Genomic DNA, 144,179 nt, shown 5'->3' with positions numbered 1-144,179 from the left:
TGACTATCTAGTTGTTTATCCTTAGTAGCCTCTCTTACCGGGAAATGTCTCCTAGTGCTTCCGCTGAGCCATGGTAGCTTGCTACTGCTCCGGAACACTTAGGCTGGCCAGCATGTGTCCTTCTTCGTTCGTGTGTCTGTCCCTTCGGGGAAATGTCACACGATGAATACCGGAGTCCTGCTAGCCCGCTACAGCCCGGTTCACTGGAGTCCTGTTAGCCCAGTGCTACATCCTGGATTCACTCGCTGATGACCGACACGTTCGATGCTGGGTCATGGATGCCTGTCCTTGTAAGTTTGTGCCACTTTGGGTTTACAACTAGCCATGTCAGCCCGGGCTCCTTATCATATGGATGCTAGCGACACTATCATATATGTGTGCCAAAAGGCGCAAACGGTCCCGGGCAAAGGTAAGGTGACACCTGTGGGGATACCGTGCGTGAGGCCGCAAAGTGATATGAGGTGTTACATGCTAGATCGATGTGGCATTGAGTCGGGGTCCTGACATCCAGAGCGTCCACTTCCATTAACCGATCGGTTAGCTGAATGGGCAGAGCTGAATAGGTTGTCCAGACTTGCCGTGAAGGATGTCGTGACTCATTTGTGGCCGAGAAGGCCCGAGCCGAAGAGTTATTTTGGCTTGGTGCAGCGGTTCCTTGATGCGGTGCCGCATATCGATGCGATGAAATGGTCGGCATGCATAGAGGGTGCACAGATGGCTCTTGCCCGTGTCAAAACATACTGGGCAGAGATGAAGGCCACCGACATTGCATCCCAGGATTCGGACAGAAGCCGAGTAGCTGTCGAGCACTATTTTGAGGAAGTCCTGCAGGGCGCTCGTTTAATAGAGACGCAGTGCTCGAAAAATGTTATGTTCAAATAACATGTATGATTTGTGAAACCATGTTTCAAATATAATATAAGGGCTTTTTATACTTGTGCGTGCAAGTATTGAAATACCTCCTATGCGACCGTTAATGTATATGTGTATATAACCTGAAAGATGGCAGTCTTCGGCTTTAGCCCCCACGCACATAGTGCGGGGGTGTTTGCAAAAAAAGTGCATTTTCACGCTTAATCCAACATTTTCGGGGCGCGTATGTGCCTGACCGGGAAACGGTCCTTCGTCAAAGCGGAGGAATTCTAAACGTTCCGGTGGTCGATCGAGTGGTTGACCAGTCTCTCGCTATATCATGACAGTCAGTTTTTGGCTTTCTCTACTTAGGTGCTCACCTGGACGAACCGGGGCACAATCGCAGTAGTTCTCCTAGTGCCGCGTTAGCCGATAGAGCGGAACGTAAGGCAGCAAAATACAGGAGCCGGGCAAACCCAACATTTGACCAAAGACATGATTCGGAGCTGATGCATATAAGGCCTAACTCGAGATGCCGAACACTCCGTAAGGTATTCGGTCTTTATGAAAACGGGCAAAACAATGCCCTAAGCCCCTAGTGTCTAGGTACGTGCAAAAATTTCTGACGCGGCCGATGCCAAAACGCCAGCCTCCTCCTCGGTTATAGTAAAAAACCGGGGGATGTGTATAACCAAGAGACAGTAAGAAAGGTTTACGCAGGGTCTTAATCTGAAAAGAATCCTTACAACGGGTCCCTACTGCACGTCTGCACCTGTGTCTCCGTTGTGCCGTATCCTCGACGGGTGTAGCACGGTGTTCATTTGTAAAAGAGAAGAACTTAGTTGTAAAAAGGGATCGTGCGAAAAATGTGTAAACAGAGTATAATTCAAAAAATGAACGAAATTGAGCTTTATTGTCTCTTATTATACATGCGTGCAGCCCCTTGTAAGGGGGTACGCGGCTAGTAAGCTCCTTGTTTATTTATGCCGGCCTCGCCTAACTATGTCCGGGATCTGAATGACCTGTTTAGGTGCTTTGATCAGCAAAGCTGGATTAGTGTGTGGCTGTCAAGGCAGTCTCACTTTCTTTCGTATTCAAGGAACACTCGAAGTTTCCCTTTAATGAGATGATGTCGCGTGGACCGGGCATTTGAAGTGTAAGAGATGCATAATGCGGAATTGCGTTAAAGCGGGCGAAAGCTTCGCGTCCCAATAGTGCTTGATAGCTACTTTTAAATGGGGCGATGTGGAAGACTAACTTTTCACGATGGAAGTTGTCGGATGAGCTGAACACACCTTCTAGTGGTAGAGAGCCCGTACAATGGGCATATGGGCCTGGCATCACTCCTTTAAAGGAAGTGTTGCTATCGCGCATTTTGGTTAGGTCTATCCCCATTCTGTGGATTGTGTCCTGATATAGAAGGTTTATATCACTGCCGCCGTCCATTAGGACTTGTGTAAATTGTAGTCCACCAATTATAGGATCTAATATCAAAGCAGTCCATCCTGCATTCCGGATACTTCCGGAGTAATCCTGATGGTCGAAAGTGATTGGTCTTGACATCCAGTGTCGGGACTCCGCTGGGGTGGACCGTGCGGCGCCTACTTTAATGGGCGCCGCTCTATTTTTTCCTGTTGTCACTTGAAGAGAGTTTACTGTTTTGACATCTTGTGGGAAATTCCTTTGTTTTCCGATGCTCTGCTTGTGGGGTTCGTCATCGTCCTCACTTGGTGTGTCGAGCCCCTTGTGTTCGGCGTTAAGTCGGCCGGACTATTTGAAGACCCAACAATCTCTGTGGGTGTGGTTTGCAGGCTTCCCGGAGGTACTATGGATTTGTCATATCTTGTCCAAGATTTTGTTTAGGTTGGCTAGCTCGTCGTTGTTGTCCTTGAGAGGCAGTTTTTTGTTGTTTTGCCGGGAGCTTTTGAATCCGGCATTGACTGCCGTGCTCTTTGGACCATTTCCCTTAGTCCGGCGCTGGTCCTTATTGCGTCGTGGTTTCCCATTTCCATCCCTGACCTCGGATGTACTTGGGTCGCTGGTGCTGCATCTTGCCAGCCAGCTATCCTCTCCCGCGCAAAAGCGGGTCATGAGGCTTGTTAGTGCGGCCATTGTTCTTGGCTTTTCCTGCCCGAGGTGTGTGGTGAGCCATTCGTCTCAGACTTTATGTTTGAAGGCTGCTAAGGCTTCAGCGTCCAGACAGTCGACTATTTGGTTCTTTTTAGTGAGGAACCTGTTCCAGAATTTGCGGGCTGACTCTCCGGGCTGTTGAGTTATGTGACTTAAATCGTCTGCATCCGGAGGGCGGACATAAGTCCCCTGAAAATTTGCACGAAACGCATCCTCGAGCTCTTCCCAACTTCCAATGGTATTTTCTGGGAGGCTTTTGAGCCAATGCCGGGCTGGCCCTTTGAGCTTGAGGGGTAAGTTTTTTATGGCGTGGAGGTCATCTCCTCTAGCCATATGTATGTGCAGGATGTAATCCTCAATCCAGACTCCAGGGTCTATTGTTCCGTCGTATGCCTCTATGTTTACGGGCTTGAATCCCGCTGGAAATTCATGATCCAGCACCTCATTGGTGAAACATAGGGGGTGTGCGGCGCCCCGGTATTTGGGTGTGCCGTGATGTTCGAATACTCGACGTGTTGTATTGCTTTCTAGAGCTTGCTTTCTTGGCCCATAGATGGACCTGACCAGGCCATCCTTTTTGTGAGGATCCTTATGTGGATCGCGTGCCGGCTTGTGTGTGGCGCCACATGCCGCTCTTTGCTTGTCATGTGGCCGTCTATCCGATCGGGTGGCCTCTTTGTTCTTTGATTGTGGGGGCTCTACGGCCTCCTCGTCAAATTCGGGCAGTAATTTGTGCTTCGGATAGCTCTTTGTTTGGCGACTATCGCCGTATCTGTCTGCGGTCTTGAGTACTTTGCTCCATCTCATTCTGAATACATCTTCCGCTGTTTTGAGCTTCCGCTTCTGCTTCTTCAGACTTCGTGCAGTGGCGACGAGCCTTTTGTGGAGGTTCTTCTGCTCCAACGATGTGTCCGCTGTGAGATTGTCCGGACTGTTGTTTTCGCTGGGGACGGATTGTTTATCCAATTTATCTTGTTCGGATGGTTTCTCGGGGGCATGTTCGTTGTCCGCCGGTTCGCCCTGCTCTATGGCCGGGTCTGTATGGGTGCTGACGTTGTCAAGGCTGGACTTTGAGCGGTGCTTACGTCGCCGTTTTGACCGTTTTTCGAGGGAATTATCCTTCACAGCGTCCTGTTGTTCCTCGTTATCGCTTCCTTTCGGTGTATCCACCATATATACATCATGAGTTGAGGTGGCCTTCCAGTGCCCTGTGGGTGCTGGTTCTTCGTCGTCTCCGGCATCGTCGTCCATACCGTCGATGTCTTCGGGGTCGAAGTCTAGCATGTCGGTTAAGTCGTCGACAGTGGCTACGAAGTGGGTGGTGGGTAGGTTTTGAATTTCTTCATCGTCCGCATCCCAACCGTCCTGACCATAATCCGACCAGGGCTCTCCTGATAAAGAGAGATACTTTAGCGAATTCAGGATGTCCCCAAGAGGCGAGTGCTGAAAGATGTCCGCAGCGGTGAACTCCATGATCGGCGCCCAATCGGGTTCAATTGGCAGGGGCGCAGAAGGTTCGGGGTCCGGAGAGGAGTCCGGCACCTTGGAGTCATGAGCTTCACAAGGGACAGGGTTGGTATTCGGCTCTATCGCCGTAGAGGTAGCAGCCCCCGAGGTGGTGTCCAGCCACCCATCCTCGATCGGCGCAGTCGGTTCCGAGCTAAGGGTCGGAGCGGACTCTTGTGTGGCCTCCAGGGCACTGTCCGGCACAAGAGCTAAATCATGCCCATCGTGACAGTGCGGCGCGCTCGGCTGTGGCTCGAATCCATCGAAAATCAAGTCTCCGCGGATGTCAGCCATATAGTTCAAACTTCCAAATCTGACCTGATGGCTAGGGGCGTAGCTTTCGATCTGCTCCAGATGGCCAAGTGAATTGGCCCACAGTGCAAAGCCGCCGAATACAAAGATCTGTCTGGGGAGAAAAGTCTCACCCTGGACCGCGTCGTCGTTGATGATCGAAGGAGCCATCGGGCCTATAGGTGACGACATAGAGGAACTCTCAATGAAAGCACCAATGTCGGTGTCAAAACCGGCGGATCTCGGGTAGGGGGTCCCGAACTGTGCGTCTAGGCGGATAGTAACAGGAGACAAGGGACACGATGTTTTTACCCAGGTTTGGCCCCTCTCGGTGGAGGTAAAACCCTACTCCTTCTTGATTAATATTGATGATATGGGTACTACAAGAGTAAATCTACCACGAGATCCAGGAGGCTAAACCCTAGAAGCTAGCCTATGGTATGATTGTTCTTCGTCATATGGACTAAAACCCTCCGGTTTATATAGACACCGGAGAGGGCTAGGGTTACACAGAGTCGGTTACAATGGTAGGAGACCTACATATCCGTATCGCCAAGCTTGCCTTCCACGCCAAGGAAAGTCCCATCCAGACACGGGATGAAGTCTTCAATCTTGTATCTTCATAGTCTTGGAGTACAGCCAAAGATGATAGTTCGGCTATCCGGACACCCCCTAGTCCAGGACTCCCTCAGGTTGCCAAGAACCTTGGCAGTAGTGGTTCTGAATCTCTTCTTCTTATTATCTTGACCAGCAGCTTCATCTTCTGACTCAATGGTAAACTTCATGGTTTCTCAAGTGGGAACCTTGTTGGGTTTGGAAGTGGTAATTCTTCTTGCAGGTGCCTCTTTGGGATCAGGCTTTTCAGGTACTTGAGTTGATCCTCTGACCTTCAGCATAGGTGTCCTCTTGGCAGGGACCTTCCTATTGAGTCCAGGCTTTGTGTTCTTTGCTGAGGCATACTCCTTTTTGAGCACTACCTTCTTGGAAGTAAGCTCATCTTCTTCTACCATATAATCCTCATCCTCAGATTCTAAGGTTCTCTTCTTCCTTGTCCTAGTGGCAGCTTTAGGCAAATTTCTTGGGGTGCTCCTGCTGCCATCATCTGAAGTGCTAGAGGGACTAGTGCCCTCACTCATGTGATTGTGCTCTTCTGACTTGTTCTGACTATCACTTTGGTCTGACATGCTGCAAACTCTGACTGCTGACCCTGTGAATAGTTATAGATGAGACAGAATGGATGAGCATCACAAAATGCAGAGATTTTTGCAAAAGAATGATTCAAAATAGTTTTAGTTTTCCACAGAAAGCATTTCGGATCAACCGATTTTCAAACTTGGTGATACCGAAGCAGTTTTGGAACCTAAACTAGTGAACTCGGTCAGACCGAGTCACAGTTCGGTGGCACCGAGACTGCTAGGGTTTCACAAAGTTTTAAAATCGGTCACACCGATTACCAATTCTCGGTCAGACCGAGAGTTACTAGTACAATGGCGTTAGCCAAATCGGTGGGACCGAGTGTCGGTGTCAAAACCGACGGATCTCGGGTAGGGGGTCCTGAACTGTGCGTCTAGGCGGATGGTAACAGGAGACAAGGGACACGATGTTTTTACCCAGGTTCGGGCCCTCTCGGTGGAGGTAAAACCCTACTCCTGCTTGATTAATATTGATGATGTGGGTAGTACAAGAGTAGATCTACCACAAGATCAAGGAGGCTAAACCCTAGAAGCTATCCTATGGTATGATTGTTGTTCTTTCTACGGACTAAAACCCTCCAGTTTATATAGACACCAGAGAGGGCTAGGGTTACACAGAGTCGGTTACAATGGTAGGAGATCTACATATCCGTATCGCCAAGTTTGCCTTCCACACAAAGGAAAGTCCCATCCGGACACGGGACGAAGTCTTCAATCTTGTATCTTCATAGTCTTGGAGTCCGACCAATGATGATAGTTCGGCTATCCGGATACCCGCTAGTCTAGGACTCCCTCAGTAGCCCCCGAACCAGGCTTCAATGATGATGAATCCGGCGTGTTGATTGTCTTCGGCATTGCAAGGCAGGTTCCTCTCGAAATCCTATGTTGAATAGTGTCTGGCTTCATGTAAATGCTGCGCTCCTTGGCTCCTACGCCCAATAATGGCCATCTTCCACGTGTCAAACGAATGCGAAAAGCCAGGGTATTTTTACACTTACCCCCCTAGCTACGCAAATGAGCCGCCTATAAAAGGAGACGAGGATCTAGATCTGAATCATACCATCCTCCCTCCGCGAGTACTCATCGGAGCGCCCTTGACAAGAATCCATTCCATCATGGACAGTCAACGCGGCTCCTCTTCCCGCGCTCCCAGCCCTCAGCCAGGAGACTGGGGGAGATGCTCAATCTCGCATAGTGAGTTAGTGATGCTCCAAGCCGAGGGATATCTTCCCCCAGCTTTTATGGTTCCGGTTCGAGCCGGACTCGCCATCTACAAGGAAGGAAAGCAGGCGGAGAGTGTCCCCAATCCCTCCAAAGGAGAGCGGGTATGCTTTGTCTATTATCTAATAAGAGGACTCGGGTTTCAAATACATCCGTTTCTCCGGGGGCTCCTGGAGTTCTACGGCCTCCAGCTCCACCACCCTACGCCTGTCTCCATTCTGCACATCATGGGCTTCGTGGCCCTTTGCGAGCTGTTCCTGGGCGTCGAGCCTCATTTTGCACTGTGGAAGAGATTATTCTGCCTCGTACCCCGTTCTCATGAGGGGTCGATATATCAAGTGGGTGGAGCCGAATTATGGCGCATCGCCGGGACCGGATATCTATCCGGAACCCCGAAGAAGGCGTCCGAAGACTGGCCTTCGGAATGGTTTTATATAGAAGATGCCCCGCTACCGGATCCAGTTCGGATTGGCCTCCCGGAGTTCAGTAATGCTCCTTTGAAGAAACGCCTAAGCTACCGTCCGCGGAGTCCTCAACGGGAGAATGACAGGGACGCCCTGTACCTGATGGGCCGAATAAGATTATTGGCTCATTCCGGATTGACCATGATTGGGGTCATGGCCACATGCATCATGCAGGGGGTGCAGCCGATCCAGTATGGGGGCCACCCCATGTGGGATTTCAATGGGGAGGATGACGCCACCCGTCATGGCGGCAAGGGGCCGGGATCGGTCGCCGATCTGGTGAAGATCTTGTCCGGCCTGTATAAAGGGGAGAAGGAGGACTTCCTCCGTGCCAGTCCATTGAATGGATTTTCCATGAACAACCCTTGAAGCTGGGTAAGCGGACACTCGTCTATCCGATCCATATTCCCAAAGTTAAGTGTCTCATTTTGTGATTTCGACGCAGGAACTGCGCCGGGCCGAAGAGGATATACATAGCCCGGCTCCACAACCCGAGGATCCAGAACGGTCCCTCGATCCGGCCTCCGAAGAGGATCCGGATATAAAGGTGGAGCTGATAGATGGGGTGTTCCACCAACTTAGCATCGACAATGCTTTGGTCGCCATTACGGCCGACTACCCCGGAATATTTCCGGCTTCCCAGGTAGCTGTGACCGAAGTCCTGATACCATGACCCATCCGAGCTTATTTCTGATCACTGCATACAAACGGTGTTCCACAGGAGGTGCCTTCGAGGCGGGAAGCCGAGCCCGCGGCGGCTGGCCAACAAGGGGCAGCTCGGCCCAGCAGGCGGAAAAGAAGTGCGGTGCGGATCGAGACGTTGCCGCAATGGTATGACGCGCCACCACGTTTCCAGGAAAGAATCCTGGAAGGCATACTAACGCTCGTGGTTTTTTCAGGAGAAAGAGTGCTCGCCGGACTGTGTCCGGAGAGGTTGCCAATCAAGCCTCTGCCAGCCAGGCTCCAACCCCAGGTCCGGAGGGGGAGGTGAACGCAAGGCGCGCGTCGGGTGCTCCTCCAATGAAGGATGCCGACAGGTTGTCCGCCACCAGATCTGAGGTGGAGAGCGCCATGAATCACAGGCGCCACCGAACAGTTCTTCGTGACGCATGTTTTCCCCGAAGGCATTAAATGCCTTTAATTCGGGGGATGCGCACCTCCGTGCCGCTCAAGATGGTCTAGCCAGAGCCACAGAGCAGTATGTGAAAGACATACGGGTGAGGAATTTTGACAGTTATATATGCCAGTAGCCCCCGAGACTTAAAATAGTTAGAATAACTGATTTAAGGATCATTTGTTATGCAGGATCTTACGAAGAAGAATACCCACCTGTACCAGGAGCTTCAAGAGTGCAAGGCCCAACTTGAGGCCGCACTAGCCGCCACAGGGGGAGCCACAGAGACCCCCTCTGGTAATATATACTTTCGAAAGATAAGTAGTTTGTGAAGTGCGGCGTGTGTATAGGTCTGACAATAATATTGCAGATGGCGCCGGACTAGATCTGGAGAGGCAGCAGCTACTACGCCGGCTGAAGGCCGGCGACAAGGTGCTTACAAGGGTGCGGCAGGAGAAAAATAACCTCCAAGATGCCAACACCCAGCTGGGCGAGGAACTAAAAGATGTTCAGGCCCAGCTGTCTGAATCCGTGAAGGAGAATCGGCGGCTTCGTCACGGCATTTATAGTAAGTGCTTGAACGAACTTTTGAAAAGAAGAGTTCGGCCAGGAAGTCGATTAACAGGAATATGTCTGTTGGTATGCTCACAGGTCGTCCTGCAGAGGAAATGCTCGGTTCAACGGGTGACCTACTTCCCAAGCTGCTGCAACTGCATGAACGAGTTCGGCAGGTGATGAGCGGCGTCGCCCAGGCCTTGTGGCCATCCGTCTCCCTACCCGAAGGTCTTGGAGAGCTTACAGAGAAGCTTCAGGGAGCGCGGTGGCGCTTCTGGCTATGGAAGATATCGGCCTGCCATCAAGGCACCAGGGAGGCCTGGGCCATGATGAAGACGCGGTACACGAAGGCTGAACCAAACCACATGGCCGAGGTCGGACCTGTGGGGCCCGATGGGAAGGAGATCCCTGTGAGCTTAATGTACGGCCAAGTAGAGTTGGCCGCAAAGTATTCCCAGTGGACTATAAACTAGACAGCCTATTAGATGGTATTGAAGAGGAATACAATCAGTCAATTTGACTATGTAATTTAAAATGACATGTAAAATGCCTTCTAGCCAGATTGTAGATCGTTTGTCGTTGCGGACCTTTTCGCTTCAACCTCGGGACCCGACGGTCCGGAGCGTGTCTGAATACCCTCGCGGTTATATAAAAATCCGGGGTATGCGTGGAGACCAGGCGTGGGGGTCATTAGTGCTTTATCAGACAAGTGCCCAACTAGTTATGGTATATTACATGGTTAGTAAGAAACATCTTCCAGTGAGAATAGTTCCGTTAGGGGTTCCTTTCCATGGGAGGCATGCCCTAAAGTGCATGTACAGACTGCGAAAAAAGCAGGAAAGCATGTAGGGCCAGATAAATAAATAGGTAAGAAATCATCTTTTAATTCGCCGACTGAATATTCCCTTAAGAACGCTAGCTTTCGGCTTCACCCAGCCTGAGGTACACATTCGGCTGACCCGACAGTAACAATCGCAGAGGTGCTCCCTTTACCTCCTAGCCGAACAATCGGGAACGTAGGGGTAAGCACAGGAGCCAGGCAACCCAGCTTGGCCAAAACTTAAGTCATATCGATGCATATAATGGTGAATAAAAGGTACATGCGGAAGTGTGACACATGTGTTGGGTATAAAACCCGTATAAATAAGCTTCTGTTAAAGAAGCCCCCAGGTATAATGAGTGTGACTAGCACGTCAAGTGTGTGCGAACAATGCGCAGACGAGCCATCGAAGGCCCGTGAGAAAAAGGGGAGGGAGAAAAATAAAAGACAATTGAAGTATAAAATATAGACGGGGGAAGGAGATGAACTCAGAGTCCGGCGCTAGGCGTAGAATCTTCGGAGACGGGCTGCGTTCCATGGATTTGGCTCGAGTCGGTTATCCGATGCGTTTCACAGATGGTACGCTCCGCCGGTTAGGACTTGGTCGATGATGAAGGGACCTTCCCATTTGGGCTTGAGTTTGTCCTTTTTCTTGTCCGGCAGGCGTAGAACTAGTTCGCCAACATTGTAAGTTTTGGCCCGTACTTCTCTGCTTTGATATCTTCGAGCCTGCTGTTGATAGAATGCGGAACGAGCTTTTGCCACGTCGCGCTCCTCTTCTAAGGCGTCCAAACTGTCCTGCCGATCCAGCTCGGCTTCTCTTTCTTCGTACATGCGCACGCGAGGTGAGTCATGAATTAAGTCGTAGGGCAAAACTGCCTCAGCGCCGTATACCATGAAAAATGGTGTGAATCCGGTAGTGCGATTCGGCGCGGTTCGCAGCCCCCAGAGTACGGAGTCGAGCTCCTCTACCCAATGCGTGTTAGATTCGTTGAGGGACCGCACTAGTCTGGGTTTGATGCCGCTCATGATTAGACCATTTGCTCGTTCAACTTGACCGTTAGTTTGATGGTGATAGACTGAAGCATAGTCGAGCTTCATGCCCATGTTTTTGCACCAGAGTTTAACCTCGTCGGCCGTGAAGTTCGTGCCGTTATCAGTGATGATGCTATGGGGGATGTTGTAACGGTGTACTACCCCTGATATGAAGTCTATCACGGGTCTGGATTCGGTCGTCTTAACTGGCTTGGCCTCTATCCATTTGGTGAATTTATCCACCATGACTAATAGGTATTTTTGCTTGTGGGTTCCTCCTTTAAGGGGTCCAACCATGTCAAGCCCCCAGACCGCGAACGGCCAGGTGATGGGTGTAGTTTTTAGGGTGGTGGGTGGCATGTGGCTTTGATTAGCAAAGAGCTGGCAACCGACGCATCATTGGACTAAGTCCTGTGCATCTGCCCGGGCCATCGACCAATAAAATCATGTACGGAAGGCCTTTCCTACAAGGGCCCGGGCTGCGGCGTGGTGCCCACCAAGTCCGGCATGAATTTCAGCCAGAAGATTTCGCCCTTCCTCTTCGGAGATACACCTTTGAAGGACTCCGGTTGTGCTTTTCTTATAAAGCTCTCCCTCATGGACTTTATAGGCTTTAGATCGCCGAACTATGCAGCGGGCCTCGTTTTGGTCCTCAGGAAGTTCCTGCCTAGTTAAGTAGGCTAGGAATGGCTCGGTCCACGGGGCAATAACTTCCATTATTTCGTGGGTTGAAGGTGTTATTTCATAGGTAGAACCATCGATTGTATCTGAATGTTCGGTGTTGGGCGGTGCGGTTGGGTCCGGATTGTTGTTTCCGGACTCCCCTTCCCACAGTACGGATGGCTTGAAAAGCTGCTCCAGGAAGATGTTGGGAGGGACGGCTTCGCGCTTTGCGCCGATGCGTGCCAATATGTCCGCCGCCTAGTTATTATCCCGGGCTATATGGTGAAATTCGAGCCCTTCAAACCGAGCTGACATTTTTAAGACGGCATTACGGTAAGCTGCCATTTTCGGATCCTTGGCGTCAAAGTCTCCATTTATTTGGGATATTGCGAGGTTTGAATCCCCGCGGACCTCTAGGCACTGAATGCCCATGGAGACTGCCATCCGGAGACCATGTGGAAGGGCCTCGTATTCGGCTGTGTTGTTGGAGTCCGTGTACTTTATCTGGAGTACGTATTGGACTGTGTCTTCGGTTGGGGATGTCAGGACGACGCCAGCCCCCAGGCCGGCCAACATTTTGGAGCCGTCGAAGTGCATGATCCAATTGGAAAATGCGCCATACTCTTTAGGGAGTTCGGCTTCAGTCCATTCGGCGATGAAGTCAGCCAAAACTTGCGACTGGGTAGCTCGCCGTGGCTTATAGGTTATGTCAAATGGGAGGAGATCGATGGCCCATTTTGCAATCCGGCCAGTCGCGTCGCGGTTGTATATAATGTCATTAAGGGGTACTTCGGAGGCTACTGTTATCGAACACTATTGAAAGTAGTGTTGCAGCTTCCGGGATGCCATGAACACCGCGTATGCTATCTTTTGATAGTGTGGGTACCAGGACTTGCATGGAGTTAGGACAGTGGACACATAGTAAACTGGTTTTTGAAGAGGGAACTTGTGTCCGTCCGTTTCTCGTTCGACGACGAGCACCGCGCTTACAACTTGATGTGTTGCCGCGATATATAATAACATTGGTTCGCCCACATTGGGCGTGGCCAGGACCTGATTTGTTGCCAGTATGGCTTTGATTTCTTCGAGTCCGGCCGTGGCGGCATCCGTCCACTCGAAGTGTTCGGTGCGCCGGGGAGGCGATAAAGGGGTAATGCCTTTTCTCCTAAGCGGGAGATAAAGCGGCTTAGAGCCGCCACGCATCCAGTCAATTTTTGTATTTTTCTTGAGGTCTTTTGGCATATCCAATTGTGACAGGGCTCGGATCTTGGCTGGGTTTGCTTCAATTCCTCTACCGGATACAATGAATCCCAAGAGCTTTCTGGCTGGTACGCCAAAAATGCATTTTTCCGGGTTGAGCTTAATGTCGTATGTTCGGAGATTGTCGAATGTGAGCCTCAAGTCATCTACTAGAGTTTTGACATGCTTGGATTTGACGACCACATCGCCTATGTATGCCTCCACTGTTTTGCCGATCTGGTTTGCCAGACATGTCTGAATCATGCGCTGATATGTTGCGCCGGCGTTTTTGAGCCCAAAGGGCATTGTGTTGAAGCAAAATGGTCCGTATGGAGTGATGAATGCCGTTGCGGCTTGGTCTAGCTCCGCCATCTTGATTTGGTGGTAGCCGGAGTATGCGTTGAGGAAGCACAATGAATCGTGCCCTGTAGTAGCGTCGATGATTTGATCGATGCGGGGGAGGGGGAATGGATCCTTTGTGCAAGCCTTGTTAAGGTCCTTGAAGTCGACACATAGGCGGCAGGACTTATCTTTCTTTGGTACCATCACCAGATTTGCTACCCAATCCGGATGTTTTATATCTCCAATGAATCCGGCTTCCAAAAGTTTGGCTAGCTCCTCTCCCATTGCCTGTCTCTTGGATTCGGAAAAACGCCGAAGAGCCTGTTTGACTAGCTTGAATCCTTTTAGGATATTTAGGTTGTGCTCAGCCAGCCGGCGTGGGATTCCTGGCATGTCTGAAGGGTGCCAGGAAAAAATGTCCCAGTTTTCCCATAGGAATTCTCGTAGTGTGGCGTCTGCATCAGGGTTTAGCTGTGCCCCAATGGAGGCCGTTTTTGTGGGGTCCGTTGGATGGACTTGGAATTTGACTATTTTGTCCGCTGGTTTAAAAGAGGTATACTTGGATCTCTTATCGAGTATCACATCGTCCCTGTTCACCGTGGAGCGTAGCACAGTAAGTTCCTCGGCTGCTAGGGCTTCGGATAGTGCCTCGAGGGCTAGTGTGGCTGTCTTATTTTCGGCGCGGAGTGCTATGTCCGGATCACTGGCGAGGGTGATGATTCCATTGCGCCCGGGAATTTTGAGCTTCATGTACCCGTAATGGGGTATAGCTTGAAAAATTGTGAATGCCTCTCGCCCTAATAAAGCGTAATATCCGCTGCTGAATGGGGCCACTTGGAACGTGACCTCCTCGGACATGTAATTGTCCGGCGAGCCGAACACCACATCCAGTGTGATTTTTCCTATGCAGCATGCTTCACGACTAGGGATTATTCCTTTGAAGGTTATGCTGCTTCGCTCAATGCGGCTCCAGTCTATTTCCATTTTTCGAAGGGTTTCCTCGTAAATGAGGTTTAATCCGCTGCCGCCATCCATGAGTACCTTAGTAAGGCGAAAGCCGTCCACTATTGGACTGAGGACCAATGCGGCTGGTGCACGGGCTGTTTGGAATTTAGGTTCGTCACTGGCATTAAAGGTAATAGCCGTGTCACTCCATGGGTTTATTGTTGCTACTTGGTAGACTTCGGCAAGGCAGCGGAGTGTTCGTTTCCGCATATTATTTGATGCGAAAGTCTCGAAGACTGTTAATACCGTACTGGTGTTGCTGGGCTGGTTCTCTGGAGCTAGAAGCTCCTCGCCACTTTTGGCCACCTGCCGCAGTATCCAACATTCTCGAAGGCTATGAGTTGGTGTGGCGCCCTCTGTACTATGAATTTTGCAGGGTCCACTGAGCCATCCCTCCAGTACGGTTCCGTGCCCTTTAGGGGTTTTTTGCTTTTTGGTATTTAACCCGGGTGCCTGGCGATGATGCACCCTTTTATTTCGGACTAGGGTTGTATTCGGAGCCGGATTATACCAAAATTTGGTTTAGGTTTTCCAGACGCTCTCCATCGCACAGTACTTTCATACTATGGACGCTAAGTCGGCGAAGCGTGTAATTTCACGACGACTTATGGCATTTATGATTCCCTTCTCCGTGCAATTATTGCAGAAAAGTGAGATTGAGTCTGCCTCGCGGCAGTCCTTTATCCTGTCCATAACCAGGAGGAATCTGGCCCAGTAATGGTGTACTGTTTCAGCGGGCTCTTGCCGGATTCGAGATAGATCGCTTATGTTTGGGTGGGCGGGTGGAATTAAATTCAGAACCCCGTCCAATCTAAGACTCAAGGGCCGAAAAGTTTCCGAACTTGGAAGCTTGGGTTGTTGGATGTTGTCCAACGAATCCAGCCTCCTGCCTGACTTTAGGTTCAGGACTTGATCGACGTCCGTCCCTCCGCGGGAATCCGGCATGGAGGGGCCGGGAATTCGGACATAGCTTGTCCTTAATGTAGAAGAAGAGTCATCGTGCTATTCCTCCACCACAGCAACGTGGTGGGTAGCCTCGGGAGAGTTGATCTCTCTCAGATCGGTTTTAGGCCCAATCTGATCGTAGTCTGTAGCGACTCCCAGGGCGGAGAGCCCCATCGTTTAAGGAGGAGAGCTCCATCGGATCTAGCTGCTCGGCGAGTTCCGAGTTGACGTGAAGATCGCTTTTGATGACCCGAGAGGTCATCGTCAGTGCGGCGGCCAAACAGGCGGTCATAAGAAAACCGCCTAGCCGGATAGTTTGGCCGATGACCAAAGCTCCTTTAGCAACGGTGTCGTCTTTAAAGACGGGACGAGGCATCCTTCCTGATGGCGACGGCATAGAGGAACTCTCAATGAAAGTACCAATGTCGGTGTCAAAACTGGCGGACCTCGGGTAGGGGGTCCCGAACTGTGCGTCTAGGCGGATGGTAACAAGAGACAAGGGACACGATGTTTTTACCCAGGTTCGGGCCCTCTCGGTGGAGGTAAAACCCTACTCCTGCTTGATTAATATTGATGATGTGGGTAGTACAAGAGTAGATCTACCACGAGATCAAGGAGGCTAAACCCCAGAAGCTAGCCTATGGTATGATTGTTGTTCTTCCTACGGACTAAAACCCTCCGGTTTATATAGACACCGGAGAGGGCTAGGGTTACACAGAGTCGGTTACAATGGTAGGAGATCTACATATTCGTATCGCCGAGTTTGCCTTCCACGCCAAGGAAAGTCCCATCCGGACACGGGACGAAGTCTTCAATCTTGTATCTTCATAGTCTTGCAGTCCGGCCAATGATGATAGTTCGGCTATCCGGACACCCCCTAGTCCAGGACTCCCTCAGTGGGGTTATGTCCGAGAATATGCATTTTCATCTTATGCTTCCAACTAGAAAAATTAGTACCATCAAAGTAAGGACCCATACGGTGATAATTTCCCTCGCTAGACGCCATACTCTCCTAGGTTGTGAAACCAAGGCTATGACCATCAAAAGCTATGGAAATCAAAGCAAATGGAGACCAAAGCTCTGATACCACTTGTAGGACCTTGAAGTATGTCTAGAGGGGGGGTGATTAGACTACTTGACCAATTAAAAACTTAACATTTTCCCAATTTTAGACTTTGGCAGATTTTAGCTATCTTTGGACGAGTCAAGCAATCATCACACAATTCAAGAAAGCATGCAAAGAGTATATGAGCAGCGGAAATAAAGCATGTAACTTGCAAGAATGTAAAGGGAAGGGTTTGGAGGATTCAAACGCAATTGGAGACACGGATGTTTTTGTCGTGGTTCCGATAGGTGGTGCTATCGTACATCCACGTTGATGGAGACTTCAACCCACGAAGGGTAATGGTTGCGTGAGTCCACGGAGGGATCCACCCACGAAGGGTCCATGAAGAAGCAACCTTGTCTATCCCACCATGGCTGTCGCCCACGAAGGACTTGCCTCACTAGCGGTAGATCTTCACGAAGTAGGCGATCTCCTTGCCCTTACAAACTCCTTGGTTCAACTCCACAATCTTGTCGGAGGCTCCCAAGTGACACCTAGCCAATCTAGGAGACACCACTCTCCAAGAAGTAACAAATGGTGCGTTGATGATGAACTCCTTGCTCTTGTGCTTCAAATGATAGTCTCCCCAACACTCAACTCTCTCTCATGGTATTTGGATCTGGTGGAAAGAAGATTTGAGTGGAAAGCAACTTGGGGAAGGCTAGAGATCAAGATTCATATGGTAGGAATGGAATGTCTTGGTCTGAACACATGAGTAGGTGGTTCTCTCTCAGAAATGGTAAGTTGGAAGTGTAGGTTTGTTCTGATGGCTCTCTCCACGAATGAAGAGGAGGTGGAGGGGTATATATAGCCTCCACACAAAATCTAATCGTTACACACAATTTACCAAACTCGGTGGGACCGAATCAACAAACTCGGTCAGACCGATTTAGTAAACCTAGTGACCATTAGGATTTTTGGTGGGACCGACATGCAACTCGGTAGGACCGATATGGTTAGGGTTAGGGCATAACGTAATCTCGGTGAGACTGATTACACAAACTTGATGACACCGATTTTGGTAATAAGCTTTCCAGAGAGTTGGTCAGGTAAACTCGGTGGGACCGATTCGCTCTTTTTGGTGAGACCGAAATGTTACGAAAAGGAAACAGGGAGTTTACATTGCAATCTCGGTGGGACCGATCGCTCACTTCGGTTAGACTGAAACGTTACGAAGGGAAACAGAGAGATTACAATCCCATCTCGGTGACACCAAGATCCCTATCGGTAAGACCGATTTGCCTAGGGTTTGTGGCAGTGGCTACGACATTTGAACTCGGTGGCGCCGGATAGAAAGAACCGGTGGGACCGATTTTGACTTTGGGTTTAGGTCATATGTGGATGTGAGAAAGTAGTTGAGGGTTTCGGGAGCATATCACTAAGCACTTGAAGCAAGAGGCTCATTAAGCAACACCTCATCCCTCCTTGATAGTATTGGCTTTTCCTATAGACTCAATGTGATCTTGGATCACTAAAATGTAAAATGAAGAGTCTTGAGCTTTTGAGCTTGAGCCAATCCTTTGTCCTTAGTATTTTGAGGGATCCACTTTCATCATCCATGCCATGCCATTCATTGAGCTTTCCTGAATTGTTTGTCTTGGAATAGCATTAGCTCAATGAGCTATATGTTGTCATGAATTACCAAAACCACCTAGGGATAGTTGCACTTTCACCAACCTCATCCAGATCAGCGGCGTCGGTGGCCTGATGCAGCTGCCCCACTCCGAGCGCGACGCGAGCTCGGGGGCTCGTAGCTTTCGTCACTCATCTCCGTTGTCACGTGAAGCTCGGGAGAGTCGCTGGACCCTCCGGCTTCTCAGCTGCTACCAGAGGAGCTGCTAGGGAAGCGGTTGGCAGGCCTAGCCCTCGCCACTTCGATGCCCCGGCCGCCTTCCTTGGGGCAGTACTCCAGTCGGTGTCCTTCCGCGTCGAAGACCCTGAAGAACATCAAGGAGGCGCCATCGTATTCAAGATGAATTATGAGGGCACCCCGGGCGATCTCGCCCCAGCCCCGGGTCATGTAGACCTTGCCCGGAGCGACAACCTCGACCTGTGCTCCGGTCGCAAGGGTGCCGCAGTCAGCATGCTGCAGCCAGAGCTCTAGAGGCCCCCTCGGCGGCATCTCAAAGGCGAAGGAGGGAGGAAGGTGAATCCAAGAGCGTGGAGGCATAGCGGCGTGAAGCACAAGCTCGCGAGAAGAGCCCTCGGCATGGGCCCCAGGGGCTAGGACGCGCACCGCCGTGACTCGTCAGCGTCGCCGGCGATGCCGGCGGTGCCGCTCGGCGTCTTCTTCTCCAGGGCCCTTGGCTCGGGCGCACAAGGGCAGCAGAAACCCAGGCGGCGGCTGCTCGTACCAGGGCCTCAACGTCTCTTGTCATGCGACCATGTCGCGGCGGCCGGGGACCGGCCGCTTCTTCAGCGGAAGCGGGTCGGGACCCTCTCGAGGGGCCTTCCCCTTCTCTTCCACTGAAAACCGGCGGATCGGCGCCATTGGCGTAAAGTGGAGCAAGGGAGAGGAAGAAAGAGTGAAGCAGGAAGGGTTGAACTGCGGGGCTCTTGCCCGTCCGTACTTATAGCCCGGAGGAGGCCAACCGTCGGCCTTCACGATCACAGGTAATCATGACCCATTTCTGCATGCAGGGACTTGTCAAGTCGAGCAGTTACCGAGGCAGCATGGGGAAGCGGAGGCGCCCACGTCCAATCAACCGCCATGCGACACCCAAGGCCGCAGGCTGTTGGGGCCCGTGGCGCTTCGCACTTGCCCCTTCGCTTCTCTGCTAAGACAAGTCCAAGAGCGCCTTGGGCCTGGGGGCTACTGTCGGCATTCTGGGAACGGGGGTCCCCAGACTTGCCTACCTGTGGCGTGGCTCGAGTGGTGGCCCAATACAGCCCATCTTCATCAGCGCAAGACTCAAGACACACGTGAGGGGCCAAGCCTCATGGGGCAGACGACACGAGGCTTCCTTAGAAGCAGCCTCGCCAGGCAGGCTCGCGAGGAGGCGGAGAGATCAAGGCAAGGGTACCTCGCGAGGTGCTCGTGACGCAAGTTGTGACGATCAAGACCAGGCGGGCGCCAGCCTGCGCAGTGTCCTTGTTTCCTCTTTGGTGCAAAGGGGGCAAGCACAGGCATGGAGTACCGAAGCATCAGGCAAAGGTTACCATTTCAGTGCAACGAGACCAAGACCAGCAGAGCGGCAGAATGGAGGTTACCATGGAGCCCAAGACGGCGTCATCACCAGCGCTTTTGGCAGCCGAAGACCAACTTTAGTCAGGATAACTTGTACTAGATGTTCCCCTTCAAAATGGCCGTTGTTGGCTCCCTACCCGCTCAATATTTGGGAAGAGGACCGGGGCCTCTATAAATAGAGCTAGCCACCACAGTAGAGATCATCTCATCTAGAGGCAGGAAGATCCATCCCAAGTAGAACACCGCCCCAGCTCAAGAACACCTCTCGCGAGGCTGTTCTTTCTCTGTATTGTTCATCATCCGCCCCTGAGGCAATCCACCATGCCACACACTAGAGTAGGGTATTACACCACAATGGTGGCCCGAACCAGTATAAATCTTGTGTCCCTCGTGTTATTCATCGTTTTAGCTTAGATTCTCGCAAGGTGATCAGACGCGGATAGGTAGGGGGAAGATCTTCGCGCCCACCCCAAAGTTTGAACCTTAAGGGTCTGCCGGAACCCAACATCCGATACTCACCGCCGCAAGACTTGGTGCTTCCTGCACCAACTTTTTCAAGACGGTGCTTAAACAGGCTTGGGAAAAGGCCATGCTTGTTGGTATTCCATGCGTCCTCGAGGAGAAGGTTCTTCTATGGGACAATCCTTCGAACAGTCCACCACTCCCTGGCCATGGTTGCACGTTGACTCTGCTAGAGTTGCCGACGTTGAGAGGTAGTCGGATTTTGTCCGATGAGAAGGTCAGTATTGGAGTTTGATCATGTAGTACTTAGTTATTCCATTTCCATCCCGCAATTTCTCCGCTGCCCACCGTCTTATATATAGGTCTAGGTCGGTGCCAACAAAGATTGGCTTGCATACCTCCGGTCAACTACCACCATCATTTTGCACAACATCCATAGTAGTGCGGCCGTTCCGGTAGACCCCTTCTCCACCAATGGGATCGGCCTTCCGTACTGGCTGGGCTTGAATGCGTATGATGATGCCTACATGAGATTAAAGAAGATAGCAATTGCGGACCCGCCAACAAAGCGACGCGGCTACAACGATTACTATCTCATCACGGTGTTGGACATAAGGATTGCCATCAATGCGAGAGGCAGTAATGGCAGAGGCTGGCATATGTTGGCGGCGGCAGATTTGTACCCCTACACGTTCGAAGGCGTCATGCGCCATCTAGGCCACATCTTCGCGGTGACAAGCCAGGGGACTTGTTTCATCTGGTTGGCATCCTACAGTACGGGAGATTACAAATGGAATGCACAAACCATCATTTGCATCCCTAATGGTACTCCATTATTTTGCAGGGACCAGTCATCCCCCGATCAAAATAAGATCGCCAATCCTAGATGTGCATTTGCATCCGCAATTCGGTCTAACCTGGAACCTTGTAGCTGACTTTGGCATATTGGGATCAACTATCTTAGCAATCGTTACCCATGGTACCACTGATGTGCAACATGGTCACACAATCTACCACGATCGGACCGTCACCATCTACCCAGGTATTCCATTTTTTAACACTGTCGCCTTCTCTTTCATTGTTGTACTACTAGTATACTTAGTAGTACTAGTAGGAGTACTTTTTACCTTGGAGGACGCGTATAGGTAGCTAGGCCCTTCAAGAATTGAACCCACTAGCTGCCACCATTTTTGTTTTTCCATGTCTTACTATCTCATCCATGTAGCCAAGAGTGGCTAGATATAATAAGCCAGTTATTTTACTTCCTCTATACCGGAGTAGTACTATTTGCTACACAGTATTACTGACCGCCATATTTGAGCACACAATTATTATGCATGGACCTTGACTATGTACGTCACCATGTGTCCAAATCTAAGATGCCGCGTGTACCAGATGAACGACGCAGAGTTCGACCCCCGTGATGCTATGTGGGTGCCAAGGAAAACTCTTGGAGACTACTTGCTTTTCATCGGGGACAGCTACCCCATTGTGAAGCGGATGCCACCTTCCGTGCACGACATGGAAGGCCTGTCGTTCATGAAGCATGGTTGTGTCTTCAGTGCGCACCACCAGATGAATGACATGCTGGGACACGCTATCCCTGATTCATGCCGCTTTAGCTTGGATGAGTCTCCATCGTGTGGAACCGGACTAGAAAGCTGCGACAATGATTCCCGTTGCCCACTGCTATGGATCGTGCCATCCATGAAGAACACCCGGTGAGGGAGTCCTGGATTGAGGGGTCCTCGGACAGCCGGACTGTTGGACTATGAAGATACAAGATTGAAGACTTCGTCCCGTGTCTGGATGGGACTCTCCTTTGCGCGGAAGGCAAGCTTGGCAATTCAGATATGTAGATCTCCTTCTCTGTAACCGACTCTGCGTAACCCTAGCCCCCTCCGGTGTCTATATAAACCAGAGGATTTAGTCTGTAGGACAAGAACCATCATAATCATAGACTAGCTTCTAGGGTTTAGCCTCTACAATCTCGTGGTAGATCAACTCTTGTAATACTCATATCATCAAGATCAATCAAGCAGGAAGTAGGGTATTACCTCCATCAAGAGGGTCCGAACCTAGGTAAACATTGTGTCCCCCGCCTCCTGTTACCATTAGCCTTAGACGAACAGTTCGAGACCCCCTACCCGAGATCCGCCGGTTTTGAAACCGACATTGGTGCTTTCATTGAGAGTTCCACTGTGCTGTCGCGATAAGGCTTGATGGCTCCTTCAATTATCTTCAATGATGCGGTCCAAGGGGAGGTTTTCCTTCCCGGACAGATCTTCGTATTCGGCGGCTTCGTACTTCGGGCCAACTCGTTTGGCCATCTGGAGGAGATCGATAGCTACGCCCCTGGCCATCAGGTCAGGTTTGGAAGCTTGAACTATACTGCCGACATCCGCGGAGACTTGATCTTCGATGGATTCTAGCCCATGTTAGGTGCGCCAAACGGTCATGACGAGCATGCCTTAGATCTTCCATCAAACAGTGTTTGGGAGATCGCGCCTACGGCGGCGCCAGGAATCAATTCGGAGCAGATCGTGCCATCCGAGGATGGCTGGATGGACCCCGCCATGGAGGCCGCACACTCCTCGACCTTGGAGCCGAACACTGACCTCACCTCCTATGAGGCCGGTATCATTGGACCCTCGGACTCGACTCCGGCTACAGGATCCAAACCGCGTACGACCGTGCCTATCAAATCTGATTGGGCACCGGTCATGGAGTTCACCTCCGCGGATATCTTTCAGCACTCTCCCTTGGGAGACGTGCTAAATTCACTATGGTCTCTCTCCTTGTCAAGAGACTCTTGGTCGAACTATGTCCGGCTCGAGTGGGAAGCGGACAACGAGGAAATTCGTTCCCCACCCACCACCCACTTAATAGCCACTGTCGATGACTTAACCGACGTGCTTGATTTCAACTCTGAAGACATCGACGGTATGGGCGACGATGCACGAGAAGAACAGGAACCACCGCTTATAGGGCACTGGACAGCCACTTCATCATATGATATATACACGGTGGACACCCCCAAAGAAAGCAATGGCAATGAGGCAACATAACATAATCCCCTGGAGAAGCAATCTAGGCACCAGCGTCATAGGCTCCGCTCCAAGCCCCGCCATAGCAAAAATAGCGATACTGACACAAGAGATGATAACAATCCGGATGATGCCGAAGACAAAAACAATCCCGCACAGCCAGGCTTCGAGCAGGCTGAGCAAGAAGATGGGCAAGTTAGCCCTAAGAAATAGGTAACAGATGGAGAATCAGAGGATGATAATTACATGCCTATCTCCAAAGACGAAGCGAGCCTTGGTGATGAAGAATTCATCGTGCCTGAGGATCCCGTCGAGCAAGAGCGCTTCGAGCGCCGACTTATAGCCACTGCAAAAGCCTGAAGAAAAAGCAGCAACAGCTTCAAGCTGATCAAGATCTGCTAACTGACAGATGGACCGAGGTCCTGGATGCCGAGGAATACGGACTCGAGCGCCCTACTATAAGTTACCCAAAGCGCAGGTTGCTACCTCAACTCGAGGATGAGGCGTTAAAGCCCACACTACCAGTGCATGATGCGGCTGACCGCCACCCCATGGCCGAGAAAAAGCGGCGTACCAGCCCAAAGTTCAGACCGCACCCCATCACCAATCAAACAATAATACTAAGGCCCGGGGCTACACGCAGGACATGCGAGACGTATTAGAAAACAAAGCAGGACAGTCAAGATCGATCTACGGGTAACGGGGGCGTGCCACAATGCGTGACGATGACCGTCACGCCGGATACAATAAACAAAACTCCGGCTGGGCCGAATACAACAGACCAGATTCAGTTGAGCTACGTCGGGATGTAGCCCAGCATAGAGGTGCCGCACACCCCCTATGCTTCACTGATGAAGTAATGGATCATGAATTCCCAGAAGGGTTTAAACCCGTGAACATTGAATCATATGATGGCACAACAGACCCCGCGATACGGATTGAAGATTTTCTCCTACACATTCACATGGCCCGCGGTGATGACTTACATGCCATAAAGTACCTACCACTTAAGCTCAAAGGACCGGCTCGGCTTTGGCTGAATAGCCTACTAGCAAGCTCCATCGGCAGTTGGGAGGACCTGGAAGACGCATTCCTCGACAACTTCCAGGGCACTTATGTGCGACCACCAGATGCTGATGACTTAAGTCATATAACCCAACAGCCCGGAGAGTCAGCCAGGAAATTTTGGACTCAGTTCCTAACTAAAAAGAACCAAATTGTCGACTGTCCGGATGCCGAAGCCTTAGCAGCCTGCAAGCATAACATCCATGACGAATGGCTTGCCCGACACCTCGGACAAGAGAAGCCACAGTCCATGGCAGCCCTCACGACACTCATGACCCGATTTTGCACGGACGAGGACAGTTGGCTGGCTCGTAGCAACATCACACCAAAAAACTCAGGCGATTAAGACGCCAGAGATAGCAATGGCAAGCCATGACGCAATAGACACAAGCGTCACAACAATGGCGACAACGCTGAAGAAACGGCAGTCAATGCCGGATTCAGAGGCTCTAAATCCGGACAGCGGAAAAAGCCATTCAAAAGAAACAACCCGGGCTCGTCCACTCTGGACCGCATACTCGATCGCTCATGTCAAATTCACGGCACCCCCGATAAACCGGCCAACCACACCAATTGGGAATGCTGGGTGTTTAAACAGGCTGGCAAGTTGAATGCCGAAAACAAGGGAAAGGGGCTGCATAGCGATGACGACGAGGAGCCCCGGCCGCTGAACATAGGAGGACAGAAGAAATTCCCTCCCCAGGTGAAAACGGTGAATATGATATACGCAACCCATATCCCCAAGCGGGAACGGAAGCGTGCACTAAGGGATGTCTATGCGATGGAGCCAGTCGCCCCAAAGTTCAACCCATGGTCCTCTTGTCGGATCACTTTTGATCGGAGGGACCATCCTACCAGTATCCGTCATGGCGGTTCGGCCGCATTGGTCCTTGACCCCATCACTGATGGATTCCACCTCACATGAGACCTCATGGACGGTGGCAGCAGCCTGAACCTGCTCTATCAGGATACAGTGCGCAAAATGGGCATCGACCCCTCAAGGATCAAGCCCACAAAAACCACCTTCAAAGGTGTCATACCAAGCGTGGAGGCCTGTTGCACGGGCTCAATCACATTGGGAGTGGTGTTCGGATCTCCGGACAATTTCCGAAGTGAGGAGTTAATCTTCGATATCGTCCCCTTCCGCAGTGGCTATCATGCACTGCTCGGACGAACCGCATTCGCCAGATTCAACGCGGTACCGCATTACGCATATCTAAAGCTCAAAATGCCAGGACCTCGCGGGGTTATAATAGTTAATGGAAACACAGAGCGCTCGCTCTGTACAGAGGAGCACACTACGACCCTCGCGGTAGACGTACAAAACAGCCTTCCAGGCAAACAACCATTTCGGCGATAAAGAACCCGGACACCGTCAAGCAAGTCCGGAGTACCCCGCAACAGGACCATCCGGCACGTTCAGACCTCGACTAGCAATTCGGCCTCCGTCCTAGTCCTAGTCAGGCGGCGAAATTTGTGCCGCGCGTACACAATTACGCACTTAAAATACCATGGGCATAGGCGGAGGCACGGTTATGACACGGTCCACAATGCGGTTCGACCGCTCCAGGACCCACGCATCATTGAACCTTTTTTCTTTCAGGTTCCTATCTTCGGGAGGCTCTTCTGACAGATCGACTATATGACACATAGCGGGACGGACACACCAAGAAGACAAGAAGCTTTGGCGTACAAGGGAATCCTCAGGTGGTCTATGATAACGATCGTTATACCTTTTTTACATACCCGCACACAACTCGCTCTTGGTCAGGATGTGTCAAATAGTCCTATTTTGCTTATTGCACTACTTGTATGCGTATGCTTTGACGTACTATTTGAATAACAAGGAAAAATAATGTATAGCGTCAGCTTACTATTACATTTATTTACCCATTTTCTTTACTACTTATTATTCCACCCATACACTTTGGTACGTCCAGCTCGCCAGAGGCTTCACTGTACCCCATAACACGGCAAGAAAAGTCTGAACACTTTCGATAGTGCGGTACCCCGAACTTATAGCATTATATGCATCAGCTCCGAATCATGTCTTGGGTAAATAGTTGGGTTTGCCCGGCTCCTATGTTTTGGTGCCTTACGTTCCGCTATATCGGCTAAGGTAGCACAGGGAGAACTACTGCGATTGTGTCCCAGTTCTTCCGGATGAGCACCTCAGTAGAGAAAGCCAAAAACTGACTGTCATGATGAGGCGAGAGTTGGTCGCTGTTCGAGAGGTCTCAAATCCTTAAAGATTTTTTCCGCTTCGGGCGAGGAATCGGTTTCGTCCGATTTAGGTGTGTATAGTGCCCCAGGTTCGGCCTTCCGAACAATAGGGGCTTCGCCAAAATTTAAAATTGTAGACTTCTATGGCCAAGTGAGAGTGATAAAGCTGTATAGTCCGATTGCCTTGTTCGCTGTGTTAAACACCTCCTTAAAAGGACCAAAATTTTGGATAAAGAGTGTTTATTTTTATCCCGAACACCCCAGTACTAGTTACATGGGGGCAGAAGCCGACGACTGGCCAACTCTCAAGATTTTATAAACGGCCGCACAGAAGTTAAATTAACAAGCACCATATAGCGCACATGAACTCGTTTTCATATTACAGGATGACTTGAGTACATTCATTCAAATATCACATCCTTCGCACATTCATCCGCCACAAGGCGGGCACCCTTAATGACATTGTCATAGTACTGTTCGGGGTGGCGGTGCTCCTTACCCTTTGGCGGCCCCTCTGTCACCAGCTTCTTGGCATCCATATTTGCGCAGTGCACTTTCGCATGGGCCAAGGCCCTGCGTGCACCTTCAATGCAGACGGACCGCTTAATGACTTCAAGCCACGAACAGGCATTTACCATCGGCTTGACAAGGCCGAAGTAGCTGCCGGGCAAGGGCTCGCCAGGCCACATCCAGACTATGAGGTCCTTCATGGCCAGTTCAGCGGACTTGTGAAGTTCGACCAGTTGCTTCAGATGCTCGCTCAAGGACATCAGATGTTTGGCCCCAATATACTAGGAACAAAACAGCTTATCCGTCGAGCTCCCTTCCTCAGCTCGGTAGAACTCTGCGGCATCAGAGATACTGTGCGGCAGATCTGCGAATGCTCCTGGAGAGCTCCGAATTCGGGTAAGTAAAAGGAAAGTCTCCTTCACATGCTTGCTTTGCATAATAAAAGCTTTACCCACCGCTATCTTCTTGGCGGCCTCAATCTCCTGGAGGGCCTTCTGGGCTTCGACCTTGGCGTATTGCACGCTCTGACGAGCCTTCGCAATTTCCGACTCTTGTGTCTGGGAGTCACGCTCCAAGGTCTCGAATTTCTTGACGAAATCCTGGAGCTCTTGTTGGACCTCATCTACCCGAGCTTCTTGTTTTTCGCACTCGGTGCGCTCCGTGGCCGCTTTGTCTTCGGCCTCGGACAGCGCCTTCTTAAGGTCCGCCACTTCGGTTGTGGCCCCTATTATATACATGATGCTTCTATTAGCGCCCACAATTTATCCTTTATATAACATCCAGACGGGGTATCCCTTACCTTTGTTCTCCTCGAGCTTCCTCTTCACAAGACCGAGCTCTTCTTTGGCCCGCCCCAGGTTCTGCTTCAGTCCGGAGACCTCTGCAGTGAGGGCGGTGGCAGCCAGCATTGATGCCTGCTTATTCACATAGACATAATATGATCAGACTCCTGGGAATAAAATATGATCCTCTGTTCGGCCTTTCTTTCTGAACACCAAACAGAGCATAAGGGGCTACTATCTATATTGTGATATTTTCTCATTATTTAATTACTTACTTCAAAGCCTGTTAAGAGGCTGGCGCAGGCTTCGGTCAATCCGCTTTTTGCGGACTGGACCTTCGTGATCACCGTACTCATCAGAGTACGGTGTTCTTCATCAATGGAAGCGCCTTGAAGCATTTCCAGCAAGTTGTCCGATGCCTCTGGATGGAAAGAAGACATCGGCACAGGTGGCTCGCCCTCCTTAGTGAGGGGCGGCCTGCCAGAAACCGGAGCCACGGGAGGTTCCGGCGCAGTATCCGGCTGGGGGCCGAGCTTGCTGCGGTCCCCCTCATCAGAATCCATGGGGATCTCCGCCCCCCCCCCATGAGCCCGGCGTCAGGGGTTTCGCCTTGAGGCGCCTCCAGAACTATCTCCCCCTGGCCTGGTATCCTCTCAGACAACACTTCGGTATCGTCTGCGGGCCGGGGAGTGGAGGCCGTCGGGAGCGAATCATTGTTCATCGCCGACAAACTCAAAGACCCATCCGAGGAGGATAGGTCGATGCGGGCTTTGTACGGACTGCAGGAACATATCTTAACATGATAAGAAGCCATAAAGCTAAACATACCAGAAGTATTATGGTATCCGGATACTTACGACTTCGCCAGGGGCTTCTCCCTGGGTAGCCACTCCTTGTCGCTGTAGGCGGCTGTTGTGGAGTGGTCCAGAGGGAGGGTCCTCCCTTTCTTGGACCCTTCGGCCTCCCCAGACGGGGCGGCCTTCCTTTTCTTCTTTCCCTCGGTTTGGAGGTGGGGTTTTTCCTCTTCCTCCTCCTCGTTTTCGTTGGAGGAGTGCGCCTCGGTGTTTTCGAACGACGAGTCCGACACAACCTTGTGCCGGAGACCTTTCCTGGTCCCCGTGGCCTTCTTCTTGGCCTTCTTCTCCAACACCTCATAGGGCGCCGGAAACAGCATCTCCGTCAGGAGATCAGTTGCTGGATCTTCAGGCAATGGAGCTGGGCAGTCGATCTGCTCCGTTGTCGCCAGATAGTCCTGTTAAATCAGTATGATGGCTTAGATTCCTCCGACGAATATACTAAGGAAAGGCACATCTTGTGAAATATAGAGTTCTTACTGAATTGGCGTGGCGCTTGGCGCTGAGTCCGCGGCCCTCGATGGTGGGAGGAGGTACTTCGGCAGCCTTGAACAACACCTTCCAGACGTCCTTGTGCATCGTGTCGAAGAGCTCTCACAGCGTCTGGTGTTTGGCCACATTGAACTCCCACAGGTTGAACGCCCGTCTTTGACACGAGAGGATCCGGTGAAAGAGCATGACCTGGACCACGTTGACAAGCTTGATCTTCTTGCTTATCATATTTTTGACGCAGTTCTGGAGTCCGGTCAGCTCCGCGAGTGCACCCCAGGCTAAACCCTTCTTCTTCCAGGAGGTGAGCCGCATGGGGATGCCGGATCGAAATTCGGGGGCCGCCGCCCATTTGGCATCGCGCGGCTCGGTGATGTAGAACCAACCCGACTGCCACCCCTTCACGCTCTCCACATAGGAGCCTTCGAGCCAGGTAATGTTGGGCATCTTGCCCACCATAGCGCCTCCGCACTCCGCTTGCTGGCCAACCACTATCTTCGGCTTCACGTTGAAGATCTTCAGCCACAAGCCATAAGTGTGGCTTGATGCGGAGGAAGGCCTCGCACATGACGATAAACGCCGAGATGTTGAGGATGAAATTAGTGGCCAGATCATGAAAATCTAGCCCATAGCAAAACGTGAGCCCGCAAACAAATGGGTGGAGGGGGAATCCCAGTCCATGGACGAAGTGGGCGAGGAACACAACCCTCTCATGGTATTGCGGAGTCGGAACGATCTGCCCTGCATCTGGGAGCCGGTGCGCGATGTCTCGCCAAGTATCTCGCCTCCCAGAGCTTCGTAATGTCCTCCTCGGTGCCGGAGGAGGCCATCCACTTGCCTCCCGCTCTGGACATGTTTGGAATGGCTGTACGGAGAAGGTGAGAACTAGGGCGCTGGAGCTCGAGCGTTCGAGAATGGATGAGCAAATGAAGAAGATGGTGTGGGTGAAAGAGGAGAATCCCTACCTCTTTATAAAGACGATAGGAACTGTGCGCCTCCCCACTTGCACTTTAAATCGCTTATTCCCCAAGCGCCACAATTGATGGCAGGGTTGGGTTACCCATGCCCATATTGATTAGAATCCCGCGATAAGGAGACACGGTCTCTGCTTCGACAAGACGTGCCAAGGAAACCGCCTCACATTACGTGCAGTAGCTGGTTGAACGGTTCGAATAATGACCGGACCGTGGCGTGATGTCATGCCATAAAAAGCTGTCAGCAGATCAGATTTATGAAATATTGTGCTCTCTACGGTGGTATGTGGAATTTGTTTTGCAGAGCTGGACACGATTCTCGTGTTCAAGATCTTCTGTGGAGTATTTGGAGAAGGAAACCGCCTTGCAATGCCGAAGACAATCTGTGCGCTGGACTCATCATTATTGAAGCCTGGTTCAGGAACTACTAAGGGAGTCCTGGATTAAGGGGTCCTCGGACAGCCAGACTATATACTTTGGCCGGACTATTGGACTATGAAGATACAAGATTGAAGACTTCGTCCTGTGTCCGGATGGGACTCTCCTTTGCGTGGAAGGCAAGCTTGGCAATTCGGATATGTAGATCTCCTTCTCTGTAACCGACTCTGTCTAACCCTATCCCCCTCCGGTGTCTATATAAATCGGAGGATTTAGTCCGTAGGACAAGAACAATCATAATCATAGGCTAGCTTCTAGGGTTTAGCCTCTACGATCTCGTGGTAGATCAACTCTTGTAATACTCATATCATCAAGATCAATCAAGCAGGAAGTAGGGTATTACCTCCATCGAGAGGGCCCGAACCTGGGTAAACATTGTGTCCCCTGCCTCCTGTTACCATTAGCCTTAGACGCACAGTTCGGGACCCCCTACCCGAGATAAACCAGTTTTGACACCGACACCTGGGACTGGATCCTGGAGGAGGATGTGTAGCCCATCTATAACGTGTAAGTGGAGTACGATAATTGTGAATGGTAGCGCTATGAATATATGTAGACTAGTCGTGCACACATTTATCACATGAATTGGAGATGAACTTGTGTGGCATACTGGCATTTGTCCTTTAGAATTTATTACTAGTAAATGTGTTATGTGTACGTGCAACTTGTATGGTTGTTGCACGGGCTCCAACATGCTCTTTGAGAAAAAAAGGTGGCACAGCTTTGGATATACATGACGCGGCGGCATCATACAGTAGCATCGTTCGCTATAGTTTTAGTACACTCCTACTAGGATGACAACTCCTATAAAACCTTGCGCTTGGCTCTTTGCCTCTTCAGGAGGTTCAACAGTTCATACTCATGTGAACCTTGCACTTGGATCTTCGCCTCTTCGGAAGGTCCAACAATGATGATACTACATTACAATATGCTTCTGGCAATCTGACACCGATTGAACTGCTGCACGTCCACCGCGAGGGCGAGGGAGAGGGAGCTGTAGTCAAAACCCTCTCCTCGTCCTTTCAACCACCGCGTGTGTGGGCGAGGGAGAGGCGTAGTAAGCAAGCTTCTCCTCGTTCGCCAAGTTGACGGGAAACATCAAAGTAGTACTAGTACTAGTAGTCCATACTGCGTTCTTTCCGATTAATATGGCTTCATTTGAAACGAGGAAAATACACTGGCGGTCAACGTATGTAACAATACGCTCTTTACAGTCACTATATATAGTTTTGCGGTGATTATACGATCACTAGCTCATCATAGAGCGTCGTATTGCACCCTACTGACCGGCCACATAGTCGACGTGGCACTTTGTTGACTGGTCAGATTGTCACCTGGTTTCTGGGTCCCACCTGTTAGTTGGCAGAGCAAAGAAATCAATTAAACACAACCTTACGCAGGCGCGATAGGAGTCCAACCCTTGCGCGCAAACCACCCTGGCTGTGTATGTGAGTGCATGCATGTGTACTCCCTCGGTCTTCTAACAAAGAGTGTACATCGGCTATAAAATAGAGAGTGTAGTACATGATGTACATCTACACTTCCAATGCATTTAGCCTTTAATCTGAATCGATATTGATTGACTAATGCACCAACTTGTGCTATAGGTATAGGCTACATGTCTATCCTTAATTACAGCATGCAACGGCCTTCATTTAACCTTCTTCTCTCAATGGTCGCATGCACACATAAGTCTAATACTTTTGGGCGTTAATTATGCCCTAGTCAATGTGTAAATCTTTAAATGTACAGTCTTTCACGAACGTAGGGAGTAGGTTGAGCACTTGAGTGTGAGCGTGTGTGTTGTGTCGTTTGTTGTGTGCCGCATGGATGCGTGAGTGTTGCGTGCGTCCATGTGTACGTGTGAGTGTTGCATGTTGCATGCATGCATGCATGGGGCTTACTCCCTCCCATTGACATGTTCATATTTCAAGCTTCCTCTATTCCCTCCATATGGTGATACTCCCTCTGTTCCCAAATACGGAGTAAAAGCCTCCCTCTATTCCCAAATATGGAGTATTTGTCTTTCTACATATTTCAACAAGTGACTAGGTACGGAGCAAAATGAGTGAAGTGAGCGTAGAGGCATAGGGATACTGTAGAAAGGAAGTCTTCGCGATCCATTATTCCCCATCTCAGTCAGAGAGAACTATTCAACTAGTCTTTGCAGTGAAGTGACAATACACGCTGCAGCAGATGGGACACGTAATTAATAAGCTGAACCAGCGTGTTGGTGTTACTAAATCAGCCTTACCCAGTACTGCCATCATGTTTGCCAGTAGAGCACGCTTCTGCAAATACGCCTACGCACCTCTATCCTCCATTAACTGACATATGGGCCCTCTTGTGGTAGACCCACATGTCATCGGTGTAACTATTTACACTCCGAAGGATGGTATATCTTGGTAGTAGTACTAGCAGAATTGAGATTTAATGCACTTTCTTCCCCGTCCTCCTCTCTTCTTCCTCCTCTCTTCTTCTTCCTCCTCTCTTCCCCATCGTCGGCCGCACACCATTTACCCCCGCTCATTGCTCGCCCGCCCGCGCCATCTTCCATGGTAGCTCGCGTGTACCATATCCCCCCGCTGACTGTTCGGCCACACGAGGAGAAGCTTCTTTGCTCACCTGCCCGAATCCACTTCCCCGCTGGCTCGCAGGCACCGAAAACCCCAATGGCAGAACCGACTGACATGCAGATCCGCGATTGGAATTCCCTCCCCGATGTTCTCTTGGAGCAGATCTGTAATCGTATGGACCTACTCAGCACCGTCCGTCTGGCCGCATGCTCAGTGTCTTTGTACCGCCTACTCGTCTGCAACCGGCCGGCTCTTTTCAAGACACCTTGCTTGCTGATGCCCGATCCTCGCAGGTGGCCCAGATACCAACTTGATGATCCTACGGAGGTTTCCGTGGTGCCCCTCGACATGCTACCACTACCCGTCCACATGTCCTTCATGCGTGGCCACAACTGGGCGGGCATGAAGGCCAACTGGATCGTCCTCATCCACCAATCCAGTAGTCCATGGCGTCTCGTGGATATCTACACCTAGCGAGTGATCACCCTTCCATCATGGGATACCGCCGCCATCGAGCCTCGCGGCCCGCCGGACACTCCTGCCTACTACGCACAAGACGCGTCAAGCTTTTGGCTCGACCTCTGTTTACTGAAAGTTGTAATCTGCATGTGCCCACACCATCAGAAGACTACATGGATTACAAGCTCATTGCCTTGTTCAACATGGGATTAGTCTATCTGGAATCCGGTCGCCATACATGGTTATGGCTCATCATCAGTCCCGTTGAGGCAACATTTCTGTCTGATGCTATAGTGCATGATGGCACCATTTACGCGGTCGACGCACAGATTGGCTGCTTACACTAGTGGAATCTATCGTCGTGTAATTGTTCTATCTCATCTCATCTTTACCTTATGAATATGACTGCATGTTCATTGCTACAAATTTAGAATAGATAGTATGTCTATAACCACATCATTGCTACTCCCTCCGTCCCAAAAAAGTGTCTCAAATTTGTACTAGCTTTAGTACAAAGTTGTACTAAGCTTAAGACAGTTATTTTGGGACGGAGGGAGTATATGTTCCTCTCATTTCCTAGATTTTTATGACCACACATGTTATTGTTAGAGTTGAATGAGAACAATTGGCATCTAATGATTGTTAGAATACATATTATGAGCATAACATCATGATTGCTATATGTTACTCTCATTTCCAAGATTTTTATAACAACGCATGTTATTGCTTAGAGTTGATATGAGAACAGTAGTAGTAAGTGCTATGGTAGAATATGAGTAGGCTCCATCATAGCTATTTTCCTCTCATTGTTACATGATGTTTGAACCACGACATATTGCTAGAATATGAAAGCCATTGGCTTATTTTTTAAACTTGGGGTATGATTATGACCACGAAATTGCAATTCTCTGTCTATGATATGTGTCACTATTATAATAATCTTAATTCCACACATACTCTGAACATGATTGTTTATTTTTGTCCTTTTGGTCTCCAATTTGAATTGTTGCAGCAGACGCAAATGTGCTGGCCTTCATGATACTAGGACCTGGAATCATACTAGCCGATGGGTGGTGGTTTATTGCTCGTTCAGTTGATGGTGGTCATTTGATGCTCATTCGCACGTACCAAATAGACCAAACCATTATATCAAACCACATGCAGTACAATGCGTGGGGCATTCGTGACATTGATGGATATGGTTGCTTCGTGTTTGAGAAAGATACCAACTCCGTTGGGCCAGGCGTATTCAATTAGAGGTGGGTTTACAGCCTTGGCAACCACTCCTTGTTCCTCGGGCTCAATTATCCGATGATCCAACCAGTCATCGATCATATCACCGGCGATGATTACCGTGCTATGCAACTTCCATTCGCCAGGGGGGACTATGTTTACACATCATACCATGGGTTTCATGAATCACCATATCTAGAGATTCGGCGACACAGCTTGTTGCCAGATAATCTTTAGTGTGTGAAAGGCATCAAGCTTCCATGCGATGGATGGCTTTTGAAAACCCGACATGCGGCCATGTGGTTCATGCCAATAGCAAATATGCACAACTTGATTTGTGTTGATATCTAGACTGAGCCATGTATTCTGCTGTTGTAGCACGACCCTCTTTTGTTGGATATTATGTACTGTTGTTAGTTTGAAGCACTCCTCTGGTTTGAAGGATAGATACCTTCCTGGGATCAAGTGCATCCTAACTCACCTGCGTAGGATGTATTGATAATGATGATGGAGATGTTGTGTAGAAGCCATATATATATATCAATTAGGCTTCAATTGTGTACTTGTTAGTTAGACCTATGTATAAATTGTGACACTAAATACGACTAGTAAGTATTACCGTAGCAGTACTAGTATACGTCGGTCAAATTATTTATCATGTCCAGTTTCAAAAAAATATCATCATGTCCACACATTGAATTGACGTGACAACATGCTGCACATGAGGTGACACAAGAATCCCAGAGGCGTGTTCGGGTATTCTGGACTTCAGATTTGGAGAACCACTTATCTGTCGAAATCTTTCATCATTCACTTATAACAGTCGATTGATCATACATTGAGTACCATATAACTGGAATTACCGATGCAAGTCGAAGAAGGATTGGCCGGTGCTATCGGCTGGCGTCAAGTTCGATCCCACGGATCAGGAGGTGATCTAGCACCTTGAGGCCAAAGTGAGTGCTGACAGCGTGGGACCTCACCCTCTCATAGATTTGTTCATACCAACCATCGACAGCGAGCACGGCATATGCTACACCCAACCTGAGAAACATCCAAGTAAGACACGGATCGGCCTTCTACTTGCACAAACATATTCCTTTGTTTAAAGCTCTATTTTTCTTTTTATACACAGAACTGGTGAAGCAGTTACAATTTGACAGTCAATAAAAGTGAAACAAGTGACTGCAACATGCAAAAGATGTTATGAAAATGCCAACTACGTACACTAAAACATGTATTCGACAATACTGCAGGTATCACACTGAGTGGCCTAAGGAAGCATTTCTTCCAACGCAATTCCAGAGCATTCAAAAGGGGCATGTGGAAGCGTCACAAGATACAATAAGAGTGCGGCATGCACGCGATGTGGCACAAGACCGGCAATACCTAGCCGGTGATGGTCAACGGCCGGCAGACGGGCAGCAAAAAGGTTCTAGTGCTGCACACCAACAAGAACTTCGAGGGTGATGCACCAGTACCACCTCGGGGACCTGGAGCAAGAGAAGGAGCGGGAGCTGGTCCTCTGCAAGATTTTGTACCAGACGAACACTAGGGTGAGGCGTAAAAAGATTATAAGTTAGTTTGGTATTGGTAGTTGTACTACCTTGTCGTCCGCAACTTGGTATTGTTGTTAACGATCTTTTTGTATGAACTTGCATTTGCTTCCAAACATCATGCTGATGGTCGACGTGGATATAATGTTGAATCATTTGTTTCGAAACGAAGTTTCAGGCACCTGATTTTTATTTTATGGGTAGCATAAGCACTTGCCGTTCGAATTCCCAGTTCTCCAATTTTTTCAAAACAAGTGCATGCACTTATTATCACGATGAAAAAAATAATATCCCTGCTACATCCCAGTTATCAGTCTGTACTTGCAGAATTCTCTCATCTATTGAGCACGTATATTGTTTTGTCAGGTCGAGCAAGTTTCAACTGGGCTGTAGACTGCCCAGGCTTGGTTTTGTCTTTAACAGGCCCAGCCTATGACGACAACGGGGCACAAAGATCCAACAGGTATCTACTGGCCTCTGGCCCATGAGTGTTAGTTATATTTTGTCTTACAACATCCGCAGGCAGTTTTTTTACTGAATCAAACACACGGCCCAGTTCTATTTTCCTCTTGAAACACATGTCCTACATTCGTTTTCTAATCTCTACCTATAGTTTTACTAGTTCATATACACGTATCATTATATTGAAAACACATAAAATTCCCTTTTCATATGTACATCCTTATTTTTGTTGTTTTTTCCCACCCAGCGCTGATTTTTTTACCACTGGTTTTCCCTTAAACCAACTCAATTGTCCCACGTCTTATTTGCTTACAAAAACAAAACGATTTTTTGGCAAATCAATAAGTTCTTAAAAAAATGTTTATCATTTCAGATTACAATAGTTTGGACTCCACCAAAATATGCAAAATAAGGTTGAACTTTTTGACCGTGGTCCTGGGTAGAAAATCGGCTGTAATAAATTACTTAAGAATTAGCAAATGGGCTGCAAATTATAAAAAAATAGCAAATGGGCTTTATGTTGTCTGCCACAGATTTGGAGGCTGACTTGTGGGCCTACTAAGTTCATACATACACAAGGTTTCTCAAAAAAGAAACTTAGTCAACAATCGACTCTACCAGCGTCAGACCGTTAGATGTCAATCTAATGGCAATTGTGCTTCTTCAGTCTCTGATCTTCCTGCCCCAGCTGCCCAAACCAGCGTCGTCGTAACCGCCTGCTCCCGCCTCCCGTGGCTGGCTGTGCTGTTGGGCAAGCCTCACGGCCCCATCATACTCGCATCCCTGTCCTGTCTATCCCTTTACTCACCCACACCTCCTATTGTTTTCCGGCGACGGCAGCCGAACCACTCAACCCTCGTACTCTCCACCACATGGGAAGCCACTGCCGTGTCTTCCCCGGCTCCGTGTCATTCCCTTTGTAGGCCTCGCCGTTGTCCACCACCCTAGTGCTCTCGGCGCGGCGTGGTTAACTTGGTCAATGAACGACATCCATCGGAAGTGGACTGCATGTGGAGAGGCTGACAGCTGGGTCCACGGCCGCACACAAGGAAATGCCTCCTTATTACGCGCAAAATAATGATTCCTCCACCTGACATTTGGGACCTACCGAAAGTTCCCTTCGCTAACAGGTCGGACCCACCAACTATATCTTCGCACGCAATGAAGTGCCTTCTTATTGCGCACAAAAAAATGAATACCCCCCTGCCAGCTGGGACCCACCATAGTGGGAGGCTGACTTGTGGGCCTACTAAGTTGACGGGGACGGAGGGCTTTGTCAACTTAGTCAATATATGAACGATTCTAGCTCCAGTGATCGTAGATGTCCATCCAACGGCTGTAGTGCTTGTTCAACCTCTGGTCTTCTTGCTCCAGCCGCCCAAAGCAGCACCGGTCGTGACGCATGCTCGTGCCTCCCATGGCCGGCTGTGCTGCCGCGGAGACCTCACCGCCCCCATACTACTCCCACCACTGGCCAGGCCATCCCTCCACTCACCCACTCCCCCTATTATTCTGCGGCGACGGCAGTCTCACACTGCAGCCGAACCAGTGAACCCTCGTACTCCTCTCCGCGTGGGCATCCACTATCGCATCTTCCCGGCTCCGCGTCGTCCCCTTCCTAGGCCTCGCCGTCATCCATCGCCATGGTGCTCTCGGCGCGGCGTGGTAAATGTGGTCAACGATCGACTTCCATCGAAAGAGTACTGTACGTGGAGAGGCTGACAGCTGGGTCCACGGCAGCCAGAAGGAAGTCCCTCCTTATTACGCGCAAAATAATGATTCCTCCACCTGACAGCAGGGACCCACTGGACGGGCCACCGTATTTTGCAAAAAAAATCATTTCCCCCTGACTGCTGGGACCCATCAGACGGGCCACCGTATTTCACGAAAAAAACATTCTACCCGCTGTCAGCTACGACCCACCGGAAGTGCCTCCTTATTTTGCACAAAAAATGGAATGCTCCCCCTGCTAGCTGGGACCCACCTTGGTGGGAGGCTGGCTTGTGGGCCTACTAAGTTGACGGGGATGGAGGGCTTTGTCAACTTAGTCAATATGAACGATTCTAACTCCAGTGACCGTACGATGTCCATCCAACGGCCGTAGTGCTTCTTCAACCTCTGGTCTTCTTGCTCCAGCCGCCCAAAGCAGCGCCAGTCGTGCCGCATGCTCCTGCCTCCCATGGCCGGCTGTGATGCCGCGGAGGCCTCACCGCCCCCTACTACTCCCACCACTGGCCAGGCCATCCCTCTACTCTCCCACACCCCTGTTATTCTGCGGCGACAGCAGCCTCACACCGCAGCCGAACCAGTGAACCCTCATACTCCTCTACGTGTGAGCATCCATTGCCGTGTCTTCCCCCGCTCCGCGTTGTCCCCTTCCTAGGCCTCGCCGTCGTCCACCGCCCTGGTGCTCTCGGCGCGGCATGGTCAATGTGGTCAAGGAACGACTTCCATTGGATGTGGACTATACGTGGAGAGGCTGACAGCTGTGTCCACGGCCGCAGCAAGGAAGTGCCTCCTTATTATGCGGAAAATAATGATTCCTCCACCTGACAGCAGGGACCCACCAGACAGGCCACCGTATTTTGCGAAAAAAGTTCCCCCCCCCCTGACTGTTGGGACGCACCAGCTACATCTTCGCTCGCAAGGAAGTGCGTCCGGGCAAAAAAAATGATTCACCCCCCTGACTGTTGGGACCCACCAGCTACTTCTTCGCAGGCAAGGAAGTGCCTGACAGTCGGGACCCACCTGGTCGAAGTGTACGTAGCATTGTCATTCTAGTCACGAACGTGTACGTACAAACTGGTGGATGTAGAGGCGCGCACGTGTCGTAGTAGAGGAGCGCACGTAGCACGTACACGTACTTACAGCGGCCAGTGTGCAAGAAAGAAAATACGGCCACGTACGTACATATGGGCGCGGTCTCGAACGCCTACTCGCGCATACGTACGACCAGAGCTTGTGTAGGTGGCTGGGTCGGAACGGAGAAACAGCGTCGTCGTCGTGTTCATGGGGAGCCAACCGGCTAGGTCGGAACGGAATGTGTCGTCGTGTTCATCGGGGGGGGCTTGGACGGAACAGGTGATGGAAACAAGGCCTGGCGTACCACAGAACAGAGGAAACGGCCTTGTGTTTGACCGGCCATGTTTGAAACGGGATCCTGTTCATCGCGAGGGGTCTGGCATACCACAAAATAGAGGAAACGAACTTGTGTTGGACCTCCTACGGTCGAAACGGGGTCTTGTTGATCGGGAGGGGTGTGGTGTATCGCAAAACGGACGAAACGGACTTGTCTTGGAGCGCTATGGTCGAAACGGGGTTCCTGTTCATCGGGAGGGGTGTGGCGTACCGCATAACGGGACTCCACGGGATACTATTCATCTCCACCGTCGACCTCCTCCAGCCTCCACGGGCTACCGTTCATCCACCGTCGACCTCCTCCAGCCTCCACCTGCGACTGTTCATCCACGGGCTCCTGTTCATCCAGCCTCCACCGCGCGCTACTCCACCGGCTCCTGTTCAACCACCCCTCTCCACGGGCTCCTATTCAACCACCCCTCCAAGGGCTACTGTTCATCCACCCCTCCACCATCTACTGTTCATCCAGCCCTCCACGGGGTCGTCTTGTTCATCCAGCCCTCCATAGGGTCCTGTTCATCCATCCCCAACTGGCTCGACCGATTGGGGTCCTGTTCATCCAGAGGCAACGCCACGGGGTCCTGTTCATCCAACCCCACCGCTCACTGTTCATCCAACCCCCCCCCCCCCCCGCAACACTCACTGTTCATCCAGAGGCAGCATCGATCGGCTTCAGTTAGCAGCAGTAGCGAAGGAATCGCTCGATCGGGTTCAGTTAACAGCCATCGATGGATCGCTCGGGTTCAGTAACGCGTAGCCTGCAGTGCAATCGCTCGGGTTCAGTTAGAGCACAACGCCTCGCTCGGGTTCAGTTAGAGCCAATGCCTCACACACACGCGCATACGTGTATGAGAGAAACGCGCATCGCTCGGCCCCCGACAACACACCGTAACCGGGAACTCGCCGAAATTTTCCTCGCACTCACTTCTACCATGGTTTTTTCCATCATGGACGGCCCAAAGAATGTCATGCAGCTGCGTCTCCGGCCCGCCCAGGACAAAAAGCCCATTTTCTATCATGATTTTTTGTCATAGAAGTAGGAGCCCACCACATCTATGATGATACCGGGTTTTGTCACAATTATCGTCATAGAAGTGTCATAAGTATGAGAGAGAGAAATTCGTTCGGCCCAAAATGTTACGGATGTGTCTTTTTTTTGTAGTGAGGGGGCTCTCTCCCCCTCTCTCTCGGTGGTGCCGGAACACCGTCGGGGCCATCATCATCACCGTGATCTACACCAAAACCTCCGTCATCTTCCCCAACATCGTCATCACCTTCCCCCATCTATATTCAGCGGTCCACTCTCCCGCAACCCGATGTACCCTCTACTTGAACATGGTGCTTTATGCTTCATATTATTATCCAATGATGTGTTGCCATCCTATGATGTCCGAGTAGATTTTCGTTGTTCTATCGATAATTGGTGAATTGCTACGATTGGTTTAATTCGCTTGTGGTTATGTTGCTGTCCTTTGGTGCCCGTCATATGAGCGCGCACATGAATCACACCATAGGGTTAGTTGTATGTTGATAGTACTATGTATTGGAGGGCAAGAGTGATAGAAGCTTGAACCAAGCATAGAAATTGATGCATTCGGGATTGAAGGGGGACCAATATATCTTAATGCTATGGTTGGGTTTTACCTTAATGAACGTTAGTAGTTGCGGATGCTTGCTAATAGTTCCAATCATAAGTGCATAGAATTCCAAGTCAGGGATGACATGCTAGCAGTAGCCTCTCCCACATAAAACTTGATATCGGTCTAGTAAAGTAGTCAATTGCTTAGGGACAATTTCACAACTCCTACCACCACTTTTCCACACTCGCTATACTAACTTTATTGCTTCTTTATCTAAACAGCCCCTAGTTTATATTTACGTGGTCTTTATATTCTTGCAAACCTATCCAACAACACCTACAAAGTCCTTCTAGTTTCATACTTGTTTTAGGTAAAGCGAATGTTAAGCGTGCATAGAGTTGTATCGGTGGTCGAGATAACTTGAGGGAATATTTGTTCTACCTTTAGCTCCTCCTTGGGTTCGATACTCTTACTTATCGAAAGAGGCTACAATTGATCCCCTATACTTGTGGGTTATCAAGACCTTTTTCTTGCGCTGTTGCCGGGTGTCATAGCATGGGGTGAATATTCTCGTGTGTGCTTGTTTGCTTTATCACTAAGTAATTTTTATTTGCTGTTCTTAGTTGTTTTCTATCTTTAGTTATTGGTAGGAAACACAAAATACCAAAAAAATTAGTTGTACCTACTACACCAATGGTTAAAGAACCACTCAAAATCTATCACACTACTGAAGCTTTTTACTTGGATCATCTTCGATCCCTATGTGCTCGTGCTGAATCCCCAACTAGCTTAGTTGAGGGCAAATCTTTAGGTGAGCATGCTTGTTATGTGCGACACCGCTTATCTCAAAAAGGGAAACTTTTACTGGATCAAATTCATCGTTTGCAATGCTATGCCTGGAATTTATGTGAAATATATGATTTTACATGTTGTTCTGAAGACCCTACGAAACACCTTCCCTACCAATGTGAGTTTAGTGATAATGGAATCGTATCTTCATATTCTAAGGGTGTTTATAATTACTATGATGTTCAACAAATTGAAAAATTTGTTACTTTTAAGGGTGCTTATGAAATTGCTTCTTTGATTGGAAAGTTTGATGCTACTCTTTACAAATCTAAAAAAATTACCATACTTAAATATTTGTTATGATAATTATGCTTCTAATGCCTATGTTAAACCATATATTGAGGACTCCTTCGCTGTCCAAGAGACTAATATTTTGCAGTAGTCAATGGAAGAAGAATTTCATGAAATTGTGAGCTCATTGGATGAAAAAGATGATGAGGAGAGCGAAGAACAAAAGGAGGAAGAACGGATTAGCTACCCGTGCCCACCTTCTAATGAGAGTAACTCTTCAACTCATACATTATTTAATTTCCCTTCGTGCTTATCGAAGGATGATTGCTATGATCCCGTTGATTCTTTTGAAACATCCCGTTTTGATGATGCTTGCTATGCTTGTGGCCAAGATGCCAATATGAATTATGCTTATGTAGATGAACTTGCTATAGTTCCTTTTGTTAAACATGAAATTGTTGCTATCGCACCCACGCATGATAGTCCTATTATCTTTTTGAATTCTCCTGACTACACTATATCGGAGAAGTTTGCCCTCATTAAGGATTATATTGATGGGTTGCGTTTTACTACCACACATGATGATTTTGATAAATATAATATGCATGTGCTTGCTGCTCCTACTTGCAATTATTATGAGAGAGGAACCATATCTGCACCTCTCTATGTTTCCAATATGATAAAATTGCAAGAAACTGTTTATACTATGCATTGCCCTTTACTTTGTATGCATGAATTGTTCTTTTATGACATGCCGATGCATAGGAAGAGAGTTAGACTTCGTTGTTGCATGATATATGTTACTTTGTGCTCACTACTAAATCACAAATCATTATGCCTCTGGCTCGCTCGCCACGTGTCCTCCTTCGCTTAGGAAGGGTAGGCGGCGGATGCGGAGGGCATGGGCATTAACACCGAGGCGGGAAACCGGCATCGCTGATTGGAGCAGTGGGTCGGTCCGGATTCCCCGCATCTCAGGAAGCGCCATTGTTCAAGCAGGGCGGCCACCCTTGGGTTGGGAGGCCATGCCCCGGCCCTGCCCTTCTAGAAAAGGGAGAGGGACAGTGCCTTTCCGTATTCACCTTCTTCCCCTCCTGCTTGGTATCCCCCTTCCACTCACCATGGTGAGAGGGCGTGCTGGTGCTTCAAGGGCGGAGACAAGGGCTTCTGCTCGTTAGCGCATCCCTCATCCTCTGGAGTTCACGGTGGCGGAGCCCGCTGTGAGAGGGAGAGGAAGGGGGCGAGGCCAAGGTCACCGTGGCGCTCGAGGAAGAGGAGGACAGGGTGGCGCACCAGCGGCGCCTCCGCCGGTGGCCCCTCCTCCAATGGAGGGCCATGTCAGAGACCAGCCCCGCGAGTTCTTCATCAAGTCGTACAAGCCCATGTTTAGTAACCTCTGCCTCCCTACCCCTTTTTCTCGGGTAATGGAGGCTGGCCCGCCGCAGGCCTTGAGGCTGCACACGAGGGGCTGCGGGAATGACAGCATGTGGGTCGACGTCGACTTCCCCGCTCCTCACGTCAAGTATCTCTGTCATGGGTGGAAAACCTTCGCCCGTGCTCATAGCTTGTCGGAGGGGCACGTTCTCTAGTTCAAACTAATGGAGAATGGCCTACTCTCTGTCAAGGTCTTTGGGCACTCGGGAATTCGCTTAGGGTGATGTGCGGAAAGCTCCACCAATGATGAAAGCTCCTCCTCGAGCGACAGTGATGAGGAGGACAGCACCAGCAACGACAACGGCAGCGGGCGGGAGGACAACGACCCCGACTCCAGCTGACCATCAGTGGCAGCACCATCATCTGAACCACCTCCTCCCTCAGCAACATGCCTTGCCGGGGGTTGTGCCCTGCTGGCTCTGGCGTCGGTGCTCGACGGGCTACCCCCGCCATGCTCTCCATCGACGCGTTCCCCATGCCCCTCTCTGTCTTCACTTGTCGTGCCTGGGGAGTAAAAGGGCAAGAACGAGGATTGCGGGGCACTTATCTTTTTTTAACTTGTAGGCGCTTGCCAAATCTTAATTTCAAATAATGTAATCTCTCGAGTCCATGCTTATGTTCTGTAACATTCGTTCTTGTATCAGCATGTTAATGAAAAATATAAGCCTTGTCGGGAACCCGTGCATGTATACGTACATGCAGAGGCAAAACGCCTCTTTAATGCAAATAAACGAGTTTTCCCGGCAAGCTATCTTGTCGGCGCCCTCTGTGCCTACCAGAGAGTCACATCTGCCGGGTTATAGACAAAGGGTCCAGCCCCCTGCCAATCTCTTCTTATCAAAGGCTACTGCGACCATTCTGATCGAAGCAGCGTTCGGGTCAGGGAAGGGAGCACCTAAGCCTAAAAGGAGTGGCAAGGTTTTATAATGCACAAGTCCCATGTTACGAACATGAATGGACAAGAGGTAAACTTTATCTGTTTGGTTTGCTGGGGGTCATAGTGCCGAGCAGTCTTCTCAACCTCTTGCCAGAGCCAAGCTCATGACGGGAAATGGCAGAACCAAGCGTCTCCACTCTGGCTAGAAAGAAGAGAGGATAGGAGCATGGAACCTTGGAGGTTCATTAGTATCTGCTTGAATCAAGGTAGTACAATATCCTGGACAAGCATGCATGCATATATGTATATACATAAACACGGAAATTAATAAGAAACTGTACATACTAAAAGTTATTTGACTACGCACAGGGTCTGTGCTTGGCTTTGTACATAGGGTCACATGCCTTGCCGGAAAGGCTAGTACAAAAGGAGGTTGCCGGGGCTCCCGGCAACCGCACCTTACGGGTAAAACTTGCGAAGATGTTCGATATTCCAGGAGTTGCTCACCGGAATGACATCTTCGGTCTCCAGGCAGACTGCGCCGAGCCTGGTGACTCGTATTACCCGATAAGGGCCTTCCCACTTCGGCGTTGATACGTCTCCAACGTATCTATAATTTTTGATTGTTCCATGCTATTATATTACCCGTTTTGGATGTTTATGGGCTTTATTATACACTTCTATATCATTTTTGGGACTAACCTATTAAGTGGAGGCCCAGCCCATATTGTTGTTTTCTTGCCTATTTCAGTGTTTCGAAGAAAAAGAATATCAAACGGAGTCCAAAGAGAATGAAACCTTCGAGAGAGTTATTTTTGGAATGGAAGCAATCCAGGAGACTTGGAGTGCACGTAAGCGAAGCAACGAGAAAGCCACGAGGCAGAGAGGCGCGCCCTACCCACCTGGGCGTGCCCCCACCCTTGTGGGCCCCTCGTGGCTCCCCTGATCGACTTCTTTTGCCTATATACGTCCATATACCCTAAAAACACCGGGGAGCACAATAGATCGGGAGTTACACTGCCGCAAGCCTCTGTAGCCACCAAAAACCAATCGGGACCCTGTTCCGGCACCCCACCGGTGGCCATGTTCATCATCCCGATGCTCTCCATGACGAGGAGGGAGTAGTTCACCCTTGAGGCAGAGGGTATGTACCAGTAGCTATGTGTTTGATCTCTCTCTCTCTCACGCGCGTTCTCGAGGTGATACGATCTTGATGTATCGCGAGCTTTGCTATTATAGTTGGATCTTATGATGTTTCTCCCCCTATACTCTATTGTGATGAATTGAGTTTTCCCCTTGAAGTTGTCTTGTCGGTTTGAGTCTTTAAGGATTTGAGAACACTTGATGTATGTCTTGCATGTGTTTATCTGTGGTGACAATGGGATATCACGTGATCTACTTGATGTATGTTTTGGTGATCAACTTGCGGGTTCAATGAACTTATGCATAGGGGTTGGCACATATTTTCGTCTTGACTCTCCGGTAGAAACTTTGGGGCACTCTTTGAAGTACTTTGTGTTGGTTGAATAGATGAATCTGAGATTGTGTGATGCATATCATATAATAATGCCCACGGATACTTGAGGTGACATAGGAGTATCTAGGTGACATTAGGGTTTTGGTTGATTTGTGTCTTAAGGTGTTATTCTAGTACGAACTCTATGATAGATCGAACGGAAGGAATAGCTTCGAGTTATTTGACTATGGACTCTTGAATAGATCGATCAGAAAGGACAACTTTGAGGTGGTTTCGTACCCTACAATAATCTCTTTGTTTGTTCTCCGCTATTAATGACTTTGGAGTGACTCTTTGTTGCATGTTGAGGGATAGTTATATGATTCAGTTATGTTATTATTGTTGAGAGAACTTGCACTAGTGAAAGTATGAACCCTAGGCCTTGTTTCCTATCATTGCAATACCGTTTACGCTCACTTTTATCATTTGTTACCTTGATGTTTTTATATTTTCAGATTTAAAAAACCTATATCTGCCATCCATATTGCACTTGTATCACCATCTCTTCGCCGAACTAGTGCACCTATACAATTTACCATTGTATTGGATGTGTTGGGGACACAAGAGACTCTTTGTTATTTGGTTGCAGGGTTGTTTGAGAGAGACCATCTTCATCCTACGCCTCCGACGGATTGATAAACCTTAGGTCATCCACTTGAGGGAAATTTGCTACTGTCCTACAAACCTCTGCACTTGGAGGCCCAACAACGTCTACAAGTAGAAGGTTGCGTAGTAGACATCAGGTGTCAACTTGTTTTAATTCTTGGCGGACTGAACACACTAAATAACAAGGTCGCCTTCCTCAAGGCTTCGGGCATGGACCTTGCGGGTATGGTAGCGGCGCAAGGCTTGCTGGTAGCACGCAGCTTGCACAGCAGCCTGAAGACTATCTTCCTCTAGGAGCATTGCATCATCGTGGCACAACTGCTCTTGCTCAAGATCATCATAAGCGAGCACTCGAGGTGACCCGTATATGAGTTTTGTGGGAAGAACTGCTTCTGCCCCTTATACCAGGGAGAAAGGCATCTGGCCAGTGGCTCGATTTGGTGTCGTTCTGATTGACCAAAGACCTTTGGCAACTCATCAATCCAGCGTCTTCCACACTTGTGTAGCATGTCGAAAGTTCTTGTTTTAAGGCCTTGCAACACTTCATCATTTGCCCTTTTTTCCTGGCCATTGCTTCTTGGGTGAGCAACAGAAGCAAGAAAAACCTTGCTACCAAGCTCTTGGATATACTGCATGAAGGTGTGGCTTATGAACTGCGTGCCATTGTCGGTGATGACTCTATTTGGCACACCAAAACGGCAAACTAGTCGCTTGAAGAACTTGACGGCTGACTGTGTTGTCACCTTTCTCACCGGCTCCACTTCTTGCCACTTTATGAACTTGTCGATTGCTACGTACAAGTACTCAAAGCCCTCGACAGCACGGGGAAAAGGGCCCAGTATGTCGAGCCCCCAGACCAAAAATGGCCAGGAGAGAGGGATTGTTTGAAGAGCTTGGGCTGGTTGATGAAGCTTCTTTGAATGGAACTGACATCCCTTCACACTTGGTTATAGCGCAGTTGCATCCTGGCGAGGGATGGGCCAAAAGAAAACTTGTCGGAATGCTTTGCCGGCAAGGGCTCTTGACCCTATGTGGGAGCCACATATGCCTCCATGTATCTCTGCCAACAGCTCCAGTCCGTCCTCCTGAGGAATACACTTCAATTTCATGTTGTTCGGTCTCCTTCTGTATAGGACATCATCCACAAACTGGTACATGCTGGACCGACGGGCCACTTTTTCTGCTTCTTCCTGTTCCTCAGGGAGTTCGCCTGTTTGGAGGAAATGAACGGTCTGTTGTGCCCATGCTGGAGCCTGAGGCTCGACGGCAAGGACTGAAGGCTCGTCTCCTACCGTGGTGGCAGCTGTCTCTATGGCTAGGGCTTGGGGCCCTGCCGGAGGCTGCTGCTCCCCGGTAAGCTTGGGGTTCCGGGCAACTTCCTTGCTGGTGGCTCCTGGGAGCTCAGCGGGAAAGTACTTTCCGGGGCCCACCTTCCTTCGCTTATTCTACCCTGCTGATAGTTCAATGGATGGCTGAGTTAATTGGAGCACAAAGGTACCTGGTTCCACAGGCAACTTGAGGGCAGCGCGTTTTGACAAGTCATCGGCAATGTTGTTTTCTGCTCGAGGGACATGTTCTTCTTGTAGACCGTCAAAACGCTCCTCCAACTTCCTCACTTCATCTACATAGGCCTCCATCAAATGGACTCTGATAGTCTTTGTTAACTTGTTTGACGACAAGCTGAGAATCACCTCTAATGACGAGCTTCCTGATTTCGAGGTCTGCCGCGATCCTGAGACTGGCAAGCAGCCCCTCGTACTCTGCAGTGTTGTTTGTTGACATTTCCCGGGGAAAGTGCATCTGGATTACGTACTTGAGGTGCTCTCCGGTGGGGGCGACGAGTAGCACGCCGGCACCAGCACCTTGCAGCGAGAAAGCTCCATGAAAGTACATAATCCAATCATGGCTTGTCTCCTTGCCGAGAAGAGTGGTTTCTTGAACTTCTTCGTCAGGTGCTGAGGTCCATTCTGCTATGAACTCTGCCAAGGCCCTGATCTTGATCGTCGAAGTGCTTTCAAACTTGAGACCAAAGCTTGACAGTTCCAACGCCCACTCCACAATCCCCCCGATTGCATCTGGGCTGTGCAAGATCCGTTGCAATGATAGGCGAGTGACGACGGTGATCTCATGTGCTTGGAAATAGTGATGCAACTTTCTTGAGGCCATAAGGAGGCCGAAAAGCAACTTCTACATACCATAATATCTTGATCGAGTCCCCTACAAGAGGGAGCTGACAAAATAAACCGGGTGCTGCACCACCTTTTTCTTCTGTTCTACCTCGCTCACTTGCGCAGACTCTGCCTTGCCAGGATCGGGCTTTGCTGGGGGTTCTACCTTGTCGGCTTCAGGCCCTGCTGGGAAAGGCTCCGACCCATCATCTGAAGCCTTCGCCACTGCCGCTGCTTCTTCCTCAACCTCTCTTTGTGCCACTAGTGCAATAGTGACCACTTGATTTGTCGCTGCTAGATATAACAGGAACGACTCTTCCAGTTTAGGCGCGACTAGTATTGGTGTGGAGGAGAGGTACCTCTTCAAATCTTGCAGCGCTGCCTCTACATCCGGAGTCCATTTCATTGGACCCACCTTTTTCAAAACTTTGAAAAAGGGCAGGGCGTGCTCAGCAGATTTGGAGATGAACCTACTCAGAGCAGTAACACAGCCGGCGAGCCTACGGACGTCCTTGACTCGTCTTGGCGCCTCAATCTACTCAATCGCTTTGATCTTGTCGGGATTTGCTTCGATTCCGCGTTGAGACAAAAATAACCCAAGAAGTTTGTCGGATGGGAAGCCGAACACACACTTCTCAGGGTTGAGCTTGAGTTTGATCTTGCGCAAATGTGCAAATGTTTCCTCCAGATCCTGCATGAGCATGGCCTTGTCCTTGGTTTTGACCACTATATCATCCATACAAGCTTCCATATTTCTATGTAGCTGGGGCTCAAAACCAATATGGACAGCTCAGGCAAACATCGAACCAGCTATTTTCAACCGAAAGGCATTCGTACAAAACAGTACGTACCACATGGGGTGATGAACGCGGTCTTTTCCTCATCTTCCTTCGTCATGAAGATCTGGTGGTATCCCAAGTAGGCATCGAGGAATGATAGCAGGTCATAGCCGGCAGTGGAGTCCACTATCTGGTCAATGGGTGGCAAAGGGAAAGGATCCTTTGGATAGGCTTTATTGATATCTGTATAGTCAATACACAGCCGCCTCTTCCCATTTGCCTTACGCACTACCACTGGATTGACCAACCACGTTGGGTGGAGCACTCCTCTGACCAAGCCTGCCGCTTCCAACTTCCTGATCTCCTCGATGATGAACTCTTGTTGCTCCAAAGCTTGCTTCTTGACCTTCTGCTTGACGGGCCGCGCATGGGGACAAACAGCAAGATGTTGCTCATTCACCTTCCTAGGAATGCTGGTGATGTCGGATGCTTGCCATGCAAACACATCGACATTCGCCCGCAGGAAGGCGACGAGCACGCTTTCCTATTTGCTGTCAAGGGTGGAGCTTATGGTAAAGGCTCCACCTGAGCCATCCTCCTTGATGGGTACCTTCTTGGTTTCTGGTGGGGGTGCCTTGGATCTCTTGCTCTTGCTAGTGGAGCTCTCTGGCATGTCCTCAGCGGGAACACAGCACTCCGAAGAGGCGTGTTTGCCGGAGTGGGTGCAGGAGTCCTTGCCGGGGCCAGGCGTCTTGCTGGTGGTTGAAGTCTTACCGGTGGTTGAAGTCTTTCCAGCGATCGAGGCCTTGCCGGTCTTCTTCGCAGTGGCAGGAGCAAGTGTTTTGGTGGCGGACGCTGCAACTGCCTCTCGGTAGAGTTGATCGGCACAAATGAGCGCCTCCCACTTGTCACAGCTGACGGTGATGATGCTCATTAGGCCGGGCATCTTTAGCTTGTTGTACGTGTAGTGTGACGCCGCCATGAACTTGGCCAGTGCTGGACGACCAAGAATCCCGTTATATGACAACGAGATCTCGGCGACATAAACGATCTTCTCTGTCCTATAGTTCAGGTCGCCTCCAAAACGTGACAGGTAGCGTGACCTTTCCTTTAGGCTGGCTTCCCCCTGGATTGATCCTTTGGAACATACCTGTGTCTTCGAGATCTTCGTTAGGGATCTGCAAACTCTTGATCATGTTGGGCGAGATCAACTTCGGACCAGCCCCACCGTCAACTAGCATTTTCGTCACCTTGAGGTTGCGTATTGTTGGTGAGAACAACAATGGCAAACACCCGACCGTGGTTGTGCGATCAGGGTGATCCTCGGCACCGAAAATGATAGGCATGTTGGACCATCGGTTCCGTTGCATTAATCTCATGTGCCCACTGTTTAAGTTGGCGATGGGAAGAATGCAACGATGCACCTCCATCAACACACATGACCTCCATCGCCTTCTAAAACTCATGCTCGGTGGACTCGTCGTTATCATCACAATCATCATCTCCTTCTTCCTTGTCGCGGCCTCGAGCAGGCCTCTCTTGTTTCTTATCCTTGCCGCGGCGACCTCCTCAGCCGCCATGCTTCTTGCCGGATCCATCAGTGCCATCTTGGCCCTTCTCTTTGTCCCGTCTCTCGTACTCTGCCCTCTGCTTCTCCATCAACTGCTTAACTTGATGGCAGTTTTGGAGGTCGTGGCCCTTGGTATGCTGAATCTTGCAATATTGCTTATCAGAGCCCTTTGGCTTGCCGGCAGCCGCCAAGGCTTGGCAGGCGTCGCACTCGGCAATCTCCTTGCCAGGGTCGTCAACCTTGGCTTTCTTAGTGGTGCCAGGGTCACCGGATTCCTCGACGGCAAGCACGGTCTTGCCCTTACACTTCATGTTGCATCGTCGGCCCTTCTTCGCCGGGGCGACGACGTCTTCATCTTCAGAGTCACTTCCTGCGTCGGCATATTCGCCGGGGTACTTCCTTCCTTCCACAGCTCGGGCACACCTGTCGGCCAGAACATATAGTTTGGCAACATCCGCAACCTTGTCCATCACCAGCTCTTCATGCATCTTACGATTGCACATGTTTTGATGGAACGTGCTGATAACAGCGGCGGGATGAACATTGGGGATGTTGTACTGCACATGGTTGAACCTTTGTATGTATTTGCGCAAGAATTCACCGTCCCTCTGAGGAATGACGTGCAAATCACTTACCTGGCCAGGAGCTACGTGGCCTCCAGTAAAGGCGCCAACAAATTTGTGACATAGATCCGACCAAGAGATGTAATCTGCTGGTAGGTGCATCAGCCATGACCTGACATTGGGCTTGAGCACCAACGGGAAATAGTTGGCGAGCACCTTGCCGTCCCGAGCCCCAGCAGCTTGCATCGCAATGGTGTAAACGCTTAGGAACTCAGACGGATGGGTCTTGCCATCGTACTTCTCCAGGACCTCTGGTTTAAACATGTGGGTTGTGGGCCACTCGAACTGCCGCAATTCACGGGTGAACGCTGGACAAGTTATTGCGTAGGGCAAGTCGTCAGCATCCCCCGGCGTAGGCCTATACGTGGCGGGCCCTGCACGCCTATCGGATTGGTGGCGCGCCTCCTGCCACCGCTCGATGGTGGTCTGGGCGTCCTCCTTGAGATGTTCCCAAAGAACTTGATGTTGCTTGCGACGTGCTCGTGGGTCAGACGACACCATGGACACGTTATCACGGGCGTCAGCCCGACAAGCTGGCGACTGCTGTTGCCGCGGTGGAGGGGAGTGCATCGTGGTTGAGGCACCTCCAGCCCTTCCACTGTCAACGCGCGTCGGCTCAGTGGTCCGGCGCCACGAGGGACTTGCCTCCCGGTGGCCATCCCTGTTGGCATGGCCAATAAGGCTTTGGATAGCAGCCCTCCACTCTTCTTGCTTCTCTGCAGCAGGAGGAAAGTCGAGGAGTAGCTGCGCTCATGCCAGTGCTTTTGCTCGCGTCAGCGGCAGCGACAAGCACGATGAACAGGAGGAGCTCGGACTTCTAACTATGTTAGAAGGACTTCCATCATGGTTCCACGGCCGCGTGCCCTTTTCAACAACATCTTGGCATGCATGTCGATCATGCATCTTGAGAGTGACGCTGAGGGTTCTTTCCGCGGCGACGGCCGGGGTCACCAACGTCGTGGCGCTGCTCGTCGCGCATGAGCTGGGAGGACTACAGTGCATGCATCGGCGGTGTTGTCTTCCTACCCTTGGAGGTCCCCACGCCGCCCTTAGGCAGCTCGGCTCCATCCTTGGGTGCAGTGGCGGGCAGATCGTCATCGCCACTGCGGATGACGCCACTTGCATGGCTTCTGGTATGAGGGTAGTGTGGATGATCTTGGTCTCCTCCGCCACCCGTACCTGCCACGTCGCCCGTCCACGCTGGCATGGGCAGACCGGCTCCAGACAAACTGAGCGCCGTGATCGTCTTCTTCTTCGGAGCCATGGAGATGAAGAAACTAGTGTACTAACTACTAAACCAGATTTTCACAACTTCTTCCCCTAACCTGCCGCGCCAAAGATGTCGAGGAAAAGATACCTATGGGATCACAAGGGGTGATCCCTCACCCGTGGCCATCTTCATCATCCTGACGCTCTCCATGACGAGGAGGGAGTAGTTCACCCTCGGGGCTGAGGGTATGTACCAGTAGCTATGTGTTTGATCTCTCTCTCTCTCTCTCTCTCTCTCTCTCTCTCTCTCGTGTTCTTGATTTGGCACGATCTTGATGTATCGCGAGCTTTGCTATTATAGTTGGATCTTATGATGTTTCTCCCCCTCTACTCTCTTGTAATGGATTGAGTTTTTCCTTTGAAGTTATCTTATCGGATTGAGTCTTTAAGGATTTGAGAACACTTGATGTATGTCTTGCCATGCTTATCTGAGGTGACAATGGGATATTCACGTGATCTAATTGATGTATGTTTTGGTGATTGCTACCTCTTGAGCACTGCGTTGGTTTTCCCTTGAAGAGGAAAGCACTACAAAAAAATACACTTTCGTGATGATATGTGTTTGTCACAGTAGGTCGCGTTTTTTGTCATGCATGTACATCCATGACGATTTTATGACAGAATCAAGATAGTCATACCTGTGCTGTCGTAGAAGTGTTCCATGACATTACCAAAATTATCATCACGGAAGTGTCCACTTCCATGACGATAAATCGCGCATCATAGAAGTGCTTTCCTCAAGGGTGACCGACACGTGGCATCCACCATCACGGAATGCCGTTAAGCTATCGGGTCGGGTTTTGGATCAGATAACCCGTTAACAGCCCCAACCAATGGGGATTTTCCACGTGTAAAATCATCATTGGCTGGAGGAAACACGTGTCGGCTCATCGTTGGGACAGATGTCATCCAGTCATTGGACAGAAGGCGCCTATGATACATCGACACGTGGCACAGCCCATCAAGTTTAAATGTGTCGGCCCAACTAAAGGCCCAAAAGATTTTGCGGACCATAATGGGCCGACCCAGCTAAAGGCCCACGAGTTTTTGCGGACCATAATGGGCTAGCCCAGCTAATGGCCCACAAGATTTCGCAGGCCATAATGGGTGGGCCCAGGTAAAGGCCCACAAGATTTTTGTGTGCCATAATGGGCCGGCCCAGCTAAAGGCCCACAAAATTCTTGCGGATCATAATGGGTCGGCCCAGCTAAAGGCCCACGAGATTTCCCTGACATTAATGGACTGGCCCAGCTATAGGCCCACAAGATTTTGAGGACCCTAGTAGGCCGGCACATTAACTGGCTGCCATGTTTTGTGCCAAATGCCGGCCCATATTTGATCCGGTCCATTAATGGCCTGCCACATTTCGGGCCTAATAATGGCCCTTATGAGATCTGGCCCGTTAAAAGCCTCCCACTTTCTGGGCCAAATCACGGCCCAGATCAGGTCAGACCCTTTAAGAGGCTTTGGGCTCAAGTATGGCCCATATAAGATTCGGCCCGTTAACTGGACTCTATGCTTTTGGGCCCTCTTGCTAAAGGCACATTTAGTAATTCGGCCCGATATTAGTTTCGGCCTGTTAAGGGCCCGTTTAACATTTCAGCCCTATATTAATTTCGGCATGTTAAAAGCCCGTCATATAGTTGGGCCTAACTACGGCCCGGTTTGCATCCGGCCTGCTCGCAGCTGATATCTGATTGGGCCAAACAAGGACCGAGACAACTTTGGCCTGTTAAAAGCCTATGATTTGATTCGCACAATCATGGGCCAGGGTCCATTTCGGGCTACTGCCAGCCCATGAGCTATTCGGCACGTTTCAGGCCCAACCTACTTCTCATCCTCCTAAAAGCCCATTGAGTTTTCTTGCGAAAAGAGGGCCGGGGGTTACTCGACCTATTAAAGGCCCGAGTCTACTAGTGGGCCAGTTTGACGGGGCCCATGATGCGGATCATACATCGTGATTGCATGACGGCCCGATTATGTACCGTAATTTTACGGTTTGGCCGGTTTACTGCAAAGACATGATATATATACAGTAAAATAACTGCAGCATCGTGAATAAGAAAAAACCTAGACTATACAATAAAGAAATTACGGCATATTACATCGACTGGGCATCAAAGTTCGCCACTATGATAATAAAGCACAAGCAGACAGCAGATTACATACACTGGGCATCAAAGATCGCCACCAGTGCAAATAAACACGCCAACAAAATAATATACAAAACCGACAACACTTCAATAGAGTTCAAGAAAGGTTAGCCCTGCTGGGGAGCTGCAGCGCAAGCAGCTGAGCAAGATGATGAGACTGCGCTTGTTCAACACTTATATCTTCCTCACTCTAAAAGATAAACAAGCAGACAGATGACAGGTTTTGCACATAAAAGTATCAGTGCTGACAATTCATCACATTTCTTACTGACGAATAAAGTGAAACAGTTTAAAATTGCATTAACACAATATGGTATTGTTCAGGTCAAGACATGGCAGGAAATGACATTTTGAAGGAGTTTGCAGCTTCACGACACCACTGGATTACAGATCAAGAACTCATAAGTATCAATGGTTAGTGTGCTATCAATTTATCCCATTTCAGATTGGCAAATAAAGAGACGGTTTAAATAATAGTAGAATGATATGACATTGTTCATAGTTAAGACATTGAAGAATATGACACTGTGCTGTAGTGGGTAGGTTCACCACACCACTGGATTACGGATGAAGAACAGAAGCATACATGCAGTGCAAAAGAAGATCACTTGCTCTGTATAGTTTAATTTACATGGTATGAAGAAGGAACTTGATTGTACAACTGAAAACTTAAATTGAGAAGGACAAACTTTTGTTTATGAACTACATAATAAACTTTAAACATGCAATTTGATGCAAACACCAAAAATAAACAGCTGTTGCAGTCATGCCTAACCAAATATACACAACAAAGTTTGAAGGCTTGAGAGGGGCAAACTTACATTACTGGTGAAGACAGGATCTATAAAGCCCTTGTCCATGCTGATGGGGGGGGGCAATTCAAGAAGTTTAGAACAAAATCTTCTTCATAAGCATTGCCTTTATTCTACATTTTGTTAACAGTAAATATAGATGTGATAATATAGGAAAAATGGAGAATATTTAAGATAAGATGAAGAGTGATGCTACATAACCAAGTAGCTATAAATGTATGTGCAGCGATACAGGCAAAAGGCATAGCCAAGAGCAATGCACAGCTAAACTTCTTCAGTACCAACCTTATGGTAAGAGTAAATATAGATCTGATGTGTGGAAAATGGAGGGCAAAGGAAAATAAGCTGCAGAGTGATGGTACATGAACAACTACCTATCAATATAAGTACACTGATAAAGGACAGCATGTACTTACAAGAACAATGCAGAGCTAAAAAATTCATTGGCATAGGATATATTCTACAGTAATGTAACCATTCATACAGATCAGATAATTTGGAGCGAACAATTGATAAGCAAGCTATCATGCATACTGCTGTCACATAATGAACCAGGTATGTATGCAAGTACAGTGATACAGGACAACATGTACTAACAAGAGCAAAGCAGCGGGCAACATATTTGCGATATCTTGTCGTTCTTTTCAAACCAGAATTCTTCTTCGAGCAGATTTCCTGCAAAAAAGATCCGTAAGGCACATGCAGAAAAGTAGAAGTTCAAACTGTCATGTGATTTCATAGACAGTAACTCATCCTGGGAACGAGACCAGTGCATAACAAGGTTTTTCCATACAATGTCTTCTAAATTTAGCACAGGAGACTTCACCGGAAATTCGTTTATAGACTTGCCATCAAAGTGTGATTTCCTCAGGTAACACCGATACTGCTGCAATGCTTACTTGAAAAGCACAAGCAAGCTTTGCTCGTCATGACTATCCAGATAGACCCTCGCCTAGTTACAACAATGTAATGTAAATCATTGATGCGTTCGATCAGCAGAAAACAGGAAAATAATAACCATGAATAATAGCACTTACACATAAGTTGGACAGGAAGATGTGAAAATGGTGTTTGTCTTCACTATAATCTTCCCATGATGGGAATATATGCATGTAGTCCCTAACAACATTGAAAGCATTGTCTTTTAAACTAGGAATAAATGGAATGGGGTTCCAATCTCCAGGAATTGGCCGTCTCTGCAATTGGGATAGGACTTCGGCCGGTGGACTTGCTGTACTTTTTGCTGTAGTGGGATTTTTCTGTGGTACGGCTGGTGCTATGGCAAATGAAATCGGTATACCTTTTGCTGGAGTGCAGGTCCTGTTTGGTGGGCTAGTGGTGTGGCCAATGAAGTATGGGTATAGTCTGCTGGAGTCGGTCCTACGTTTTGTGTCACTGGTTGTACATCCAATATAAGTGGGGCGTTGTCTGATTTCTCCGGCACGACCACGTTTTTCGAGGACTTTGTTGGTGCTCCTTCAGGTTCGGCAATCACCCTCTTCCTTTTTGTGTCTGATGCACAAGAACAACATTTGAGTGGAAAAACATGGTATGATGATAGATGGAATATGTCGGGGATATACCCCGCGGTATGACCCGGCCGGAGTCATAAACCGTCCGGGACTTGGTAAACCGGCGGATGGTAAACCGGCGGAGAGTTAAGACAGAGAGCCAAGACAGATGGCTAAAGACAGACGGTAAACCGGCTAGTGGTAAACCGGCAGACGATGTTAAACCGACAGACAATGTTAAACCGGCAGACAATGTTAAACCGGGAGACAATGTTAAACCGGCAGACAATGTTAAACCGGCAGACAATGTTAAACCAGCAAACAGTGATAAGTGTGTTGTCAGGGGTTATGAAGCCCGAGATGTTATGAAGCCCAAGATGTGAAGAAGCCCATGAAGATAAGTTAGAATAGTTAAGTCTTAAGTCCGAGTTGGACTCTATATGTAACCCGCCTCTTCAACATATATAAGGAGGGGTAGGGCTCCCCAAAGAGGGACAAGCTACAAGCAAGAAGAAACAATCTTAGGGCTAGACACAAAGTGGAGAGCCGGTTTACGGCGACTCCCTCGTGATGATAATGAGACCTAGCCTCAAACAACATGTAGGGTTTTTACCGGATGATGTTTCCCGGGGCCCGAAGCTGTCTAAATCCCTGTCTTGTGTTGCGTCTCTCGATTCCGCTCAACCCCTCTCAAGCTACCACATAGATGCATTGGCCTCGCGACTAAGTCTTGACACTAAGGACATCTGCCGTGACAAAACCATGACAGTTGGCGCCCACCGTGGGGCTCGCGCACGGTGGTGTTGAGTTCTTGGAGGGATCTCTTCCCAGGTTTGAGAAGATCGCAATTTTTCTGGTGAAAAATAATTAGTTTAGAAGGATCTACATGATCTCCGTGGCAACCAGCCGGAACGACGTACAAGATCGATTAAGAGGTTTTAGGGTTGCAAATTGTAAAGCCGTCACAGGCACCGTGGTGATCCGCCGAGTCCGATTCACCAAGTTGCAAGTTAATGGACACGAGATTTCTGATGCGGTGTTAGTCTCAAGGAAATTCCGTAGCGGCGGCGCCCGGCAAACCGAAGGAGTTTCGTGGCTGTTACTTTCTATGTGAAGATAAAGTTGACCAGTCAAATCAAAGGAGGGGTAATCCTACATGGAACCATCCAACATCAAAAATTAAATGACCACGACCCGGAAAAGGATAAGGCAGCAAACCGGACTCTTCCGCCGTACACGCAGCGCCGTGGGTTTTTGACTCGCATCTTCTGCGGTGGCCCGTTTTGGATCCGACATGTCCACTTGCGGCAGGGGTACAGCTGAATCCATAACTGAAGCTTTATTTCTGTCCGCCTCCGCCTGCCTCAAGTCGCCAGATCACCCCCATCCTGCCTGTCTGCTCATGGCCTCTGGTCATCACCTATTCGCCATCCCGCCGGCCTCTGCATTGAGTTGCTGGCTGCCGAGCACAGCGAACCGGTGTCCGCCTCAACATCCGTTGCCGGCGGGCTGTCTCTTTGTCTTCAAACCGGCTCTGTGCATTTTTTGCCGCCTTAAAGCCGCGGCCGGCGGTCGGTGCCAGGCCACTTTGGACTCGCCTACCTTCACCTCCTCTGCCGCGCCCGCCGCCGGTTCATCACACGGCCAGCCGTCGTTGAATCGCCGGCCCGAAGCCGTCCGGTTCCTGAGCGCCTGATGTTAAAATGACGTTGTCCTTCGCCGGATTGTCCGTGGGCCGCTTTGCCACGGTTGCATCTCCGTTCGGTCTCCAAAGCACCGCATCAACCCGCCGCCTGGCCTTGGGCTCCTTCGCCCTCACGCGCCACCGTCATGGTCTTGACCCGCCCGTGCGTTGAGCCGGCCTTACCTGTTGCCTCTGCCGCAAACTGTCGCGCCTCACCTCGGTCGCCTGGCCGATTCCGCCCGGTGCGCCACGGGCATCTTGCTGCCTCTCCACCCATCGCCGGTTTACAGCGCCTCTCAGCCCTCTGTCAGTTCACTGCTCCGCCTTCGTCGGAGAACTTCCCGAGCTGCTGTGTCGGAGTTGTCCCGCTCCTCAAAGTCACTACCATGGCCGGCCTCCTCCATCTAGAGCCGCCCAGCTACTTGCGCTGCGCTTCGTCTCCACCTCCACAAGTCGCCAAGACCGACAAGAATTCTGTACATGTGCAAGTCATCCGAGGCTACGGCCTAATCCGCTAGAGCTCTACTGCTACTCCCAGGCCGTGGGAATCAACAGTCTGCTGCTACCTTGTTAACCTGGCGTGAAGAATAGTCAAATACCGGAAAATCAACTAGTACGTGATCAAAACTAGTTTTGAGTGCTACTAGATCAGATTACTACATCCATCCGAGTCAGGAAAGTCCAAGAGCTGTTGCCGGATCATCATCAGGCTATATTCCACTCTAATACGCCGTGCCTGCCGGTGCCCGTGCCCGCTGAACCGGCAGCAGCAGCCGCGCCACTCCAACCCGTCGCCGGTTCAGCCGCACCTCGCCTCCTCTGGGTCGTCATCATTGACCCGCAGCCGCGTCACTCCAACCCGTCGCCGGCTCAAGCCGCGCCCTGCCTCCTTTGGGTCGTCATCATTGACCCGTAGCCGCGCTTCTTCAACCCGCCACCGGAGCCGTCCTCCGAGCCGCTACTCATGCTGCTGCCTTTTTCTACGACTGCAAAACCGCCGCAGACCGGTTACTACCGTTGCCGCTGTGACGTGTGTGTGACTCGCCGAAGCTCCACCCCCGTCAAACTGCCCTGGCCTTTGTTTCAAGATGACACCATCGATCCGCGGCCTACACGGACAGTGAGTTTCCCTGGCCTCATCATCGTCTCCTATGCAGCACGGGTCGCTTCTGTTCCAAATTGCCGCTGCCTTAAGCCAGCCATGTCCCCGCCGTAACTTGGCGCCCCTACGCGTCTTGTCTTGCTCTGAGCCGGAGACCCGCCTCCGTAGCTGCAGGTTGTGATTCATACATTTGGGTACCTTGAGCCTGAATACGCTGCTACAGGGAAAGTGACTACAAGGGTTGATGTTTTGTCATATGGCGTCATTCTAACGGAGATGATTATTGAAAGGAAGGTGCTGGATAATTCATTACCTGAGGACGAAACACGTTTTGTAAACAATCTTTAGAAGAAATATGCTTGACAAGGAAAAGTTTAGAAAAGTCCAGAAAAGTCGCCTCCTCTTCTACCATGGTCTTTAAGCCATCGTCAGTCGTTTCAGAAGCATTCTCGTCGCTGCAGTTTTCGTAGCTGTCTACATCCACTACCGTGGCTCTGTCTTCAAACCGCCGCGAACGAGCTACCCCCGCTGCCCGGATAAACCGGCCCAATTGCCATGAGTCGCGGCCATTCTCAGTCCGTCCCTCGCATATCTTGGCCGAGACTCTCTTCACCAGCAAAACACCGTTATTCAATCCACGCCGGTTCCGCTTCTAAGCCGTCCGTGCTACCTTGCGGGGAGATTCAGCCGCTGCTTTGAATCGCCAAGACCACCGCGGACCCGCCTCCGCTGGCACCCGTTGACTCCGCCGACGTCACCCGAGTTGACTCCGCTGCCGCACTCACTATGGTTCGCCACCATAAAGTGCCAGGTGGGGTTCGTTTTTGTCGCGACCTGCCCGCGTGCGCCAGCCTCTAGCTCTGCTCCTTCCCCGATAACTGTGAACCGGCTGATTGAATTAACCCTTGACCCGATGGCGATTTATGGGCATGGACACTAACAAGGAACAAAGGACTTTGCTCAAATTATGGGCATGGATCCTAGGGCAGGAACCTTTGCTTCCCCTATGATTGCTCTGCCCAGAAAGAAGGAAACAAAAGGATAATGTAGCCGGTGAAAAAAAGGGGTCGTGAAAGCAGTAAAATTCGGACCAGTTGGAAAACCAATGACGACGGACATGACTGGCTCGACGTCCCATGAAAAGATCAGGTGCTATCCATCTTATTTAGTTTTTCAATATGCTTTAAAATTCCTTCGGGAACAATTGCCTTCCCCTTAATATGTTTGTTCCATGATCATGGCAGAGACAATAAGATCATCTGTCATCCAAATACATCAGGACAATTATTCACCATCGAAGTGGAGTTATATGGCGGATATGGAGTGCATGTCATCATCATTTTTCACTAATATTTATCCGTGCTGCCGTGCTCAACGGAAGTGCTTATGCTGCCACCCTTGCGGCCCGGTTTACATCAACACACCGGGCCGCACCTGTTTGCATGAGCTATTTATTGAGTATGACCAAGTCACAGCATGGGTAGCCCGGTTTTTCTTCCAATATATTGGAGGCAGATTATCGTTCAGCTGCCGTCTTCACTGGATAGATCATTGGACATGCGCACAAATTGATGCCACTACAGTTTGGTCAACTTCAAACAACCAGTTGGAAGGAACCATTGGCCGAGTTGCTGACAGGTTTCATACGGGGTCATTTATAACCCACTGCAGTCACCTCAATCTTCTGTGGATTCACATCGCGTTATTAACACCGATGATATATACCTTCTGCTATGGTCAAGTATGGAGAATCTCAAGACAACTCCTTGAGTCATCTTAAGACTCGGGGGCTATGATGATATGACACAGCAAGTCTTGCCTGTTTCAGCAAATTCAAGTGCCCCAGGATGTTGAAGGGAAACCCAGTCCCGGAGGCTACTGTTATATTGATGAAAATATAAAGGCCGTCAGAAATATTTCGGCTCACAATGACATTTCCGGTTTATAATCCAGTTCAAGAGAAATCTATTCTCCCACAAAGCTCTGAAGCGCTCAAATCCGGTTTAAAAAATGTCCGGTTTAGGAATTAACTTCTCGCAAGTTTGAGTTGAAAGGTCGTCAGAAAATTTCCAGCCAAAAATGAAGATTCCGGTTTGCAATCCGGTTTAAGGGAAATTTGTTCTCCCACATAGCTTGGAAGCTCTCAATATCCAGTTCAAAATCCCGGTTCAAGAAGGATTTATCTCTTGCAAAAAGTTAAAGGGTGCCAAAGAGGACCTGCTGCCATGATGCGCGGTTCAAACATGGGTATCATGCCTTATTGGATTATCATTTATTGATCACTTGGGGACTTGGTCATGTCTGAACCATAGTCACACTTCTTGATCGGCGCAATGCCACAATATCACTTGGGGGCTTTGGTCGTGTCCGAACCAATGCAACACCTTTTGATAGGCGAAAGCCACCAGATCACTTGGGAACATGGTCAAGTCTGAACCAGTCACGCCTCTTGATCGGCCTAAGGCCACAGAATCACTTGGGGGCTTGGTTGAACTCGAACCATTGCCATGCCTTTTGATCGGCATAAATGCCACGGTTTCATTTGGGGACCTGTCTGACTTGAACCATCGCCACACCTATTAGGGGGCTTGGTCCTGTCTGACCATGGTAACACCATCTAATCATCTCAATAAAGCATCTTTTTTCCAAACGGTTTTATCGTTGCCTTTTGCTTCAGTCTTTTTCTTAAATGACTATTGTTTTTGTTGCGTTCTTTAAACCGACAAGCATTTTAAATCCGGTTCAACTGTCAGTTACAGATTGACGGAACACGATTAAATCATAATCCGGAGACTATCAGCCCGGTCTGGTTTCGACTATAAGTTGCCAGCATATATTTGGATTGCGTCATTGGAATCATGCGCTCATAAATCATTGGATTATATTATTCAAATCTTCAAATAGCGAACATGGCTGGATTATTATTACGGTTATCAATAACCAGTATTATGATTAAGGTTTTCAAAGTCACTTTAGCGCAATGGCTATCATATTATCAATGGATATGATTTATTCTGCAATTGAAGGAATAGTCCCGGGTCGCTGCAGGCTTACGACCTGACACTTGGGGGCTACATTATTCAACTTAAGATTATATCAAATATGCAAGTCTCATGCCGCTGCAAGCATGCACCATGACACTTGGGGGATAATGCAAAGTCATTTTTTGCTCACCTTATTGAAGACCCGACTCATCACATCGTAATGAGCCGGCCCTTGGGGGCTACCAATTGCTCCTGTCAACAATTCAAGGTACAAAGCTTTTTATTCATTATATTGAAGGGTCCACTGCTCAGTTGGGAAAACACAAGGCTCTTAACCGTGTGGACATGGATTCAAGCCCCATGATGGGGTTACATCATATGATGTTATTTTTCATTGAAGTATATATCAAGTCCCAGCTCAATATTATCTTACTGAGCCGGCCCTTGGGGGCTACACCGTTGCTGTTCAAAGATTACATGATTATATTTACAAAGTCCCTGCTCATTATTACATAATGACCCGGCCCTTGGGGGCTACATTGGTTGAAGTTTTATGAGCATCAAGAAATTACAAGTCCCAGGTTGCTACAAGCATGACAACCTGGCACTTGGGGGCTACATATGTGGAATACTCAATTTCTTCAAGATTGTGATATTTATATTGAAGAAAGTCTTAAGCTGTTGCTATGCTACCTTCTTAAGACTTGAGGGCTACAAGTGATAGTCATATAAGAGGTATATTTTCAAGCTGGATGTTAACTACAAGTATGACCTGGTGCTATCAATATTTATAAACCGGTGATCTTGGCAATGATAAACCGGCAAGTTCTACATCCTTAAACCAGCTGAAGATCAGATGAGTATTTCAAGGACCAATATTGTTTTTCAGCATTGGGAGCTAAATCAAAGGAGTTATTCTTCACAATATATTTTCTATGAGAAACAAGTGTCAGCAAGTTGATTATGAAGCTGGCCTCTTAAACTGGATTTTCTATTAGAAGGAAGTGACAAGGACTGAAGGATGATCAGGATCAGTTTAACATGGATAAATCCAAATTAAACTGGGGGCTAATGTCGGGGATATACCCCACGGTATGACCCGGTCGGAGTCGTAAACCGGCTGGGACTTGGTAAACCGGCGGATGGTAAACCGGCGAAGAGTTAAGATAGAGAGCCAGGACAGATGGCTAAAGACAGACGGTAAACCGGCTGGTGGTAAACCGGCAGACAATGTTAAACCGACAGACAATGTTAAACCGGCAGACAATGTTAAACCGGCAGACAATGTTAAACCGGCAAACAGTGATAACTGGGTTGTCAGGGGTTATGAAGCCCAAGATGTTATGAAGCCCAAGATGTTAAGAAGCCCATGAAGATAGGTTAGAATAGTTAAGTCTTATGTCCGAGTTGGACTCTATATGTAACCCGCCTCTTCAACATATATAAGGAGGGGTAGGGCTCCCCAAAGAGGGACAAGCTACAAGCAAGAAGAAACAATCTTAGGGCTAGACACAAAGAGGAGAGCCGGTTTACGGTGACTCCCTCGTGATGATAATGAGACCTAGCCTCAAACAGCATGTAGGGTTTTTACCGGATGATGTTTCCCGGGGCCCGAAGCTGTCTAAATCCCTGTCTTGTGTTGCATCTCTCGATTCCGCTCAACCCCTCTCAAGCTACCACATAGATGCGTTGGCCTCGCGACTAAGTCCTGACACTAAAGACATCTGCCGTGACAAAACCACGACAGAATATGTATTGATAATGGATGGGCATGGCATCTCGAGTTATATGATGAGTAAACTAAAAAGATGGCGGTGCAACAAAGTACAAGAAATGCAAGACATCATATGCAAGATACGCGCAATCAAAAAAACCTTGACAAATTAGAACATGCACCTTGATGGGTGAACAGGACATGCCATCTGCCTTTGACTCCTCGAGGTTAGAATAGTCATTACGATGATATTCTGAACAAGAATCAACAGGTGGGGAGCATACGAGTTTCATTGCTTCTAGAATGGCACTCAATGCCTTGGTGCCAATTTTGTAAGTCATTGAAGTGTTCCACAATATTCTTCTGATGCGCGGATTCTGATATTCACTGTAATTGCGTATAATATCTAAGAACCATGAAAACATAAATAGTTGTGAGATTATCTTTGTAATGCAGATGATATTCTAATATAGGGGCGCCCCTGTAAACACTTGTGTGCTATCACTGTATTCTGATGAGAGAGCTCATGTGTGCTGTAATATGGTGCGTGCATTTATATAATCTGGCACAAGTACAAAAAAAATAGGCTCCAAAAGTTAGGATAGCTGGCAGATGATAGGTTCATAATATACTGTATAGAGAGTTTATTGCCAAACCATGATAACAAGAGCACACAGCAACTAGGCAGATCATAGTGTACAAAACAGGGGTACACCATAACCACAATATATAAATCGGGAAAGTGGAACTGGCTTGAAAATACGGTGTTGTATTGCCGCTAGTAATTGAAAGCCTATCGATCACGTACAGGCCAGCTCTATCGAACATGGTAAAGAAGAGCAAGCAAATTTTGGATAATAAAATGTTGGTTGCGCAGTGCCCACACATGATGAACCAGAGTGCATTAAGAATGCAACTCCCAGCTGTCTCTCGACCATTTCAGGCGGTTGGATGAAGATCCTACGTCTCCTAACCCTTCTTCTTCCTCGTCTCTGATTCTTCCCATACAGAACTCCACACGGGCCGCCGGCCGGACCACTGGCCCCCACCGCCTATGTTCCTCCGCCACCCCCACCCCCACCCCTGCCCCAACCCCCACCCGCGTCGAGTTTTCTTCGTTCGGGGAGGCCCCACAACCACCCGCGCCCCTTCGATCGCACCAGCGAACTCCGGCGAGCTCTGAAAAATTGACTGACCCAATTTTGAAATTTAGTCTACTGTGATTTAACTAGTGTGGAATATAAAAGGGGAAAACCATAAGCATTGGGAGTATAGTGTTGAGCGTGCCATGGTGGATCTGAAGGTGCAAACCGAACAAAGGTAGCTTCGCAACCAAGACAAGAAATCAGAGTAAAGCAGTGGCGATCTATTTTCTTGCTGCGATAAATAAGATGAGCAGATACAAAATAGTACCACCTCTGGTGCGGCGCCGTGTACGCATCTGCTGAGAATTTGACGATGCTGCGGTAGCGATGGCTGTCGGCAGCGTGGAAGCAGATCTAGGAGGGTAGACGGTGGCGGCAGGGCGCGGTGGACGAGACGATCGTAGGAGCGGCACCGGCAAGGTGGACGACAGCGGGGATGAAGCGAGAGGACGGGATGCAAGGATCCCGGTCCGAAGGCGTGGATGAGAGAGGTCGATCTCTTGTAATGGACAGCGGCGGCGAGGTATCAGCTCCGGCATGGTGGAGGAGGACGGCGGTGGATGGGGTGGCAGACGGCGGCGGACGGAGGAGGGTGGGGTGGAGAGGGTGTTTTGGCGCCCACGGAGTATGAATGGAGAAAAGGGAGGTAGAGAGAAAGGGGGGAACCATGTATTCAGGGCGCGCTTGTCTCAAATGTGAGGAAATTTACAAACTTAGCCCTCGTTTCAAATTTCTACTACATCACAGCAACATTAGTCGGTTGGGGATAGGATGGTAATCTCGTATACACTGAATATTTGCCGACGAGAGTTTGTTTTTGGCGCCCACCGTGTATGAATATGAATCGGGGAGGGAGTCGATTTCGGCCGAGGACACACTGTGTTTCGGCACCCACCGTGTATGAATTCGGAGAGGCGGTTACGTCACGTTTGGTTGAAATTACAAACCTACCCCTATCGAAACCTATAGAAATCCAGCAGATAGGCTTTGCGTGGCAGGGATAGGCAGTAGTGATTTCCATCTCGCAGATTTTGGTTTTGGGCGGTTACTACGACTTTCCCCGCTTCATTCAAATTTTGTAGAGTGCATGTTTACCGTGCCAACTCAATTCGAATCCCGTTCGTATTCTTTTTTTTTCGGGCGGGATCCATTTTCAATTGGAATTACATTCTATATACATCATTTTTTATATATACTTTCAAAATCACAACACCATTTATACATAAATATGGTTTACAAATGGCATGATCTCAGGTTCATAAGGTTGTATCCATCAATTTGGATTTTCAAATATTTGAAACCACTTTATGTTGAAATCCAATGTATGCATTCCTCGCTAACTGTCTCCAATTAATGTGTGTTTCATGCGGGTTTTTTTTACTTCTCAAACATGTATAATGTGTTTCACACACGCAACATACAGTGTAATCCCGTTTAGACATTAATTGCATATAAACCATGCATTGTTGAATCTATGGATCACCAATATTGATAAACTATATAACATTACACGTGTGCCCAAAGTCAAATGAATATGCATGTTTTATACACCAATTTGCATTATGATATTATCGATGCCGTGATCTCCAGTTTAAATATTTGTATCCCCTTTAATCCAGATATTCGTCTCATATAGCTATCATTCATGCTTATATAGGACTATCTCTCTAGACCTATACGCGTCCGTCGTCTCTCAGTTATCTCTCGTGCTACCTGTATGTCGACAATGATCTTTTATCTTCATAACACACTGACTGTACTCTCTCCCTCGACCTTCATCACTCTATCTCTCTCTAAGTATATCTCACTCCCTGCTATGTGTGTCTAACTATGATTCTCCATGTGGAATCTCTTTCTCTCACACAAACACAAAACTTTGTCTCCCGGGGTCTCATTTCTCTCTACTATTCCCATGTGTGCCGCTCGCACACCCCTCATACAGAGATGTCTTTCGCTCCTTAGATATGAGAACCTACGACTCTTCCTCTTCAGTATCTCTTTCTCACACACAAACACAAACTCTGTCTCCCAAGGTCTCATATTTCTCCATTGTTCTCTTGTATGTCGCTCACACACACCCTCTCTCCCTAGAGATATCTTGCATTCCCTCATATGTCCCTGTAGCTATCACTCTCATTGTGAAATATCTTTCTCTCTCGCAGACACAAAACTCCGTCTCTCTGGATCTCATTTCTCTCTGATATCTGTTTGTATGTGACACACATGCACCCTCTCTCTATCTCTCTCACACCCACACACATAAACCAGCCTTCTGATCCACTCGACTCCTATCTCTAACGCACACTAGCTAGCATCTTTATCTTTCTATTTATCTATTTCTCCATCAACCTTCTTTCTCGCCCTCACTCTTGATTCCTATCAAGCGCACTACATATGTTTCTCTCTACATGCAGTAAAGTGCCCTCTCACACACATATATAACTTCACCCTTTGAACCACCCGACAGTCATCTCCAACACCCAAACTAGCGGATGTCCCTCTAGCTAGCATCTCCATCTCTGTATCTATCTATAGTTTCTCTGTCAACATTTCTTTCTCGCACGGAGTCTTGCTTCCTATCACCCACACTATATATGTCTCTCCATACATATGCATTTATAGGTAGATCTCTTTTGCACAATCGTTGCGCCTCACTCCCTCTGCTCGCCATAGATGCATGCTCCAGCCCACGCTAGTATCTCTTAAAGACAAAAACACATGCTCAATTGTCGGGCCTTCTTCCCTGCATTCTCACATGCATGCATATTGTCATATCGATCCGTCTCTCCCATCTCGTTGATCTTATGACTTATGTCTTCTTTCTTTTATCTCGATCATGCGCGCGCGCACACACACACATCCCACGTATACATGTATACATCTCACACATGCACGTTCAAGGTCTCTATGTCTCCATACGTAGTTAATTACCCTCAATACTAACGCCACATCGAATTGTTCTCCTCTTTTGTGCACATAACTTCCGCCTGGATGGGTAAAACACACACTCACACTTAACGTTCTCCTTCTAGCTACCCGCCCTATCACTCTTCCCCTATATCCTCGAAACCAATAAGACCATCCCTTTGTTTAATTCCCGCCTACATGCACCATCGATATATAGTAGTCTTCCTCGGTGTCTCTCGAACAAACACGTTCTCTCGATGTCGACTCCTCTCACACGCACACACCTTCTCTTCCCTCTCTACGGGCATTTTCTCTCTCGCACCCCATCGTTGGTGGCCTCTGCCATACACATCACCTTTCTATGATGAAGCCATGCACACTTAAATTACATCCGCCACAGAGGACCCCGCGACACACACACACACGCACCCCCCGCCCACACACACACTAAGACTCCATCTCTCTCTCTCACACACACACACACACAAACACACGCACACACACACACGCATGCGCCCCCCCCCCCACACACACACTAAGACTCCATCTCTCTCTCTCTCTCTCTCACACACACACACAAACTAAGACTCCATCTCTCATCTCTCTCTCTCTCTCTCACACACACACACTCACACCACACACACACTAAGACTCCATCTCACACACACATGCTCTAGGCGGAGCATTTGTTCCTACCACCCTTCATCCAACCTTACCCATATGATAAACAATCACATTTATTTACTTGCATAACATGAAAAAATTCAACTTTACTTTAGTAGTCAGCAAACTTATCATTTGTACCCTTATAAAAAACGAGTTGGCGATGATGGTGTGCCTACCATCTTGTAATACAGATCGTATGATCTATATATGACGGATAGAAAGCAAACTATGATAATTTTACAAAGGATACCCGCACCTCTCTCCACATCATTATCTCCTGCAACCTCATTGCTCAGCAATTAAAAAAGGGATAAGTCTCTGGAACAATCTAGCATGCATGGTGGCCGCTGCCGCCTGCCGGCTCCGTCCATCCCCATGCCTCCGCCCATTCTGACCACCAGTCACCACCACGCTCCACTCCTCCTCGCTTTTATCTCTCATCTTTCATTTTTTCGATGACATTCTAGAGATACCAGTTTTCTGATAAAATTCTCGAGATATCATTAGTTTTTACACATGGGATTACTCCTGCATGGGTCAATCACAATAGGTGTTTTGTAAACAAAATGCATATTGATGTTCCGTGGAATGCACGAGAATCTTGCTTGTAATTATATAACGCAAATCACGAGCAGGAAGTGACATTTTTTGACACAACCACGTTAACATGGCCATGTAAATCACTAGCCAATGTAAATACCATTATACTTATATCCCGATGCAAAAGGTTGAGTACATGTCCGAAGAGTAGAGTCGCACACACGCACTCTGTCTCTCAGAATCTCACACACACACACAAGTTATGTGACGCCCACTTAAGTAGACACGTATGTTACAATTTGTGCACCCGCGGGTACACATGATGCTGCGCATTTATTTAAGTCGGAAGGCGAACCCAAATAGTAGCTGCATTCATTCCCCTCCCGCCGCCTCTTCTCTGGTAGCCGTCGCCCGGTAGCCATGGGCCGGCCGAAGGTAACAACATACGCCATACTCCCGCCGGAGCGGCGCTTTAATATGGAAATTTTAGTGGTCATGCATGCATCTTTTTGTGCTAGCACTCCTATATAAGGGTTGACTGGTCGCTTCCCGCGGACGTGCGCGGGCGGTGGAAGAGGAAGGAGAAGGGAAGCGGGCTGTGGAGTAACGTTTTTTACCACAATTTCTTAGGAAGCTGAGTGCAATAATTGAGTAGTTTTGCAAACTACTAGTACTACACCTGAAATGGTTCCAAACCTATACTCCCTTGACAGCGCGCGCTTCCCGCGTGAAACGGTCAGCGTCACCCTGGAGCGTCAGTGACGCATTAATTCCCAGCCAGAGCGGAGGCGACCTCTCACTGGCGCCGGCTTTGAAGTGGCGCGACGACCAAGAGAGCGCCGCTTCGCGGTGCACGCGACTGCTCCGCGTCGAGACTGGCCATAGGCCCTGTTTGGATCCATGGGTTAGAGTTAGTTTGAGCTAGTTGGGGCTCAAATAGCCCTAAAGTATCCAAGCATGAGGGTCTAAATTGGAGCAAGTTGCACCGAACCCACCAAAAAAACTATCCCACCCAAGAGGTGCTAACTGGAGATAGTTCTCATTAGGACCACTGAAAAATCACTTTTCTCTCTCCATGAAGTGCATTTATTGTCAATCTAACCCTGTCACCCAAACACCTCTTTGGCTACAGTTAGTTCAGGGTTAGTCATGAGTTAGTCTAACCTCTAGCTAAGTTAGACTATCAAACAGGAGCAGTATAGGACATGCAAGTTGCTCAAAGCATACAGGCAAATTCGTACGTCAAAGGATTTTTTTTCTTTTTGAAAACGGAATGTGAAAGGAATTTTTTTAGAATGCTCTTGGCATGTCGCTAACATGTGATAGTTAACCGACGTCAATAGATGGCAGAAATGCCAGCCCGCCGCACTTTGATAGAGACAAGGAGGGAGAAGCGATACAGGCTACTGGATTACTAGAGATAGGTGTCGCACGGAAGCCAAGAAATATGGTGATAGCGTGGGTTAGCCATGTACTACTAGTATGATGTAACTACACTGGGCTACCGTGTTTCGTACTCTTCCAGTCCACTGTGGAGATGATTGGTTAATTTTATATCGCTGAATAATATTAAATATTATGAGTGCAGACGCTCCACCACGAGGTTCCTTGCTCCTTCTCGGTCATCCGGAATCTATGTTCTTCCACTCTATTTTTTACGTGAGCTTTGTTCATCCTTTTGCCAACACGCGAGACATCTAGCATCAAGGTGCACGTGTTATGCAAGGATCATTCCATCTATATGAAGAACACGTGGGACTGGAACTATGAGACGGACATGTACCCAGGAGTGGACGTACGAACCTGAGTAATGTAGCGCAGTAAGTGAATTAGAAAGGCACAAATGGTATGAACATGCGTGGCATATAGGGTGTGTTTGGTTGCGTTCTCGTCACAACATAGTTGTTCCCTCTTCATGCATGCTCAACTCAACACCCCTCTTCATGCATGCTCTCTTCATGCATGCTTCTAGTGTATTTGTGCTAAACTAGTGTGGACTCATGCACCCTCCATACACTCTACCAAACACCCAAAAGTAGGTCGAGAAGGGAACTCTTGGGCGGCATTTGTCTCTTACTACGTAATACCACCAAATGTTGTACGTGCAATGCACGGTGATGTTATGGAGTACGTGCCTAAGTACTCTACTACTACTATATTAGTTGGAGGCACATATTAACTTTTATATTTGTTTATGTGTATGCCCCGAGACCTTCCAACTAGACGTGTCTTTCTCACCAGGTCGCACTTTGTATCGTTCATACCACTAATTACTACTACGTGTGGTCTCCGACCCTGAAGTGGAAGAAGTGGAGACGCTCTACCATGTTGTTGTTTTTACGCTGGGCTCTACTACGCTGCTCATGTCCCACCCCTTTCACTGGCGTGTGGGACATCCAGCACGTGTCGTGTTTGGCACCCTTCGTCGTAAGAGTTGAAACGCTAGCATTCATCAGAAATAAAAAATAATTATAAATCGGCAGTGATCCTATTTTTTTGCAAACCAATCAGCAGTGATACTATACCACGCGGTTTCCTTGCTCCTCGATATCGGAAAGAATACTTCCGTTCGCCAACATGTGGGATGTCGACCATTCTGGTCCACATGCCATGCACGTAGAACTCCAAGGGAGAGTCACCCAGGTCGTCGCGCCGCAGTAACAATGACTAATGAGCCGTCAAATCACAGGCCCACTTCCCACTTTGAAGTTGCTCGGATGAAGGAACCATCATGACTTCGTTGAATTCCGCTTCTTGAAGAAAACTACTGTACCGGCAGCACTGCTAGCTACAGTAGTTACTCCAACAGAGGCCTCCTTTCGTTCGTAGGATAGGAATATGAAAATCATAGGAAGTGAGATGACATGCATCTCAATTCCTATAGAGAAATAGATGCCATTTGATGCTTATGATAGGAATTTTTCCATTTAGTCTAGGATAATGAACTGGTAATTTGCTCTAAAATACAGTAGTAACTAGTAGTACTGGTACATGCTCGTACTCAGACACAGACACACACACACACTAACTACTAGTACTACTACTTCTCACATGCTGGCCAGACGCCGTCGTTCTCCTTCCCGGCTTTGTCGGCGACACCCCACCGTGCTTGGACCTCCGCCGACCTCTCCGTAGCAACGCGTGCGTCCTTTTCTTTCTTGCGGCGGCGGGCCTCTCTTTTCTTGAGTTCTTTCTGACTTTTCCACTCCCTCTGTGCGGCTTTGGCCGCCTCTTGCTCTACCGCCCATTCGGCCTTGGCATCTTCAAATTCCTCCCACATAGTTGTGAGGTCGCGAGCAGCGATGAACTCGGCACGGCGGGATGCCATCGCTTCCCTACCATTTTGTGTGCGGTCGTGGGCGGCGAGGAACTCGGCACGGCGGGATGCCATCGCTGCCTTACCGGTTAGTGTGTGGCGCGGTGGCATGAACGACGCTTGGTGAGAGCTCTGGGGTGGAGTGGCCGGACAACCGTATAGTGCATTGGTTTGTCAAGAGCTCAAGGACAGAAGACGAAGCAAATTTGGATTCCCCTTCAATCCTGGTCATTTATTACCGAGTAAAATGCATTGGCGGTCATCGAACTTGTCTTGATAGCTCACTTTGATCATTGTATACGAGATATGGTGATTATACGGTCATTGGCTCAGAGTATAGCTCCGTATTTGTCTGGTTGACCAGTCAAACAGGCCGCATGCGCCTCATCAGCTCGTGTTCTTTATCTATCTACACGGGCCTACCTGTCAATGGAGAAAGAAATACTGTAAAAACCAAAATTATGCGTATGTTGGGAATCAAACCACGGACTCGTCGCTGCAACGCACCCTCGTCAGCCAAATGAAAATGTAATACTTCGCGTCAGACACTCACACACACGCTGTCAAAGCATGCTAATGTATGCACGTCGCCCTCTAAATCAAAGTCCTGCTCATGGCACAATGCAAACGGCGAGCCCATCACCTGCGCGCCCCGGCGGTGCCTAACATTACTATTTAGATGTTTGATGGAGGCCTACGCGAACACCGAGCATGTATTCACCTGGCTCAACACCAACGGTCATACTTGGACCGCCTTGCTCATGTATATCGTCCATCACAACGACAATCTATAAAATAGCCTAAGCTAGAGAGGGTACTATGGTAGTATGGTGTGGAGTATGTACTATCGTGAGCGACTGATCTTTGTGCCACTACACACTGAAACCCCTTCCATCGCTAGCGCGCGCTTCCCGCCTGAAACGGTCACCATCTCTCCAGAATGTCAATGCCGCATTCACCGGACTTAACTGCAGGTGCAATTGGTGTGTCACTAACATGCGGGCCAGATGCCCGTTGGGCCCACATGTCAGTAACCCAAAAGCATCTGCAGTTAGGTCACTGAAGCAGTGTCTGCATTCATGCCCGACGAACCAACTCCGGCGCCAGTTGTCCATCCGTCTGCCGCGGCTCATTGCCATTCTCCCGCTATATTAACTTGAGCCCCAGCTCCCAGCCATAGCCAAAGACCCACACGTATTCTCCTCCGGTCCCTTCCTTCTGTCGGCACCACTTCAACCATGGCCTCCTTGTCACGCCCAATATGCGATACTACCCTAAAGAGACTCGAAGGTCCCACCAAGGATAGAACCGCATATTGAAATGCTTTTGCAAGGTGGATATCATTACATCAACATTACATAATAGATGGGGATACATACAAAAGGCATACAATGCCACACGAATACAACATCATCTTACATAAGAGCACCATCCGACTACGGATGAAACACAAACAGAAACTCAAACGACATCCACCCTGCTAGCCCAGGCTGCCGACCTGGAACCTATCCCCTGATCGAAAAAGTAGAAGAAGAACTCCAAAACAAGCAAACATCGCTCTTGCGTCATGATCTTCGCAAAACCTACACCTGCAACTGTTGTTGTAGTAATCTGTGAGCCACGAGGATTCAGCAATCCCATTACCATGGGTAACAAGACTAGCAAAGCTTAATGGGAAAGGAAGGGGTAAAGTGGTGAGGTTGCAGCAGCGACTAAGCATATATGGTGGCTAACATACGCAAAAGAGAGCGAGAAGAGAGCAAACGGAACGATCGTGAAGCTAGCAATGATCAATAGGTGATACTAAACTCCTACTTACGTCAAACATAACCCAAAACCGTGTTCACTTCCTGGACTCCGCCGAAAAGATATCATCACGGCTACACACACGGTTGATGCATTTTAATTCGAATCTGGTGTCAAGTTCTCTACAACCGGATATTAACAAATTCCCATCTGCCACATAATCACGGGCACAACTCTCGAAAGATTATACCCTGGAGGCGTGTCCCAACTTAGCCCATCACAAGCTCTCACGGTCAACGAAGGATGTTCCTTCTCCCAGGAAGACCCGATCAGTCTCGGAATCCCGGTTTGCAAGACATTTCGACAATGGTAAAACAAGACCAGCAAAGCCGCCCGATGTGCCGACAATCCCGATAGGAGCTGCACATATCTCGTTCTCAGGGCAACACCGGATGAGACATCCTATGAGTAAAACGAGCCCTCAAGTTTCCCCGAGGTGGCCCCGCAGTCTACTCAGTTCGGACCAGCACTTAGAGAAGCACTGGCCCGGGGGGCTAAAATAAAGATGACCCTCGGGTTGGCCGACCCAAGGGAAGGGTATAGGTGGTGGTAAGGCAAATGGTAAAACCAAGGTTGGGCCTTGCTGGAGGAGGTTTATTCAAAGCGAACTGTTAAGGGGGTCCCATAAATCACCCAACCGTGTAAGGAACGCAAAATCAAGGAACATAACACCGGTATGACGGAAACTAGGGCGGCAAGAGTGGAACAAAACACCAGGCATAAGGCCGAGCCTTCCACCCTTTACCAAATATATAGATGCATTAATTAAATAGAGATATTGTGATATCCCAACATAATCCTGTCCACCATGGAGAAATCTTTAACTTCACATGCAACTAACAACGCTCTAAGAGGGGCTAAGCAAAGCGGAAACATAGCCAAACAACGGTTTGCTAGGAAGGGTGAAAAAGGTTAGAGGCTGACATGGCAAATTGGGAGGCTTGAAGAACAAGTGATAGGTAGCGCAGCATAGCGATAGCACGAAGCAACTAGCATAGCAATGATAGTAGTGAGATCCAAGGTGACGGTCATCTTGCCTGAAATCCCGCTAGGAAGAAGAACGAGTCCATGAAGAAGATGGAGCCACGAAGACGAACCAAGCATAGACGAACGAATCCTCACGATCACAACAGAACGGGAACTATCGAGAAGAAGCACACAACATGGTAAACACACCACACATAGACATGGCATGATGCTCAACCAATTATGATGCATGACAAGGCTACATGAATCTACTCATGGCAAGAGATGATGCATACAAGAGCAACACACCAAAGCAAGTTTAAATGAGGCCGGAAACAACATAGAACTAATCCGATAAGTCCTCATATGCAAATTTAGAAATTGGTCCAGAACTGAACAAACCTTATGTTCAAGTTGTTAAACAGCAAGTTAAGATGCACCAAGATGATCTACACGTGATTCTAGTCAAGTTACATATAAAGTTCATTTAATTCGGAGCTACGGCCTAGAAGATATGAGTAAAACAAGTTAAACATGGCATTGATGCAAAATACATTCAAACATCAAGCAAACACTCACAAAACAAGGATGCAACATGATAATATGAAACTTCATTCAAAATCAAGCAAGTTTCATATAGAGCACACTCAAAACAGAGCAACGGTTCAACACATACACTCTATACAAGTTTAAAGGACAAGTTGTCCAAAACAGCAACTAGGCATCTAGCAAGCATCAAAACAATATGCTAATGCACCTCAATGTGAAATCAAAAGGCACGGACATGAAGTACAGGTAAAGCAAGACAAAACATGAACACTGAGATATCTCCATAAAACACTATAACATGCTCAAAAGGACCTGGCAAGATTGCAAATAATAACAGTTTACAGACTTGGCGGAAATAGCATCAGGTTGCAATGTTTAGAGCTATCAAACAACATGTCACAGGAACTTAACATGGCAAACAAAGGTATGGAATTTTAATACTGAAGACAAAGAACAAAACTCCCTTACTTAACTAATTCCAAAGATCAACAGAAAACATGGTAGCACTAATGCAAACATGGCAAGTGATATGACAGATTCAGACATGGCAGGAACAACAATAAGTAGGCATGTTGGTGAGCTTGTGCAAGTCATCACAGTAAGAAGACATGTTTGTGAAGCTACGCATGGCAAGATAAAGTTCATAGGATGCATGGATCACTAGCAAAGCTCATGGCAAAACTGACCTTAATGTTAACAGGCTGACAAACATTATTTAGCAATTTGAGAGCAAGATTACAACAAGCTACATCAGGTTATAAATGCAACAAGGGGCATGGATGGATAAAGAATGACATGTATAACAAAACATCCTTAGTGAACATTTCCAGATTATGCATAGAATGACCTGTAGCAGAAGGTTTACATAGCATCAGGATATAGCAGATTCAGCCTAGCAAAACAGTAACAGCAAGTACCCTACTTAAAAAGCTCGATGCACTCATTACAAGACCCACAAAAATACATGGATATCACCACTGTGAAGATGGCATGATGTATCTCAAAACTTATGTAGACATCAAGCTCATAGGATGCGCACACAAAATGCAACAAAAAAGAAAAAACAGCAAGTTCTGTTAACACACAGAAGATTACATCATATAGAACTCTTGCAACGATGATTAGGGCATCAAGATTTATTCAAACAAGCATGACAGAATGGAACAAAATGAAGAGCATCTCATGGTGAACATTTGGATACATCATGCACACAAAACAGACACACATGCACAAAGTTGCGTACAATGCCATATGACAACATAATGTTAACATCCTGAGGAATTGGCCATTTTTCTAGAAAAAAACTGTCGGCTGCCAGATTACTAGAGTGTGATCAGGGAGGAATTTAGGCGGGTTGCTCACCCATGGGCCTGGCCCAGGTCGCGGGGGATGATGGGCCGGCATGGGGAAGACGGGCTGGACGGGGCCCACGTGGCGCGGTGGGTCGAGCCCACGCGGGGCACAGGAGGCCGGCTGAAGCGTCGTCTCCTGCCGGGTCGAGGACGTGGCTGGCGGCGCTAGGCTGGAGAGGGGCGTCGGCGCTAGGGTCTCCGGTGGCCGGAACAATGAGCGGACGAGGGGAACGGGCGTATCCGGGGTCGACAGCGCCAGATCGGGGCTCGCCGGGGTCAAGTGGCAAGGCGGCGGCGGGTCTGGAGAGAGAGAGACCGGTTGAGGGAGGAGGAAGAAAAGGGAAGGAGGACAGGAGGCGGGCTCTGGCCTGGGATGGAGGGCGGCGACCGGAGCTCGTCTCCGGCGACGAGGTGGCGGGGTGCGAGGCGGCGCAGAGGCGGCGCTCCGGCGAAGTTGCGCGAGGCGGCGGGGAGGCGCTAGAGCAGAGGAGCGAGCTGGCGACGGGGCGCAGGGACGGGTGAGCGGTTGCGCGCGTGTGCCGAGGCGCGACCTAGATCAGGCCCGGGGCGGGCTGGACCTGGGTTCCGCGGGCCACGGCGGTGGGGAGCGGGGCTGCAGCGATGTGGCGCCTTCCGGTTGGCCCGGGGCACCGGCTGCGGCGGCGGAGGCCAGTGGGGGCGCGCCACTTGGCGGCGGTGGGTCTGGCCGGCGCGGGAAACGAGGAGGAGGGTGGAGGCTGCGGCTGGAGGTAGGTGGAGGGCTAGGTTTAGCCTAGGGATGTCCAAAAATGGACTAGGGGGTCTATTTATAGCAGATTTGCTAGGGTTAGGGGGTTTAGAGGCCGTTTCGGACCGTAAGATCACCATCGGACGGCTCCGGAGCGGAGAGGGACTAAGAGAGGGGTTTGTGGGCTGTGTAGATGGGCTAGGCTGTGAAGGAGAGTTGGGCTCATAGAAGAAAAGAGAAGGGCAGCCCAGCAGTAGTTTCGAAGACCGAAACGTCCGACGAATAAACCGGCAACGGTGCCACTACGAATGACGATTGGGCTAACAAACGAACTCCGAATGCGATGAAATTTGACTGGCGGCCTGTATACACTATAATAAGACCGCACGCCAACTCTCACCCCATTCCAAGAACATTTTTATGCCACTTATGATATAATATTTTGAAGGTGCCGCGGGCGCGTGCGAGTGTGTCTGGACTCCGAACGGGCAACGGAGAGAACCGGCGGAACCCGAACAGATGCAAGTTTTGAAAAACATTCAGATGAAATGCAGATGATGACATGGCAAAGTGCAAGACGCAAGTAAATGACATGGCAACGACAGCGAATAACTGGATGACACCTGGCGCATTGGATCCGGGGTGTTACACTCCTGGCGCTCCGAAGCTCTCTTGGACGTACTGTCGCAGGAGCAGACGAGGGACATCGGCGGCTCCGCTCCGGGCGCGCTCCAAATCTCTCTTCGACGTACTATCGCAGGAGCAAACGAATGAGATCGCAGGCACCCCCCCCCCCTCCCCGGCCGCTCTTCGCCGCACGACCATGAAGTCGGCGCGCGTGTGTGGGCGTAGCCGGCAGCGAGGAAGAGTAGTACACGGTAGGTCGCCGCCGCTCTGGTCCTGGGAAGGCCACCGCTACTCCACTCAGTCGACGCCAAGCTTGGTAGGCTAAACATCAGCGGCCGATTAGCCGCTTGATGGCGACGTGGAAGCAGAAATTTTCAGAACCTTGTGCTCCGGAGGAGGAGGTTATCGAGGCGGATGAGGAGAAGGCAAAGGAAATGGCCGGCTTTCTCGGGTTCATGGCCGGACAAGGTGGTCGGGCGCCGGCGATCGTTTAGATTAGGTTTACAGTAGGTTTTAGTATGGTTTGTGTGAAATATGTAATGAATTTCGTCCAGTTTGTAGGAAAAGTTTCTGAAATGTAATGAATTTCATCCGGTTAATTTGAAATTTCCTTTGTTTGCACGAATTTCGTCCGGTTAGTTCATATAGTTGCCGAAAGGTATGCGGGCAGCATCGGATGGCTTCCATCAGTGTCCTCGGACAGATGCCGGTGTAAATTTGTCGGCCAGCACTAGAGATGCCCTAACTATCTTGCTATAATCGCTAACAATCCTCCATTATTTGGCAGGGAACAGTTATCCCTCGATCAAAATCAGATCCATGGTGTTTCGCACTCCTCCCGCGTAAGAGTGTAAACTCTTGCTTACATAAAAATGGAGCAAGTGGATGGCACTGTAGCACATCATATCACTCGAACTAGCCCGCCTAACGAGAGGGAAAGCACCGCCCTCGTCAATTTGTTCTGGATTTCTATCGATCGATCGCGCGAAAATGTTATACTTCGCAAGTTCTAAAGGAAAAGGCGGCAAACTTACAACTCGTACACGTCGCAACCCCGATAGTCCGGCTCGCACGCTGCTCACCAGAGGGGACACGCGTTGTCTTGCAATTTCACTGACATGTGGGACTGTAATTGAATAAACCGTCGATAGCAGAAATCTAATCGCTCGGCGGACGTCGGCTGAGAAGAGAGAAATGGGGGAGGGAGAAGAGATCGCCCGCCCACCGCGCATGGACTCCAAGAAATATATGGTGATAATGTGAGGTGGGCCATGCTTGAGTCCGGACCACTTCCGGAGGCTGCGCTCACCGCCCTGGCCCCCCAAGACGCCAGCTGCCCGCCGCATGCATGCATAGCAAGTAGTACTCCTTATGTGGAGGAGAGAGAGGCATTGACAAAGTCAAGGAGTGGGCTCTGCAAGAGCCCATCTCTACACATGCTCCTAGGTATAAAAAAATAATTCTAAAAAAGGCATAAAAAACAATTGTGTCTTAAAAAAAGAAAGGTAAAAAACATTTGAGAGGAAATAGATAGAGAGAAAGTGAGAAAAAGTTGTAACTTGGGCACTACATGAGGAAGGAGGGAGTGGTGCACATGCCAAGTTCACTGGGTTGCCGTGTTTCACACTCCTCCGTCGTAACAGTGGAGACAATAGCTTTCATCAAAAATAAATAATGAATACTCGTTGCTCGTCCTCTATATTGGAAAGAATACTTTCATTCGCTGACATGTGGGACGTCGACCATCCTGGTCCACCTGCCATGCACAAAATTATCCTGGTCTACCCCGGTCGTATCGCAGGCCCAACCTTTCCCACTGTAAGTTGTTCGGACGAAGGAACCATCATGACTTCGTTGAATTCCTCTTCTTCAAGAAAACTTACTATACCCGCAATACGGCTACCACACGCGAAGACTGGACGGCACTGTACCACGTCATATCACTGAAACCCGCTAGGCCAAACTAGCCCGCCTAGGTCATCTATTTTGGAACGGAGGGAGTATGTCTCTGCACTGCTATGATTTTGTGTTGCACATTCTCTGTACTTTTGCTACGATTTTCCTACCCTATGAACCAAATGAGGCCTAAATGTATGTCGACTATTGTCTGATCGATCGCTAAGCCTAAAATTTTAGGAGCTAGGGCTATTGGTCGATTGACGAGGGATAAGTATAAGCGTACCACAAGCTCATCAGCCCCAATGTTTCTCTTCGGTGAGTGTTTTGCAAGTACTATAGCTCGCACAATAGCTAGCCTACTAACATGAAGAATCATCAAACAAGCCCTGCTGATATGATAAACAGTTCAAACTTACATCTAAGCATGCCATATATTACATAAAAAGCTAGTGAGGATACATCTGTTTCCATAACTCGGAGAGGGTTCGCATGATTCATCGCATGATTCACTATCAAACAAAAGTAGCAAGATCCGCCCACACAAGACAGTGCACTAGCCCTAAGATGGTTTGATAACACGCATCATTCTGGTAATTAAACACAGGGCAGTGCAAACTACCCTGAAGGATTAGGGTGACCAACTATTTCTTGTCATCGATCTCTCGGGCAATGACCACAACACGGACAGCGGCATGGGAATCGATTTCTGGGGCGATGTCCACAGGACTGAACGCGACATCGGAATCGATCTCTGGGGCGATGTCCACAGGATGGACAGCGACGTCAGAATCGATCTCCGGGGCGATGCCAATAGGACGGGCCACGACATCGGAATCATCAAGGACGTCCACCGCCACCTACACAACCCTAACATATTAGCAAGCACATTGCAAATAATCAAAAACCACAACTATGGTAATAAGCCATTATTTTTTACCTTGTGCAGCTCACCGGGGGATCTCATCCCTCCGGGGGCCATCTCCTCGTCCTCGATGGGGGCCATCACCTTGCCAGGGGAATACTGCTTCTCAATGGCGACTATCTCCTCAAACTCGGTCTTGAGCCTCACATAGGTGGCAATCAGAGTTCCTGGGGTAGGCACGGTGGGGCCCTTGCTGTTCTTCCAATTTTCTATGAGGAGTTCGTCCGCCAACGTCCTTAACTCTTTGGCCAGTGCTTGTTTCTTGGAGTTCTTCGTCTCCATGGGTTGGCCCGCCAACATGGTCAACTCGTTGGTTGGTGCTCGCTTCCTGGAGATCGTTGTCTCTAGTGGGATGTCCGCCAGCAACTCTTTGCCTAGTGCTCCAGGATCCATCAATGAACTGACAAACAAAAAGCAATCGAAAGGAAACCACAATCACAATGAAAACGGGAAAAGAATAGGATGTGAGAATCGGTCGGCACTTCGCAAAAAGAATATTCTTGGAATGAAAATATAGCAGCATAACTGATTCGCCCACCTTTCCTTCGTCGGTACAAAAGAAAAATGGCAGAAGTGAGTAGCCTGGAGTGAGGTTTTCTTCAAGAAAGGGAAGAAAGGGCTTGAACGAGCGTTCGAGTGAAATGATGGTTGCTTCGTCCAGTCCAACTTGGACGCCACCTTACCACTGCTGGTAAAGGTGTGGGTTTTGTGATATGACAGGTCATGATGGCCACACAGGGGTGACAGGTGAGTCTTGACTGTAGCACCTCGCTGTGATTTGGTGGATGGCACGCGGGCCCGGATGCTTGGAAATGTCCCGCATGTAGATAGAGCGGCTAGTCATATAGGAGTGCTCAGTATTGTGCACCGCGACCAAGGCGGAGGGAAAAATGAGAGAACTATGTAATTAATGCATGAGTTTAATTAGGGTAGTTTTGTAAAGTACGAGATACATTCCTCCAATCGCAAAATGCCTTGGTTCATGAGATTTGAGATTTGAGCCCTATAAACCAGAAGGGAGGGAGTACTGCACACGGTGTAGTCTAGTCACTTGTTGAAATCTCTAGAAAGGCAAATACTCCTTTCCGGTTTACAAGGCTATACTACTCCCTCCGTCTAGGTGTGTAAGTCATCTTACGAAAACCAAATAGTCCCAAAACACTTAGGCGCGGTGCATTAACTTCTATCTTGTTTCTTGTTTCTTGACATATCAACCAATAAGAGATGAGAGGTGTGCATGCTTTTAATGACTTGCAATGGCTAGTTCATTGCATGCAATGCTATTAATTAGCAAATAAACATTGGTGACCCCAGGAGGAAATGGTGTTAAGCGCGTGGACCTATGCAGAATGAGTATCAACCAATGGATAATGGAGTTTAATTGTTAAACAATAGCAATTTTGTCTCATGCAAGAGCCTGGCTAGTATATGCGTGCTCCAAGGAACCGCACCACGTGAGCGTTCGCAACTGCCACGTTCGGGTTGCGCTTGGCTCTTCGCCTCTTCGAGAAGACGAACAATGATGTTACTCCTACTTCTATATTATCGAATCCACTGTTGCATGTCCGTCCACCTCGTGTGGGAGGGATAGAGTGTAGCGAAAGCTTCTACTTACTGCTCCTGCCTTTGCGTCTATGACAGGTGGGCCCAACAGGTGGTTGGCCCTCCTGTCATGCAGCCAAAGGCAGGTGCAGTTAAGGCACCGGAGCTCAGTCCGCGAGGGAGAGGGCGTTGTAGTAATCAAATTTCTCGGTCTTGTACGAGTTGACGCGACACATCCAAGCACTACACTCAATATAATTCTTTTTTACACATTTCAAATGGGCTACTTCTTATGTAGAAGTAGACATATTCTGCTTCGTATGTAGTCACTTGTTGCAATCTCTAAAAAGACTTATATTTGGAAACGGAGGGAGTACAATGCATGCATGCATGCCGAGACTTTCCTTTTGATACTTGCATGTGTTGATTTGATGCACCTTGCCAAATTTTGACTGTAAATTTAACTAACAAAATTTTCATGCATGTCACAAAAAATTACGGCTGTTTGGGTTGTGACTATGTTTTTCTGATGTTGCCACATTATTTTCCCACACTTGCCACACTTGCCTAACCTGAGTTGCTCAAATTGTTAGACACAATTTGGCTTGCCAAAGGGAATCTTGCCACAATTTTTGTGTCTATGACATGTGGGGTTCACTGCTAATAAAAAAATTCTGTCTTAGGTGTGGCTAATAAAAAAGACTTATATTTAGGAACGGAGGGAGTAGAAAATATAAATAATAATGCATGTTGGGGCAACCCACGTTTCCGCTAATTTTAGTCGTGGGCTTGTTCACAATTTTTACGAGGGGGTGGTTGTTCATTTAATGGAGGGACTTGTAGTACCAGACTTGAATGATGCAAAGTGCGACCTGGCACACCGTAACACCACTTGGAACAAGCGGGTAGCTATCTCAAAAAACAATCAACAACTAAAAAACCCGCAACCTGGCATGTAGTAGTACACAATTTTAAACGATTGTTTTGATGGAGTGAAAAAGGAAAACTACCCCACTACGTACATATAGGTCGGAGCCTCTGCGCTTGCTTGCTAGGATTGCTCTATTCACACACTCTCATCCTCTCCAGATCTAAACAAGATAGGGGTAGTAACACTGTCTTTCTCCCTTCAAAAAACACTAGCTTTCTATCCTCACCGTTGGTTACAGATCCGGACGTATCCCCCTCCGCCGGTGAAGGGGAGGAGGGGCTGCGTTTAGGCCGTCATCGATAGCGAGGGAGGAGACCCACTACCAGCCGCACCGTTATCTCTGGCCGAGCGCCGGCGCGGGAGGTCCTCCGATCCCTTCATCGTTGCCCGTGGGCGGATCCGGCCTCCCGCCGCCCACCTATCCACATCCCGACGACCTTCAGGTATATCTTTGTTTGAAACCGCCTTAGCTCTACTTCCCCAGCTCGCTACATCACTGCATATGCATAATTTTCTACCTCTCAGCCCCTCTCGATCGGATGGTCCAATGTCACCTATTTTTTTCTATTGTTAGAGGTAAAGCTACTTCATGGAGTTGAATCTTGTACTCCCTCCGTCCGAAAATACTTGTCATTGAAATGGATGTATCTAGATGTATTTTAGTTCTAGACACATCCATTTTGATGACAAGTAATTCCGGACGGAGGGAGTACTTGGTTCAAACAAGAAATAAAGTGGGGGTGGGGGAATTTAGTATGTACATCGGACTTGGTACAAATAGGAAGGAAAGGGGGTGAAAGTAGTATAGACTGGTCATCCAACCGGTCTCTTGGTCGAAAAGGGAAATATAGGGGTAACGCTGTACACAGTGGTATGACCAGGACTAGATTTGCTATCCACACATAGGAGTAGGTGGCTAGAGTGAACAAAAATGGGACCAACCCAGCTATGTTTCTTGGATGTTTGTTTCTCGGGGCAACAAACTATGAATCACCACTTTATGCCCTTGTTTACGTACATGGTGCTGGACTACTGGTGTGCCCACTGTCCCATGCCCTTATACCAAATATTTAGGCTCCAATCGGAATAAAGGGGCAGAAAACATAGGTCTTGATGAAAATAGAGGAATAGGAAAGGAATGTAGGTATAAAACTATGGAACAGCGAACCGGAGGAAACTCTCAAGAGAATGTGTTCGGATGGACTACGAAATGTACAGATTTGTTTTTTTAGAGTAGCATGCTTGGCAGTATGAGATGCTATTTGTTTATTCAGCTGTAAAGTGACTACTCTTGTCCTCACCTCACGTACCACACATAGGTTGATTTTTTTATTCCGGCAAACACAGCACGGCAACCTGTCTAATGCATGGCAGCGAGCGCCTGCCTCGGGCTTCCGTCCAAAAAATGAGCAGTGCGTGGATGTTTCTAATCCTATGGAATCAGTACTAGCATACCAGCTTTCCTATGAAACACTATTTAGCTTTCCCGTGTTCCGAACGGTTGGAAGGGAAAGAATACCGTAGGAATTGTGTTCCTACGAAAATCCTGCACCAAACCTGTGAACCGAACGCAGCCTTAGCTGTTCTTAATCTAATGTCCCTGGTAAAAATGAAGCCATGCCACTGTTATAAGCCATGACAAGTTTAGCCAAATGTTTGTGCCTGTAATTTTTTGAGACTCTGACTATTTCCTCTGTACCTTTTTGTGAAAACAGGGATATCCAATTCACCTGGTTGCTGGTGTGAATTTTTGGTGCACTACACAAAACTCTTCTTAAAAGAAATGACTTTTGTGCTGTTTAACTGGAATGTCAGAATGGAACAGTTGGTTCATTTTGGTGGAACTGCACAAAGGGAGATCTGTGTTCCAATCCTCATCATCCATATTGGTGCCATAACCTTCCTTTAGGTAAGAATGATATTTAATGCATGTGTTCATCTCTATTTTCCGACTGCCATGAGAAAATAATGTTGTTTTTTACTAGTACACTTGTACTCCCTCACTGACAAAATCAATTCTGAATTAGAAGGCCAATCATGTACTTTGTTTCACCAACTGGTGAGGAGAAAGAGAAACAGAGCATGAAGAGGAAGAAGAAGAAGAATAAACAGTGCCGAGGCGATCTTGCTGAAACCAGATGCCTCAGTCGAGGCCATTCAAGGGCTCCGGCAACGACTACCTTACATGTGAGACGATCCTCCAGGGAGCCCTTCCACTTCTGCTGTCTCACTCAATTAATTAGGAGTACTTAAGTACCACTAATTTATTACTGCCTAATTTTCCTGTTGGAGTTAAACAAATCTTTAGTAGGACCCTATGCTGAATCATGTACGTGTGTATGTTTGTCTATGGAGGTGAATCATGTGGTGGAGTAGGGAGGGAATATTATTAGTGTCATGACATAATAGTGCTACTGTTTTGCATGTCAATTTATTGCCATTGGTTCAATGAGACAATGTTTTGCGTATTATCCATCATGAATTTGATGCTACTGTTTGAGTAATATGCTAATGTCTTCCTATCCTTTCTCACTAAGCTAATGAAGGTTTCACCTTGTTCCTACTTGAGCAAACAGGGATCATGTTGTGCCAATCATACATTTTAGTGGAACTACACAAGACAATACAATGAACTGTATCCCAGCCAATGCTTTAACTCTGCTGGAAGTTCTTGATAATCTTTCGATATAACCTCAGCACTGGTAAACAAGAGTGATTTCAACCATACATTTCAAGTGCACAAAAATATATACTATTGTGTGATTCCAGTGAGTGTTTTATCATATCTTATGGGACTACATGAATAAGCGTTTTTTCTCAGGTTGGTACGGGCCTAAGGCCTTCATCCATATTAGTTTGCTATCATCTCTATTTGTATTGTGCTACTATCATGAGAAACTCCTTTATCTTTGCACGTTAAAGTTTTGCAACCTATGATAAATGGCAATGCTTTGAGTGTTGAGTTGAGCTAATTGGCACTGATTAAATAAACTAATACCTCTCGTTAAGCAAGACTACTATGTTGCTAACTTTACCCATTAAGATAATGAGGGTGCTTCTATTTGTTAGTGTATGTTTCATCAACTAGTCCCACTATTACAGTAATCTCACTCTCTCAATATATGTGCCAACAGGGATGCTCGATTTTGGTGGAACTGCACAAAAACTTTGGGTGCTTCATTGCCTCGACAGCTTCCGTCCTTTCCTGTCAATCGCTAATCTCTACTTGCTTTCTTCCTTTGCTGTCAGTCGCTTGGCTTATCTCGGCTTCCAGTCAAAGGAAATAGTAATTGATATGCTACCTCACACAGGTTGGTACTGGTCTTTATCCTGATTATTGTGCCTGTCATATGTATTGGTAATTTGGTATTGTGCTACTGTTTGCGGATTTCATAAAGGAGTAATTTGGAGCCTGAACTCGCAGGCAAATCATTACATCGGGTGATTTCAGTAGAACTGCACAAAATGATCAGATGGACAGGTACTTATGCTGCTGCTATGTACTCCAAAGTTCACACAGACAAGTATAGATGTTGACAAGAAGTGCCTATATTCATTCGAGTATCAACCGGTGTCAACCAATTGTCAAACTCCAAGTATTAGGAGAGTGAACGCCAAAAATATTGCTTGGTGCATAGCCCAGAAAAACGCAGTCCAGTCTTTGGTCCCAACTTATGCCTTTTGGTTATCGGCACATATGGTAGCGAACTATATGGCATGGAGTCTAAAGATTCCAAACAAGTTGGTTGACACGTATATTCATCTGGCACTTAATCAGTCTGCACGCCAAGGATGCTCCATTTCAGTTGAACTGCACAAAAAATTTGGGTGGTTCATTTTCTCAACCGCCTCCTTTCTCGTCTGCAATGTAGAATTTTGGCGAGATACAGGACCAAGATGAGCCAGTAAACTAGTTGGATGAAAGTAGTGGCCAAGTTGCTCAAACCTCCATCGGCACGAGGCCACTATTTGAGGATAAACCTACAAGCAAAGTTCAGATTGTCTGTGCTGCCTCTTATGTACTCGAAAGTTTTACTCGTACAAGAACTAATTTTAGCAAGAAGTACCTCCGATTGAACACCATTTACCAGTCTGTACCCTAGGTAATTAAAGTTCATCCATGGATCATATTGGTTGTGATCTCAATCATTTGGATGCATAAACATACTGAACATGTGTATATCTGAATCTTTTTGTGAATTATGTATGAATATTGTCGTGTGATCTATTAATCATTTGGATGCATAGATATGCTGAGCTTGTGTATATATGAATCTTTTGAGTTGTTGATAGTGAATGTTGGCTATGAATATGAATGTGTCCTGTGAACCTGAGTTTGATATGAATGTTTACCTTTTTTGTTGTATTTGTGTGTGAACTTGTTAGTATGCCTACTATGGGGTATAACGCAGGTCTCTTATAAAAGTAATGTTGTGTCCAATTTATGTTTTCCCTTCTAACCACATTATATATATATTTATATTATTACTATTATCGTATATTTTATAGAGACCTATATATACATTATAAAAACATCCCACGTGTTATTAACTTATAGAAGTAAATGTTTAACGGAAGTTGGCAAGGAAAATCCTGTTTGTTCTTGACTCACAGGCAAGGAAAATCCTGGTGATTGCGTACAAAAGCTTGCGAAGATTTTAAGGACCAATTTAATAATAACGTGCTCATTTTTATTTTGAGCAATAACTCGCTAATTTGTTAATTATATATATATATATATATATATATATATATATATATATATATATATATATTGTGCCTCTCCGGTTTATTCTTTGATATTAATTGCTCCTTCTAACATAACATTATATATATAACGAGCCCACCTAATACGTGTATTTCAAGGAAGTGCAAATGGGCTGGGATTTCTTAGAAAATATAAATGGGCCTGATTGACGCGAAATTATTTGTTCACCCAGCCCAGCAAATGGACTGTACATTCTAGAAAACATGGGTTAAATATATGCCACATTTTTGCAGGCTGACATGTGGACCAATAGGTCGAAACCTACGCAGGGCGTTGTCAACTTGGTCAACAAATGATTGTGTCATCCACAGCCATTGGATTTATATCCAACGGCTGGCATGCACCTTCAATCTCTCATCTTCTTCCTCCAACGTCCCCGGGACCGCCTGGTCCGGCCTCCGGCGGCTAGCGGCTCTGCTTAGCACGCATCGCTGCGAAGCGCTACCCCACCGTCGGCCAGGCTATCCCTCCACCCCTCGACACCTCCTGTTATTCTCCACAGACTACAGCCCCACACCGCAACAGAACCAGTTATAAACCTTCTCCTCCTCTCAATCTGCGACTCCACTGCCGCGTTTTCCCATCTCCGAGTCGTTCCCGTCCGGGGCCTCGCCGTCGTCCACTGCCTCGCTGCGTTCGGTGCGGCATGGTCAACAAACGAGAGTCATCGGAAGAGGACTGTACGTGGAGAGCCTGACGGCTGGGACCCACGAGTTCCATGGTCGCATGCAAGGAAAGTTCCTCCTTATTAAGCTGAAAAAATGTTTCCTCCACCTGACAGCTGGGACCCACCGGTTGTATCTTCGCACGGAAGGAAGTGCCTCCTTGTTTTGCGAAAAAATTATTCATCCGGTTGACAGCTGGGACCCGTCAGATTTGGTGACTGACTTGTGGGCCTACTAAGCGGACGTGTACGCACGGCTTTGTCAACTTAATCAACAAATGATTTTGGCAGCTGGACCGTTGGATGTTAATCCAACAGCCGTGCTCCTTCTTCAACCTATGTTCTTGCTCCTGTCTCCCGTGGGCGGCACCGCGGCTGTGCTGCCGCACACCCGAACCAGTGAAGTTTCCCACTCCTCTCCATCTGCGACTCCACTGCCCCGTCTTCCCCATCTCCGGGTCATTCCAGTCTGGGTGCGCTCGGCACGGTGTGGTCAACGTGGTCAATAACCGAGAGTCATCGAAAGATGACTGTACGTGAGAGGCTGACAGTGGGGACGCACCACGCCCATGGACGAATGCATGCAACGGAACGCGGCGAGGTCAACGTGGTCAAGGACCGACTTCCATCAGAAGTATAATGTACGTGGAGAGTCTCAGCTGGGTCCACGGCCGCAGCAAGTAAGTGCCTCCTTATTACGCGGAAAATAATGATTCCTCCAACTGACAGCAGGGACCCACTGAACGGGCTACCTTATTTTGCAAAAAATGTTTGCCCCCTGACTACTGGGACCCACCTGACGGGCCACCATATTTCACGAAAAAACGTTCCCCTCGCTGTCAGCTCGAACCCACCGGAAGTGCCTCCTTATTACGCACAAAAAAATGAATACTCCCCCAGCTAGCTGGGACCCACCTTGGTGGGAGGCTGACTTGTGGGCCTACTAAGTTGACGGGGACGAAGTGCTTTGTCAACTTAGTCAATATGAACGATTCTAGCTCCAGTGACCGTACGATGTCCATCCAACGGCCGTAGTGCTTCTTCAACTTCTGGTCTTCTGGCTCCAGCCGCCCAAAGCAGCACCGGTCGTGGCGCATGCTCCTGCCTCCCTTGGCCGGCTGTGCTGCCGCGGAGGCCTCACCACCCACTACTATTCCCACCGCTGGCCAGGCCCTGTGGTGACGCCAGCCTCACACCGCAGCCGAACCAGTGAACCCTCGTACTCCTCTCCGCGCAGGCTTCCACTGTCGCATCTTCCCCGGCTTCGCGTGGTCCCCTTCCTAGGCCTCCCCGTCGTCCATCGCCATGGTGCTCTCCGTGCGGCGTGGTCAACGTGGTCAAGGAACGACTTCCATCAGAATAGTACTGTACGTGGAGAGGCTGACAGCTGGGTCCATGGCCACAGCCCATTTTTTTGTGATTTGCCAAGTAAGTCACTTTGTTAGGCCTATTGGACTGCAAATCTTTCAAGACGAGGAGAGCTTTCATTCGGCTGGCCGAGAAAATGGCCCATCAGTAATGAGAAATGGGCTGTACATTTTGAAAACACATCAAATTGACAATTAGTTTCAAATATCTTTTTTTCATTTTGAGATTTTAAATTACATTAATTTTTATGTGTGGAGAATTTGTTGGATTTTATATTGATATACATTTATTTTTAAAATCAGTTTGAATGTGAGTCGAAATTTCGGGATTAAAAACAGTTCGGACCGCATCGAAATATGCAAAATTTCATATAATTTTTTAACCATGGCCACAATATGGGCTGTAATGCTAACAAAAAGAATATGGGCTAAAAAACCTTAAGAATTAGCAAATGGGATGTAAATTATTAGAAATAATGGCAGATGGGCTATATGCTGTTTTCCATAGATTTGAGGCTTTCGTAAAAAAAAGTTGATGCACAAGAAGTGACTGTTGTATGTCCATCCAACGGCCGTCCTGCTTCTTCAATCTCTGCTCTTCCTGCTCCAGCCGCTCAAACAAGCGCCGGCGGGACTGCCTGCTCCCTCCTCCCTGCTGTAACGCCCCGGGTCCGATGCGCTAGGTGTCTGCCAGTTATTCACCGTTGTTGCCATGTCATTTGCTTGCGTGTTGCATTTTATCATGTCATCATGTGCATTTTATTTTGCATACATCTTTGTTTCATGCATCCGAGCATTTTCCCCGTTGTCCGTTTTGCAATCCGGCACTCCTATGTCCTCCGGCGTCCCCTTTTTATCTTCCGTTGTGAGCGGGTGTTAAACTTTCTCGGAATGGCCCGAGGTTTGCCAAGCGGCCTTGGTATAGCACCGGTAGACCGCCTGTCAAGTTTCGTGTCATTTGGAGGTCGTTTGGTACTCCAACGGTTAACCGGGTAACCGTAAAGGCCTCTTGTGTTCCAGCCCAACAACCCTTCCAAAGTGTCCCAAAACACACCAAACTCCCCTCCATGCTCTCGGTCGTTCAATCACGATCGCGTGGCCGAAAACCGCACATCATTTGGACTCTCCTAGCTCCCTCTACCTATAAAAAGGCCTCTCTCCCCGAAATTTCAGTCCGAAACCTAGATCAAATCGCCCCGCCGCCACCGGACGCGTCCGGCAGCCGCCGGACCTGTCCGCCGCCGCCCCCTCGGCCAATCTCAGCGCGACACGTCACCCGCCGCCGCCGCCGGCCCTGCAGGCCCATCCGCGCCCCGCCCGAGCCCATCTGGGGCCCGGGTGAACCCGCGCCACCGCCACCGATCCCGCCGCCCGGCGCCGGCGAACGCCGCCACCGCTCCGGCACCGCGCCCCGCGCCTCCCTATGTCCTCGCCGCCGGCCACCGCGCGCACCGCCTCCGGCCCCGGTGCCTCGCCGCCGCCGCCGCCCGGCCGCGTCGCCGCCGCCGGCTGCCGCCTCCGCCGCCACGGTCCGCCTCCGCGACCTCGCCCGTCGCCTCCCGCGGCCCCGTCGCCTCCCGTGACCGCCGCGCCTGCTTGCCCCGCCGCCGTCCCAGCCCGCCGCCGGCCGGATCCGGTCCGGGGCCACCTCCCCGCGCCTCCCCGGGTCACCTCCGGCCACTTCTCCAGCGGAAACTCCGGCACCTCGTAATCCGTGCCCGCAGGTTGACCTCCAGATTCCACAAAGTCCCGATTCTCTATGATATTTCATGCCATGTTCATCGCATTGTATCTCTGCATCCGTAGCTCCGTTTCGTGCGTATAATATGTCAAATTGTTCGCCTCGACGAGTACTTCATTTCATTCTATTGCATGATTTTCATTTTAGCTCGTCTTGATGCCCGAAATGCTGTTGGAAGAGTGCATGTTAATGTTAATCTGCTGAAACTGTTATAACTTGCTCATTTGTCATTTTTGCCATGATTGATGTGTGCATCCTATGAGGTTGAGCTCTACATGTATTTTGATCTATGCCATGCCATCTTTCCAGGGGTATATGCCATGTATTTTTGTGATCAATGTGGTGACTAGCACAAGCATGCAAACTAGGCTTCGTGATATTGCTGATTTTAGTCCCTGTTCTGCTGTTATTTTGATGCCATGTTAACTTGATGCTACAGAGAGATCCATGCATATTTTGAGATACTTCAGTAAGGGTGTTTTGAACATATGGTTATTTTCTATCCATTCATGCCCTTGTTTGCTATTATGGGGTAGTCTAGCATGTCATTTGAGTGCTCTACTTTTGCTTCAAAATGTTTCCTGGCAGATTGTTTACATGTTATTCAATTTGGCCAAGCTTGCTATAGTTGACCCTTGCATGCTATGGACTTGTTCTTGACTTGGTTTGTTTCACAAACATGCCTTCTTGATGATGCTATGCTTATATTGTCATGCAGTGACTTGTGGTGAGTGAATCGAGCTTGTTAAGTAGTGTACATGATGTTGCTGTTTTGCTAGACAGATCCTGTTATATTTTGTTGCTATGTTAACATGCTTCTACTAGTTATTCTATGCATAATCTGGAGATGCTCTATAAACATGTTTTGATCTACATGTCTTGTCCTATCCATTCATGCCATTGGTTGCAATTATAGCCTGCTGGAACATGTTGTAATCTTGCTCTAAAGTTGCTTGAAAATGTTGCTATCAGCCTGTTAACATTAAGTTCAATGTTTCCATGATTGTTTCCTAGTGTTCCATGCACCCTATGACCTTGCTATTGCCATGATTAGCTTCACAAACATGCCTTCTTACTGTAGGTTGCCTTTCCATGCCATGTATTTCTCTGTGGTGAGTGGTTCAAGCTCACCAACATGCCTACTTATTGTTGTTCCTTCTATGTATGAATCTGTCATATAACTTGCCATGTTTACATGGGTGCCATCATATTTTCTGATCCTTTTTGGCTCATGGTCAGTAAGGGACTTTTGATCTATGCAATTAGTAGATTCATGCCATGCCTTTGTTTGCCATGATAAGTTCCTGTAACATGTTGTTTGCTTGCTCTAAACATTGCAACCTGATGTTATTTCTGCTAAAGTCTGAAACTGTTATTATTTGCAATATCTCCATGTCCTTTTGAGCATGTTCTAGTTGTTTCTGGAGATAGCTCAGTGTTCATGTTTTGTTATGCTTTACCTGTACTTCATGCCCATGCCTTTTTTTTATTATGTTGGGGTGTTGTAGCATGTTGTTTTGATGCTTGTAAGATGCCTAGTTGCTGTTATGGACAGATTGTTGTTATGACTTGTATAGAGTGTATGTGTTGCACCGTTGCTCCGTTTTGAGTGTGCTCTATATGAAACTTGCTTGATTTTGCATGTAGCTTCATATTATCATGTTGAATCCTTGTTTTGGTATGTTTGCTTGATGTTTGGGTGCATTTTGCATCAATGCCATGCTTAACTTGTTTTGCTCATATCTTCTAGGCCGTAGCTCCGAATCTAATGAACTTTATATGTAACTTGACTAGAATCTTGTGTAGATCATCTTGGTGCATCTTACCTTGCTGTTTAACAACTTGAACATAAGGTTTATTCAGATCTGGACCAATTTCGAAATTTGCATATGAGGACTTACCGGAATTGTTATATGTTGTTCCCGGCCTCATTTAAACTTGCCTTGATGTGTTGTTCTTGTTTGCATCATCTCTTGCCATGAGTAGCTTCATGTAGCTTGGTCATGCATCATGCTTGTTGTGCATCATGCCTTGTTCATGTGTGGTGTGTTTACCTATGTTGTGTGCTTCTTCTTGTTAGTTCCTGTTTCGTTGCGATCGTGAGGATTCGTTCGTCTACGATTGGTTCGGCTTCATCCGTTCGTCTTCTTCATGGACTCGTTCTTCTTCCTTGCGGGATTTCAGGCAAGATGACCGCTACCCTGGATCTCACTACTATCATTGCTATGCTAGTTGCTTCGTTCTATTGCTATGCTGCGTTACCTATCTTTTGCTCATCAAGCCTCCCAAATTGCCATGAACCTCTAACCTTTGACACCATTCCTAGCAAACCATTGATTGGCTATGTTACCGCTTTTTCTCAGCCCCTCTTATAGCGTTGCTAGTTGCAGGTGAAGTTGAAGATTTCTCCATGGTGGACAGGGTTTATGTTGGGATATCACAATATCTCTTATATTATTAATGCATCTATATATTTGGTAAATGGTGGAAGGCTCGGCCTTATGCCTGGTGTTTTGTTCCACTCTTGCCACCCTAGTTTCCGTCATACCGGTGTTATGTTCCCGGATTTTGCGTTCCTTACGCGGTCGGGTGATTTATGGGACCCCCCTGACAGTTCACTTTGAATAAAACTCCTCCAGCAAGGCCCAACATTGGTTTTACCATTTGCCTCACCACCACCTACTTTTCCCTTGGGAGTCGCTCTCTCGAGGGTCATCTTTATTCAACCCCCCGGGCCAATGCTTGTCTAAGTGTTGGTCCAAACTAGAGCCACTTGCAGCGTCACCTCGGGGAAACTTGAGGGCTGGTTCTAGTTGTACGTACTGCTCATCCGGTCGTGGCCTGAGACGAGATACGCGCGGCTACTATCAGGATGTCGGCACGCCGGGAGGTCTTGCTGGTCTTGTTTTACCATTGTCGAAATGTCTTGTAAACCGGGATTCCGAGGCTGATCGGGTCTTCCTGGGAGAAGGTCTATTCCTTCGTTGATCGCGAGAGCTTGTCATGGGCTAAGTTGGGACACCCCTGCAGGGTATAAACTTTCGAGAGCCGTGCCCGCGGTTATGTGGCAGATGGGAATTTGTTAATGTCCGGTTGTAGATAACTTGACACCAGATCCGAATTAAAACGCATCAACCGCGTGTGTAGCCGTGATGGTCTCTTCTCGGCGGAGTCCGGGAAGTGAACACGGTTTCTGGGTTATGATTGATGTAAGTAGGTGTTCAGAATCACCTCTTGATCATTGCTAGCTTCACGACCGTTCCGCTTGTTCTCTTCTCGCTCTTCTTTGCGTATGTTAGCCACCATATCATGCTTAGCCGCTGCTGCAACCTCACCACTTTACCCCTTCCTTTCCCTTTAAGCTTTGCTAGTCTTGATACCCATGGTAATGGGATTGCTGAGTCCTCGTGGCTCACAGATTACTACAACAACAGTTGCAGGTACAGGTTATGCGATGATCATGACGCGAGAGCGATGCTTGCTTGCGTTGAGTTGTTCTCCTGCTTCTTCTTCGATCAGGGGATAGGTTCCAGGTCGGCAGCCTGGGCTAGCAGGGTGGATATTTTTTGAGTTTCTGTTTATGATTCATCCGTAGTCGGATGTAGTTCTTGTATGTGATGATGTTGTATTCGTGTGGCATTGTATGCCTTATGTATGTATCCCCATCTATTATGTAATGTTGATGTAATGATATCCACCTTGCAAAAGCGTTTCAATATGCGGGTCTATCCTTGGTGGGACCTTCGAGTTCCTTTTGGATAGGGTCGCATATTGGGCATGACACCTGCGGCCGGCTGTGCTGCCGCGCAGGCCTCGCCACCCCACTGTACTCCCATCGCTGGCCTAGCCATCCCTCTACTCACCCACACCTGCTGTTATTTTCCGGCGACAGCAGACGAACCAGTAAACCCTCGTACAGTAGTACTCCCCTCCGCGTGGGAAACAACTGTCGAGTCTTCCCTGCCTCCGTGTCGTTCCCTTCCTAGGCCTCACCGTCGTCCACTGCCCTGGTGCTCTCGGTGCGGCCTGGTCAACATGGTCAACGACCGACATGCATCTGAAGTGGACTGTACGTGGAGAGGCTGATAGCTGGGTCCACGGCGGCACGCAAGGAAATGCCTCCTTATTATGCGCAAAATAATGATTCCTCCACCTAACATCTAGGACCCACCAAAAGGGCCTCCGTATTTCGCGAAAAAAATGTTACCGCCGCTGACAGTTTGGACCCACCAGCTATATCTTCGCACGCAAGGAAGTGCCTCCTTATTACGCAAAAAAAATGAATACTCCCCCTGCTAGCTGGGACCCAGTATAGTGGCAGGCTGACTTGTGGGCCTACTAAGTTGACGGGGACGGAGGGCTTTGTCAACTTAGTCAATACTCCAGCGACCGTACGATGTCCATCCAACAGCCGTAGTGCTTCTTCAACCTCTGGTCTTCGTTCTCCAGCCGCCCAAAGCAGCGTCGGTCGTGCCGCATGCTCCTGCCTCCCGTGGCCGGCTGTGATACCGTGGAGGCCTCACCGCCCCCTACTACTCCCACTGCTAGCCAGGCCATCCCTCTACTCACCCACAACCCCTGTTATTTTGCGGCGACAGCAGCCTCACACCGCAACCGAACCAGTGAACCCTCGTACTCCTCTTTGCGTGGGCATCCACTGCTGCGTCTTCCCCGGCTCCGCGTCGTCCCCTTCCTAGGCCTCGCTGTCGTCCACCGCCGTGGTGCTCTCGGCGCGGCGTGGTCAATGTGGTCAACGACCGACTTCCATCGGAGAGTACTGTGCGTGGAGAGGCTGACAGCTGGGTCCACAGCGGCCGCAAGGAAGTGCCTCCTTATTACGCGCAAAATAAATATTCCTCCACCTAACAGCTGGGACCCACCGGACGGTCCACCTTATTTCGCGAAAAAAACGTTTCCCCCCTGACTGTTGGGACCCACCAGCTACACCTTCGCACGCAAGGAAGTGCGTCCGGGCAAAAAAACAAAACGATTCGCCCCCCTGACTGCTGGGACCCACCAGCTACATCTTCGCACGCAAGGAAGTGCCTGACAGTCAGGACCCACCTGGTCAAAGCGTACGTAGCATTGTCATTCTGGTCGCGAACGTGTACGTACATATATACTGGTGGATGTAGAGGCGCACACGTGTCGTAGTAGAGGCGCGCACGTAGCATGTACACGTACGTACAGCGGCCAGGGTGCAATGAAGAAAATACGGCCACGTATGTGTACATATGGGCGGGGTCTCGAACGCCTACTCGCGCATACGTATGGCCAGGGCTCGTGTACATGGCTAGGTCGGAACGGAGAAACAGCGTCATCGTCGTGTTCATGGGGAGGCAATGGAATGTGTCGTGTTCATCGGGAGGCAACGGAATGCGTCGTGTTCATCGGGAGGCAACGGAACGCGTGGGAGCCAACCGGCTCGGTCGGAACGGAATGCGTTGTCGTGTTCATCGGGAGGGCTTGGACGGAACAGGCTATGGAAACGAGGCCTGGCGTACCGCAGAACAGAGGAAACGGCCCTCCTACGTTCGGAATGGGGTCCTGTTGATCGGGAGGGGTCTGGCGTACCGCGAAACGGAGGAAATGGACCTCCTACGGTCAAAACGGGGGTCCTGTTGATCGGGAGGGGTGTGGCGTACCGCAAAACGGATGAAACGGACCTCCTACGATCGAAACGGGGGTCCTGTGGATTGGGAGGGGTGTGGCGTACCGCAAAACAGACGAAATGGACTTGTGTTGGAGCGCTACGGTCGAAACAGGGGTCATGTTCATCGGGAGGGGTGTGGCGTACCGCAAAACGGGACTCCACGGGATACTGTTCATCTCCACTGTCGACCTCCTCCAGCTTCCACGGGGTACCATCGACCTCCTCCAGCCTCCACAGGCTCCTGTTCATCCAGCCTCCACCGCGTGCTACTCCACCGGCTACTGTTCAACCACCCCTCCACGGGCACCCCTCCACCATCTACTGTTCATCCAGCCCTCCACACCACGGGGTCCTGTTCAACCACCCCTCCATCGTCTACTGTTCATCCAGCCCTCCACACCACAGGGTCCTGTTCATCCAGAGCCAACGCCACCGCTCACTATTCATCCAACCCCCCTCCCCCGCAACACTCACTGTTCATCCAATCAATCGGGCTTCAGTTAGTAGGAGTAGCAAAGGAATCGCTCGATAGATCGCTCGGGTTCAGTAACGCGTAGCCTGCAGTGCAATCGCTCGGGTTTAGTTAGAGCCCAACGCCTGGCTCGGGTTCAGTTAGAGCCAACGCCTCGCACACACGCGCGTACCTATACGAGAGAAACGCGCATCGCTCGGCCCCCAACCTCCCACTGTAACCGGGAACTCCCCGAAATTTTCCTCCCCCTCGCTTCTACCATGGTTTTTTCCGTCATGGACGGCCCAAAGAATGTCATGCAGCTGCGTCTCCGGCCCGCCCAGGACGAAAAGCCCATTTTCTGTCATGATTTTTTGTCATAGAAGTAGGAGCCCACCACATCTATGATGATACTAGGTTTTGTCACAATTATCGTCATAGAAGTGTCATATGTATGACAGAAAAAAAATTCGTTCGGCCCAAAATGTCACGGTCGTGTCTTTTTTTGTAGTGAAGGGTGATGCAGCAAAGTAGCGTAACTATTTCCCTTAGTTTTTTAGAACCAAGGTATCAATCCAGTAGGAAGCTCCTCGAAGGTCCCACGCACCTACACAAACAAACAAGAACCTCGCAACCAACGCGATAAAGGGGCTGTCAATCCCTTCACAGAAACTTGCGAAAGTGAGATCTGATAGAGATAATAAGATAAGATAATATTTTTGGTATTTTTATGATATAGATTGGAAAGTAAAAGATGAAAATAAAAGTACATGGAAAACTTATATGATAAAAGATAGACCCGGGGGCCATAGGTTTCACTAGTGGCTTCTCTCAAGATAGCATAAGTATTACGGTGGGTGAACAAATTACTATTGAGCAATTGATAGAAAAGTGCATAGTTATGAGAATATCTAGGCATGATCATGTATATAGACATCACATCCGCAACAAGTAGATCGAAAAGATTCTGCATCTACTACTATTGCTCCAAACATCGACCGACTCATGCCTGCATCTAGAGTATTAAGTTCATAAGAACAGAGTAACGCATTAAGAAAGATGACATGATGTAGAGGGATAAACTCATGCAATATGATATAAACCCCATCTTTTTATCCTCGATGGCAACAATACAATACGTGCCTTGCTGCCCCTGCTGTCACTGGGAAAGGACACCACAAGATTGAACCCAAAGCTAAGCACTTCTCCTATTGCAAGAAAGATCAATCTAGTAGGCCAAACCAAACTGATAATTCGAAGAGACTTGCAAAGATAACCAATCATACATAAAAGAATTCTGAGGAGATTCAAATATTTCTCATAGATAAACTTGATCATATACCCACAATTCATTGGATCTCGACAAACACACCGCAAAAAGAATTACATCGAATAGATCTCCAAGAAGATCGAGGAGAACTTGGTATTGAGATTCAAAGAGAGAGAAGAAGCCATCTGGCTAATAACTATGGACCCGAAGGTCTATGGTAAACTACTCACAACTCATCGGAGAGGCCTTGGAGATGATGTAGAGGCCCTCCTTAGTCGATCCCCCCCCCCAGCGGAGTACCGGTGAAGGCTCCAAGATGGGATATCGCAGATACAGAAGGTTGCGGCAGTGGAATTAGGTTTTTGTGGTCCTCCTGGATGTTCTCGGGGTACGTGGATATATATAGGAGGAAGAAGTAGGTCGGTGGAGCCATGAGGGGCCCACGAGGGTGGGGGGCGCGCCCACCCCCTTAGGGCGTGTCGGGCACCCTCGTGGCCGCCTCGTTCGCTTCTTGACGTCCACTCCAAGTCTCCTGGGTTGTGTTTGTTCAAAAAAGATTGCTCCCGAAGGTTTCATTCCATTTGGACTCCGTTTGATATTCCTTTCCTTCGAAACTCTGAAATAGGCAAAAAACAGCAATTCGGTCTAGGCCTCCGATTAGTAGGTTAGTCCCAAAAATGATATAAAAGTGTAAAGTAAAGCCCATAAACATCCAAAACGGGTAATATAATAGCATGGAACAATCAAAAATTATAGATACGTTGGAGACGTATCAAGCATCCCCAAGCTTAATTCCTGCTCGTCCTCGAGTAGCTAAATGATAAAAACAGAATTTTTGATGTGGAATGCTACCTAGCATAATTCTCAATGTAATTTTCTTTATTGTGGCATGAATTTTCAGATCCAAATGATTCAAAATAAACGTTCATATTGACATAAAAACAATAATAATTCAAGCATACTAACAAAGCAATCATGTCTTCTCAAAATAGCATGGCTAAAGAAGGTTATCCCTACAAAATCATATAGTCTGGCTATGCTCTATCTTCATCACACAAAGTATTTAATCATGCAAATCCCGATGACAAGCCAAGCAACTGTTTCATACTTTAGTATTCTCAAACTTTTTCAACTTTCACGCAATACATGAGCGTGAGCCATGGACATAGCACTATATGTGGAATAGAATGGTGGTTGTGGAGAAGACAAAAAGGAGAAGATAGTCTCACATCAACTAGGCCTATCAATGGGCTATGGAGATGCCCATTAATATATATCAATGTGAGTGAGTAGGAATTGCCACGCAAGGGATGCACTAGAGCTACAAATGTATGAAAAGCTCAACAAAAGAAACTAAGTGGGTGTGCTTCCAACTTGCTTGCTCACGAAGACCTAGGGCATTTTGAGGAAGCCCATCATTGGAATATACAAGCCCAGTTCTATAATGAAAAATTCCCACTAGTATATGAAAGTGACAACATAGGAGACTCTCTATCATGAAGATCATGGTGCTACTTTGAAGCACAAGTGTGGTAAAAAGGATAGTAGCATTGTCCCTTCTCTCTTTTTCTCTCATTTTTTTATTTGGCCTTTCTCTTTTTTTGGCCTTTCTATTTTTTTTAAGTCCGAAGTCTCATCCCGACTTGTGGGGGAATCATAGTCTCCATCATTCTTTCCTCACTTGGGACAATGCTCTAATAATGAAGATCATCACACTTTTATTTACTTAGAACTCAAGATTACAACTCGATACTTAGAACAAAATATGACTCTATATGAATGCCTCGGGCGGTGTACCAGGATATGCAATGAATCAAGAGTGACATGTATGGAAGATTTATGAAGGTGGCTTTGCCACAAATACGATGTCAACTACATGATCATGCAAAGAGCAATATGACAATGATCATGTATGTCATAATAAACGGAACGGTGGAAAGTTGCATGGCAATATATCTCGGAATGGCTATGGAAATGCCATAATAGGTAGGTATGGTGGCTGTTTTGAGGAAGGTATATGGTGGGTGTATGGCATCGGCGAAAGTTGCGCGACACAAGAGAGGCTAGCAATGGTGGAAGGGTGAGAGTGCGTATAATCCATGGACTCAACATTAGTCATAAAGAACTCATATACTTATTGCAAAAATCTACAAGCCATTGAAAACAAAGTACTATGTGCATGCTCCTAGTGGGATAGATTGGTAGAAAAAGACCATCGCTCGTCCCCGACCGCCACTCATAAGGAAGACAATCAATAAATAAATTATGCTCCGACTTCATCACAAAGCGGTTCACCATACGTGCATGCTACGGGAATCACAAACTTCAACACAAGTATTCTTTAAATTCATAATTACTCCACTAGTATGACTCTAATATCACCATCCTCATATCTCAAAACAATTATCAAGCATCAAATTGATCATAGCATCCAATTCACTTTCTATGATAGTTTTTATTATACCCAACTTGGATGCCCATCATTCTAGGACCAATTTTATAACCATAGCAAATACCATGTTGTTCTAAAAGACTCTTAAAATAATATAAGTGAAGCACGAGAGATCAACAATTTCTACAAAATTAAGCCACCGCCGTGCTCTAAAAGATATAAGTGAAGCACTAGAGCAAAAACTATCTAGCTCAAAAGATATAAGTGAAGCACATAGAGTATTCTAATAAATTCCAAATCAAGTGGGTCTCTCCCAAAAGGTGTGTACAGCAAGGATGATTGTGGTAAACTAAAAATCAAAGACTCATATCATACAGGATGCTCCAAGCAAAACACATATCATGTGGTGAATAAAAATATAGCTCCAAGTAAAGTTACCGATAAACGAAGACGAAAGAGGGGATGCCTTCCGGGGCATCCCCAAGCTTAGGCTTTTGGTTATCCTTGAATATCTTGGGGTGCCATGGGCATCCCCAAGCTTAGGATCCTGCCACTCCTTATTCCATTGTCCATCAAATCTTTACCCAAAACTTGAAAACTTCACAACACAAAACTCAACAGGAAATCTCATAAGCTTCGTTAGTGCAAGAAAGAAAAACCACCACATAAGGTACTGTAATGAACTCATTCCTTATTTATATTGGTGTTAAACCTACTGTATTCCAACTTCTCTATGATTCATACCTCCCCCCCCCCCCCCGATACTAGCCATAGATGCATCAAAATAAGCAAATAACACACGAAAAACAGAATCTGTCAAAAACAGAACAGTCTGTAGAAATATGTAACTTTTGAATACTTCTGGAACTCTAAAACTCCTACCAAAATAGGAAGTACTTGGCAATTTGTCTATTGATCCACTGCAAAAAGAATCAATGCAAAAGCACGTTTCTGTGATTTCCTAAAATTATTTTCGTGCGTGCAAAAGTTTCTTTTTTTCAGCAGAATCAAATTAACTATCACCGTAGGTTATCCTATAGGTTATACTTGGCACAAACACTAATTAAAACATAAAACCACATCTAAAAAGAAGCTAGATTAAATATTTATTACTAAACAGAAGAAAAAAATCAAGAAACAAGAATAAAATTGGGTTGCCTCCCAACTAGCGCTATCGTTTAACGCCCCTAGCTAGGCATAAAAGAGAGAATAGATCTAAGTATTGCCATCTTTGGTATTGGGAAAGAAAGAGAAAATTTCCTTTCTATAGAATTCATTCTTCTATTTTGGGAAAGCACATTGGCATTAATGTAGGAAGAAAGATTAAGCACATTACGGAAATTTGCATCTAAGCTAGCGTTCATTTCTTTGATAATTTCGTTTTGATAAAAGCATAACAGAGTGGTGGATTAAACCTTATCATTCATGGAGTTCCCAAATATAGCATCCCCTTCAAGAAAACCTCCTTCAAAAATAGAATCTAGAACTTGCTTGAAAGAAGCAGGTATGCTTGTATAAAAGCTTTTTAAGTATATCTCAATTTGATATTGTGGCACATAGCTAGCCTGAATCCTTAATAACCTATCCCAAGCATCTTTTAAAGACTCATCAAGTAAATAAAAAAAATCCGGAGTCATCTTCATCAAAATTATTCAAACCCTCATTGTTCACACCGGTAGGTCTTTTCATAACATCATTATTATGAGCTTAGAAAGGATAGAGGGACTATCCAAGGTACTAAAACCCTGCAAAGAACCCTTAGTTCTTTTTGATTCGGCCATGGCAACGGAAGGAAAACGGTAAAGAGAGGTGAATAAAACGGCAAGGGTGAAGTGGGGGAGAGGAAAACGAGAGGCAAATGGCAAATAATGTAATGCGAGGGAGATGAGTTTGTGATGGGTACTTGGTATGTCTTGACTTGAGCGAAGACCTCCCTGGCAACGGCGCCAGAAATCCTTCTTGCTACCTCTTGAGCACTGCGTTGGTTTTCCCTTGAAGAGTAAAGGGTGATGCAGCAAAGTAGCATAAGTATTTCCCTCAGTTTTTGAGAACCAACGTATCAATCCACTAGGAGGATCCTCAAAAGTACCACACACCTACACAAACAAACAAGAACCACGCAACCAACGCGATGAAGGGGTTGTCAATCCCTTCACGGAAACTTGTGAAAATGAGATCTGGTAGAGGTAATAAGATAAGATAATATTTTTGGTATTTTTATGGTATAGATTGGAAAGTAAAAGATGCAAATAAAAGTAGATGGAAAACTTATATGATAAAAGATAGACCCGGGGGCCATAGGTTTCACTAGTGGCTTCTCTAAAGATAGCATAAGTATTACGGTGGGTGAACAAACTACTGTCGAGCAATTGATAGAAAAGTGCATAGTTATGAGAATATATAGACATGATCATGTATATAGGCATCACATCCGCAACAAGTAGATCGAAATGATTCTGCATCTACTACTATTACTCCACACATCGACCGACTCATGCCTGCATCTAGAGTATTAAGTGCATAAGAACAGAGTAACGCATTAAGAAAGATGACATGATGTAGAGGGATAAACTCATGCAATATGATATAACCCCATCTTTTTATCCTCGATGGCAACAATACAATACGTGCCTTGCTGCCCCTGTTGTCACTGGGAAAGGACACCGCAAGATTGAACCCAATGCTAAGCACTTCTCCTATGGCAAGAAAGATCAATCTAGTAGGCCAAACCAAAATGATAATTCAAAGAGACTTGCAAAGATAACCAATCATGCATAAAAGAATTCAGAGGAGATTCAAATATTTCTCATAGATAAACTTGATCATAAACCCACAATTCATCGGATCTCGATAAACACACCGCAAAAAGAATTACATCGAATAGATCTCCAAGAAGATCAAGGAGAACTTGGTATTGAGATTCAAAGAGAGAGAAGAAGCCATCTAGCTAATAACTATGGACCCGAAGGTCTGTGGTAAAGTGCTCACAAATCATCGGAGAGGCCTTGGAGATGATGTAGAGGCCCTCCATGGTCGGTTCCCCCTCCGACGGAGCGCCAGCGAAGGCTCCAAGATGGGATCTCGCGGATACAGAAGGTTGCGGTAGTGGAATTAGGTTTCGTGGTGCTCCTGGATGTTCTCGGAGTACGTGGACATATATAGGAGGAAGAAGTAGGTCGGTGGAGCCACGAGGGGCCCACGAGGGTGGGGGCGCGCCCAGCCTCTTAGGGCACGCCGGGCACCCTCGTGGCCACCTCGTTCGCTTCTTGACGTCCACTCCAAGTCTCCTGGGTTTCGTTTGTTCCAAAAAGATCGCTCCCGAAGGTTTCATTCCGTTTGGACTCCGTTTGATATACCTTTTCTTCGAAACAATGTAATAGGCAAAAAACAGCAATTCGGGTTGGGCCTCCGGTTAGTAGGTTAGTCCCAAAAATGATATAAAAATGTAAAGTAAAGCCCATAAACATCCAAAATGGGTAATATAATAGCATGGAACAATAAAAAATTATAGAACCATTGGAGACGTATCAGTGATCAACTTGCGGGTTCAGTGAACTTATGCATAGGGGTTGGCACACGTTTTCGTCTTGACTCTCGGGTAGAAACTTTGGGGCACTCTTTGAAGTTCTATGTGTTAGTTGAATAGATGAATCTGAGAATGTGTGATGTATATCGTATAATCATGCCCACGGATACTTGAGGTGACATTGGAGTATCTAGGTGACATTAGGGTTTTGGTTGATTTGTGTCTTAAGGTGTTATTCTAGTACAAACTCTATGATAGATCGAACAGAAAGAATAGCTTCGTGTTATTTTACTACGGACTCTTGAATAGATCGATCAAAAGGGATAAATTTGAGGTGGTTTCGTACCCTACAATAATCTCTTCGTTTGTTCTCCGCTATTAGTGACTTTGGAGTGACTCTTTGTTGCATGTTGAGGGATAGTTATATGATCCAGTTATGTTATTATTGTTGAGAGAACTTGCACTAGTGAAAGTATGAACCTTAGGCCTTGTTTCCTAGCATTGCAATACTGTTTGTGCTCACTTTTATCATTAGTTACCTTGCTGTTTTTTATTTTCGGATTACAAAAACCCATATCTATCATCCATATTGCACTTGTATCACCATCTCTTCGCTGAACTAGTGCACCTATACAATTTACCATTGTATTGGGTGTGTTGGGGACACAAGAGACTCTTTGTTATTTGGTTGCAGGGTTGTTTGAGAGAGACCATCTTCATCCTACGCCTCCCACGGATTGATAAACCTTAGGTCATCCACTTGAGGGAAATTTGCTACTGTCCTACAAACCCTGCACTTGGAGGCCCAACAACGTCTACAATAAGAAGGTTGTGTAGTAGACATTTGGTACATATTGAAACTTAAGGGATATTAAGGCCTCCTTTTAATAGAGAACCAGAACAAAGCATTAACACATAGTGAATACATAAACTCCTCAAACTACAGTCATCACCGGAAAGTATCCTGAATATTATCACTCTGGAGTTTGCGGATCATAACATGTAATAGGTGCATATGACTAGCAAGATCGGATCTAGAACATAGATATAATGGTGAAAACATAAATGTTCAGATCTGAAATCATGGCACTCGGGCCCAAGTGACAAGCATTAACACTACAAAAAAAATACACTTCCGTGATGATACGTGTTTGTCACAGTAGGTCGCGTTTTTTGTCATGCATGTACATCCATGACAAATTTATGACAGAATCAAGATAGGCATACCTGTGCTGTCGTCAAAGTGTTCCATGACATTACCAAAATTATCATCACGGAAGTGTCCACTTCCATGACGATAAATCGCGCGTCACAGAACTACTTCGTCAAGGGTGACCGACACGTGGCATCCACCGTAACGGAACGCCGTTAAGCTATCGGGTCGGGCTTTGGATCCTATAACCCGTTAACAGCCCCGACCAATGGGTATTTTCCACGTGTAAAATCATCATTGGCTGGAGGAAACACGTGTCGGCTCACTGTTAGGACAGATGTCATCCACTCATTGGACAGAAGGCGCCTATGATACGTCGACACGTGGCACGGCCCAACAGAGGCCCATTCCTGTGAAAAGGCCGGCCCGTTTGACTTGGTCAAAAGGTGGCGGGCCGGCCCATGGAAAGCGTGTTAACGGCCTGTTCGCATATAGCCCATTTATAGCCCACTAACCCAAGGCCCGTTACCCCCTATCCGAATTAGGCCCAGTAGCGTCATCTGGGCCATCCAATGTGATTTCAGCCCGTTTTCACTTCTGGCCCATGTATGGCCCGTGACGTCTTTCGGCCCATATGAGGCCCTATGTAAGTTTTGGCCTATTAACAACCCGTGGTGAAACTTGCCCACAATGAACAGTGTATCACTTTACACCCACTAACGGCCCGTGGTGAAACTGGCCCGCAATGAACAGTGTATCACTTTACACCCACTAATGGCCAGTGGTGAAACTGGCCCGTAATGAACAGTGTATCACTTTATACCAATTAAGGGGCTGTTATTCAGTTGGGCCGTTTCTAGCAAATGTTATCTTTCGGCCTTCTCAGAGGCCATTTATTCTTGGGCTCATTTCCAGCATTCGTTTACTTACGGCCCGTTACTGTCATTTTCTGCTTGTGGGCCAAATTCAGCCCATGGTTGCATCAGCCTGTTTGTGGTCCGTTAATACATTGGGCCGTTTTCATAGCATCATCAAATATGGCCTATTAATGATGGCCCGTTATGGTCATACGGCCCATATAAGGCCCATTGATGATACGTCCCGTAGAAGGCCCATTGTTTCTACGGCCCATAGAAGGCCCATTGTTTCTACGGCCCGTAGAAGGCCCATTATTTCTACCGCCCGTAGAAGGCCCATTGTTTCTACGGTCCATAGAAGGCCCACCGTTTCTACGGCCCGTAGGAGGCCCAGTGTCACTACAGTAAATATTAGCCCATGGTTATTGTGGCCTAGTTTTAAAAAGAACTGCACTGACTACAAGCAAACAAATAAACAAGACAACAAGGAAATAAATAAGCAAGCAACTTATGCTAGCCTATCAGGCTATTACACATATTACATCCACTGGGCATCAAAGTTCGCCACCAGTGCAAATATAGGGAACAAAGCAGCATATCATATACACTGGTTGTGAAAGTTGGCGACCAGCGCAAATAAACGCCGCAACAAAACAAATCCAGAACAAACCACTTTAGAAGATCTCAAGAAACAATATCCTGGGTACCCATAATGTTGGCAAGATGCTTAGCAAGCTTATTAACTTTCTCTTGTTTGGCGCTTAAATCCTCCAGCACTTGCTGTTGCACCAGAAAATATGCATCTGAATTCTGCAGGGACTTCCTCAGTCCTTCAGCTTCCTGTCGCAGCACATCTGATCAATGTCTTTCAACTTGAAGTTGAGACTCAAGAAGACGAACTGATTCAAGCAGCGAGTTCGAAGAGCTTGTGCCAACAGTAGTGGCCAGTAACTCGAACACTACATCAAGACAGGACTTTTGGGTTCCCTCACTGTCGTCAAGATAGTTTTTATCAGCTTTCTTGGAGACCAACAGGGATGTCTCACTATCTTGAACCTTATCTGCATTACTTCCTTTACCATTGGATAACGCGGTACTGTTCTCCAATATTTTGTCCGCATTCTAAAAGAGAAACAAGCAGACACATCACATGTTTACCATGTTGTATATGAAACTCATTTTGGTAAATGAGTTCAATAGTAAAGTGGACAGGATAACAACATGAAACAAACATATATCTATGTGCCATGGTCACTTTATGGTCTATATCATTCTAGTTTTTGTTGCCAAATCAAGATAGAGACACAGTTCAAATAATATTTGTTCAAGACAAAGCAGAATAGACAGAATATAAGTGTGGGTAACTATAGAGCAATAACAACACTTGTAATGTGCATGACATGAGAACATAACTGTTTATTCAATTGAAACTGAAATCAACATAGAGCAGGTTACAACAGCAAACCAGTTAAAGAAACAGGTTTAAAACATACCTGTTGCGCCATTGGAGTTTCAATTCCATCCTTCAAATTTGAAAATAGTTGGTATGAGTAAATACAGTAATGCAAGAGCAAAGGAGTATGAACCATAGCTACAGAACCTGACCTGAGAACAAATCTTCTTCTCCTTTAAGCGTTGAGTTGGGATTCGGAGTGGTGGTCCTCGTGCTTTGGGCACTGCAGTTCCCTTACTAACCGCTCGTGTTTGGGTGCTCTGTGGTGGAGACGGTGTTGTGTCAACTGGAACTGGGTTACTATCTGCCGGGGTTGGGGTTAAAAGGGGTGTAGCTAGTTCTCTGTCCAACTAGGTAGGGGTACAATTTGCGAGAGTCTGGGTTATGTGTGGTGGATGTGGTCCTTGGGCATGTACAACCGTGGTTCTATCTGCATCAACTGGTAGCACTATCTTTTCTGAAGACCGTGTTGTTACTCCCTTAGATACTGCCATCACGCTCTCCAATTCAAATGGCTGATAAACAAGAAAAGTAATTGAAAGTATAGACATTGTATGATAGACAGGTGCAATGGATAGTGGGGAATAAAAGAGGGCATGAAATAATTCATATTTATGTTGTCTAACCAAACAGGATAGCATGACACAATTTCACATATATTATGGCTAACTAAACAGGATAGCATGACACAGTTTCACATTATGATGGCTAACTAAAAAAGATGGAAAGACATAGTTCAAAATATGAGACTATGTAAACAGGATGACATGACATAACTATATAATGTGTTTATTAAATAGGTTGGCATGCCATAATTCACATACATTCATGGATAGAATGCCATAATTCTAAATATGATGACTGTAAACACTAAACAGGATGAGATGATATAACTATATGATGTCTTTATTAAATGGGTTGCCATGCCATAATTCAGATAGATGATGTGTATGTACTATGTAAACATGATGGCATGATATAATTCAAATATATGATTTATATAGTAAGCAAGTAAGCAGATGGCAATCTATATATGATGTAAAAACAAAGCAATGCAAGACAACATGCATGACATGGGTAATATAACCCTGCCAAGCTTGAGCATAGACCTCAGGGGGGGAATAGGACTGGTCATCAGTCTCTGAATCCTCCTCTGAGGAGCTCTCTATAGCCAGCAATATGTCTGCTTCAGCAGGTAGCATTGTCTGCTCTGAATACCTTGTTTTCACTCCAGATACTTCCATCACCGCTTCAAATGGCTGATGCACAGGAAGAGTAGTTGGATATACAAACGTTGTCGACAAATGGAACACGTAATACAAAAAAATGATAGCATGATATAATTCACATACATGATGATTGGCTAAACAGCATGGCATTGCATAATTCACATATATAATGCCTTTGCAACAAGATAGCATTGTATAATTCACATATATAATGTCTTGCAACAAGATGGCAATGCATAATTCACATATATGGTAATTAGACACTGAACAGGTGGCATTCACACAAAGCATGTCTAAACTAATCAACTGTCATAGCAATGCAAGACACCATACACACGATATGAGCAACATAACCCTGCCAAGTTAGAGCATTCACCTTGGGGGGGATAGGACTGGTCATCTGTCTCTGAATCCTCCTCTGAGGAGCTATCCGTAACCAGCGAGATATGTGCTTCGTCAGATAGCATAGTCTGCTCAGAAGACCTTGTTTTCACTCCAGAATTTGCCATCACCGTGTCAAATGGCTGATGCAGACGAAGAGCAGTTGAATGTACTAACATTGTTGACGAATGTAATATGTAACAAAAAAAAGATGGCCTGATATAATTTACATATAAGATGACTGGCTAAGCAGGATGGCATTGCAAAATTCACATATATGATGCCTGGCTAAACAAGGTGGCGTTGCATATTTCACATAGACGATGAATAAACTAAACATATGGCATTCGCACAAAGGATGTCTAAACTAAGCAGATGACATATTTGATGTATAAAGTAAGCAATGCAAGACACCATATGCTTGACATAACCAACAGCAACATGCCAAGTTAGAGCGAAGACCTCAGGGGGTAAATAGGAGTTATCTTCTCCATGTGAATCCCCCTTAGAACAGATATCTTCCTCTCAATTACAATCCGAAATGCGTCGAGGGGGGGTTGCCTTTGCGCCTACCATGGAGAGACATCTGCATGAAATTATATTGCCACGCAAGGCTCGTCTCTTTTGCTCTACATGTTCAGTTCCATTGTTTAAAATAACTGTCATGCATAGGAATAAAACATAGTGAGATTATGTAAGGAGTGCATGCAGAAATCCAGAGTGATGGTAGCAACCTGTGGATAGACCCAAAACCAATAATAGCAAGCAGATAATGGCTTCAGTTAATAAATATAGATAATGGCTTCTTTACTGTTTGTTTCCCACCCAACATGAAACTCATAGTAGACACCGGAGATTAACCAGATAGTAGATAGATACTATTGATAGCGGCCCCGATATGTACCCCACAACCATTTAAAAACTCAAGTTTGACCATTAGTTTGGAGCTGACTCAGAGTCTAATCGGTGAACAGGACGATAAAGTAGGATGTAATATTAAGCGATGCATAACGTAAGCAGACACGAAAGAGTGCGACCTCTCTTGCGGACCCGTGTAGTCCTCGAGGTCATCTGCTTGGTTGATGATGGTAATGCAGTTTTCATGGCTGCCAGCGGAGGGGAAGAAGATCTGAGGCGGCGAAAGATAGTCTGGAGGCCGGATCCCTGCTCTGCTAGACCCTTCTGTCGTTGGAGCAGTTGAGCTGGGGTGGACGATGGCGCAGCAGGACCGGGACAAACCACGCAAGGTTTTCTTTGACAACTATCTATAAGAGAAGTAATTCTCTAAGGGCTCGTTTGAATTTGAGGGTTCCAACAATGCAGGGATAGGAAATAGACAGGAATAGGACAGGAATGCACGTGCAAAACAGAGAATTTAAAAACACAGGATTTCTACCAATCTGGGTGTTTGATTCACAACAATAGGAAGATCACAGGATGCAAAGAAGCATGGTGAGATTAAGTCAAACCACAAGAAAATGTACGGTTATAATGCTATTATGCTACTATCTCTTAGTCTTGTGCTTCATGAATAGGAATTTGAAAAGGAGGACAAGTGAAAATTAAAATTCCTACATTTTTTCTTTCAAGGAGACACTAAAGGAACAAATCTGTGTGCTCAGTGGACAATATATATAACATGTAGAGTAAAAAAGAGATGCAACAAGTGTACAACCTCTTTGGCGAAGCCATGTTGATCTCAGCGTGATTGGGTTGGCCGGTGAGGATGCTCCGGCTAACTTTGCTATCGGAGGAGGGGAAGAAGATCTTAGGTGTCTGGAGATGGAGCCCGAGGTACTGCTCCGCTGTGATGGAGGGTTTCATCGTTGGAGCAGCTCCGGTGAGTTGTAAGACGCTGAGGCTGAAGCAGGACAAGAGAGACAACGAACAACGTTAACCTGAGTGGAATTCTAATAGCATCTCCAATACATGACGTGAAATACATAACCACAAAGTGCTAGATGTAAAATACATCAGCCGCTCATCTCTGAACTAAACTGTCGAAACTGAACTTAACTGTCGAAACTGAACCTAACTGTCGAAACTGAATTTTGCTATCGAAACTGAATTTTGCTATTGAAACTGAACGCACTAGCAAGGTGAGGCTACACGCCAGTCGATTTTGCAGTCATTGGATACGAAATCAAGGGCCAACGGTTCATCTCCAACCTCCACCCCCCCTGACCCGCCAGCCACCACCGGCCAAACAGCAGCCCCCCGCCGCCCGCGGCCGGCGGTGCGCCGCCCCGCCCGCCCCGAAAACACTCCCCACCGCCGGTCCACCGCCGCCCAGGCCATCCCTCTAGGCCCCCCCGTGCCGAGCTTTTTCTCCGCCGATCCCCACGCCACCGCCCTGCCAACGCCCCGCCACCACCGGCGACCACCGCCCCCATCCTGAACCCTAAGATAGATAGTGGGGTACCTCTCCGGCTAGCCCCCCTCCCCGCTGCGGCTGGTTCTTCCTTCACCCCGGCGAGCCCACCCCTTGGAAATCGACTGACCCAAAAGTCGATTCAGTCGACTGAAGTGTAGCCAAATTGGAGCAGCATCGCAAGCAAGAGCAAGAGCGAGAGCAGCAGCGCGAGCAAGAGCAATAGCAAGAGCAGACCAGCCAGAGGACCGAGAGCAAGAGCAGAGCAGCAGCAGTAGCGAGAGCTAAAGCAGCAACAGCTCCTACTGATGTTGACGTCGCCGCCGAGGGAGCGACGCCGTGGAGGAAGTGGCCGGCAACGCCACCGTGGATGGAGCCGCGCCGTGTCAGCTCGGGACCGAGCGCCGGCAGCACCGTGAGATCGAATCAAGAAGAAAATGCGGTGATTAGTGTACAACCTCTTTGGTGACGCCGATTAGGCCGCAACTTCATCCGAGGAAACAGTGATGATGATGCTCTTCCGGTGGTGCAGGTGAAGATGGCGGTGTGGGAATGGAGGTGGCGCGAAAGACGAGGGGAACATCGGGGCAGCTCCTTGGATGTGGAGGACGGGGTGGCTGAACCGGCGGGACGATGAGATCGACGACGGATCCTCATCCGGTACGGTGGATGAGGGACGTCGAGGTGTTGCTGTGGACGACGTCATCGGGGACGAAGCTCCGGCTGGCTGGCGGACGGAGCAGGGTGTGGGGTTTCGTCGCGGGTTTTCGCGGCCTCGGTGTACGAATGGGTGGGCGGATGGGATGGCAGTTGGGAACCATGGCTTAGAGACGCGCTTGTCCGAAATCTGGGGTAAGTTACGAAAGTACCCCCACCGATTTGAGGCGGTTCTTTTGGTTCAGGGGTACCACGGGCATTTTGCATGTCGGGATTACACAGGAGGTGGGAGTTTTCACGCGCGTTGTAATTTTGGAATAGCAAGGCGCGGGTTGAGATGGAGGGAGTTGTAGGAGCACAACGAGACAAAGATATATCTTAAATATTTCGGGCTAACAAGGCGCAGGTTGAAATTTCCGGACCAGCCTAACGTGTATTGTACCAAATCAATGCGCACTACAAATGTCATTCAAAACGTTGAATTCATGTTATGTTCAATTAAAATATTTTGCTACGTGTATAATGGATGCCACCTACTACTCAAATGAACATTTTAGTGCATTTCAAACGTATATACTACCGCTTCAATATGAACTAAATTTGAATAAGATCTACAGTAATGATTGTTGTGAAGTCAAAGCATTTGAATTCGTTTCTGTGTTTTAATAAGATCTACAATCATCATTACTGTCAAGTTAAACCATCGTTTGTGTATTATCTTCACAGCACACCACATGATCAGTATCGAGTTACATATGAACTATGTGTACTATATGAACTCGAACTAGATTTTTTGAATCCACTTTATTTTGATTTCAAATCACATTACATTTCTAGCTCTAGCTAGATCTTCATAATCTAAACCATGTCTCATATGTATAATGTGTTTATCACATTATGTATGGTGCCCCGCCCCCTACGCCTACAAGTATTTAGATGTGAGTTGCAAACACCACACATTACCACAAATTCAAATAAAATGTGAGAATGTTTGATATATAGTATTGTTTAGATTGCTCGATATATAGTTGGAAGTTGCAAACGCCACACATTATCACAAATTCAAATAAGATGTGAGATTGTTTGATGTATAGTATGGTTTAGATTGTTCGGCATTTAGCTGTGAGTTGCAAACGCCATGCATTATCACATTATGGTATAACATGTGCACAGCACGTGTATCACCGCTATATTCATGCATGCAATGTTTAAAACACTATGATCACCTATTCAAATATATGAATCCGCTTTCATATCAAATTATGATCTTTATTAGTCTCTTACACCCACACAGTCCTCTAACCTTTGTAGCTATGACTAACTTTCTCTCGTGCCTGCACACACCCACCTCGCCCTCCCCCTCGCTCGGCATTCTATCCACCGGGCACATTCATTTTTTCCTTTAGGTCGTTCTCCCAGAGTCTCCACAACTCCTTTCCAACACACACCGATCGATAAACCTCTCCAGCGATGCCTGCCTACAGCATACACACACAGCTTCAATCTCCTCCTTTATGTGTCCTTGCATCGTGTCTCTCATATGGTCAGACACACGTGTAAACTCTCACCCCTCTTTTAATCGATCTCATAACCGCACACTCCTCCCCCTATCCAGCTAGTAGTTGGGACTCTCGCACCACCTCCTAGCTCCATTCTCTCTGTCTATCCGTCTCGCTGGGCCTTATTTGCCTCTAACAAATGGACGTACACGGACCGATCTCTCGATATACATATAGCCAGCTAGGTCCTTATAACTCATTTTTACCCACACATCGATCGATCTACCTCATTAGTTGTGTCTCTCCCTTCCTCCAACAACAACAACTGATCTACCGATCTAGTTAGGTTTGCTTACCAAACACATGGTTCCCCTTCATCATCCATGGATGCGTCCCGACAGATCTATCACGCACAGGCACACACAGAAACACATCCCCACTCTTATTGATAGCATTGCAGTTCCACCCTCAGTTTGTCTAGTAGGCCTCTCCCAAAATCTTCGAGAAGCAACTCCATCACCCATCCAGCACTCTACCCCTCTCCCTCCCTCTCCCTCCCTCTCTCTCTCCTCTCTCTCTCTGTCCCATCATATTTCCCGTCCTTCAGTTATGTATGGATGTCGACCGATCTCCCTCATGACATAGCTGGATCTCTCCTTCTCAACACATATACGAGTCGTTCTACCTCTATAGTTAGGCCTCTGCCTACCCCTCCCCCCACCCCCTCCCCCCCCCACACACACCGATACATCAAGCGCTCTAGTCATGTCTCCCTGCCACACACAAACTTGACATGTGCCCTCTAACGTTCCCGTCGGCCAGTCGCCCTATATCTTTCACTTGCACACACACACACGCAATTTTGATGGCTCTCTTCATCGATCTCGCACCCACCCGTACTTGATCCTTTCTCTGACTCTATCGATAGCTATGGCCCCTCCCACTCTTCTCGTGGATTTCCCGACCCTCTATGTATGATATGGATAGGCCTCCATTTCACACACATTGCATGCAAAATTTTGTTTGAGATGTCATCGACACATATTCCCACAAATAATTCACGAAATCAACCCCCCACCCCACCCCCACCCCCACCGCAAAACAAAAAACACTCGCGAACGTGGTTTGTATCTCTCACACACACCTACGTAGGTGGGGGACGTGCACGAAGAGAAGAGGTGCATACACGACGCACGTACTCCCGTCTCTTTCCCAACCACACCCGCGCGGGTACACGGTGGAGCTCATTTCTATACGAAAAAGGCATCCCACATGGTAATTTGGCACGTGTACTAGTTGTCCACTTGGTGGAGGGAGGATCGTCTACCATGGGTGAACAAACAAATTGCGACTTGACGCGTTATGTTAAATTAAAAAAAAGAGGCAAACCATGTGGGGCCTACCTTAGAGGCAAGGCTCTATACACTGGAGTACTTTTGATGTGTCCCGTCAACTCGCAGAACAAGGAGAAGCTTTCCTAGTACGCCGTCTCCCCCGCCCACGGGCACGGTGGCTCGCAGGATGAGGTGAAGCTTGCTCCTCCCTCGCCCATGCGCGCGGTGGCTCGCAGGACGAGGAGAAAAATTTACTACTCCCTTCGTTTACACCTCGTCCCTACTACCTTGGTTATGGAGATTATATCATATTGTTTGGAATATATATGTCCTTAGTAGATTTCAATATGAACTACTAGTACATACTCCAATCACTGATGTATATAGATGTATTTTAGAGTGTACATTCACTCATTTTGCTCCGTATGTAGTAGCACTCTCCCTCGCCCCTCGACCCTCGCCCACGTGGTGGACGTGCAGCAATTCATTCGGTCTCATATAGCCAGAATGATATATACTGCACTACCATTATCGCTCGACTTCCCGAAGAGGCGAAGAGCCAATCGCAAGGTTAACATTTTGGAGATGCCAAGCGCAAGGTTATAGGAGAACGAGTAGTAGGTGCAGCGTCATTTATAAATAATTTTTTTTCTTCAGTGGCACGTACGCAATATGATAGGTTCATATGGAGAGAAAAGGAAACCACTCCACTATATACATAGTCAGGACAGCCCAGCCTACACGGTTGCTTGCTGGGGTTGCTCTCTTCACACTCTCTCGCATAAAACGACTGTGGCCACATCTCTAACATCCCGGCAGATCACGTCCGCTTGGGGAAGGGGTGGATGCTTAGTGTAGATGCAGTGTCCGTCGCCGACAGTGAAAACCCACTATCGGCACGTCCCGATCAGGGGTACCCGCCGTTCTCTCTCACAAAGCCGGTGAGGTTGCCTTCATCCCTTGCTCACTGCCGCGACGTGGGCAGTTGCCGCCTCCCTCCTCAAGGTCGAGCTACGTCCCTCAGGTACAAGTCCCTTTACAGTCGGCTTGCACCAATGCTCCAGCTGCCCACATCACTCCATGTGGATATTTCTCTATTTCTTTGCCCCGCACATACTTGATACCTCTATTGGCTTCTACGTACTGTATTTGTGATGAGTTTATGTCTCATCAACTAGTCCTAGTAATCTTATTCTAATCACGCTTCTTCAATTTCTTTGCCACAGGGATGCTCATCTCGATTTTGGTGAAACTTCACAAAATGATCTGATGGTCAAAACGTTGCAAACTTCATTTATTAGGAAGCTCAAATGTTGCCAGCAAATTGAAGCCTGGTCAGGGTTCACGGTTCAAGGGCTAGGGACTGCATGGATCATTTTTTTTCTTTAGCTGCCTCTGTTCCAAAATAAGTGTCAACTTTAGTAGTAGTACAACTTTGTACTAAACTTTGCACAAAGTTGAGACACTTATTTTGGAACGGAGGGAGTACATATTTGCTATGATCTGTCAATCATTGAGATGCAATAGCATGCATGTTAGTCTCCTTTGTATTTGATGAAATGTTGCAACAGGCAACCTTGGACGCAAGATACATGTAACAGGAGCTGGAAGCTTCATAGCATTGTACAATTTTATCTCGCTGATAAGTTACAGTACGTACTAGTACTATACTAGTACTTCCTCCGTTCCTAAATATAAGTCTTTGTAGAGATTTCACCATTAACCACATGCGGATGTTTATAGATGCATTTTAAGTGTAGATTCATTCATTTTGTTCTATATGTAGTTCACCTAGTGGAATCTCTACAAAGACTTATCTACTAGTAATAGCTAGCCCCCACTACTAGGAATTCTCTATCCTCTCCTTGAGCCACATCATCAAAATTGATGTAGCTGTTAGATGAAGTAAATCAGTCATAATAGCCATCTGATCTAGACGTTGAGAGGCTCAGCACTAAGCCACATGCAAGCATGCAGAAATACCGTGGCACATGCATGTGAGTGGGTTTTAAATCACATCAACATGTCTGCATGCAAGCATGCACCGGTAGCATGCATGTAAGTGAGCTTTTAAGTCCCATTAACATGTCAAAAAGAAAAAATATAATCCCATTATGCAGTAGGAGTTGGTTGATCTTTTTTCCTTATGTAGGATGATCTAAATGATGATGGGAGTTTATTTAGTTTGGCTACCACATTTGTCATGCGGTTATAGATTTTTTTTTAGTTCTATGAAATCGATAATTTTGCGTAGAGAGATATACCGCTGTTCCGCGGCAACGAGCGGGGACTCATCTAGTAATATTTAGGAACGGAGGGAGTACTATGTAAAGAGTTAGGTGTCGCACGGTGATAGTGTGAGGTGGGCCATGTAATCACTGAGCCTGCGTGTTTTCACTTCTCTTGCACTCCTCCGCTGTAAGAATGGAGAATATTGTAATCTACTACCTCCTTTCGCCGAAAGCGTGGGACATCCAGCAGTCCTACCACCTCAGTAACAAAGACCAATGAGCCGTCAAATCACATAGACCCAGCAGTAAGTTGGACGGACAAAGCAACCATCACTCTTGCACCAGTGAGAGGTCGCGTCCGCTCTGCCCTGGCATGAATGCGGCACCGATTCTTTGGAGCGGCGCTGACCGTTTCGGGCGGGAAGCGCGGGCGGGCGGTGGAGGGGCTTTGGGTGGGCCAGGCTGGTCAGGAGCGGGCGTGGCAGCTGTCCGCGTGTCCCTACCGGACACGCCCGGAAATGAGAGGATGCACCGACTCTCATGGCTAAAATCTTACACTACACACCATATCTCTGTAGGAGTAGGTCGATCTGTCGCACTCTCTAACACACACACGCACACGCACGCACCTTGGTCCCGTTGCACCTTCTAACGTGACTTATTACACCTAGATGGAGGGAGTAGTAAGTATACAAGATACGGTGGCACACTGACTTAAGTCGAATACAAGTGCCCAAAATTTGTGTGCATGTTATAATAAAGATTCACTTAAAATAGTACGTGAGCGAACAGAGGGATCAATTGGACAGTGTTCCAGAGCAGTAGCGAGATGTGTGAGGTAGTAAGATACACCCCTGGCGCTTTTAATTTTTCTTATTAATTTGTTTGTTTCACCCTCTGACTGCTGGGACCCAACGTACTACGTGGAGATAGGTAAGGTGACTAAGACTGCATTATTTCTGCACCACTATGGATAGTCTTACCACCAAAGCCACATGACACGATTATGATTGAAATCCTAATGACTCCCACACACACACACACACACACACACACACAAAAACACGGCATGCCTGTCACATGAATGCAGGAATGTATAAAAGGTTATTTTCCTCTCGTTGAACATAACGGGAGGGTTGTGTAGCTGGTTAGCCTGTTCGCTCATCAAACTTGAGGTCTCAGGTTTGACAACTAAACTTGAGCATAATTTTTTCCAGGAGGATTCTTTGACTGGTCAAAATGTTTTCTAGGGTTTGCACGCTTCACACTCTCCAGTATATATATACATGCTGGAGCCTCAGCGCTTGTAGTTGCTCTCTTCACACTCTCTCGCCCTCTCCTGCTGGATCCTTAGCGCTTGTAGTTGCTCTCTTGACACTCTATCGCCCTCTCCAGATCTAAGCAAGACTTCGTTGGCCTCTCTCTCCCCTCACTGCTGCTCAAAGAGCCGTCAGGATCCGTCCGCCGGGAAGGGAAGGAGGCTTAACGCTGTCGCCGTCGACGAGGGAGGGAATCCACTACCGGCGCTGTTGTTCACTTTCCACCCAGCGGCGGCACGGGAGGGCCTCCGACCCTTCTTCTTCGCCGTCGTCCCGTCGCCCACCGAACCACGCCCCAAGAACCTTAAGGTATATTTTACTTACTCCACATGCATTGCTCTAGCTGCATGTATACCATGAATCTAGGACGTGGTTCAAAGAGGAAAGGAGTGGGGGAAAGTAGTGGGAAAAGTTGTATATAGCATGAATCTAGGACGTGGTTCAAAGAGGAAATGAAGGGGGAAAGTTGTATAGCATGAATCTAGGACGTGGTTCAAAGAGGAAAGAAATGGGGGAAAGTAGTGGGGAAAGTTGTATCGCATAAATCTAGGACGTGGTTCAAAGAGGAAAGGAAGGGGCAAAAGTACTAGTTCAAAAAGGAAAGGAAGGGACAAGGCTGTAGAGTTTGAGCAGGACTAGATTTGCTGCGCTCACATAGGGAAAGGTGTCTAAAGATAACAAAACTGGAACCAACACAAATATGCTCCTTGGTTGTTTGTTCTTTGTTGCAACAGACTGTGCATGACCACAGAACATCGGTAGATGCACATGGTGCTGGTGCGTCCACTTTCCCTTGCAACTCATTAGCTGTTGTTAATCTATAGCCTTGTTTGGTTAAAAACTCCCTAGTCCCTACCTGCTTGGTTCCAGGGACTAAACATGGACTAGAGGTTATTAAATGACATGATAAAAGACCATGTTACCCCTAGTAATGAACTAATAGAAACAAGGTGCGATGCGTGGCAGGGGCAACTATTGGAAAAAGTCCCAAAAAGACTCCCTCGGGGTCTTCTTTCTTTACTCCCAAATGCCCACTTTTAGTCCCGAAAAGTCCATCCTGTTTGGTTTAGATGTGACTGACATGAAGTTTTTTTAGTCCCTACACCAAAATGTCCCTGTAACAAACACCCTCTAATAATGCCGCTGCAAAATTGATGCAATGCCACAGTTAAAAGCAAATTACATGTTTAACGAATTTTATTGTTAATATAATCTCTATGTTAATATTAATCAATGCCACCATTTGAGAAATGCTACTGTCTTGCTTTCTTTCCCATTTAGATAAGGTAGATGCTTCTTTCTGTTGGCTTCTGTGTCATCCACCGTTATTGACCACTAATTGTTTCCTTTGCACCTCTGTGTAAACAGGGTTATCTACTTCACCTCGTTGCCATTGTGACCTTTTGTTGCATTGCACAAAACACTTTTGTTTTAAGAGTGTTTTGTGCAGTTCAACCAAAATGTCACCCTGACAACGTTGCTTGATTGCTTGATCTTAGTGGAACTGCACAAGAGGAGATCTTACTTCCTATCCGTTAAGGCGAATTTTGTTCAGATCTTCTTCTTGTGAGTTGTTTGAAATCCGCATCATGAGAGGTCAGTACTAGCCTTCTTTCACATGATTCCGCGGTGTGCTTTCATATGTTGTGCTACTTGTACGATAATGTTGCCTGATTTTAGTGAACTGCACAAATGGAGATAGGACTTCCAATCTGTATGTGCACCGTAATATCCCATTGAGGTAAGATAAGGATATTTCACAACTGCTGGCCTGCATTTTGCCACTTTCATCAGAAAATTAAGTTTAGTACTATACTTGTGCTCCCTAATTGACATGCCAAATCTTACATTGAAGGCGAAGCTTGTCTGTTATTGAATCAAGTGATGACGGGGAAGAACAAGCGGAAGAAAAACAAAAATCAACTCCCGGTGCTGTAATGAAGCACTGGAATTGTGATGACACAAGTAATGATATAGTTTTGCATCTTAATTTATTGCTATGGATGGAACGAGCAATTGTTTTGCCACTGATTTGATGCCATACGTAATTATCTCTACTTGTGCAAACGGGGAACTTCTTTGAATATACCATATATTTTAGTGGAACTGCACAAGAAGATGTTGGAAACATTAAACTAATCGAGGAGTATATAGTAAGCATGGCCACCCCCGTAGATAGCAACAGATGGTTCCTGAGAAGTGCTTCATCTATATGCTCTACACAATCAGCCTCCTAACAAAGGTTGGTACTCGCCCACTGATTTCATCCATATGATTGAGCTTTGTCATCTCTATTGGTGTTGTGCTACTGTTTAGATACTGTCATGAAAATGTGGTATTGTCCTTGGGAAGTGCTTCATCTGTGTTGTTTTAAATATTTCCTTTCCTTTTTTCGACCAAACATGGATGCTAGCATTTAGTAGTCCTCTTGTCTTTGCACAACAGGATCATCTTCCTCTGAAGAAGAATATGGAGTACGTTAAGTGACTAGTTCCGATTATGCCAGGATGAAGAAGCACTGTCTATCTTCTCATCAGAAGGAGCAGTTGAAGGATGGTTACATTACTCCCCACAAGACCAAACTAACTTCAGCTCAGAAGGACTGGCAAATCTCCATTTTTTGCAGTGATGCGCGAGTACAATGTTGTTCTAGGTTTCTTTCTGGTGAGTTCCATATTTCTAAAAGTGTGCTCTACATGGACCATGTATGTGCCTGTTGAAACTGTCAATTCATAGTACAGTTTGCTTTATACTAATCACTTTTTTGTACTTGTGCAGACAGGGGTGCTCAGCTTGATTTCAAAGGGAACTGCACAAAATGTTCATGAATACATCAAATCATTCATTTCCACCTCAAGAAAGGAGGTGCCCATAAGTTCAAGGCGTTGCAACATATAAGGGAGAAATCATACAAGCTACGCGTGAATTTGGTTGATTTTGGTGGAACTGCACAAAAAGAACAGCTGGTTTATTTAGCATGAGTTACCATGTCAATGTCCAAACTGATGGCAAACCCTGCCCATTCCACAATCGTAGGCATTTGATATTTTGGAATGGGACAACCTTGTCAAATTTTGCTCATTGATTTTAGCAAGATATGCGTTTGATATTTTCGAATGGGACGCCCTTTGCTGTCAGCAGCGGCGATCAATTTTTTCTTTATTCTTTAGTTGTGAAGTAAATATTGCCTCTAACATGTGAGTCGCTGAGATGCATAATCATCGATTGTTTTGAATGTTCTCTATGAATTGCCAGGCCTGTGTGTTTGATTGCAATGTACAGAAACGCTAAAAAGCTTCTCAAACTCTTTGTACTCCTTCTGTTCCTTTTTACTTCGCACATTGTGAAAGTGCATACTTTTTTGTATAAGATTGGTCAAAGTAGAGATACTTTGACTGCAGACAAAACTTGTATGCAGACTAAAAAGGACCGGAGGGAGTACATGTGAAACTGCTGCAAACATGGTGATCACCCTGGGAATAATGCTAGTACGTATTGTTTTGCATGTTCATCCAATGCCAGTGATACAGGAATTCGAACTAATCGAAATAAATTCATTCATACACGGTCGGATTTCAAATAAACATGCCGATTTCATTACATTTCATACATTCTTCAACTAAAAAGGGGTGTTTGTGGCCGCATGCATCTCCCAGATGTAGAGGCCGGGGGTCATCCTCCTTTTCGAAAAAAAACTAAAAAGGGGTGCGCTGGAGGTATAGTTAATTAACCGAAGCTACCCACCTGTGTCGCGCTGAGCCGAACAGAAGCTTCGGTGACTTAGCTGCAGGTGCAGTTGCGTAACTGACATGTGGCATGTTGGGCCCACGTGTCAGTCAGCCAACTGCACCAGCAGTTAAGTAGAAGCAGCGTTCTTCTCCAGCGCAGCTCTCCGAATCCACGTCGCCGCCAAGAAGCTAACCGGCCGTCAATGGTGAACTCGCCTAGCTTGGCTTCAACTGGAGGGTAGCAGCGGTGACCTTACTTGGACCCGAGTGGCGGCGACCTACCGTGTTCTACTCTTCCTCGTTTTCTGTGTGGCGCGGGCTCGTTGGCAGCGGGGCGGGGCCTCGGTGGAGCCGGCGATGCCCCTGTCTCGTTGCCGGCGGGCGGCGCCTCAGCGGAGCGGTGGAAATCCTCCCCCACGTTGCCGGCACGGTGGGGCCTCGGCTAATACGGTGATGTCCTTTGCCTCGTTATTGGGGGGGCGGGGCCTCAGCGGAGCGTACGGTGTCCTCTGCCTCGTTGTTGGCGTCGCGGGGCCTCGGTGGAGCCGGCGGTGTCCTTTGCCTCGTTGTTGGCACCGCGGGGCGTCGGCGGAGCAGGGCGTTGTCGACGCCAGTGGAGCGGGGACTCGTCGGAGCCGTCATTGTCCTCTGCCTCGTCCTCGGTCTCGCCAAACAGCGCCTCGCCCGCTTCATCGCCCTCTTTGCTAGCCTCTTTGTAGGCGGCCGCAGCCTCCGCCACCCGCATGCGGTACCGCCAGCGCTTGAGGCAGCCCTTGCGGGCGGAGCGGTACGAGTCGATCAACGCCTCCTGCTCCGCCCACTCCGCGGCGATCTTCTCCTCCGCCTGCAGGTGCTCCTGGAGGAGATGGTGGTTGTAGGCGGCGTCGGCCTGCGCCTCCCGGAACTGCTCCTCACGCATCTGCCTCACCCTGTCCATATATTGGGCACGGGCCTTGCCGATGGTCATGGTGCAATACACCAGCGAGGATGGCGCGGAGGAGGGGGTTGGCGCCGGATCGTCGACTACCATGTTCTCCATTGGGACGTCATCGTCCTCCGGCTGCCTGCCGGCCAGCCGGTCGGCAACAATGGCTGCTATCTCCTTGTGGTCCATTGTCCGCCCGTCCCGAAGAGCGCTGGAGCGCGAGGAAGCCATGGTGGGCAGTAGTGGTGTGGACAGGAGAAAGGCAACGGATGCGGATGACTGCGGCTATGGCAGGCGCAGCAGTTTATATAGCAATGGTGGGCGGGCGGAGGGACGGACGTGTGACGCCGGAGTAGCCGCCTCGGCAACCGCGTATCATTAATGTGTGCGGCAGATGGACGGACGGGCGGCACTTGTTCGTTTGAAGGCGGAGCAATCGCCTGCACCGGGAAGCGGGGCGGCCGGCACTGACTGTTTCGGGCGGAAAGCGTGCGGGGGCGAGGAGATCACTTTACTTGGATAGGATGACAATGGGGACCCACCAGGTCCATAGCCTCACGTACGCAAGTGCCTCCTTATTATATATATATATATATATATATATATATATATATATATATATATATATATATATATATATAACTATAATTTATTTTGCTTCCTCCTAGTTTCCTGACATCACGGTCCCACACCATTGTCTACCTATGTACTCCCTCCTTTCCGGTTTATAGGGCTTATCTCAAAATTTTAGTTTTTCCATTTTATAAGGCTCAATTTGGTTTTTTTCCATCACATGTTCAGATTCCAAGGTGCATTAAATCATTGCATGCAAGTATTAAGAGAAAATTGACCAATGCATGTACTTTATGCATGCATGCATTGCAATTAATGCATTGATAAACATAATTTTTTGAGGATAACAAGAGCATTAATTAGGTGCTTTTGCAAAACAAGAAAAAGTATTCCACCACTCGCCATCTACCTTGATTGTTGAGATTTTTAATTGAGCATTATAAACCGGAAAGGAGGGAGTAGTCAATAAATGAGAGAATTGCACAAGAAGCGGCCGACAGCTGGGACCAAGCAGCTCGAGCAGTCTTTGTGTTTTTGAGGTGTGAGCACTGCAGAGTTTTTCGATGTTTACCCTAGATATTAATTTTTCTCCTCTGAAAAACAACGAAAACATCGCTGCAGGTATTAACTGGGCGGGTTGTGGCCCGTCTAGCCCAGGCCAGATTTCCAGCCCAGATATTAATGTTTTTCAAGCTGAAAATGGCTAGCCCAGCTATACTTTTTTTTAGGAATACCCAGGCAAGGTCAAGTTGTTATTCTCCGCCCCGCTGGGTTGCAAATCTTTCCTAGGAGGGATGCATTAGGCTTAACAAGAAAATGGGCTTTAAGAAATAATAAATGGGATGTAATTATAAAAACTGGGTAGTAACTATAAAAAAACGCACCAAACAGTGATTACTTTATAAAATATTATTTTTGAAATATTGAAAATTTTAATTTCATTAATTGTTGCGAGCGGAATGTTTCGTTGGATTTTTATGCAATATAAATTTATATTGAAATTGTATTTAATCTAACTAAAATTTCGGGATAAAAATATTCGGATCCCATCAAAATGTGGGAAATTTTATTCAATTCTGTTTTGAACGGTTGGTTGAAATGGGCTCTACTTTTAACAAACTGTAAATGGGCTGTAGTAAATTCCATTATAATTCAAAAATGGGCTACACATTCTTACAAATCTCAAATGGGCTATAAGTTCTCTACCACACACTTCTGGCCTTACTAAGTTGACGCATCCCCTAAAAAAACAGAGTTGACGGGTATGCAAGGCTTTGTCAACTTATAGTCAACACACGGTTCTAGCAGCAGTGGCCGTTGGATGTCCATCCAACGGATGACATGCTTCTTCTTCAATCTCAGATATTCTAGCTTCACCCGCCCAAAAAATGATGCATCCCCCTGACATCTGGGGCGCACTGTTTCGGAAGCTGACCTGTGGGCCTACTAAGTGGACGTACCAAGGGCTTTGTTAACTTAGTCAATATAAACGATTCTAGCTGCAGTGACCGTACGATGTCCATCCAACGGCCGTCGTGCTTCTTCAACCTCTGGTCATCTTGCTCCAGCCGCCCAAAGCAGCGCCGGTCGTGCCGCCTGCTCCTGCCTCCCGTGGCCGGCTGTGCTGTCGCGGAGGCCTCACCGCCCCCTACTACCCCCACCGCTGGCCAGGCCATCCCTCCACTCACCCATTGACCCACACCCCCTGTTATTCTGCGGCGACGGCAGTGCAGTCGAACCAGTGAACCATCGTACTCCTCTCCGCATGTGCATCCACTGATGCGTCTTCCCCGGCTCCGCGTCGTCCACTTCCTAGGCCTCGCCGTCATCCACCGCCGTGGTGCTCTCGGTGCGGCGTGGTCAACGTGGTCAAAGAACGACTTCCATCGGACGTGGACTATACGTGGAGAGGCTGACAGCTGGGTCCACGGCAGCCGCAAGGAAGTGCCTCCTTATTACGCGCAAACTAATTATTCCTCCACCTGACAGCGGGGACCCACCGGACGGGCCACTGTATTTCGTGAAAAAAATGATTCGCTCCCTGACTGCTGGGACCCACGAGCTACATCTTCGCACGCAAGGAAGTGCGTCCGGGAAAAAAACGATTCGCCCCCTAACTACTGGGACCCACCAGCTACATCTTCACATGCAAGGAAGTGCGTCCGGAAAAAAAACGATTCGCCCCCCGACTGCTGGGACCCACCAGCTACACATTCGCACGCAAGGAAGTGCGTCCGGGCAAAAAAAACGATTCGCCCCCCTGACTGCTGGGACCCAGCAGCTACACCTTCGCACGCAAGGAAGTGCGTCCAGGCAAAAAAAACGATTTGCCCCCCTGACTGCTGGGACCCAGCAGCTACACCTTCGCACGCAAGGAAGTGCGTCCGGGCAAAAAAAACGATTCGCCCCCCTGACTACTGGGACCCAGCAGCTACACCTTCGCACGCAAGGAATTGCGTCCGGGCAAAAAAAACAATTCGCCCCCCTTGACTGCTGGGACCCAGCAGCTACACCTTCGCACGCAAGGAAGTGCGTCCGGGCAAAAAAAAAAACAATTCGCCCCCTGACTGCTGGGACCCACCAGCTACATCTTCGTAGTCAAGGAAGTGCCTAATAGTCGGGACCCACCTGGTCGAAGCGTACGTAGCGTTGTCATCCTGGTCGCGAACGTGTATGTACATACTAGTCGATGTAGAGGCGCGCACGTGTCGTAGTAGAGGCGCGCACGTAGCATGTACACGTACGTACAGCGGCGAGGGTGCAAGAAAGAAAATACGGCCACGTATGTATATACAGGCAGGGTCTCTAACGCCTATCGCGCATACGTACATGGCTGGGTCGGAACGGAGAAACATCGTCGTCGTCGTGCTCATGGGGAGGCAACGGAATGCGTCGTGTTCATCGGGAGGCAACGAAACGCATGGGAGCCAACCGCCTGGGTCGGAACAGAATGTGTGGTCGTGTTCATCGGGAGGGCTTGGATGGAACAGGCGATGGAAACGAGGTCTGGCGTACCACACAACGGAGGAAACGGCCTCGTGTTCGACCGGCCACGTTCGAAATGAGGTCCTATTGATCGAGAGGGGCCTGGCGTACCGCAAAACGGAGGAAACAGACCTCCTACGGTCGAAACGGGGGTCCTGTTGATCGGGAGGGGTGTGGCGTACCGCAAAACGGAGGAAACGGACCTCCTACGGTCGAAATGGGGGTCCTATTCATCGGGAGGGGTGTGGCGTACCGCAAAACGGACGAAACGGACTTGTGTTGGAGCGCTACGGTCGAAACGGGGGGAGGGGTGTGGCGTAACGCAAAACGGGACTCCACGGGATACTGTTCATCTCCACCGTCGACCTCCTCCAGCCTCCACGGGCTACCGTCGACCTCCTCCAGCCTCCACGGGCTCCTGTTCATCCAGCCTCCACCGTGCGCTACTCCACCGGCTACTGTTCAACCACCCCTCCACGGTCACCCCTCCACCGTTGTAACGCCCTTGATGCGGCTATATCTCCCACGTGTCGAAGCACGACTTAGAGGCATAACCGCATTGAAAGCAATGTCGCAAGTGAGGTAATCTTCACACAACCCATGTAATACATAAGGGAAAGAGATACATAGTTGGCTTACAATCGCCACTTCACACAATTACATGAATAAAGCATTACATCATCCAGATACAATCAAGGTCCGACTACGGAACCAAAATAAAAGAAGAACCCCAAATGCGACAAAGGTCCCCGATCGACCCCAACTGGGCTCCACTACTGATCAACTAGAACGAAACAACACAAAGGGAAAGATCTTCATCGAGCTCCTCCTTGAGCTTGGTTGCGTCACCTGCTCGGTAACATAGGCACCTGCAAACTGGTTTTGGAAGTATCTGTGAGCCACGGGGACTCAGCAATCTTGCACCCGCGAGATCAAGACTATTTAAGCTTATAGGTAGGACAGAGTGGTGAGGTGGAGCTGCAGCAAGCGACTAGCATATGGGGTGGCTACATTCGCAAAAGAGAGCGAGAAGAGAAGCAAGGCACGGTCGATAAAAGTATGATCAAGAAGTGATCCTATAGCAACCTACGTCAAACATAACTCCAACACCGTGTTCACTTCCCGGACTCCGCCGAGAAGAGACCATCACGGTTACACACGCGGTTGATGTATTTTAATTCGGATCTGGTGTCAAGTTATCTACAACCGGACATTAACAAATTCCCATCTGCCACATAACCGCGGGCACGGCTCTCGAAAGTTTATAACCCTGCAGGGGTGTCCCAACTTAGCCCATGACAAGCTCTCACGGTCAACGAAGGAATAGACCTCCACCCAAGACACTCCAATTAGACTCGGTATCCCGGTACAACAAGACATTTCGACAGGGTAAAATTAAACCAGCAACACCGCCCAAATGTGCCGACAAATCCCGATAGGAGCTGCACATATCTCTTTCTCAGGGCACACTCAGATGAGTCTAGCTACGAGTAAAACCAACCCTCAAGTTTCCCCGAGGTGGCCCCGCAGGCAGCTCAGTTCGGACCAACACTCAGAGGAGCACTGGCCCGGGGGGGTTAGAATAAAGATGACCCTTGAGTCTGCAGAACCCAAGGGAAGGTGGTAGGTTGTTAGCGCAAATGGTAAAACCAATGTTGGGCATTGCTGGAGGAGCTTTACTTAAGGCGAACTATCAAGGGGTTCCCATTATAGCCCAACCGCGTAAGGAACGCAAAATCCGGGAACATAACACCGATTTGATGGAAAACTAGGGCGGCAAGAGTGGAACAAAACACCAGGCATAAGGCCGAGCCTTCCACCCTTTACCAAGTATATAGATGCATTAATTAAATAAGATATATTGTGATATCCCAACAAGTAAACATGTTCCAACAAAGAACAACATCTCCATGTTCCAACAAGGAACAAACTTCAATCTTCACCTGCAACTAACAACGCTATAAGAGGGGCTGAGCAAAGCGGTAACATAGCCAATCAACGGTTTGCTAGGACATGGTGGGTTAGAGGTTTGACATGGCAATTTGGGAGGCTGACAAGCAAATGGTAGGCATCGTAGCATTGGCATAGCAAAAGAGCGAGCAAACTAGCATAGCAAAGATAGTAGTGATTTCGAGGGTATGATCATCTTGCCTGAAATCCCGCAAGGAAGAAGAACGATTCCATGAAGAAGACAAACGGACGAAGTCGAATGGATCCTCACAACTCTGGAACGAAATCGAAGCTAACGAGAGAAGCAACCCGGAAAGAAACAAACAACATAGTAAACAACCATCACATAAGCATGGCATGAAGCACAATCAAGTATGATGCATGTCCAGTTTAATGAGGCATGGCATGGCAAAGTGCAACAAACAATACTACAAGTTAAGACAAGCTCAATATGCAACGAGTTGCATATTGACGGAACACCACATCAATTATTTAGTTTCTCTCTCGGTTATGAACAAGACAAGATTAAATGTTGGTTAACATGGCAAGAGGTGAAGCATAATTAAACTACATATTTAGGCAAGTTTAAATGAGGCCGGAAACACAAACAAAACTTCCGGAAAATCCCCATGTTATTTAGCAATTTAAAGCAAGCAACAATTTTAAATATTTTAATTGTTGTTATCATGGTGCGGATGACATATACAAGTTATATGCAATTTTTATGAAAATGTTGACATAAGCATGTTATGAAGCATTTGTCACCGTGGCGGAAAGAAAGGGTGCCACGGCAACGATAACGAAAATGGTGCCACGGCAACATTCTGATGATCCGATAACTCATTGAGATACCGGTGCAAAAGAGCAAGTGTGCGGATGTGCGAAACATGCAGAAGATGGTGGGGTGATCCCAGATACCGGGTTCCCACGTGTCGGTGGCATGGCAAAAGAGTGACAAATCGGACACGGTGCAAACACGGGCATCTCATACAACATGCATTCGTACATGGGCGGTCGTCTCGTCGTTATACCTTTGAAACGTCCGTTTCAGGGTGGTTCAAGTTCGTAGTGGAAGTAGTCGTTCACGGGTCATCGTGGGAAGTAGTTGTACACGGCGTCGGTAGTGGTACACCATTGAAGACGTACACGTTCCGTAGATGAACTTGGCGTATCCGAAGGGGTACTTGGCAATCCGGTCCTGTAGTCGTGCTAGGCATCCGGTGAACTTGGTGAAATCCACGAAGGCGTCCTTGGGCGTTCCTGGTTGCCGGGTCTTGGCAGCGACAAGAGGGGAAACAAACCAATCGGGCAGCAAGGGGGTGGAGATCTCGTGGAAGTTGGCCGTGAAGGGGCTGCTCAAGGCAGCAGGAGAAGATGGCCGGGGCGGCGTCGAGCTTGAAGGGCGGTGGTGCAGAGACGAAGCAGAGGACAGAGCAAGGGCAGAGCTGCGCTCGATGGCAGGAAGTGAAGAAGACAGTACGGCAGCGGGGCGAGGAAACGCAGGGGCCACAGGGCGGCTGCGCGCTTGTGGGAGTGCAGCGATGGGCGCGGGCGCGCGTGGAGAGGCTCGGGGTCACGCGCGGGGTGACCCTCCTGGTGGTCGTCGACGGCGCCGGGACTTGGTGGTGGGGCCGGCACGAGGAGACGGGGCAGCGTCAGGCGCGTAGGGCTCGGGGACGAGGCACCGAGGACGAGGCAGGAAGGGAAGGAGAGGGCGCGCGGGGTCTGCTGGAACTGCAGGCCGCCGGTGAGGAGGCTGGGGATGCGGATGACGGCGTGGAGGCGCAGCACGGGAGGAGAAGCAGGGCGCGGGTTCGAGGCGAGGGTCGCCGGATGGCGCGGGGACGAAGCAGCAAGAGGAGGCTCTCGAGGACAGCTCGGGCTCCAGGAGCTTGGGCGCGGTGAGGCAAAGGGACGGGAGGAGGCGATGGGAATCGGGCACTGGTACGAGGGGCTCTTCCCCTGTGGCGGCGCTGGAGGGAGGGGATCGAGAGAAAGATGGGGATCGAGGGCAAGGTGGCGGCGACCAGAGGGAGAGATCGAGAGGGAGAGATGGGTTCGACCGGTCGAGCGCTGGCGGCAGAAGGAAAACGAGGAGGAGGGGATCGAGAGGAGGGAGTCGGGCTAGCGGGGCTAGGGTTCGGTCGGTGGGGCGCCGGCTGGGCTGCAAATGGGTCTTAGAGGCCGGCGGCTGGGCTCTCCTCTCTCTCTCTTTCTTCTCTTGCAGGAAAAAAAAGAAGGAGAAAAGGAGAGACGAGCAAAGGTTAGGGAAAGAATTGGGCATAGGGTTTGGAGAAGGTTGGAAAGGAAAATTATGAAAGGCATATAATTTAAACTACAAGTGTGTTTGCGGGTGGTTCCAAACTAATGGAATATTTCAATATAGCTCCCTAAAATATCGAGAGGATATGTTATAAAGAGAAATCATCATGTGAATCCCTCGATTTAAATAGATCAAAAGATCTATGCAATTTATTTAGTTGAGGTTTTAAAAATTAAATGACATGCTGGCATGATGACATGATGCAATGCAAAAATAAAAGAGCAAGCACAAAAGAAACACACGGTGAAACCCGGAATATATGGAAGTCTTCTCGAGCATCGGTCTCGGGGCATTACAACCGTCTACTATTCATCCAACCCTCCACACCACGGGGTCCTGTTCAACCACCCCTCCACGGGCACCCCTTCACCGTCTAGTGTTCATCCAGCCCTCCACACCACGGGGTCCTGTTCAACCACCCCTCCACGGCCACCCCTCCACCGTCTACTGTTCATCCAGCCCTCCACACCATGGGTTCCTGTTCATCCAGAGGCAACGCCACTGCACACTGTTCATCGAACCCCCCCCCCCCCGCAACGCTCACTGTTCATCCCATAGGCAGCATCGATCGACTTCAGTTAGCAGCAGTAGCGAAGGAATCGCTCCATCGGGTTCAGTTAACAACCATTGATCGATCCCTCGAGTTCAGTAACGCGTAGCCTGCAGTGCAATCGTTCGGGTTCAGTTAGAGCACAATGCCTTGCTCGGGTTCAGTTAGAGCCAACGCCTCGCACACACGCGCGTACGTACGAGAGAAACGCGCATCGCTCTCCTACCGTAACCGGCAACTCCCCGAAATTTTCCTCCCCCTCGCTTCTACCACAGTTTTTTCCGTCATGGACGGCCCAAAGAATGTCATGCAGCTGCGTCTCTGGCCCGCCCAGGAGGAAAAGCCCATTTTCTGTCATGATTTTTTGTCATAGAAGTGTCATATGTATGACAGAAAAAAAATTCGTTCGGCCCAAAATGTCACGGATGTGTCTTTTTTTTGTAGTGTAAGCATGGCATAGTAATGGATACTAGGGATCAAGCCCTAACAAAACTAACTCGATTACTCATGACCCACAAGTATAGGGGATCAATCGTAGTCCTTTCTATAAGTAAGAGTGTCGAACCCAACGAGGAGCAGAAGGAAATGACAAGTGGTTTTCAGCAAGGTATTTTCTGCAAGCATTGAAATAGTAGGTAACAAGTAGTTTCATAACAAGATAGTTTGTAACGTGCAAGTAACGGTAATGGTAAATAAAGTGTAGCAAGGTCGCCCAATCCTTTTATGGCAAAGGACATGCCAAAACAGTCTCCTATGATAAGCAAAGTGTTCTTGAGGGTACACGGGAATTTCATCATATCACTTTCATCATGTTGGTTTGATTCGTGTTCGCTACTTTCGTCATATAATTTTCCCTTACCAATTTCCACTAACCAAGAGTGCTTCACTCCCCGACAATAGCGCCAGAAAAGAGCCTTGATGAACTACGAGTATAGGTTATCAATCGTAGTCCTTTCAATAAGTATTTGTGTCGAACCCAACAAGGAGCAAAAGGAAATGACAAGCGGTTTTCATCAAGGTAATGTATGCAAGCACTGAAATTATAAGTAGCGAGTAGTTTGATAGCAACATAATTCGTAACGAGCTAGTAACAATAATAGTAACAAAAGTGCAGCAAGGTAGATCAATCCTTTTGAGACAAAGGACAGGCCAAAATGGTCTCTTATGATAAGCAAAGTGTTCTTGAGGGCACACGGGAATTTCATCTAGTCACTTTCATCATGTTGGTTTGATTTGTGTTTGCTACTTTAATAATTTGATATGTGGGTTGATGATGCTTAGGTGATGTTCTTACTTGAACAAACCTCCTACTTATGATTAACCCCCTCACAAGCATCCGCAACTACGAGAAAAGTATTAAGAATAAATTCTAACCATAGCATTAAACTTTTGGATCCAAATCAGTCCCTTACGGAATAGCGCATAAACTAGGGTTTAAGCTTCTGTCACTCTCGCAACCCATCATCTAATAAATACTCCACAATGCATTCCCTTGGTCCCAATTATGGTGAAGTGTCATGTAGTCAACGTTCACATGACACCACTAAGGGAATCACAACATACATACCTTCAAAATATCGAACACATATAAAATTCACATGATTACTTGCAACAAGATTTCTCCCGTGACCTCAAGAACAAAGGTAACTACTCACAAATTATAATCATGCTCAAGATCAAAGGGGTATTAAATAGTATAATGGAGCTGAACATATAATCTTCCACCAAATAAACCATATAGTAATCAACTACAGGATGTAATCAACACTACCTGTCACCCACAAGTACCAATCTATAGTTCGATACAAAGATTGAACACAAGAGATGAACTAGGGTTTGAGAGGAGATGGTGATGTTGAAGATGTTGATGGAGATTGCCCTCCACAAGATGTGAGAGTTGTTGGTGATGATGACGACGATGATTTCCCCCTTCGAGAGGGAAGTTCCCCCAGCGGAATCTCTCCGCTGGAGGGAAAAAGTGCTCCTGCCCAAGTTCCGCCTCGAGACGGCGGCGCTCTGTCGTGAAAGTCTTCTCCTTATTGTTTCTAGGTAAAAATGACTTATATACCAGAAGATGGGCACCAGAGGTGGGCTGGGCTAAGCACAACCCACCAGGGCACACCTGGGGGGCCTAGCGCGCCCTAGTGTCTTGTGCTCACCAGGTGGCCCCCCTCCGGTAGTTATTTTCTCCATTATTTCTTATTTATTCCATAAAAATTCCTCGTGCAGTTTCAGCTCATTTGGAGTTGTGCAGAATAGGTGGCCTAACATAGCTTTTACAGGTTCAGATTTCCAGCTGTCGGAATTCTCCCCCTTTGTGTGAACCTTGCATATTATGAGAGAAAAGGCATTAGAATTACTCCAAAAAGCATTATTATGCATTAAAAAATCATAAATAATAGTAGGTAAACATGATGCAAAATGGACGAATCGATTCCCCCAACCGAAAACAAAAACCATGTCCACATGCTTACAGAGAGAGGCGTCGATAAAAACAAAATACGGACATAGAAGAATCATGTAAATTATTATAACAGCAACAAACTTTAACATAAAACTTTTATCATAGACTTGTCATGCGGAAGTAACAATTCATCGCAACATCGAAGTATAAAGCATAAACTCTATTGAAAACCAAAAATACTATGTTCTCAGTCAACTTTGCAACTACAATTCATCATCTTTTCAGGAAGGGTCACATATCGGAGCATTTTTGGCAAGTCCACATACTCAACCATCATATAGTCTTCTATGATTGCTAATGTTCACCGCATACACATGAGCAAAATGTTTAAACCGGACACATAGAAAGATAGGGGCTTATAGTTTTACCTCCCAACATACTCACCTCGAGGGTGATGTCAACAATAATAACTCATGGTACCCACATCCAACTGGATATATGTCGCTAGATCTTTCCCCACCACATGATGCTTGCAAAAAGAGAAAAATAAAATTGAATAGAGAGAAAACTTTGACTCTTGCATCAAAGTAAATACATAAAAGTAAAAGATAGGCCCTTCACAGAGGGAAGCAGAGGTTGCCATGCGCTTTAGTTGTATGCTCAATCCCTTAGTGCAAAAGAACATCATGTTATATTGCCCCTTATGATAGCAACCTATATTATGTAGTCTGTCGCTTTTATTCTTTGCCATGACAAGTTCGTACAACACTCAATTTTCCTTTACACTAAATGATCTAACACTGTTAGAAACAATTTTTATTGCCTTATTGCACCGGTGACAACTTACTTGAAGGATCTTACTCAATCCTAAGGCAGGTATGGTGGACTCTCAAAACAAGATTTGGGTTTTAGGGTTTTTGGATGCACAAGTAGTATCTCTACTTGGTGTGGAATTTTTGGCTAGCAAAGATGGGGGACAAGCACCACATGTCGAAGGATCTATGACAATATAACTTCTATATGAATATGAACAAACATAAATCATTATGTTGCCTTCCTTGTCCAACGTCAACAATTTGGCATATAATATTTTGATGGGGGCTCACAATCACAAAAGATTTCCAAGATAGTGTATTTGCATGTGAATCTTCTCTTCCCTTATTAATTCTTTCATGAATTGCATCATTGACCAATGCTTTGTTCATCAATCACCAACAAAATTTTCTACTTATACTTTTCCTTATGTGGGTTCTTACTTACCATAAGATTAGCATATGATATTTTTCATTTATTTCGTTCATTTTATTGAAACATGAAAGTAAAAAAACTCAAACCAAACTTTATTATATATCTCGCATACGATTACAAGGATAGATCACTAAGCAAACTTTCAAAAGAAAGGATCGAACTAAACTTTTATTCATCTAAAGCAAAAGATAACTATGGATTGAACTAAGGTAAATAAAGGCAAAAGATAGTGGAGGTGATATGATACCGGGGCACCTCCCCCAAGCTTGGTGCTACCTATTGAGCTTGCGTTGGTTTTCCCTTGAAGAGGAAAGGGTGATGTAGCAAAGTACCGTAAGTATTTCCCTCAGTTTTGAGAACCAAGGTATCAATCCAGTAGGAGACAACGCACAAGTCACCGAATACCTGCACAAACAATCAACAACTTGCACCCAACGCGATAAATGTGTTATCAATCCCTTCACGGTCACTTTCCAAAGTGAGATCTGATAGAGATAGATAAACGGTAAAGTAAATATTTTTTGGTATTTTTGGTTTATAGATTGGAAAGTAAAGATTGCAAAATAGTAGATTGGAAACTAGTAAGATGTAAACGAGATTTAATAATATGGAAAAGAGACCCGTGGGCCATAGGTTTCACTAGTGGCTTCTCTCAAGATAACAAATATTATGGCGGGTGAACAAATTACTACCAAGCAATAGATAGAAAAGCGCATAGATATGACGACATCTAAGGCAATGATAATGAACATAGGCATCACGTCTGTGTCAAGTAGACCGACTCCTCACTGCATCTACTACTATTACTCCACACATCGACCCCTATCTAGCATGCATCTAGAGTATTAAGTTCATAAAGAACGGAGTAATGCATTAAGTAAGATGACATGATGTATAGGAATTAACTCAAGCAATATGATGAAAACCCCATCTTTTTATCCTCGATGGCAACAATACAATGCGTGCCTTGCTGCCCCTACTGTCACTGGGAAAGGACACCACAAGATTGAACCCAAAGCTAAGCACTTCCCCCATTGTAAGAAAGATCAATCTAGTAGGCCAAACTAAACCGATAATTCGAAGAGACTTGCAAAGATATCAAATCATGCATATAAGAATTCAGAGAAGAACCAAATAATATTCATAGATAATTTGATCATAAATCAACAATTCATCGGATCTCGGCAAACACACCGCAAAATAATATTACATCGAATAGGTCTCCAAGAACATCGAAGAGAAGATGGTATTGAGAATCAAAGAGAGAGAAGAAACCATCTAGCTAATAACTATGGACCCGAAGGTCTGTGGTAAACTACTCACGCTTCATCGGAGAGTTAATGGTGTTGATGTAGAAGCCCTCCATGATCGAATCCTCCTCCGGCAGGACACAGGAAAAGGTACCTAGATGGGATCTCACGGGTACAGAAGGTTGCGATGGTGGAAAAGTGGTTTCGTTGCTCTCCGGGATGTTTTCAGGGTATAAGAGTGTATATAGGCGAAGGAACTAGGTGAGGAGAGCTACGAGGGGCCCATGAGGTAGGGGGTGTGCCCTACCCCCTGGGCGCGCCCTCCTACCTCGTGGCCGCCTCGTTGCGTCTCCGACTTCATCCCAAGTTTCCTGGTTTGCTTTAGGTCCAAGAAAGATCATCGCGAACATTTCATTCCGTTTGGACTCTGTTTGGTATTCCTTTTCTGTGAAACTCTAAAATAGGCACAACAAAACATAAACTGGCACTGGGCCCTCGGTTAATAGGTTAGTCCCAAAAATAATATAAAATAGCATATAAATGCCTATTAAACATCCAAAACAAATAATATAATAGCATGGAACAATAAAAAAATAGATACGTTGGAGACGTATCACTTGGCACAAGCCAAGGGGAGTGCCCATACCCGATACTCAATTTTCTTTGGGTGATGAAGAAGCAGGTGGTGGTGATGATGTAGAGGGTTTGTCTTTCTTCCTTAGCTTACGCTTGAGGACGGAATTCTTCTCCTTCAATTCAACAATATCCTGCTCAAGCTCCAATACCTTTTTGCATAAATCTTGCTTGTTTTCCTGCAAAAGACGAATGGGGATAAACTGGATCTTAGGCTTCTTTGCTTTGTTGGGGACACTCGACTTGTTAAATTCAACGTGCATGTCCCCTGGTTGGGGCAATGGGACTTCATCCTCATCTGAGCTCGTCTCCTCCTCCCTTTTAGGATCATAGTCTTCTTCTTCCTCCGAAGTCCAGCTATAGTGCTCCACATCCCCATAAACCTTAGGGTTTGAGATATAATCAACAACATAGCTCTCACTCTCCGAGTCTTGGGATGACATATTTTCAGATCTGTTAGGAAAACGGCGAGAAAAGAAAACAGAAGATTTCTCCGCAATACAGAGGTCAATAGGTTCGGGGGGTATATAAAGACTTTTCATCTTGGGAAACAAGCAAACGGAAGAAAAACGGAGTCTAGAAGGTACCCGAGGTGGGCACAACCCACCTGGGCGCGCCTGGCTTGCCAGGCGCGCCCTGGTGTCTTGTGCCTACCAGGGGTGCCTACCAGGGGTGCCTTCCTGTTTGTTTCTTATTTTCCTATTTTTTGTTATATTCCAAAATGGACAAAAAATATTTTTGTAGATTTTTCAGAGGTTGTTTACTTACCGTATCACGTGCCTCCTCTTTTTCACGATTCTGGAGTGTTCCGGAAGGATTCTTTTATGTGTTCTTCTGGTGTCATAGTTTGGATAATATTGCTTTCAACACTAATGGTTGTACCCGACATATAATGTTTTGTTCGTTGCCCATTAACAACCTTTGGGTTAGTATCTTCGGCATTATTTATTTTGATAGCTCCAGATCGATAAACCTCCTTAATAACATAGGGTCCTTCCCATTTGGAGAGGAGTTTTCCTGCAAAGAATCTGAAACGAGAGTTGTATAAAAGAACATATTATCCATCCTTGAACTCACGCTTTTGGATTCTTTTATCATGCCATCTTTTAACGTTTTCTTTAAATAACTTGGCATTTTCATAAGGTCGGGTTCTCCATTCATCTAATTAGCTAATATCAAATAACATCTTCTCACCAGCAAGTTTGAAATCATAGTTAAGTTCTTTAATTTCCCAATATGCTTTATGTTCTAACTCACGAGGCAAATGACAAGATTTTCCATAAACCATTTTATAAGGAGACATACCCATATGATTTTTATACGCTGTTCTATAAGCCCAAAGTGCATCATCTAATTTCTTAGACCAATTCTTCCAGGACCTATTGATATTATTTTGTAAAATTAATTTTATTTCTCTATTGCTAAGTTTAACCAGACCACTAGACTAAGGATGATAGGGTGATGCAATTCTATGGTTAACATCATACTTGGCAAGCATTTTACAAAAGCACCATGAATAAAGTGTGAACCACCATGAGTCATTAAATATCTAGGGACTCCAAACCTTGGGAAAATAACTTCTTTAAGAATTTTAGTAGAGGTGCTTTGATGAGCACTACTAGTTGGAATAGCTTCTACCCACTTAGTACCATAATCAACAGCAACCAAAATATGAGTATACCCATTAGAGGAAGGAAAAGGTCCCATGTAATCAAATCCCCAAACATCAAATGGTTCAACAACAAGTGAATAATTCATAGGCATTTCTTGACGCTTACCGATATTACCTATTCTTTGACATTCATCACAAGATAAGACAAACTTACGAGCATCCTTGAAGAGAGTAGGTCAATAAAACCTAGATTGCAATACCTTGTGAGCAGTTCTGTCTCCCACATGATGTCCTCCATAAGCTTTGGAGTGACATTTCCATAGGATTTGTCCCTATTCAAGCTTAGGTACACAACGTCTAATAATACCATCTACTCCTTCTTTATAAAGATGTGAGTCATCCCAAAAGTAATGTCTTAAATCATAGAAGAATTTTTTGTTTTGTTGGTATGTAAAGCTAGGGGGGTGTATTTAGCAACAATATAATTAGCATAGTCAGCATACCAAGGTGTACTATTAGAAACATTTATTGCAGCTAATTTCTCATCAGGAAAACTATCATCAATGGGTAGTGGGTCATCAAGAATATTCTCCAACCTAGATAGGTTATCAGCTACGGGGTTCTCAGCTCCTTTTCTATCAGTGATATGAAAGTCAAATTCTTGTTGCAAGAGAACCCATCGAATAAGCCTAGGTTTGGTATCTTTCTTTTCCATAAGATATTTTATAGCAACTTGATCGGTGTGAAAAATTATTTTTGAATCTACAATATAGGATCTGAATTTATCACAAGCAAACACCATTGCTAGAAATTCCTTTTCAGTAGTAGCATAATTTCCTTATGCATTGCCTAGAGTTTTACTAGCATAATGAATAACATTCAGTTTCTTGTCAACTATTTGTCCTAGAACAACACCAACATCATAATCACTCGCATCACACAAAATTTCAAATGGCAAGTTCCAATCAGGTGGTTGAACAATAGGTGCAGAAATTAAGGCTTTCTTTAGTGTTTCGAAGGCTTATAAACAATCATCATCAAAAACAAAAGGAATATCCTTTTGCAAAAGATTTCTAAGATGCCTAGAAATTTTAGAAAAAGTCTTTGATAAATATCCTATAGAAACCAGCATGACCAAGGAAACTACGAATACCTTTGATATCTTTAGGACATAGCATTTTCTCAATTGCATCAACCTTAGCTTTGTCCACCTCAATACCTCTTTCATAAATTTTATGGCCCAAAACAATACCTTCGTTAACCATAACGTGCCACTTCTCCCAATTCAAGAAAAGATTTGTTGGCTCACATCTCTGCAAAACTCAATCAAGATTGCTTAAACAATCATCAAAGGACTTCCCATAAACAGAAAAGTCATCCATGAACACCTCAAAAATCTTTTCACAAAAGTCAGATAATATAGTAGTCATACATCTTTAAAAGGTAGCAGGTGCATTGCATAAACCAAAAGGCATATGTCTATAAGCATAAGTTCCAAAAGGACAAGTAAAAGTGGTCTTTTCTTGATCAGGTTGAGAAATAGGTATTTGTGAAAAACCAGAATATCCATCAAGGAAGCAAAAATGTGTGTGCTTAGATAATCTTTCTAGCATTTGATCAATAAAAGGCACAGGGTAATTATCTTTTCTGGTTGCTTTGTTTAATTTTCTAAAATCAATTACCATTCCATAGCCTGTAACAATTCTTTGTGGAATAAGTTCATTCTTATTATTAGGAACAACAGTAATACCTCCTTTCTTAGGGACACAATGGACAGGACTTACCCATCTACTATCAGCTATAGGATAGATTATACCTGCTTCCAGAAGTTTTAATATTTCCATCCTTTCCACTTCTTTCATCTTCGGATTCAACCGACGTTGGTGATCAACAACTGGTTTAGCATCAGGTTCCATATTAATCTTGTGCTGACATAGAGTGGGATTGATGCCCCTAAGATCATCAAGAGTAGATCCAATAGCAGCTCGATGCTTCCTTAGAACTTTCAATAATCTTTCTTCTTCATGTTCTGAAAGGTTAGCACTAATAATACCAGGATATATCTTCTATTCATCATGATAAGCATATTTCAAAGTGTCTGGCAATTGTTTAAATTCAAACACAGGATCACCTTTAGGTGGAGGAGGACCTCCTAGAGTTTCAATAGGCAAATTGTGTTTAAGCAGAGGTTGTTGTTCAAACAAGATTCTATCTATTTCATTTCTTTCGTGCATATGCAAATCATTTTCATGGTCTAGCAAATATTGTTCTGAAGGATCAGTAGGAGGCACGGCAATAGAAGCAAGACCAATAATTTCATCCTTACTAGCCAATTCTTTCTTATGATGCTTTCTACTAAACTTGGAATAGTTAAACTCATGAGACTCATC

Source organism: Triticum aestivum, chromosome 7B (genome assembly GCF_018294505.1).
Source record: "Triticum aestivum cultivar Chinese Spring chromosome 7B, IWGSC CS RefSeq v2.1, whole genome shotgun sequence".
In the NCBI taxonomy this organism is placed as follows: domain Eukaryota; kingdom Viridiplantae; phylum Streptophyta; class Magnoliopsida; order Poales; family Poaceae; genus Triticum; species Triticum aestivum.
Note: the sequence above shows the minus strand (reverse complement) of the source record.